Consider the following 144,179-nt stretch of genomic DNA (forward strand, 5'->3'; position numbering starts at 1 on the left):
ACATTACAATAATTTATCTGGAACATGAAAACATCTAGAATTTCCAAAACCATCTTGAGGAAAAGAAACAGAAATGGAGGCATCACACTCCCAGACCTTAAACTTTATTATAAAGCTATCATCATCAAAACAGCATGGTACTGAAATAAAAATAGGCACACAGACCAGTGGAACAGAATTGAAAGCCCAGAAATAAATCCCCACACCTATGGACATCTAATCTTTGATAAGGGGGCCCAAAGGATTAAATGGAAGAAGGAGGCTCTCTTCAATAAGTGGTGCTGGGAAAACTGGGTTGTAACTTGCAAAAGAATGAAATTGGACCACTTTATCTGACCAAAACTAAAATCAACTCCAAATGGATCAAAGACCTGGATGTCAGACCAGAAACAATCAAATACTTAGAGGAAAACATTGGAAAACACTTTCCCACCTAAACCTCAAGGACATCTTTGATGAATCAAACCCAATTGCAAGGAAGACTAAAGCAGAATCAAACCAATGGGACTACATCAAATTGAAAAGCTTCTGCACAGCCAAAGAAACTATTAAACAAACAAAGAGACCCCCACAGAATGGGAGAAGATCTTCACATGCCATACATCAGACAAGAGACTAATCACCAAAATATATAGAAAGCTCAGCAAACTTAGCACCAAAAAAGCAAATGACCCCATCCAAAAATGGGCAGAGGATATGAACAAAACATTCACCTCAGAGGAGATCCAAAAGGCTAACAAACATATGAAAAACTGCTCTAGGTCACTGATTGTCAGAGAAATGCAAATTAAGACACCAAGATACCACCTCACTCTTGTAAGAATGGCATACATCAAAAAGGACAGCAGCAACAAATGCTGGAGAGGTTGTGGAGACAGAGGAACCCTTTTACATTGCTGGTGGGGATGTAAATTGGTCCAGCCTCTGTGGAGAGCAGTCTGGAAAACTCTCAGAAGGCTAGACATGGACCTTCCATATGATCCAGTAATTCCACTCCTGGGGTTATACCCCAAGGACTCCATAACACCCAACAAAAAGAGGTGTGTACTCCTATGTTCATAGCAGCACAATTCATAATAGCTAAAACCTGGAAGCAACCCAGGTGCCCAACAACAGATGAGTGGCTGAGAAAGCTGTGGTATATATACACAATGGAATACTATGCAGCTATCAAGAACAATGAACCCACCTTCTCTGACCCATCTTGGACAGAGCTAGAAGGAATTATGTTAAGTGAGCTAAGTCAGAAAGATAAAGATGAGTATGGGATGATCCCACTCATCAACAGAAGCTGACTTAGAAGATCTGAAAGGGAAACTAAAAGGACCTGACTAAATTGTAAGTAGGGCACCAAAGTAAAAGCCCTGTGGTGAGGGGTAGACATGCAGCTTCCTGGGCCATTGGGGGTGGGAGTGGGTGGGAGGGATGGGTCACAGTCTTTTGGTGGTGGGAATGGTGTTTATGTACACTCCTAGTAAAATGTAGTCATATAAATCACTAGTTAATTAATAGGAGAGGGGGAAAATTAATTGTATGTCTTGAAGTTTTTAAAACACAAACTGAATCTTTTTAATATACAGGCTGTGTATTTGATAGGCGGACTCTCTCAAAACCATTGACCATTAGATCAGAAGCAACCAATAGCACAGCTATATACAAGATACTGGGTACTGTACAGCAAACCCTAACAAAAGGACTTTTCAAAGTTAACCCAATTACCAAATAATGTGATGATAACATTAACTATCGATTGTCTTTTGGAACCCTAAGGCAGCAGGAACTTCACATTTCCACTATGGAGCCTCTACTTCCTCCAGTTCTGGAACCCTTAGATAAGGCCCACTTTCCCATATGCCTCTCCCAATCCATATCAAATAATATTGCATCTGCTGATCACAACCTAGTCAACGCAACGATTGCCACCTCAACATGCTTCACTTCAGACTGTGTCCAGAGACTTCACGTGTGGAATGACAACCCTTCAGCTTCATTACTCGGGTGAGACCTTTCCTTTTATAGTACACTCTAATTTCATCTCAGATGGTTCACTTTCTAACAAAGTCCCATAACCTAGATATACACCAGTTTCTGTGAGAGAGAGCTTATGTTCACACGTATCCACAAACTACTGCAAAATATATACCTGAAAGCAGAAGTACACTAGAGTTTGCAGTGAGTACCTCCCTAACACTTCCTCTCCACTATTCCAAGCTTGAGATCCATGATTGCGCAACAAATTGTTTGGCTTCCTATGTTAACTCTCTTTTCAGTCACCAGGTTCCAGATGCCATCAGGATGCCGGCCAGGCTTCCCTGGACTGAAGACCCCACCAATGTGTCCTGGAGCTCTGCTTCCCCAGAGACCCACCCTACTAGGGAAAGAGAGAGGCAGACTGGGAGTATGAACCGACCAGTCAACGCCCATGTTCAATGGGGAAGCAATTACAGAAGCCAGACCTTCCACCTTCTACAACCCACAATGACCCTGGGTCCATGCTCCCAGAGGGATAGAGAGTGGGAAAGCTATCAGGGGAGGGTCTGGGATATGGAGATTGGGTGGTGGGAATTGTGTGGATTTGTACCCCTCTTACCCTATGGTATTGTTAATTTATCCTTTCTTAAATAAAAATAAAAAATAAATTAAAAAATGTACACTTTAACTAGTACTTGCTGGGACTAAAGATTTCACTCAATTATGCTGAATTGGTTTCTTTGTAGAATTACTATTATACCCTTGAGAAATACAGTTTGCATACCATTAGTTCATAGTCTTATAATGCTTCAAATGGAGATGTCTTTAAATATTTTAGCCTAAGGCTTGTTATTTATCATTAGTGTTTCATCAAAAAGTAAATTTTTTATAACCTAGTTTTAAAAATTCTATCTATATGTATAAAGCTTCACAATAGGTCCTTGAACTTCTAGTCTCAATAATAAGTAACATTTACCTCTTTGTTTTATACACATTATATCGAATTAGAGCCCCCTATAGAGACATTAGGTTAGGAATTATAAAACCAATGTGGCATGCAATCATTGTCCTGTAAGTTTCAAATCATCAACAAAGAATGGAAAAAGGGCAACTGGGCCCTGACCTACCATGTGGGATCACATTATGCAGCTGGGTATCTCTGTAAGAGTCACTAACTATACTGCCTGTGGAAAGTTAGATAAGGAGTAAGCTTAGTGTTAAGAACATCTATAAATAATTATGCAGTTCACTAAGCAAGGTAATACAACACCCTGCGGGTTCTGAATCAGATGACTTATGTGAAGAAAAATATTTGTATTTAACTGGAATTTAATTTAGTTTCACATCCTCACTATAGGTTAATCTTTCCTCAAAGTAGGTCACTTAATTGGTAGTGTTTTGAAGTGTTAATTTCTTTTGCCCTGTCTGCCTATAGACTGACTTTTATAGTTTATAATGTAAATCCCTACTGATTCAGGCTAATTTGTGAGGTTAATTCCATGGTGATCAATGAAATGGCTAAAATGAAGACCACTCTAACTGTTAACAAGAGAATTTCAAGTAAAGATCCTTGAAAACTGAATTTAATGAGAAGAGATTGATTTGTAATTAAAGCCATCATTTAAAAATAAGTGTTAAAAATCATCTAAATATTCTCTGAAGTTAAATAGATGTCTCACCTCGTATGAAAAGATTTTTTTTCTTTCTTTTTATTTTTGTTTCATAAATAGCATACAGGAAATGCCATGATCCAATCAACTTTTGTGTGTTTTTAGGGCATAGTGAGCATCAGTACTATTTCCCCTTTTATGTGGCTACTGTAATGCAGAATCAAATAAAAGCTTCAACCAGGAAAAAAGCATTAATCTTTGTATTCTTCAGTTTTATTTTTATTCTTTTTTAAGTCTTTTTTTAAATAGCTTTTTTTATTTATTAGATAGAGACACAAATTGAAAGGGGAGGGGGAGATAGGGAGAAAGACCGAGAGACACCTGTAGTCCTGCTTCACCAGTCATGAAGCTTTCCCCTTGCAGGTGGGAACTAAAGCTTGAATCTGGGTCCTTGTTCACTGTAATGTGTGTGCTTAACTAGGTGTTCCACTGCCTGGCCCCTCTTATTTTTATTCATACTTTATTAATTTTCCTCCCTTAATCTTAGCATTGGTGCTCTGAAACGTTCTGGTTAGTAAAGATGTTTCTAATCCAACTGACAATGTCCTCTGGAACTCCTGTGTTCTTAAATTGATTTGATAACTCATGCTTCATAAGAGACAGTAAATATCTCAGTTCACTTCATAGTCCAAGGAGATTTTTTATAAACTGGAAAAGGTTAAGAGGTGCAGCTCAAGTTTCTGGAACAGTGTTTGACATACACTGACCTTACTCAAGGAAAAAAAAAAAGTTCTTCCCTAAAACTTCAAGACAAACACATGATTCATTCTGTATTACTAATCTGTCTACAGCCCAGAAATGGGGGAGACAACTAGTGTTTACTTAACAGCTAAAATATAGTTAGCAAGTTAAATTTACTCAAGTAGGTTTATTTCATATTTACAAAGATCCAACAAAGTAGTGTCTACTTATCAAATCCATTCTACAAACATAGATATACAGTAGTTAATACTGTGTTGTATAATTTGTTTGCTAACAGAGTAAAATGTAAATGTTTTTTACAAAAGTGAATGTGAATGCTAAGTGTATTTATTTTCCATACAGGAAGACATTCTTTACTTTTATTATAACTTTTCTCCTTTTTGCTTCTAAAGTTTAACTGTACTATGCATCCTGTGTATATTTTATTTTTGTAGTTGCTCAGACAACTTTCTCAGAGAGAAGGAGGCAGAAGTTGAGAGAGGGGAAGATGTCACAGTACCGAATGCTCCTCTAAGGAGACTGAGGTCAGTTTCAAACTTCAGTCACATGCATGGGAAAGCAGGCATACTTTTTACTTTTTTCAGGCTTTTTGGTGCATGAAAACTTTAACACTTTTGGAACTCATGTCTCTGAGATACACCATTTACTTCTGTGGAGCTGTGAGTTTATTTAGACTACTTAAGAAATAATTTTTATATTTCTTCTGGGGAAAAATAATAAGATGTTTTCAAGGAAAAGTCTCAAAATCCAGATGCGAAGTTGTGTAAAAATTATTGCTCCACTGAAATGCAGGAGATTAATATCTTTATAAAAACTAACTACAGACAGGATAGTCAGTTTTAGAAAAAGCTTGAAATAGCAAGTTTTGCAAGTAGTCACCATAAGTTTGCATCAGTGATGTCATATGTGAAATTTAAAGTATTGTTATTTGATTAAGTTCTGGGATACATTTCTGCTTTGGTACAAGAAAGTCTCTTTCATCATCCATACCTTGGTTGATTATTAGATTCATTAGTGTAATTAAATGTGAAATTGGAAAGCAAGCCTAATTCCTTTTTCCTTAAAGCAAGTTCTTCATGAGAACTAGCACACCATCTAGCTAGTTAGACTGAAAAAGGCTCCATAACTTTTTATTTGAGCTATACCAAATACAAAAACAACATTACTCACCATGGTTCAAGTACTTTCCGATTTCCTATTATGCTATAATTTCTGATTTAATGTGAAAGCTCAGATCACACATTTTAGTCATGAGGGAAATTACTGTGACCTGTTTTTGTTTTGTATTTTTCTTTTTACTTTCTTCAGGGAATTTATCTGTTTCCTCCTCCAGCCAGCTGTTGGCTATTTCTTACCTATGACACTCCTCTAAATCCTGGTTCTGGAAGGGCATGCCAGCTGTCTACTGAGGATTCATCTAATCTTGGTCTCTGTCAGTCATTTGGCCTTTTTTAAATGGTCCCAGTTTATCTTGTTGTGTAATAAAAATAAATAGGTTTGCCTCCCTGAGTATATGACTCACCCTCATTAAAGCCACTGTTGCTTTAACGGACGCTGATTTTTCCTTTCTCTTCAGAGTAGAAATGTTAATGTGTGCATACTTTTCAATAGAGTTCGTTGGGGACAAAAGATTCTTATTTTAATATGAATTAAATTAAAGATTAATATTTTAATTATTTTAATTAATCCACATTTATGAAACACATACTATATGTGGGGATGAGGAATGTGTGAACAGACTGTATAAAGGAGACAAAAAATAAATCAACCAATTATTTTATCCTAGCATTTAAGTTTAATATCAACATCTGAAGTCCACAAGTCATTCAAGAGTTGACATCTCAAGAATTTTTTCAGCTGTGCATTATTGACTTTAAAGTCCTGGACAGAATGTATATTTTAGCTATTTTTGCTTTCCTGTGATCAAGTTCATCTCCTACTCCACTTACATTCCTGTTACAACATCTGCTTCTTCTTTGACCAAAAAAAAAAAAAAAAAAAAAAAAAAACTAGATTCTAGATACAATTCCACAAGTTTTCCCCACACAAACAAGATTTTTAATTAGATAATTTATAGCATGTACTGCTAAGATGGGCAGTTTGTAGGGAAGTAAAGATCTGTCACCCCAAAACATGGTTTTTGGCAATATGTTAATTTAATTAGAGGAGCCCAAAAGACAGAATGAAGATTGTCTTTGAGAGATATTAACCCTCTAACCTCTTGTCTGTAACTGATTCCTTTTTGGTATTGAGAAAGAACTGGTCCCATTTTTCCTCAGTGAAAAATGGAATTTAAATCTGTCTCTCCTTGTTTGCTGGTGCCTTCTCTGGTAACCCCTAAGATAAGAGGTTCTTTCCAATGTCCTTTGTATTAATTAAGCTATTCAAGACCATCTGATGAGTTACTAAGTTTTTCTGGGTCTCTCCAATTATACATGGGATTAGTACATTTTTCAGATTTTTCTTATCAGTATGCTATGTTTTTCTTCCCATCACTCTATCTCCTCTATCTCTATCTTCTTACCTAAATAAATAAATAAATAAAATAGCCCACCCTGAAGTAGTAAAGTCCCAGTGATCACCAAAAAGCAAAACATTATTTATATCTTATGAACAAATAAGCAACACATAAATCTGCATACTACTGATAAAGTTAATAAGAAGTTACTGATGAAACTTTTCATTGAAAATCAGATGTTCATCATAAAAGAAATGAATGTATTACAAGATTTTTCTCCTTTTTATTCTTTTATTATTTATTTATAAAAAGGAAACACTGACAGAACCATAGGATAAGAGGGGTACAACTCCACACAACTCCCACCACCAGAACTCCATATCCCATCCCCTCCCTTGATAGCTTTCCTATTCTTTAACCCTCTGGGAGTATGGACCCAAGGTCATTGTGGGATACAGACGGTGGAAGGTCTGGCTTCCATAATTGCTTCCCTGCTGAACATGAGCATTCATAGGTCGATCCATACTCCCATCCTGCCTCTCTTTCCCTAGTGGAGTGGGGTTCTGGGGAAGCTGAGCTCCAGGACACATTGGTGAGGCTATCTGTCCAGGGATGTCTGGTCTGGATAATGCTAGCATCTGGAACCTGGTGGCTGAAAAGAGAGTTAACATATGCAGCCAAACAAGTTGTTGACTAATCATGAAACTAAAGGCTGGACTAGTGCAGATGAGAGTTGGGGGGGGGTTCTGTTCTATAGATAGGTAAAAGGCATATTTTAGTTATATTCCAAAGGGCCTGTGGATATACTAGGTTTTTTTCTTTCCCTGAGCCTGAAATCTGATATGCAGGTGGGTCCTAGATATCATCTGGGGAGATGATGTCATTGCTGGAAAAAGGACCAGAAAGCTTTTTCCTGGCATTTAAATATTCTAACCTTAAAACCATGCGTCTCTGGGTCAATGCTGTATGGGCACATTATTTTCTTTCCTTTTTTATTACCTTTTATTTATTTGATAGAGACTGCCAGAAATTGAGAGGAAGGGGGAGAGATAGGGAGACAGACAGACACCTGCAGCACTGCTTCACCACTTGTAAAGCTTTCCCCCTGCAGGTGGAGATTGGGGCCTCAAAACTGGGTCCTTGAGCTTTGTAACATGTGTGCTCCACCTGGTATGTCACTACCCAAACCCTGAGAACATCATTTTCTTAGGAAGAATTCAGTAATTCTAGATTTTCTAGATTGTTACCTGCCAATTGTTACATGTCAAAGCCATTTGATGTAAATAGTTCATTCTAAATGGAGAGCAGAGAGACTAATGGTTTGCATCTATGGTTAAATTTAATAAACTAAGAGGATTAAATGACAGGGTCTGACAGACAGTAGATTAAAGAAACATTTCAAAGTGTATATTTACACGTTGAAGGTCAGAATTTTTTTTTTTTTTTACTTTCTGGGTTATTGCTGGGGCTCCGTGCCTGCACTAGGAATACACCACTCCTGGTGGCCATTTTTTCCCGATCTTTTTGGATAGGATAGAGAGAATTGAGAGAGAGATAGACACCTGTAGACTTGCTTTACCACTTGTAAAGCGACCCTCCTGCAGGTGGGGAGCCAGGTATTGGAACCAGGATCCTTGCACAGGTCTTTGTGTTTTGTACCATGTGCACTTAACCTGGTACACCACAACCCGACTGGGCACCCAAGGTCAGAATTCTTTGATAGAAATTTCTCTTCTAGGTCAGCAGTGTTCCCTGAAAATGTATATGCTTAAAAGCAATGCACATTTAAAATTGGAAGTGACTAAGAAATAAGAAAAGACATATTTTGATGATACAAACCCAATTGCAAGGAAGACTAAAACAAACCAACAACAAAAAAAAATCAATAGGACTACATCAAATTGAAGAGCTTCTGCAAAGCAAAAAGAAACCATTACCCAAACAAAGAGACCACTCATAGAATGGAAGATCTTCACATGCCATACATAAGACAAGAGGCTAATAAACAAAATATATGAAGAACACACCAAACTTAGAAACAAAAAAGCAAATCACTCCATCCAAAAATGGGCAGAGGATATGAACAGAATATTCACTACAGAAGAAATCCAAAAGGCCAACAAACATGAATAATTGCTCCAGGTCACTGATTGTCAGAGAAATGCAAATAAAGACATTGAGATACCACCTCACCTCTGTGAGATTGGCATACATCAAAAAGGACAGCAGCAACAAATTCTGGAGAGGTTGTGTGGATAAAGGAACCCTCCTGCACTGCTAGTGCTAGAAATAGACCTCCCATATGACCCAGTAATTTATCTTCTAGGGATATACCCTAAGGACTCCATAACACCCAACTAAAAAGATACGTGCACACCTATGTTCATAGCAGCACAATTCAAAATAGCTAAAACTGAAGAAAACCAGGTGCCCAACAATAGATGAATGGCTTAAAAAGCTGGAGTATATATACACAGTGGAATACTACGCAGCTATAAAGAACAATGAACCCTCTTTCGCTGACCCATCTTTGATGGAGCTAGAAGGAATTATGTTAAGTGAGATAAGTCAGAAAGACAAAAACTGACTTTTAATGGTGAACTTAAGAATTTATGGGTCAGGACACTAAATGTGACATAATTATGTTGTTTTTTTTAGTCAAGAAATTTAAAGACATTTATTTTTTATTATTTTTCTTTTTTTATTTATAAAAAGGAAACATTGACAAAAACATAGGATAAGAGAGGTACAACTCCATGCAACAACTCCATGCAATCCCCACTACATATCCCCACCACATATCACATATTCCTGTTCTTTAACCCTCTGGGAGTACGGACCCACGGTCATTGTGGGATGCAGAACGTGGAAGGTCTGGTTTCTGTAATTGCTGCCCTGCTGAATATGGGCATTCACAGGTTGATCCATACTCCCAGCCTGCCTCTCTCTTTCCCTAGTGGAGTGGGGCTCTGGGGAAGCAGAGCTCCAGGACACATTGGTGGGGTCGTCTGTCCAGGGAAGTCTGTTCTGGATCATGCTAGCATCTGGAACCTGGTGGCTGAAAAGAGAGTTAGCATACAAAGACAAAAAAAATTGTTTATCAATCATGAACTTAAAGGCTGAATAGTGCAGATGAAGAGTTGGGGGCTACTCCATTTTGTAGATAGCTAGTAGATATATTTTAGTTATATTCCAAAGGTCCTGTGGCTATACTAGTTTTTTCCTTTTTTTTTCCCTGAGCCTGAAATCTGATAAGCAGGTGGATCAAAGTTATTGTCTGGGGAGATCATGCCATGGCTGGGTAAAGAACCAAAAAGCTGGATCAGGGAAGAGTAGCTCCCAAATATGGGAAAGGTGTGTAAATATTGTTGACTATAAACCCCATTGTTTTGATTTGGTCTAGGGTCTATATTCAGCTTAGGAGCCTATGTGACCTCTGCATCCTTCTAGATCTGAGCTCACATTCTGTGGTCATGAGTAGCAACATTCCAAAATGCCCTAAAATCGACTCATCTTCCTCAGGTGTAGCATAGAGTATGTTGCCCATCCTCCCTCTGGAGGATGCAACATTCTCCACCATTGTTGATCCAAGTTGAGGGCAAGGTCCTATGGGGTGGGGGGGTGGGGGAAGACAAAGGGACCTATTTTGTTTTTCCTGATAGAAATGACCAGTAACAATGGAAAGAGGGATTTATTTGAGGTCTAGGCCCATTAAGATATTTATTGATTTTTACTCATTATAATTTTGGAAGTAGGGGCTGGCCAGGTGGTGGCACACCTGGTTAAGTACACACATTACAGTGCTCAAGGACATGGGCTCATGTCCCAGGTCCCTACTTGCAGGGGTAAAGTTTCACAAGGGGTGAAGCATGTTTGCAGGTGTCTCTCTATCTCTCTCCCTCCTCCTTCCCTCTCAATTTATCTCTGAACTAACAAATAAAATAAATAAAATTTTAAAAATAAATTCTTAAAATAATAATAATAATAATAATTTCAGAAGTAAAAAAGTCATTTCCATAATTTTGGAGGTCACCAAGAAATCTATTTCCACTCCTCATTATAAAACTGATCTATATATGACTCAATTTTATTTTACTTTTTGTTTTTGTTTTAATTTTGTTTATTTATTTTCTCTTTTTATTAATTTCTTTATTGGGGAATTAATGTTTTATGTTTGACAGTAAATACAATAGTTTGTACATGCATAACATTTCCCAGATTTCCATATAAAAATACAACCCACATTAGGTCCTTTGTCATCCTTCTGGGATCTGTATTCTCCCCACCCACCCACCCCAGAGTCTTTTACTTTGGTGCAATACGCCAATTCCAGTTCAGGTTCTACTTGTGTTTTCTTTTCTATTTTTTTTCCTCCAGTATTACTGCTGGGCTTGATGCCTGCACCATAAATCCACCGCTCCTGGAGGCCATTTTTCCCCCTTTTGTTGCCCTTGTTGTAGCCTCTTTGTGGTTATTATTATTGCCATTGTTGATGTTGTTCATTGTTGGATAGGACAAAGAGAAATGGAGAGAGGAGGGGAAGACAGAAAGGAGGAGAGAAAGATAGACACCTGCAGACCTGATTCACTGCCTGTGAAGCAACTCCCCTGCAGGTGGGGAGCCGGGGGCTCGAGCCGGGATCCTTATGCCAGTCCTTGTGCTTTGCGCCACATGTGCTTAACCCACTGTGCCACTGCTGGACCCCCGTGTTTTCTTTTCAGATCTTGTTTTTCTACTTCTTCACTGGAAACATGGAAGAGGGAGTCCAGAAAGTCCCAGGGGAAATCTCCGTGCATCTCCCAAGATCTATGATCACGGTCATAAGGAACCAAAGTGTGGCCCAGAGCAAAATGTTCCAGAGACAGAGAAACTGTCTCTTGAAGAAAGAGTAGAGGCTTTGGGAAACCTCTTCATAAGTAGGAAGGCAGCCCATGGCAGATGGGTACCCAGGAGGTGTTTACTTATCTGGGGGATGGGCGGGTTAGGTCCCACGTTGGTGCACCATATGCCAGTCCTTTTCAGGTACCAATATGCTGGGCTAGCTTCACGGGAGGGAAACAGATGACCAGGGACTCATGGCTGAGCTGGGAATACAGTTCAAAATTTATTGATGAGCAGGAATATAGTGCAATCTATCTAATCTCTCTTCATTAGAAAATTCTGTCTTTTATATCTTCTGAGGTGGAAGTGACAGGTCAGAAGAGGAAATACATAGGATAGGGGGTGAGGAGAAGGAAAAAAGTACACTTATCAAGCTTGCATCTAACCAGTGGGGATTAAACCAATGTCCTATAGGCAGGGTGGGTCTCAGGTAAAGCAGTGATTATGTAAATAGGCCACAGAGTTAAGCAATGCAAGGGAAGCTAATGTGATGATCAAAACAGAAGGGGTTTTAGAAGCAGAATTAAAAGCAGACCAACATGCTTGGAAGTGAGATCATCTCATATTAATCCTTCTGTTTCTGACTTATTTCACTTAACATGAATTTTTCAAGGTCCATCTAAGATTGGCTGAAAATGATGAAGTCACCATTTTTTATAGCTGAGTAATATATATATATATATCACAACTTGCTCGGCCACTCATCTGTTGTTGGACACCTGGGTTGCTTCCAGGTTTTGGCTACTACAAATTGTGCTGCCATGAACATATGTGTACACAGATCTTTTTGTGTGGGTGTGTTGGATCATTAGGATATATCCCCAGGAAAGGAATTGCAAGAACATAGGGTAGATCCATTTCTAGCCTTCTGAGAGTTCCCCAGACTGTTCTCCACAGAGGTTGGACCAATTTACATTCCCACCAGCAGTGCAGGTGGGTTCATTTGACCTCACAACCTCTCCAGCATTTGTTGCTGTTACCTTTTCTGATGTATGACATTCTCAGAGGAGTGAAGTGATATCTCATTGTTGTCTTTATTTGTATTTCTCTGATAATCAGAGACTTGGAGCATTTTTTCATGTTTTTCTCAGCCTTTTGGATATCTTCTGTGGTGAATATTCTGTCCATGTCCTTTACCCATTTTTGGATGGGGTTATTTGTTGTCTTGTTTTTGATATTTGCAAGTTCTTTATATATTCTGGTTATTAGCCTCTTGTTTGATGTATGACATGTAAAGTTCTTCTCCCATTGTGCAAGGGGTTTCTTGGTTTAGGTAGTACTTTCTTTAGCTGTGCAGAAGCTTTCTGATTTGATGTAGTCCCATAAGTTTATGCTTGCCTTAGTCTTCTTTGTAATTGGATTTGTTTCATTGAAGATGTCTTTAAAATTTATGTGGAAAAGAGTTCTGCCAATATTTTCCTCTAAGTATCTGATAGTTTGTGGTTAAGCATCCAAGTCCACTTGGAATTTACTTTTGTATTTGATGAAATACTTCTGTATTTGGTGGTTCAGTTTCATTCTTCTGCGTATTTCAACCCATTTTTTCCAACACCATTTGTTGAAGAGACTCTGCTTTCCCCATTTAATAGTCTGGCCACCTTGGAAAAAAATTATATGTCCATAGGTGTAGGGGGCTACTCCCATGCTCTCAGTTCTATTCCACTGGTCAGTGTGTCTGTTCATGTTCCAGTACCAAGCAGTTTTGATGACAATGGCTCTATAATACAATTTGAGATCTGGGAGTGTGATGCCTTCAGTTCTGATCTTTCTTTTCAAGATTGTTTTGGCAATTTGAGGTCTTTTCTGGTTCCAGATAAACATTTGTAGCATTTGTCCTATTCTGCTAAAAAAGTGTTTGGGATCCTGATGGGGATAGCATTAAATTTGTAGATGGCTCTGGGTAGTATATTCATTTTGATGATGTTAATTCTTCCAACCTATAAACATGGAATATCTTTCCACTTCTTTGTGTCTTTTTCAATTTCCTTGAGTAGTGACTCATAATTTTCAGTATACAAGTCTTTCACTTCTTTGGTTAGGTTTATTCCTAGATATTTTATTGTTTCTGTTGCTATAGTAAAAGGAATTGATTTATGAATTTCATCTTCTTCTACCTTAGTGTTTGCATACAGGAATGCCACTGACTTTTGAATGTTAATTTTGGAGGTCCCTCTGTAAGTACTTTTCAAATTACTGATCACTCTTGCCTGGATTGACTTGTGTCTAAGTAAGGTAATTAAAGCGTTCACAGTTGTGGAAGTTAACATTTGTTTCAATATTATTTTAATTCCTATTTGGAGCTCAGTGGCTTAAAAGCCTGTTTTGTTATTTTTCTTCCCTGTAGAGTCTGAGGGCTTTTAAACTATAAGTAGGCTTCTTAGCTTAATCACTGACTCCTGACCAAGAGATAAAGCAGGGTGTGGCAGAGATAATCTAGTGGTTATGCAAAGAGACTTTCCCAGCCCCACTGCTAGGCCATGGAGGTATAGATCTTCTCCTGAGTTTCCTGGTTATTTCTTTGTCTCCTGGTGTCAGCACAGGACCTTCCTGCCACTGCTCCAGATTCTGAGGGTAGTAGCAATGGAGACTCAGAGTTGCACTTGGTGAGTTTCAGGGAAGTCCTTTCCTCCCTTCAGCTGTCCCCTTGTTGGCGAAACAGACTGGAGGTTGTGTCTCAACTGATAAATTTCCAGACTGTTAGCAGCCACTTAATCTCTCCTTAGGCTCTTCTCTGTCCACCAGCCACACGTGTTTGCACTAACCAGTGATTTGGTGGTTTCCTAAAGTCATTCTAGTTCTGTCTTATTTTGGTCCCAGGTGGTCTCCTTTGGTATTCCTAGTTGATCCACGAGAGGAGAGGAGACAAGAGGAGAGAAGAGGAGAGGAGAGGAGAGGAGAGGAGAGGAGAGGAGAGGAGAGGAGAGAAACATATCTGCTGCTGCTCATAGCTCCGCTTCCAGAAGTCTCTATGACTCAATTTTAATATAGTGCTTTAGTTAAAAAATGAGATGAAGAGGGAGAAGGAGATGGGGAAGGATAAGGAGAAAGGAGAAGAAAAAGAAGGAGAAAGAGAAAGAGGAGGAGGTGGAGAAGGAGTTCAGTTTCTACTATCCATCATAGAGCAGCAGAAACTGAAACAAAAGACACATAGTGGGGAGTTTAACAGATGAGGGAGGTCATCCTTATTGCAATAAAGGAGAGTGATTCGACTTAACTCAATGAAACAAAGGCAAAAGTTTGTAAGCCACTAGGGTGAGCTAATGGAAAAACACTGGAGAGGGAATTTACTAAATATTAATTAGGCCATCTATGTTTGCTAGTGGCTACTACTGAAATTAGAATTACTACCCCTTCCACAGAGAGAGAGAGAGATTTAATCTTTGATGAATATATTTCAAAGTCATAGCTACCAGGTCTTTGAGAAAGATATGTTTGAGCTTTAAAAGTGGCAAGAAGGGTTCAGAGACATATAAAGGATTTTCAGTCATAAGTTTCTATAGGAAATTTTCTAAGAAAATGGAAGCATGCAGACTATAGATAGGAAGTTGCCTGTCTAAAATTTAATCAAGTTGAGGGGACCGTTAAGGTCATGTAGGTTATTTTGCAGAAGAACAAAGAAGTGAAAATGGCATTAACTCAGGCACAATGGCAAGCTGAAGATTTACTAAAATGTCTGCCACTCTCTAGAGATTCAGAAATCATGTATTTAATTTAGTTGGCACATAAAAAAAAAACTTGATGGAGTACTAAAAATTGGAAGTAACCCAGATGCCTAATGACAGTTGAGCAGATTAGAAATTTGTGGTGCACTACTTGTAATATACCTAAAATAAATCTGTTAGCTTCTTCCAAAATGGAAGCCCCCAAATATTCATCTGCAATATTCTTGTCTTTAGGTTTGTGATTAGTCAACAATTTGTTTTGCATTGTATCTGAACTCTTTTTTTAGCCACCAGGTTCCAGATGCTACCATAATGTCAGCCTGACTTCCCTGGGCAGATGACCTCACCAACGTGTCCTGGAACCCCACCTTCCCAGATCTCTGCCCCACTAGGGCAAAAGAGATACAGGCTAGGAATATGGATGGACCTGCCAATACCCGTGTTCAGCAGAGAAGCAATTACAGAAGCCGGACCTTCCACCTTCTGCACCCCACAATGGACATGGGTCCATGCTCCCAGAGGGATAAAGAATAGGAAAGCTATCTAGGGAGGGGATGGGATACAGAGTTCTGGTGGTGGGAAGTGTGTGGAAATGTACCCCTCTTATCCTAAAATCTTGTCAATATTTCCATTTCACAAATAAAAATTTAAAAAAGAAATTTGTGGTATATATACACAATGAAATGCTACGCAGCTGTTAAAAATTATGACATCATCTCTTGTCTTATCTTAGTAAGCTATCATAAAAGATAAAACAATGCTCATATTTCATATACTCTACAATTAAGATTAATTTTGGTTTCTGGTAATTCATAAGGATTTGTAAGTTTGGACAAGGATAGAATAGGAATATACTGTAGAATATGATTTGTAGGGGTCACTTTCATATAATTACTCCAGACACAAACAATGAACCTCTTATCATAGAGAATCAGGTATGGAATGACTATAAAATGTTGTTTTGTGAAAAGTTCTAGTCTGATGGAGTGGAGAAGATAGCATAATGGTTATGCAAATAGATTCTCATGCCTGAGGCTCTGAGGTCCCAGGTTTAGTCCTCAGCCACCTAAAACCAAAGCTGAGTTGTGTTCAGGTAAATAAACTAAAGAGACAGAGATAGAAAGAAGAAAAGGAGGTAAGAGGAATTATAAACTGATAAATTCTGAACACCAAGGCTCACACAGTGAAAACCATCAATGGACTTTCTAATGACAAAAATAATTCATTCCATCCTAGACCCTCTGTGTGCCAAACACTGATAAGAACTAGACAGCTTCTATCCTTCAGCAGCTGACAATGTGGTAAGGAGAAAAATAGAGATGATCATTAACGTAGCATGAGAAGTCATGAAGATACACAAATCTGTATTGCAATTCATGTAGAGATTATAGTCAATTATGCAAGTGTTCTTATGAATTCCAAATGTATTTATTGAGCACTTATTGTGTCTCATAAACCACTGTAGTTTACGTATGTTCTGTGAATTTGTCAGTGAACAAAATTGTCAGCCTTTTATAGATTCTACAATATAGTGAATAAGACAAACAATAATTAAATATACTCTATGATGTCTGTATAATGGTAGGTACAATGAAGACCTTTTTAAAACCTGGGTAGAAGAAAGTCCTAATTTAGTAATGTGGTTAGAGGAATCTTTTCATCTAGTCAGGTTTTGAACAGGTACTAGAATGAAATAAGAAGCCAAGCCATGGGTGCCAAGCAGTGGTACCTCTTTAAGAGCAGCATGATGACCCTGGTTCCAGACCCCAGCTCCCCACCTCCAAGGTGAAGCAAGTCTGCATGTGTCTATTTTTCTTTCTCCCTCTCTGTCTACTCTTTTCTCTCAATTTCTCTGTCCTGTCAAATAAATAAATAAATAAATAAAAAGTTGAATTGGGGGAGGAAAAAATAGCTGTCAGGGACCATGGATTTGTAGTGCTGGCACTGAGGCCCAGCTCAGACCTAGCAATAACCCTGATGGCAAAAAAAAATAAAAGTTACATCAGCAGGTGAAAAAAGAATATTTCAAACTGAGAACAATTGTAAAGTTCCTGACACATGAGGCACACTTGGCATATGTCAAAATATTAAAAAGAAAGATTGATTAGAACTGAGCAAATAACAAGGTGATTGGAATTAAAAAGAAAACAAATTTAGCCAAAGAACCAGTTATATATAACATCTTGTGAAAACTATGTTAAAAATTGAATCTTAAGCCAGAAAGGGAAAGATGAATATGCAGTGATCTCACTCATGGATAGAAGTGGAGAAATAAGAACAAAAAAGGAAAAAAATAAAGTAGATTTTGGAGTGAGTTTGGTGTGTTGCACCAAAGCCAAGGACTCTGGGGGTGGGCTTTCAGGTCCTGGTGCCTGATGAAAAGACCTAAGAGTATTTTGCAGAAAAAAAACTGAGAGATTTTACATATGTACTAATAACTGTGCTTACTGTCAACCATTAGTTCCCCCCCAAAAAAAAAAAAAAAAACTGAATCTTATTTCTGTGCATGATGGAATGCCAATGGAAGATTGTGAAAAAGGAATCAATGTGAATGGATTTAGCTGTATTTGCTCAGAGAACATGTGGGAACTGGTAGATTATTGAGGGAAAGATTTTTAGAGATGGAATATTTTGGGTTTCCTTTGGAAAGGCAAAAGTGTGAATTGACAAGGTAAATAAACTAGGTTTCAGGAAAGAAAAACTGAGTCAGGCAAGTGTGATAGGTAGCAGTAAGAGTACGTGTAAAATAAAGTTTGGGACCAACAAGTGCTTTGATGGGGTTGTTTTATGACACAATGCTAGAGGCACAGTGCCAAGAATCTGAGAGCCTTGAAATGCTGAGAAAAATGCATGAGACCTCTAAAGAACTTGTTTTATATTGAGACACAAAAGAGGATTGTTTTAATAACTTGACTAAGCATATTAATTATTAAATTATTTTATGTATTAATTGCATTAAAATATATCAAAAATGCATTAAAAAATCAAGCAGATAAGAGACTTAACAACTTTGTGGACTGAGGTATTTCAGTACCTAAAATAAGGATAAGCTTATTGTAGTCATCTAGTAAGTATTAAATAAATCAATAAATAGAAAAATGAAAAAAATTAATTTAACTTCTGTAAATCTGCCATTATGATAGTCAGTGAACTATACAACTCTGTCCAAAAAAATCAGCTATTTTTTAACTATTTTTCACATAAAAGTATCACTACTGTAATTTGTTTAGTAAAATGTAGTCCTTGGTACTACATTTTACTAAATTATAAATTTATCATTATAAATTTATAAATTATAAATTTATTATTAAATTAAAATTATAAATTATCCCCAATGCCCAGAGGTGTTTTTTTTTTTCCTGGAAAGTAGCAAATAGTCAGACAAGGCATCAGTAGGTGGAGCAGTAAGAATCAAGAACTAGCCATGAAAGACTTTGTGATGCCATGATGAGAGATACCGAATTCAGCCTAGAAGGAATGTAGAGATATAAAATATTAAAGATATTTAATAGGACTCAAGGTCACCTATTAAAAGGATCACTCTGATTTTTCAATTTGGCAAGCAATTTGATTGAGACAAGAATATAGCAACTGATTGGAGACATATAGGTAAAAATATGGCTACACTATTCTGAGAGTAAAGTGAAGATGAAATTATCTATAAAGTAGTACCCATGGAAATTATCAGAAATAAATTGACTTAAGTCTATTGAGATAAGAATAGGAGATAGGGGGGTCGGACTGTAGCGCAGCGGGTTAAGTGCAGGTGGCGCAAAGCACAAGGACTGGCATAAGGATCCCGGTTTGAGCCCCGGCTCCCCACCTGCAGGGGAGTAGCTTCACAGGCGGTGAAGCAGGTCTGCAGGTGCCTATCTTTCTCTCCTCCTCTCTGTCTTCCCCTCCTCTCTCCATTTCTCTCTGTCCTATCCAACAATGACGACAACAACAATAATAACTACAACAATAAAACAACAAGGGCAACAAAAGGGAATAAATAAATAAAATAAATATTTAAAAAAAAAAGAATAGGAGATAGAAGACAGTAGATAATTAGATGTAGAAGTGAAGAGAAAAGGGGTCCTAAACAATTAAATGGAAGAAGGAGGGTCTCTTCAATAAATGGTGCTGGGAAAAAATGGGTTGAAATGTGCAGAAGAATGAAACTGAACCACTTTATCTCACCAGAAACAAAAGTCAACTCCAAATGGATCAAAGATCTGGATATTTGACAAGAAACTACCAAATACTTAGAGGAAAATATTGGCAGAACTCTTTTCCATCTAAATTTTGTGCTGCATACATCAGACAAGAGGCTAATAACCAAAATATATGAAGAACACACCAAAGTTAAAAACAAAAAAGCAAATGACCCCATCCAAAAATGAGCAGAGGATATGAACAGAATATTCCCTACAGAAGAGATTCAAAAGGACAACAAACATGAAAAATCACTCTATGTCACTGATTGTCAGAGAAATGCAAATAAAGATAACATTGAGATACCACCTCACCCCTGTGAGAATGTCAAAAGGACAGCAGCAACAAATGCTGGAGACATTGTGAGGACAAAAGAAACCTCTTGCACTGCTGGTGGGAATGTAAACTGGTCCAACTCCTGTGGAGAAAAGTCTGGAGAACCCTCTCAAAAAGCTAAAAATAGACCTTCCATATGACTCAGTAATACCTCTCCTAGTGATATATCCCAAAAACTCAATCACACCCATCCAAAAAGATCTATGTACACCTATGTTCATAGCAGCACAGTTCATAATAAGCAAAACCTGGAAGCAATCCAGGTGCCCAACAACAGATGAGTGACTGAGTAAGTTGTGGTTATATATACAAAGTGGAATACGACTCAGCTATTATGAATAATGAATCCACTTTCTCCAACCCATCCTAGATGGAGCTAGAAGGAATGATGCTAAGTGGGGTAAGTCAGAAAGAGAAGGACAAGTATGGGATGATCCCATTCATAAACAGAAGTTGAGAAAGAACAACAAAGGGAAGTAAATGCAAAGCAGAAATTGAGTTTTGAGTATTATACCAAAGTAAAAATCTCTGAGTGGAGGGTGAAAGTTGATTTTCAGCTTCACTATAGTGGGGTGGTAGGAGAGACATAAATAAATACATACATAAATAAATAAATGCCATGCCCCACTCAACTCCAGAATGACGGGTCTGTCAGGATCAGCACCCAGGAAAACTCTCTTCAAGGAAGAAGAATTCTGGGAGTGGGTCCTGGCATCCTGAGCAGATCTAAATTGGAAACTCTGATTATTGTTTTCATTATGTACATGGTAATGATGCTGTGTAATCAGGGATGAACAGCCCCTGTTCCCAGATTAGATACAGATGAACAAAAAAATGTACACAGAGCAATGAGGTGGACAAAGTTATGGGTCATCAAATACATGAAGTTTTAGGAAAAATTCTTAATGATACTTACTCACCTCCTCTTATGAAATATGTTAAAACTCTACATAAAATACTATCTGCTAAGCCTTGGGACTCTTCATATTGGTTTGCTCCCCTTCCCCCCCGACCTCTGAGGGAATTGGTTTGGCCCTTGCTAGTTTCGCGCCCCTCTTTCTCCCCGCCCCCTATGCTAAGGACGTCCAGGGTCCCAGCAGCAGCCGCTGAGGGAGAATGATGGGGAAGCACATGGTGTGGTGATTTGCCCATTCGTGAATAAAGATTAAACTGCAGCTTCTCAGCCCAGCTGTGTGTCCCTGAGTCTCTGTCTCTGTTCACCGCAGTGAAACTAGCCCGGCCTGCTGGAGCCTCTGAACTTTAACAACAAAGCCTATTACTCAGAAATGCATCACCCCAAAAAGTACGACATTTCTGTGTAAAACTACAAGGCCATCTAATCAAGAAATGAGCTTTACTTTCTGTTCCAGATATTGTTTATGTAAGACTAAAAGATATATAAACTCTCACTTGCTGAACAAAAATTGAGTTCAGATTCACCTTCCTAAAAGAGTGTGGTGTAATTCCGTTCTCCCTTGCGCCGATTCCTGGTCCACCCACCGGTCTCTTCGGGGACTCTGTTCCTTCTTGCAACTCCTCCACTTGAGCGTTCCGTCACAAATAAATAAATTCAGAAAAAACATGCAGAGAGAAGCATTATGAATGATTCTCAGATATAACTGAGTTACTAGATAGACAGTAGTGCTTCTCTCAGAAAAGTTTTGGAGAAAAATGCTTATTGAATTAATTTAATTGATAAATTGATTTAATAATAATGTTTCTCCTATATCTCCAAATATTCAGCATCTACTGGCCCTTGTATAATCTAAAAATTTTCTTATTCAAGGTTAGAGGAGAGGTTTGCCTAGTAGAGCAAGGGCCTAGCCTCCAGAATAGGATGTTGCACAAGTAGGTGGAACAGTGCTGCAGCTGTCTCTTCTCTTTCTCTCTCTCTGTTTTTCTCTCTCTCTCTCTCCCTCTCCCTCTCCCTCTCCCTCTCCTTCTCCCTCTCCCTCTCTCTCTCACTCTCTCTCTCACTCTCTGTCTCTTATGTCAAAAAGAAAGAGAAAGGGAAAAATGGTTGTGAGACAGGTGTATCCCTACAGGCACTAAGCCTTGGCAATAAACTTGGTGGACTAATTATATTTTTATTTATTTTATGAAAAAGAGGCCAGGTTACTGTTTCACTGTCATATTTAATGCAGGATTGATTACTGCACACTATCCACCTCCTCACTATTCACAGTTGAATTAGATCAAATTAACTGTAAAACAAAGGCACTTGTATCTACTCAGTTTGACTCAGGATTGATTTGAAGAACAAATTTAATAATGTTTTTTTAATTTTGAAATTATTTACCATTTTACACATGTAAACTTTTATATGCTATAAAACATTAGTATTAATGAACCTTCTTAAGCCCCTATAAATATACTTTTAAAACATATAATAAAGAGCCAGGAGATGGATTACTTGGCAATAAAAAATGAAAGAAGAGTTTGTTTGTTTTTTCAATTTGATAAAAACAGCCAGAAATCAAGAAGGTGGATATATAGAGAAAGAGACATAAAGACACCTGCATCACTGCTTTACCACACGTGAAGCTTTCCCCCTGCAGGTGGGGACTGGGGGCTTGAACCTGGGTCCTAATACATTTTGTAACATGTGTACTCAACCAGGTATAACACCATACAGCCCCAACAAAAGAGATTCTTCAATGAGACGTGTCCTTTAAACTTCCTGGTTGAGCGAATTTGTTTCAATCCCCTAGTTCCCACCTGTAGGAAGATAGTTTCATGAGTGATAAAGCAGTGCTGCAGGTGACTCTCTTTCTCTGTCTCTCTCTCTCATTCTCTATAGCTACCTTCCCCTCCCCTCTCAATTTCTTTCTTTTTATATCCAATAATAAATTATAGTAAAAATATATAAATGTCTATGACCAGTAATTATTCTACTTGGCTTCTTCTCTTCTTCCTGTATCCTCAATGAGTAAGCATTCAGCACTGACTACAAAACATGTCAGACCAAGCCAATACAACTTTGCTTCACTCCATAATCTGCATTAAAATATAAGATTTAAATGTTTGTGGAAAAGGGGGTTGTGTGGGCACACCTGGCTGAGCGCACGTATTACAGTGCATAAGGCCCCAGGTTCAAGCCCCCAGTTTCCACCTGCACAGGGAAAAGCTTTAAGAGTGGTGAAGCAGTGCTGCAGGTGTCTCTCTGTCTCTATCCCTGTCTATCTCCCCTCCTCCTCTCAATTTCTGGCTGACTCTATCCAATAAAGAAATAAAGAAATAAAGATAATAAAAAAAGAAAGATAAAAGTTTTGTTTATGCTGCCATACCTCTATAAACAGTATGTTCATCTAAAATGTAACTTTCAGTTTCCTACTATGATATTATTGTTTTTCATCTAAATGTATAGCTTATACAATCATAATGTATTGCATTGTCATTATCATGATTTATTTAAACATCTCTACTAGTAATGGTTAATACTCTTTTAACTTATACTTTGTCAGGAAATTTTTTTAATGTTTTTCTTTTAAGCTTTATTAACTGTGAGGAGAGTATTTGATTGTACATATTTTACAGATAAGAAAACTGAGACCCAAAAAAAGTTAAGTAATGTCATCTGATCACATAAAGAAAAAGTAATGGATTCAGTTTTCAGGCCTATATATTTAAGTAGGTCTGAATGGGCCCAATTTTTCATGCTCTGAAACCTTACCCTATCTGCCTCTACTAAATAGCTATATAAAATAAAGTTGCTTAAAATATCAGTGCAGAGTTAAACTAACAGCTCAACCCATAGAAAATATTTTGAGTTTGGTTAGTTACATTGAAACTTATTCACCAAAGTCCTGTCTTACTAAGTAGATACAGTTTTTTCCCCCCATTAGTATTGCCTATGAGACTGTGACTTCTTCTAGCAAAAGACCACTCAGTTTTCTACTCTGTTGAACCTAATGTGTTGCCTGTCATACATTCATGTAATTGTTGAAAGATAAATGGATGAGTGAACAAATTGGCAAATTAAAGCTTGGGTTGTGGTAACTGTATGCTTCATGTTGAAATTGTGTGCTTGAGATACAATAAAATATTTTGGACTTCATTAATCAGAGAAATAGCCTATATAAAGAGCTAAGGATCTTCTGATTAAAAAGTAAGTTAATTAACTATTTTACTCTGTTACTTGTGCTCTTGAGTCATAAACTACCAGAAATTATTCATGTGATTATGTTAATAGGGTCCAAAAACTGAACTTGAAAATCTGACTACATAGCATTCTGAAATCATCTTAATGCTACCTAAAAGGGAAAGTACAAAATTTTATTCAAATGTAAATATTTTCAATACATATTTTATTATATTGAAATACTTCATATATTTTAAGACCCTCTAAATTGTTCACCCTTATTGAAAAACAATTTGAAGGGTACAATATCTTAAAATTTAAAAATATTTAACTGCTTATATACCTAGAAAATTTTAATAGTGGTGAAAATCTATCAAAAACTTTAAGGAAGAAAAATATATGGTAAATACTTGTAAGTTTTCTATCTTTCTCACCTGGAATTGTAGTGACCAATATGAAATACATTAAAGACAAGTACTCCAGATCCTACTCTACAAGGAAGACTGGGTCAGTTGACAACAATGGTTCCATTCACTTAGATAATACTTGTATAACACCATTTAAACAAAACCACTGTAATTTAACATAATTTTACATGTGGTGTGTAAAAGTGCTGCCATTATTAAGGAGTATTGTCTTGATTAAATAATGAGGTTGGCAACATTGCTGTTCTTTCAAGATACAAATTTGGAAACTGAGGATCAATCTGGTTAATCACACTACCCAAAGTCACAGAAGTATTGGCAAAATTGCAGCTGCAAAAGCAGTCATCATAATTTTTTAAGAGAAAAAAACAGAATTAACCCAGAAAGCTTCATAATAGTTCTGATTTGAAAGCTTATTAAATGTATATTTATAAGGAATACGTACCAAACTTACTTTGTCATTAGGGTTCTTTCTTTGGATTATTACAGATCCACTTCCTATAATAGCATTCTTTTGAAAATATAGTTAGTATATTCTTATATGATGTTTTTCTATCTTTTTTTAAAAGTTTATTGCAAAAACACAAGCTTCAAAAAAGGCACCCTAAGGATAAATAGGGTATGTAATGAGCAAGCGCTATACATGATTTCTTCACTCATGTGGAACTCCCATAACCCACTAACGAGTTCACCATTTGTGAGGTACTAAGGCCTTTTGTTTCAACTAGCTTAATCATATTTTATGACCAACCATTATGTCTCTTCTATTCATGTATACCACTGTTTCATTACTAGATACAGTATTCATACTTTATGGTCCAATTTATTATTTGGCTGCATTTGAAAATTAAGTCTATATGAGTATTTTATTTGGTCTGCCAAATACACTAAAGTTACTGTTAGCTTTATAAATACACAATGAATTATATAAAATATTTTAGAAAATAATAACATTGAATAGAGAATGCTTTCTAATACTTTCTCATCCCTAGTGTCAACATACTGAGAATATAAAGATGTCTTTAGCCTAATATTGATGATAACAGTGGATACTATTTACTGAGAATCATCTCTGTAACTTACTCTTTAAGAAAGTTATTAGTAACTTAGTAGCAGTTTATAAGTTCATGGGGTATTATACTACACTGCATCTACCACCAAAGTTCTGAGTTCTGTGTCACCACCTCCTCTTCCCCTTAAACTTCATAATTTCTATAGTTTTCACAAAATATTAGAAAAAGTGTCTTTCTTTCTCTCTCTCTCTCTCTCTCACAGACATACATCTCCCTCTCCCTCTCCCCCCCCCTTTCAGTTTCCTCTGTCTTAGTTATCTACATTACACAGATGAATGAAAGAATCCACTAGTCCTTCACCTCCTTACTTACTTCACTCAGAATAATCACTACAGTATTGGAGGCAAAATAGCCACTCAAGCTTTTATAGCCTCAAGCAGTAGAAACAATATATAAACAAGCAGGATAATTTGGGAAAGTGGAAAGTGCTTGAAAGATAAACGGTGAAGAATTAAGGGAATGTGACAAGGGGACTGGTGAAAATGGACAGTGTCTGTTTTAAATTGGAAGACCTTTCTGAGGAAGTGACATCTGAGATGAATGGTGAATGATATGAGAAAAAAAAAAAAGAACAGGTGCTTTAGGGTTTGGAATTTCTGTCAGAGGCAACATCAAGTACAAAGGCAGAGACAAGTTTAATACACTCAAGAAGCAATTAGACTGGCCAATGTGACTGAAATTTAGTGAAATAAAAAGAAAACCATAGTAGGTGATGGGATTGCAAAGGTAAGGGAAAGATTGAGCCTAATGAACTTTATAGTCCTAGTAAAATTTGGCGCTGTTCTAAAGTCATTGAGAAACCATAGGAATATTTGTACCTGTCAGCCTTACCTAGAACTATTGATCTATTTTTAATCTCAACCAGTTTAACTTATTTGCCCTAGTCAGTCTGTTATTCTATTATGAAATAATAGTTTCCCCAACTATAAAATCTTTTGAATTTGTTTTGGGAAATAATTATGCCAGAGATAACTGAAGTTCATACACATTTGGGACCTAATGATGGCACACATGGTTAAGTGCTGTTGTTACCATACACAAGGAACTTGGTTCAACTCCCTGGTCTCCATTTGCTGTGAGAAAGTTTCCAGAGTGATACAATGCTGCAGGTGTCTCTCTGCCTCTCACTCCCTCTATATTATCTTCCCTCCCAATTTCTCTGTCCTGTTACATAAAATAAAGTTTTAAAAATTATATAAATAAACTGATACACATTTTGATGTATTAGCACTACCTTGAGCCTCCTAAACTATTCACATAAATTGTTTTTACTTTCTCAACACTAATGTCAATTATCTTTTTTTATTACTTTATTTATTTATTGGATAGAGACAGTCAGAAATCAAGAGGGAAGGGAGGGATAGAAAGGGTGAGAGACAGAGAGACACCTGCAGCCCTGCTTCACCACTTGTGGGGACCGGGGGCTTGAACCTGGGTCCTTATGCACTGTAACATGTATGCTCAACCAGGTGCGCCACCAGCCGGCCCCAATGCCAATTATCTTAACTGGATATGAGATAAGCATCAAGTTGGTGAAAGTGGGGGCTAATTCTCAATGAAGCAAAATGACACTATTTACAAAACTTGCCAATAAATATTCACATTTTCAAGGCTAATTCTTATGAAAACAAATGGATTTACATTTTAATTTTAATATGTATTTATTTCATAAGATAGAGAGAAACTGAGAGGGAAGGAAGAGATAAAGAGGGAGAGAGAAAGAGACACTTGCAGTACTGCTTCAGCACTTGTGAAAGAAGATTCCTTCTTTGCAGGTAGCATTGGGAGCTTGAACTCTGGTCCTTGTATGTTATAATTTCTATGCTCAGTGGGGTGCATCACTTCCCAGTCCCCCAAAGTTTAAATTTTATGATATAATAACTTTCGTAAAGGAACTTAAGTTATAATATGTTGACTTGAGAATCATCACATATATAAGTATGCCCAAATTAACCCTCTTAAATTAACTGTTTTTCAAAGTTATTTGGCTTTCTTACCTTATGAATAGTTCTCTTTTTTAATTTTTTAAAAATATTTATTTATTTTTTTATTTTTCCCTTTTGTTGCCCCTGTTTTGATTATTGTTGTCGTTATTATTGTTGTTGTTATTGATGTCTTTGTTGTTGTTAGGGAAGAGAGAAATGGAGAGAGGAAGGGGAAGACAGAGAGGGGGAGAGAAAGATAGACACCTGCAGACCTGCTTCACCACCTGTGAAGAGACTCCCCTGCAGGTGGGGAGCCTGGGGATCGAAATTGAATCCTTACACTGTCCTTGAACTTCACGCCATGTGCGCTTAACCCCGCTGTGCTACTACCCGACTCCCATGAATAGTTCTTTAAACACACACACGCAATCAAATAGTATAAGTAAATATATAACATAAACACTATTAGTATGATAGTCAAAATGTAAAAAGCAGAGTATAATTACAAGTAAATTCTTATCTGTACAAAATTTACAGTTCAACAATGCAAATATTAAATTAATGATACATAAAGTATTGAAATAAATGAGAAATTCAGTTGGAAATGAAATATGGACAACATCAAATTACCTCCCCATGTAAATATTTATTAACTACAAAAGTTGAAAAATAATTTTGCAGTGGGAAATTCTTACAGGTGCCCCTTTAACCAAATAGTCAAATTGTACATGACAGTGAGATAAATAAAAATTATACATCAGCAGATAGGGTGCAATGAAAAAGTGGTACAGTCTCTTTTCAGAAATATCCCTGTATAAGTTGTATAATTTGTACTGAATCATGAGACTAAATCATACATTCAAACAGAAGATAGTCAGAAAATTACTTTTCTATAATTTTTCATTTATAATATTCAATGATATCGAATAAAATTAAAGAAAGACTGAAGAGCTATGCTAGATTGAAAAGGACCAAACAGATCAAATGCAATATGTGGTTCTAAATGTATTCCAAGAGGAAACGTGAATGCAATTAGAAAATTACTTGGTGACAATTTATCAGTGTTTATTTCCTAATTTCAGTATTTTTCTGTGATCATATAGCAAATATTTCTGTTGTAGGATTAATGGTTGATGAGACAAAATGGTTTAATTAAATGCTGTGTTCTGTATATGTGCTATGTTTAATGGTAGACAATTGTTTAGAGTTATATATGTAATATGAACATATTACACATGACTTATTATCCAATTAAAATTGTTTAGCTTTGTTCCATAAACCCCTTCTAATTTTGCATCTTACCTGTATCCTGTACTTGCCTGACAATGACCACATGTTTAATTGCAGAGTTAATCAGAATTTCACTAAATCTCTTCTAAGAGTGTATCCCTCTCTCCTGGAAGATTATTTATTAACCTTCAAATTGCTCATTCTCCTGTGAAAACTTTTTAATTCTCAAGAACACATTTTCTTTTTTATATAAAATCTTATTTACTTATTTTGGATACAAAGAGAAATTGAGAGGAAAGGGAGAGATAAGAGATAGAGACAACTGCAGTACATTCACCATTCATGAATCTTCTCCCACTGAAGGTGGGATTCAGGTATGTGAACCTGGGTCTTTGTGTACTGTAAAGTGTGCCTTCTACTAGAAAACACATTTTCTTTTTTTATTTTCAAGGTGTTTTTTTTAATTTCACATTTTCATAAATTATCTTATCTCATTTTCTTTGTCTTCCAACCTTCACAAAGTGGAAAAAAAGAAATGATACACTAAGTAAAACTTTTCTTTGAGTATACATTAAATTATATTTAAAATAAGAAGTGATGCTCTGAATCTTAGTATTTTTGTACCAGTTTTGAATGACATTCTTTTAAATTTAAGGGTCAGTTTATTTTTTTTTTATTTTCTTATTTATAAAAAGGAAACATTGACTAAACCATAGGATAAGAGGGGTACAACTTCACACAATTCCCACCACCAGAACTCTGTATCCCATCCCCTCCCCTGATAGTTTTCTTATTCTTTAACCCTCTGGGAATAATGGACCCAAGGTCATTATGGGATGCAGAAGGTGGAAGGTCTGGCTTCTGTAACTGCTTCCCCGCTGAACATGGGCATTGATAGATGGATCCATACTCCCAGCCTGTCTCTCTCTTTCCCTAGTGGGGAAAAGCTCTGGAGAAACAGAGCTCCAGGACACATTGGTGGGGTTGTCTGTCCAGGGAAGTCTAATTGGTATCATGCTAGCATCTGGAACATGGTGGCTGAAAAGAATGTTAACATAAAAAAACCAAACAAATTTTTCACCAATCATGGACCTAAAGGCTGGAATAGTGCAGATGAAGAGTTGGGGGCCTCTCCATTTTGTAGATAGTTAGTAGACATATTTTAGTCATATTCCAAAGGGCCTGTGCCTATACTAGTGGTTTTTTATTTATTTATTTATTTTTGCCTGACCCTGAAATCTGATATGCAGGTGGATCCTAATTATTGTCTGAGGAGGTGATGTCATGGCTGGCATAAGGACCAGAAAGCTGGATCAGGAAAGACAGTAGCTCCTAAATATGGGAAAGGTGTATAAATATTGTTGACTGTAAACCCCAACGATTTAATGTGATCTGGGGCCCATAATCAGCTTAGGAGCCTATGTGACCTCTGCATCCCTGTAGATCTGAGCTCACATTCTGTGGTCATAAGTAGGAACATTTTAAGCTGACCCAATATCGGAACCCATCTTATTCAGGTGTAGCATAGTGTATACTGTCTAGCCTCCCTTCGGAGAATGGAACATTCGCTATCATTGTTGATCCAAGATGAGGGCAAGGTCTTATGGGGGCCCACAAAGGGGTCTATTGAAAACACATTTTCTTTTTTTTATTAGTGATTTAATATTGACTTAAAAATTAGGAAATAATAGGGGTGTAATTCTACTTCATCTCTACCACCAGAGTTCTGTGTTCCAATTCCCTCCATTGGAAACTGTAATAGTTCTCCCAAGGTTTCAAATATGGGTTAACTGTTATTTATAATTATTATATATATGTATATATACATATATATTTACTATATATATGTATATATATATATATATATATATATATATATACCCATTATTTTCTATGACCTTGCCTCCTATTCCTTTTTAAGTCACACCTACATCTGCTACTGCTTCCAAAAGTCCCTCTTCCCTCTCTGAGTCCTGCTAGAATTGGAGTTCAGAGGGCTCTCGTCTTCCTCTAATATTTCTCCCCTTCTAGGAATATGGACCAACATTCTTTGTGGGGTGCAGAAGGAGGGATTTCTGGTTTCAGTAACTGCTTCATCACTGGATATGGGCATTGGAAGGTCAATCCATACCCCAGCCTGTTTCTATCTTTCCCTAGTAGGGTAGGGCCCTGGAGAAGTGAGATTCCAGGATAACTTGGTGAGGTCCTCTGCTCAGTGAAGTCAGGATGAAATTATCTGCAACTTGGTGGCTGAAAGATGTTAAGCTATAAAAAAGAAAAAAAAAAAGTTTAAGAAAAGGAACCAAAAATTAAGAGCAGAGTAGATGAGAATACGGATTATAGGGTTGAGAGAAGCTAAAAATCCTTTGTTTAAACTAGAATAAACATTTGAAAGAGTAAGACATCAAGATTCTGCTTTTGAAAAACCCAGTGTTTCTGGGTTTTTTTTTTATCTATAAAGACTTTTTTTTTGTAATTACAGGGTTTACTACTCAATCTGGTTAGTTTTTCCAAGTCAGATGAGTATCCAAATTAGTTGTGTGTAAGAATAGAGAATGGGAGATTTTACACATATAAAGAACCTTCTTTGGCGTTGACAAGATGAGAGGTATATTGTGCGTAGTTCTTAGGATCATTTTCTTACTTTCCAGACAAAAGGTTTTCAACTACTAATCTGTCAGTTTTACATCTCATGGGATATGCTCTTCAATTCTCTCTCTTGTTTTTTGAGTAAATAATTATATGATGTTTTCCTCCTAATGCATATATTTCTCTAAATCAAAGCTTTCTAAAAGAAAAATTTACATGGAAATGACTCACATGCTAAGTATATTAATGGTGTTTTAAAATAATAAACACCACTATATGGCTTTTAGCCAAGTCAAACTAAAAAGATAAAGTAAAGTAGAGGTTACTGAGTTCAAGCTGATGGTATTTTTCACATCACTTCTCTTAGAGCTAGAAAATCCTTGAGGAATAACAACAAAATCCCCCAAACTGAAGGCAACAAAAGAATTAGAAGAGTAATCTCATGATATCACACTTCTAATTTTAAAGTCAAGGAGAATATAAAACCTAAGTATGTACTAACTCACTGAGAGCCTGTATTTGCTGATTTTCCTTAACCTTCAATACTGTATGTGAATTTGTGGCATTGATATCCACATTCCTCAGATGAATTGCTAAAGGAGTTTCTACACAGAATATCTCTCTCTCCTTCAGTATTCACTCTAAACAAGTCAGCAATCACTATTCACTCTTTTGAGTTTGAAGATCCTTCTTTTTATGTGCTTTGAAAGTGTTGTACAAAACTGGAAATTTCTGGGGTATTGTTTATGTTCAAGGACAGATTTAAACAATGAGGAGACAGGAGACATTAGACTGGGATAAGTCTCTGGAAACAAGAAAGTTTATATCATTCACAAAGAAAATATATTATTTGAAATGTGCTGTGAATGGATAAATCTTAGAAAATGCATAAACCTCTGTAATTATCTCAAGTAAGTCTCTTCCCATAATCTACTTCTGTATCTCTGAGTCTTTACAGTGTTCAAGAACTACACTTTGCATTGTGGGTTTCAGAGTATCTAATAAGCCACCCATATTTTGGAAACAGTGAGCAGAATTAATGAGTTGCTTAGTTCCCTTCCTTTGAATGAGTGTTCATTGATTCTGACAGAGGCACAAGCAAGTGAAAGACACAGAGATTAGCCTCATACTTCATCTGGCTCTCTGCCTTAATTTGTTTGTGAAAATGGATTAAGACTGATGGCAAATAAGGATGTACAGGAAAGACATGACATAGAAAACTATAATGGTCACAGAAAGAAAGCACCAACTGAAAAACCCCACATTTAGCCAGGTGCTATTTTTATAATCTGGGATGTTAGGCACACATAAGGTATTTTAATGGCATGCATATGAATACATTCACTAAGCTATATGAATTTTACAGCCTTAAAAACAAGATTTTCCTTACTTGCAGTACTGTAAGCTCAATTTTATGTACCTGAGTCAAAAAAAAAAAAATCACACCGTGTTCTTTAAGACTCATACTTCATCGCCAATAAAAGAGATTTCTGGTATTTGACCACAATGACCACTTTCGTTAAAGATGCATGAAGTTAATAGTTAATTTTCAAATCTGTGAAAACTACAAATGTAACACTGGTAAACATTTGTCTGTCTTTCAAATGAGGCAAAAGCAAATCAGGAGATAAGATCACTTACTATGCTTATGTGGGGAGTGGGAAACACACCTGTTTGTCCAGTTGCCTTTTGTTTGATTTTGTGTTCAGATTGCTAAACCACACTTGGCAAGACCACAATTAAGGTTATATCAAAATTTACTGTTGGGGCCATGGTGCCCCCTCTACTCCCTGTTGAGCTCACAGGTTACTACTGCTTGGGAGGATAAAGACTAACCCCTACTCCCCACCTTGGGTTTCCATCTGCAGGGGGGGAGTTTCAGGAGTGGTGAATCAGTGCCACAGGTGTCTCTCTTGCTTTCTTTTTGTCTTCCCCTTCCATCTCATTTTTTCTTTGTCACTATCTAATAAATGAATAAATATTTTTTTAAAGAAAACTATTGCTCTCTTCTCATTCATGTGATCTTCCACTTCCCTTGTTTTGATTTGTAGATTGAAGACTAGTCAATTAGATTTTCTTAGGGCAGCTGTAATAAAATGGCTTTTATGCCTAGTTGTATAGTTTAAACCATTCACATTTGTTCAAGTTAAGATGTTTATTGGAGCACAGTACTAGTACCAGAGATCTAAAATCAGGTCACTTAATAAGGACTTCTTTTCTCTGAAATCCACATTGGGGAACCATTTTTTGACTTTTCTAGACATTGGTATTTGTTTTCTTTCTTTTTGTTTGTTTATTTGTTTGTTTATTTGTTTTTTATCAGAACACTACTGGGTTCTGATTTATAGTGGTGCTGGGGATTGAACCTGGGACTTCAGAGTCTCAGATGTCAGTCTGTTGCTTAATCCCCTATGTGTTGCCTCTGGGGGCTTCTGATGTTTACCAGCAATCCCTGGCATTCCTTGACTTGTAGTCAGATTAATTTAACCTCTGTCTCTGCTGTCACATGATCATCTTTTCCTTGAATATCTGTCTTCTACTGTTATAAAGACACTAGTCATATTATCCTAAAGGATCATTCTACTCCACTAAGAGTTCATTTTAGTTAATTGCACCCAAAACAACCTTGTCCAAAGAAATTCACCTTCTAAGGTTTAGGGGCTAGAACTTGACCATAATGTTTTTGAAAGAAATGCTTTTACCCATATAAATTTCTCTTTTTTTTCTCTCTCTAAATCTGATATACTTTGATAATGTAGGAGTGTGTTAAACATAGACTAGGAAGGAATGATATTTTAAGAGTATTTAGAAGTTAAATTTTAGTCTTTTAAAAAATGTTCTCTATCTAATAATAGCTGTTGTCCCATTTTGTGACTTTTAGATATTATAGGATGATATAGGAGAACATTGTTTTCTAGTTTATTATTTACTCCATGGAACTTTATTCGATAGCCAGAAATTAGTTATTCAGACTTCCCAGCTAAGGAAATGGATAAGTGGATAATTCCCTAATGCTGTGACTCAGATTCTCTTCTGGATAGTCTAGCAACTCTCTCTATAAACCAAATATTTACTATGTTCCAGACTCTGGGCAGAAAGCTTTTCATATATCTTCCCTAAAATCCTATTTGGAAGTCATCAGTCTATCCTTTTGGCATATAAATTAACAAAATAATTGTAGTAACATAAGGTCAAAAACTTAAATGCAGCAAACCCACCCATTTTAGTTTCTCTATAAAAGAAAATACATATATACTGCTTTGACTGCTGTTCTCACTAAATTCTGATTGGGTATTACAAACAGTTAAATCTGTTAGCATTTTATAGTTGGGTTACATTCCAGAAGGAAAAAAAAAATCACCCTTACTTACTGTTTTAGAAGATTTTCCCTGCTAATTTTTTTTAAATATTTATTTTATTTATTTGTTCCCTTTTGTTGCCCTTGTTGTTTTATTGTTGTAGTTATTATTGTTGTTGTCTTTGTTGAGAAATGGAGAGAGGAGGGGAAGACAGAGAGGAGGAGAGAAGATAGACACCTGCAGACCTGCTTCACCGCCTGTGAAGCGACTCCCCTGCAGGTGGGGAGACGGGGTTCGAACCGGGATCCTTATGCAGGTCCTTGTGCTTTGCACCACCTGCGCTTAACCCGCTGCGCTACAGCCCGACTCCCCCCCCCTGCTAGTTTTTTTGTAAATAAAACATTTTACTGAAAAGGATATAAATTTATCTTACTTAATTTCACAGGCTAGGTAAAGTAGTTTAAGTATTTATAATATAACAATGAATTTATTTCAAGTAACAATATTAAATAAAATTTAATCTATACAACTCTTTCATTTTAGCATAATATGAAAAGTTTATTTTTGACACAATGTCCCTAGATCTATTTACAGAAATCTGAAGAAATGAGTTAACTTGTTCTAATGATAAGACTGAGCCTTTATTTTCTATAATATTCTCCTTTGTTCCCACTCTAATCATCTTCATCTAGAGTTTATCACTACACAGCAGCAGAGAAGGCCCTATTAGTGATTCCTGAAACCTATTACATATTAAATGAGATTTAACTTCCCCATGAAGCTCCCCTACCTAGCCTTGATTCAATACATTTGTCCTGCAGCCTCCATATATCACACCATCCACATTGGCCTTCTGAAGTTAGTTTCTCAATAAAGCAGACTCTTTTTCTCTCTATCTTTCATTCATGCTGTTGCCTTTGCTTTTCCATGACTGCTTCTTCAATATAGTCAGACTTTAGCTTATGTTTAAAACATTTGTTCAAGAATGCCTTCTTTCCTTGTTCTATTTAAGTAGATTCCCCATGCCATTCTCTACAGTACTGTTGTATTTACTTTCTTAAGAGCATTAATACCCTTAATTTATTCTCTTACTAGTTATTGCCAGTCCCTCCCTCTTAGATTGTAAACTCTGTGAATGCAGGGACGATGATTGTTTTATTGATTATAATTCACCTACAGTTTCAATCTCATTGTCAGGCAAATAGTAGTTATTCTTTAAAGACTAATGGGAAAAAAATTAGCAGGCATTCAACACTTGACTTCCCTGTGAAGTCCTGGAACATTTAGAATACTAATTTTGTTTTTATCAATCTGCTTATTACCACAGGACAGAAATCAGAGCATTAAATTTGATTTTGTTATGTGATTATTTTAATAAAAATATTAAGATTTTAGAAGTTTTATAGTTAAATGCCAGCTCTTTTAAAGATAGTATTTGACTTCATTATAATTCCTTTATATGTAAGAAAAACAAAACTACCATTCTGTTTGTGCTTCACATTTTATTTTGGCCAAATGGAAACACAAAAGACAAAGACAAACAGACAAACTTTTCTTTTGTCATTACTAAGCCTTCATCAATCAGGTTTACTTTGAGTTTGAGCCAGAGTGAACAAGAGGCTGGGGGGAGGGGAGACAGAGAGAGACATCATCACAACCCAAAGTCACCTCATGCAATAGAAACTGAGTTCAAATCTGTTCATTGCACATAGCAAAACAGGTATGCTGTCAGAGCAGCTAACTTACAGACCCTAAATTAAGATAAACTTCAAATCACATTTTTTTAAAGAAGTTTATCTATCTGTTTGGAAAAAATAACATTGGAAATCTGAAAACTATAAAGTTATCTATACCTTTCACAGCTTGCTGAAGAAATTTAATTTTGGTATGAAACTAATTATGGTGTATATATAAAGCACTATAAGTCATATATATGTAACATATATAGTGTGTGTCTGTATATGTGTGTGTGTGTGTGTGTTAAAGATGGTAACCAACAATTTAGCCATTTCATATACAGTATTTCTATTAATCTGTCATATAATATTATTGATCACTATTTTGCCTTATTTGCATTTTGTACTCTATTAAATACAAATAATTGAAACAGTACCTATTTACTTCTTTTAAAGAATGTATTTATTTACTCATGGGAAAGATAGGAAGAGAGAGATAAAGAACCAGACATCATTCTGGTACATATGCTGTAGGTGACTGAACTCGGGACCTCATGGTTAAGAATCCAATGCTTTATCCATTGCTTCACCCCCAAGGACCACTCTATGTAGTCTTCCGTCTGAAAGGAGATTAATATATAATATAGGCACAAAGAATATTTACTTACTTAATTGACTAATAGCAATATAAATTTATTTTTTAATATTTTACTTAGTAATGAACAAGATAGGAGAAGACAGGATTTTTCAGAGCCGTTTTATTTCTGTGGTCTGAAAAAATGGCAATGTTAGCTTTCAGACTTCTGACAATGAGTGACAACTTTGTTGTTTCTTAAAGTTGAAGTAAAGTAAATTACATACTTTAGTGATGTGGCATCCATATCATGATAGAATAGATTGAATGTGTGAGGAAAGAAATGAGCTTTATTGCTTTTCTGTTTCAGTACTGACATTTGAAGAGGCAGTGCCATTTATGAAGCCATGTATTCTAGTATATATGAATAAGATGGTTGAATTGCTAACTACCATCTTTAGTTTCATCAGTCAAAGTCTAATTACATTTATTTAAACGATTAATGCAATTATTGGTTTTTAAATTTTTTCCATGTTAATTATTGGCTATTTTTATACCTGTGTAATACCAGTCCATAGTTCTATATCAAGTAAATACTCAATGCATATTGTCACATTTAGTCATTAAATATATGTCACTAGGTTGAGAATTGAAATATACATTTCCATTTTTGTGACCTTAAGTATTTTGTTCATCATATAATATAATGTCCAGGAGCAGGTTTTATAGGCATGATTCCCTATTTTCCACTATTGTCAGTTAAGTCTTTTTCTAAATATAATCATACTACTTATCTCATTGGAAATTCCTGAGATTACGTGCATAGTAGTTCATAAATTATAAGCAAGCAATTAGTTGGTTATTGAACTAGTTATTAGGTAAGTTGATAAACCAGATGTCCATGTGTGACCTTTTAGTTCCCAACTGAAATAACTCCAAATAGATTTTTGTAGGGCCTAATGGGACAGGATTCTTTGTATATTTATGTCATAGGGAAAATGGTAAGTTGCACAATCTCAAAATGTATGCTTGATTTAATTATAAAATATCAAATATAATTGTTTAAATATAGTAAATATTATGTTTTGGCATTATCTAGCTATATTCTAGTATGCAGGGGATTTGGGGGTGTTTTGTTTTTTTTTATTTTTGCCCAATTATAGTGTAGTTTTTTTAGTTTTACCTGTAGGGGTCACTGGTGTCTCAGGGCAATCTTCCTTTCTGTTTAGGTTTTGATGGGTAATTAATTACCTGCTGACAGGTAATGTATTATAGGACTAAGGTAATATATTCTTACAATTTACTATTCAGTAAGGAATTCATTAACATAAAGACTATGACCTAGAATATACCCTTGGGAAACTTTCATGTTGATATGCTTTTATTTGGAAGGTGAGTCACTATGTTTGCTAGTGAAAAATAGTTGACAGAAACTTCATTTTTGACTTACTTCTTATTGGATACATCTAGGGAGAGGGGAACAGTCAAATGACAATGAGCCAAGAAAAAAAGTGAGTCATTCATTTAAAATTTATTAAATGGATTTATCCTTGAATGTCATAAGAGATATGATCGTAATAAAAAATGTATTATGTAAACCTAATGGAACTAACTTTACACATTTTATTAGCAAATTCTAAATAGTAATCTTCATTTCATTTAGGCCATTAATGTTATAGAGGTTACATGGGATGCTTTCAATGAATTATTTACTTATGATGGTGACAACAGCTTTTTCCTTAGCATTCTTCAATTGACTGTAAATTCAACTTTTGTTTTCATAGAATTAATTCTTAAATTTATAGTAGTTAATTGAGTATCAAATGTTGGGGTTAAATAACAATTTCTATTCTCAAATGGACTTGTTTAAACTTAATGTTAATTTTTATTCTCCTCTTTGAAAAAATGTTAAATATGGAGGTTAAAGACAAATTGGAGTAAATCCAATACACTTTCTAGAACAAAATTATGTCAGTCTAGTTTGACAACTTAAATATAGAAAATCTCCATACAACTTCTGATTGAGTAGAATTTATCATCCACAGGCAATTATATATCAGCTATGTATATTAGAGAATACAGGGAATACAGCTGTAGTGTTTGTCAGGGAGAAAAAAAATAACAAATGTGACCCAATGAATAAATTGAATAATTTTCCTCTAAATCAAAGATTGCCTATGAAATTCATTTTAAAAGTTTATTTTTTAAAGTTGATTTTTTTTCTTCAAAGCTTGTATTAACAATTAAACCATGCTAAATGCATATGATAATTTTGCTCAGGTTGGACCAATTAAATTTTTGTGAAATAAAGTAGTTTAAGAGTTAAATTTTTAACTCCTTAGAAATGTCCTCATAACCTTTCTCTCTCACAATGAAAGACAAACACTAACTTGAAGTTGAAATACGAGTGAATTAATTCTGGGGGGGAAAATGTATTTGTACTAGAACTGCAAATGTTTGACAGAAATTGGAAAGTGGTTCTTAAAGAAACTTTTCACAGAAAGACCATAATTAGTTTTAAGATCTAGTTCTAGTGGCTTTTCAGATCAACAGAACTTTGTTAGTTGTAGCATCTTGAAGTATCTAAGGGACATTTAAATGATTCCAAATACCAAGGGATATTTGCTTTATTGTAGCCAAAGTGCAAATTGAAAATATGAGATGAAAGTTACAACAGTTCATAAATAGAAATTATTTAACTTGAGATCAGCAGTTCTTACTTGAAAAATAATAAATTTAGATACTTCATAATTTTAAAAATAATTATGTGATTATCTCTTGCTCTAATGACATTAATATTTATTTCAAGAAAAAGCATAACTGCTTCTACTACTTTTTTTGAAATAAATGTCTTGAATTTAAAGGGAAGATATAAATTTCACAAAAAAAAAAAAAAAAAAAAAAGGGAAAAACAGAGAGAGTCCAGAGAATTGCTCAGACCATATATGGTTCCTGAAATTAAGCTACGATGAATATGGAGACTCATGTTGACTAAGTATGTCTTCTCCCTGCTAAGGTACCTCCATATATATATATTTTAGTCTATTAACTATGGTAAAAATTAAGCATCATTTCAATTTTACATATCAAGTATGTTATAAAAGTTGCATCTGGTAAATTTGTCATCTCACTGAAATAAAATAATAATCAAAACAGAAATTTGTATTGTTGGGACCAGGTAGTGGTGCACCTGGTTGAGCACACATCACAGTGCAGAAGTACCTGGGTTGGAGCTCCCAGTCCCCACTTACAAGAAAAGCTTTGTGTGTGGCAAAGCAGTGTTGCAGGTGTCTCTCTGTCTCTCTCCCTCTCTATTTCTCCCTTCCCTCTCAATTTCTGGCTGTCTCTATCCAATAAATAAATAAATAAATTTAATACAAAAATATTTAAAAAGAAATTTATATTGCTGAGGCCAGATGGTGGTGCACCTGATTAAGTACTACAGGCAAAGACCTGCACAAGGACCCAGGTTTGAGCCACTGCCTCACACCTGCAGCGGGGACACTTCACTAGCTATGAAGCAGGTCTGCAGGTGTCTCTCTTTCTATCTCCCCCTCTGCTCTCTATTTCTCTCCATCCTATTGAATAAAATAGAAAAGTGGGGGGGGGGGGAATTTGCCACCTGGAGTGGTGGATTCCTAGTTCTCAGCACCAAGCCCCAGCAATAACCCTGGAGGCAAAGAAGGAAATTTATATTGCTGTTGTTGGGAGGTGGCACAATAAATAACACATTGAATTCTCAAGCTTGAGGCCCCAAGTTCAGTCCCTGGCATCATATGGACCAGAGTGATATTCTGGTACTCTTTCTCTCTTTCTTCCTATTTTGTTCATTAATAAGTAAAACATTAAAAAAGCAAATTTATATTGATATTAGTTAAGTAAATAAGTATTTGTACCTATATTGTACATTAATCTCTGTTCAAGTAAAAGAGTAAAAATGTACTGTTTCAGTTATTTACAATTGATAAAAATGCAAATAAGGTAAAATAGTAATCAATACTATTATATGTCAGATTAAAAATCCTAAATGAGAATAAAAATTCAATAAGGAGAAGACATTAATATTTTGAACCAACATCATGAACAAAAATTACTTATAAAAGTACTTAAGCAAAAAGTCAAGCATAGAGAGCTCATGACTTCTAGGAAGTGATGATCTTATACATATCAGTTCAACTCCCAAGTTGTATAGATGAGGAAATGGTGGATAAAAACAGTCACTGACTTGTTGAAAGACCTCAAGACTCCGTGAGATATGAACTTGAGACTGTTGTCTTGCTTTTCCTCTCACAATCATTCCATTCGGGTATACAATCTAAATACAATCCAAGCTATTCTTCAAACACATAGGAAATATTTCAAAACATTGTGCAAACTGACCTCTTACCCAGCAATGCCTCCTTTTTTTATCTCTTCAACTGTAAGCTTATCCATTTTGTTCAAATACCTTAAGTCTTTTTTAATCTCCTCTCTTCTAGTTGAAGTTAACTCTATTCTTAGCCCATTATATCTCTGGGCTGTATATTAAACTCACAGAAAAGAAAAGAAAATTCACTGAAGAATGAGACCTTTTATATCATTTGCATATGAGTGATTGACTTACATATAGTTGAAAATGTATCTAGGGTAAATAGTTTCATAATAATAAGTACAGTAAAATAGTATTTATTAGGCACTTACCCAGCATAGGCACTCACCTCAATGCTATACATGGAGTCAGATTTTGAAGACCAACAGTCAATTCTAGGATCCTTGCTTTAGCAGTGTAGCCTACTTTGGACTAAAATCTGATCCTAATCACAGATTAACTGAATGAACTTCCCCTACTCCTGGGCTTTGTCTGTAAAACTCACAAGTTTTTAGTAATGTAGATTAAGTTAGATAAACCATGTTAAATATTTGCAATAGTACCTAGCACATAGTAGAATTAGTTAAGGTTTAATTCTATTTATTATAGCTTGTCCATATTAGTCGTTCAGTTGAATCATTTTCACTGTATAAAATGCTTCTTGTTTTCTCATCTATCAAAATCATATTCTAACTTTAAGGAACTACCTATAAATCATTTCCTCTGTGAAATCCTTCCCAACGCCACCAGGATTATTCTGATAGTACTGCACATTTCTGATCATACACAGTAGCTATCTACAACATCTGCTAGCTTTAGGAAATAGGGTCAGCTATAGTTAACAATAATGTGAGAATACTTGTAGAAGTATTAACCTTTCCTCCATATAAACCAACAAATGATTATCTATCCTTTCATGTTTTAAAACCAATCTTTCCAATGATTTACATCAACATGTAACAACCATCCTTAAAATTAACAGGATGTTTAGGAATACCTGAGATGGGATATACAAAGCAAAAACCTTAGGTCACAGTTACAGGAGAATTCTAATTTAAAAACTGAAAGGAAAAATTCTCTAATATATATATTTTCATACACATGCATACACACACATACACCTATCTATAGTATCTATATATACATGGTATCTCTCTCTCTCTCTATATATATATATATATATGTATACACATACATGCATTTGTGTATAATATGTGTCTGAGATCAACTCAACAGTAAGATATTCACAGGGACAAAGATTAGGAAGAAAATAAAATGTGTTAAAGCAAAAGTACACAGTTGTTTGCAGTGAGTCAATAAATGAAGCAAGTAGAAAGACCTAAAACTACACCATAGAACACTTAAACAAATAGTTTCTACTTGGACTTGGATACCCTCCTCACCTACTTCCTATTACATGTCCCTCAGTCACTCCAAAGCTAACCTTGTCAGACAAAGTAAGGACTACAACAGCTGAATAAGGGCAAGAGACTGGCATACTTTAACGATGACTCTTTAGTCACTACCAGGCCACCCCTCACCTGGGGCCCTAGTCAGTGAGTCTTGGGATTCCCACACAGACCTAATGCACCTCGGCTTCTAACAGATCCCTCTCATCACTGTCACTGATCTTCTCCATCAGGAACAACATAATGGACCCCTTTGTGGGCCCCTGTAGGACCTTGCCCTCAATGTGGATCAATAATGGTAGAGAGGAAGATGGGTCCTGAAATTAGTGCAGCCCTGTATGTTCCTAGTCATGACCACAGAATGCAAGCTCAGACCTACAGAAGTTACATAGGTTCCTGTGCTGAATATGGGCCCCAGATCCAATCAATGGGGTTTATAGTTAACAATATTTATATACTTTCCCCATATTTGGGAGCTGCTCTCTTCCCTGATCGAGTCTTCCTGTACTTTTTATCACTATGACACCATCTCCCCAGACAATAGCTTGGGTCCACCTGCATATCAGATGTCAGGATCAAGCAAAAACTAGTAAAATCATGGGCCCTTTGGAATATACCTAAAATAGACCTACTAGCTTTTTCCAAAATGGAGATCCAAAATCTTCATCTATAATATTCTTGCCTTTAGGTTCATGATTAGTCAACAGTTTGTATGGCTTTATATTTAACTCTTTTTCAGCCACCAGGTTCCAGATACCACCATGCTGTCATCTGAATTTCACTGGTCAGACAACCCCACCTATGTGTCCTGGAGCCCCACCTCCCCAATTCCTTTCCCCACTAGGGAAAGAGAAAGACAGGCGGATCGACATTCTAATGCCCATGTTCAGCAGAGAAGCAATTACAGAAGCCAAATCTTCTACCTTCTGCACCCAATAATGATCCTGGGTCTATTCTCCCAGAGGGATAAAGAATAGGAAAGCTATCAAGGGAGGAGATGGGATATGGAATTCTGGTGGTAGGAACTGTACCCCTTTTATACTATGGTCTTTCAATATTTCCATTTTATAATTAAAATCATATAAATTATAAATAAAGAAAGAAAATGTGAAAAGTAAAACACAAAATAAAAGTGGAAAATACACTCAATCCAGCAGTAAGTTTCTCTCTACTTTCTCAATGAAACTGGTCCCTTACAAAGATCATATTCTTTTTTCCTGATACAAGTGTGAGAAGTATAAGAAAATTAATATCAATGGCATCAAATGCATGTACCTATATTCTGTATTTGTTTGTTTCCAGAGTCCTGCTAAATTCTGATTTATGGTGATGCTGGGATTGTACCTAAGAACTTCAGTGCCTCAAGCAGAAGTCTTTTTCATAGAAGGGTATAACAGACTAGGGAGTCAGTTTAGCATAATGGTTATGCAAAAAGACTTCTGAAGTTTTAGAAATTGCTCAGTGGGTAGAAAATAGAACTTTGAAGTTTCCAAACTGTGACTCTATATTCTTCTCTCTCTCTCTCTCTCCTTCTCTCTCTCTCTCTCTCATAAAATAAATAATTTTATGTTCAATTCTACTTGACTGAGTAGGGATTTGTCTGGCCTACAACATGCACTCCTCAAGCTACAATCCTGGGAGATAGGAAGACTCTCCTTCCCTCACCTTGTGGTTGTACCAGTGAGAGGATTACCAAGTGCATTAAACTGTCCCTCCTACACAGAATGAGGGAGCAATGGTGTGAGGCACTATATGGGGCACAGGACATGGTAGTTCCAAATCAGAGACTAGATTTTCTGCCCTAGATTCAGGGAAGTTGTGTTGAACTTTACAGATGTGTCCCCACCCTGGCAAAGAGGGCAAATTCAATTGCCTCTAACTTTAGCATTACATTGTGGCAGTGATTTCATGAGTATATTGGCTGTGCCCTGGAGGCTATGAGACTGAATCAGTCAATCTGCATATCTGAGACTCAAGACAAAGACACTGATCTACACAAATAGGCCCACCACCACCCCTTGGCCACAAAGTATGCTGATTCAGCAGGCCAGGACTTCCAGCATAGCTATGCTGGAGCTTCCATTTGCTTACAAGAGACTAGGAAAACTGAACTAACTATAGCCTGCCTGCTTGCCTGAAATTCAAGGCAACTACTCTGAGCTTTGTAACCACAGACTCCATCCAGGTTAGGAGGAGGGTGAGGCCAGCTTCCTGCTACTTTCACCACAACCCCACTAGGCCCTATATCTGTAGCAATAAGACTATGGAGTCCCAAACAGAGAGATATAAAAATATTAAAAATCTTGATTATTTAGAGAATTGCAAATAAAGACAATAATAAGATACTACCTACTCTAATGTCATACATTAGAAAAGACAGAAACAATAAGTGCTGATAAAAGAATAAGGAATACTGCCATACTGTTGATGGTAATAAAATGTAAGTTGATTCAAGCCCAATTTGTGGGAAAAAAAAAGTATAGAAGTTCTTCAAAATAGATCTACTCTATGACAGCTCCTGCAGTTATTCTCTAAAAGATCTATCCAAAGAACACAGAAACACTTATCTAAAGAGGTTTACGTGCACTTATGTTCATGCAGTATTCTTTGTAATAGTCCAAATTTGGAAGCAACCCAGATGTCCAATGGCAGATAAGTAGTTAAGATAGTTGTGATATATAAACAATGGAATACTGCTCAGCTGTAAGACATGATGGAGTCTTTTTTTTTCTTTCTTTTCTTTTTCTTTCTTTCTTTTTTTTTTTTTTTCTATATCTTGGATGGAACTTGACAGAATCACTTTAAGTGAGCTAAATCAGAAGACACATGAATACCAGATGACTTCATGGATAGGTGGAGCTTAAGAAGCAGGTAATAAAAGGAAAACACTGACTGAAGGTTGGGCTGGGTGGGGTGGGATATAGAAGGACAAGGCATTTTAGATCCAGTACATGATGGTGAAGAAGGATTATGTTGTTGGTGTAATTGGTGTGCAGACACCACAGGAAGAAAAAGTACCTATTTATCAACAACCATTCTATAAATAATTATTTCTTCAATAATATAATAAGAAGGAAAAAGACAAAAATATAAATTCATCCGTTTTCAATTTTTCACATATATGTGTATTAAGCATAATACATATAGATTATATAATATATAGGTACACTTTAAAGATACATATAATAGGGGACAGGTGGTGGTGCACCAGGTTGAGCAAATATATTACAGTGCACAAGGACCCAGTTTCAAGCCCTTGTCCCCACCTGCAGAGAGAAAGCTACACAAATGGTGAGGCAGTGCTGCAGGTGTCTCTCAGTCTCTCTCCTTCTCTATCTCCTCCTCCACTCTCAATTTCTCTGTCTCTATCTAATAATAAGTATTGAAGCAAAGATATACACCTAATTTAAAATCAACTAAATACAAGTCAAATTATAGGTTTATTTTATACTGTAAGCTTTACATAGATTTTTTTTAAAGATAAATTATTAAAAAGCAGTAAGGCATAGATTCATTTCAGAAAGTCATGGAAGATAGAATATAAGTAGATTAAAAAGTATACAAGCCAAGAGTCGGGCGGTAGCTCAACGGGTTAAGCGGAGGTGGCACAAAGCACAAGGACCAGGATAAGGATCCTGCTTCGAACCCCGGCCCCCCACCTGCAGAGGAGTCTCTTCACAAGTGGTGAAGCAGATATGCAGGTGTCTTTCTCTCCCCCTCTGTCTTCCCCTCCTTCTCCATTTCTCTCTGTCCTAACAACAACGACATCAATAACAACAACAATAATAACTACAACAATAAAACAGCAAGGACAACAAAAGGGAATAAATAAATATTAAAATTTTTTTAAGTATAAAAGCTATTTATACTAACAGAACTATACTAAGGATGCATAAAGTTAAATATAAATTAGCATTGTCTTTATACTCTATTGACATAATATCAAAATAATAACTATAGTTACTAAATCAAACAAGTGAGCCTGGCAAAGCAACTGAACAAGCAGCATATAAGAATCAAACATTACAAATTATCAGTAAGTAAGCCTCTAAAATTAAATATTCATTCACTATAGCATCAAGTATCTTAAGTTATTTAGGGCTAAATCCATTAGTAAGTTACAGTGTAATTTTGGAGAATATATAAATTTAAATTTTAAGAAAAGTAAATAAATAATATACTGTTCTTATGTGTGGAAAGCTCAATATTTTTGAAATGTCAATTTCCTCAAATTAATATACATATATAATAAAATCCAATAAAATCAAGGTTTTTATGAAATTTGATCCCATTTAGAAGAGCAAAGTCATTTAGAAGAGCAAAGTACTTTCCCACCAGCAGTGTAGAAGGGTTCCTCTGTCCCCACAGCCTCTCCAACATGTGTTGCTGCCGTCCTTTTTGATGTATGCCATTCTCATAGGAGTGAGGTGGTATCGCAATGGCAATGTTGTCTTTATTTGCATCTCAATCAGCGACCTGGAACAGTTTTTCATATGTTTGTTAGCCTTTTGGATCTCCTCTGAGGTGAATGTCTTGTTCATATCCTCTGCACATTTTTGGATGGGGTCATTTGCTTTTTTGGTCTAAGTTTGCTGAGTTCTCTGTATATTTTGGTGATGAGTCTCTTGTCTGATGTATGGCATGTGAAGATCTTCTCCCATTCTGTGAGGGTTCTCTTGGTTTGTGTGATAGTTTCTTTGGCTGTGCAGAAGCTTTTCAATTTGATGTAGTTCCATTGGTTTGTTTCTGCTTTAGTCTTCCTTGCAATTGGATTTGTTTCATCAAAGATGTCCTTGAGGTTTAGGTGTAAACTGGTCCAGCCTCTCTGGACAACAGTCTGGAGAACTCTCACAAGGCTAGACATAGACCTTCCATATGACCCAGTAATTCCTCTCCTGGGGATATACCCCAAGGATTCCATAACACCCAACCAAAAAGATATGTGTACACCTATGTTCATAGCAGCACAATTCATAATAGCTAAAACTTGGAAGGAACCCAGGTGCCCAACAACAGATGAGTGGCTGAGAAAGCTATGGTACATATACACAATGGAATACTATGCAGCTATTAAGAACAATGAGCCCACCTTATCTGACCCATCTTGGACAGAGCTAGAAGGAATTATGATAAGTGAGCTAAGTCAGAAAGATAAAGACAAGTAAGGGATGTCCCCACTCACCAACAGAAGTTGAGAAAGAAAAACAGAAAGGAAAACTAAAAGCAGGATCTGATTAAATTGAGAGCAGGGCACCAATGTAAAAACACTGTGGTGAAGGAGAGGGTTGGGGGGGCGGGGGTGGGTGGTGGGGATGGGACACAGTCTTTTGGTGGTGGGAGTGGTGTTTATGTACAATCCTATTAAAGTGTAAACATTATATAAGCCACTATTTAATTAATATGAGAGGTGAAAAACTGATGATATGTCTAGAAGTTCTTAAAACAGACTGAGTCTTTTTAATACATAGGATGTCTTTGATATGTTCTCTCCCAAAAGCCTAGACCAGGGAGAACAGAAGCAACCGACAGCACAGCTATATACAAGATGCTGGGTACTATACCCCAAACCCTATCAAAGGGACTTTCCAAAGTTAACCCTATCACCAAATAATGTGATGATAACAATAACTATCCATTGTCTTCTTGAACCCTAAGACAACAGGAACCTCACATTTCCACTATAGAGCCTATATTTCCCCCAGTCCTGGAACCTTAGGGTGGGGTCCACTTTTCTGCATGCTGCTCTCAATTCAAATCAAATAATTGCATCCGCGGATTGCAACCTAATCAACACTACGAGTGCCACCCCAGCATGCTTCACTTCAGACTGTGTCCAGAGACTTCAGGTGTGGAATGACAACCCTTCAGCTTCATCACTTGGGTGAGACCTTTCCTTTCATAGTATTCTCTAATTCCATTCCAGGTGGTCCACTTCCCAATAAAGTCTCCAAACCTAGATATAGTCCAGATCCCCTGAGATAGAGCATAGGTTCTCCTGTGCCCATAAACTAGGGGAAAAATATATACCTGAAAGCAGAAGTACACAAGAGCATGCAGGGAATACCCCCAACACTTCATCTGCACTATTACAGTCTTTAGCTCCATGATTGCTCAACAATTTGTTTGGCTTTGTATGTTAACTCTCTTTTCAGCCACCAGGTTCTGGAAGCCAGCGAGATGCTGACCAGACTTCCCTGGACAGACGACCCCATCAATGTGTACTGGAGCTCCACTTCCTCAGAGCCCCACCCTGCTAGGGAAAGAGAGAGACAGACTGGGAGTATGGATCGATCAGTCAACGCCCATGTTCAGTGGGGAAGCAATTACAGAAGCCAGACCTTCTACCCTCTGCAACCCACAACAACCCTGGATCCATACTCCCAGAGAGACAGAGAATGGGAAGGCTATCAGGGGAGGGGGTGGGATGTGGAGATCGGGATATGGGAATTGTGTGGAATTGTACCCCTCTTATTCTATGGTTTTGTTAATGTTTCCTTTCTTAAATAAATAAAAAAAAATTTAAAAAAAAGAAGAGCAAAGTACTAGGAGTTAAGGTATTGTAAAAATCAGAGGAACTTGTCCCACTTGCTTTTGACATCTACTATAAATCAACAGAAATAATGGCTGTGCTCTAGGGAGCTGGTATAACATTTATACAAAAAGACATTCATACTTGGGACTAGTTTCTCAGGTTTAATCTCCAGCACCACAAAACCGAGCAGTGCTCTGTTAGAAACAAACAAAAAGACAACTAAAAGTGACTATTGTATATACCTAAAAAATGAAACAATGAAAAACACAAATCTTTCACATTAACTATGAGACAGCTGTAAACCTTTATCTCCACTTACTGAAATATATGGGATTACTTCTGGAATGAGCATATGATCATTCAGGAGTGGTATAGCTGAATTATATGAGGGTAAGAACTCTCTCTATGGATGGAGTGGTGGTGAACCAGGTTAACTTCACAAATTAAAGTGTGCAAGAACCCAGTTTCAAATCCCCCAGACCCACTTGCAGAGGCAAAATTTTGTAAGTGGAGAAGCAGTGCTATAGGTCTCTCTCCCTCTCTATATACTCTTCCCTCTCAATTGTTCTCTGTCTCAATCAAAAATAAACAAACTACATACATTGCAGATGGCATTAATATTGAAACCTGTTGTTTTTATTCATGTGACACAGTGATTTATACCAGTTAGTAAGGGAATTGTCACAAATTTTTACATTGATGTGATAATTTTTTCTTAAATATTTATCTATTTGTTTATTTTGTAAGGACAGAAATAAATTGAGAGGAAGGGGGGAAAGTAGAGAGGGAGAAAAAGAGAGAGACACTTGCAACACTACTTCACAACTCATGGAGCTTCCTGTCCTGCAGATGTGTAGTGGGGGCTTGAACCAGGATACTTGTGCATTTTAGCATGTGTGCTCAACCAGGAGTACCACCATATGGCTCAGGCCTTATAATTTTTCCTTCAGATAATTTTATTTATTTGTTTATTTTTATTTCTTTATTTTGTAATTAGTGTTTTACATTCAACAGTAGATACAATGGTTTGTACATGCATTACATTTCCCAGTTTTCCACATAGCAATACAACTCCCACTAGTTCCTTTGCAGATGATATTATTTTTAATAGAGAAAGAAGTACAATTAATAATTATACTGGGACATCAGAAATAAATGTGTTATAATAAAGATGTATCCTTAATATAATTGTTATGCTGTCGTTTGGCGCTGCAGAGAAGAGAGAGAGGAGGTCCGGAGCGAAGAGGGAACACAAATCTTTATTTGTGCTGGCACCTCAGAGTTGGATGCGAGAGAAACAGGTTGGGCTGCCTTACACAGTAACCTTTCCTGCGTCTAAACACTGAAGTGGAGCGCTGGCAATAGAGCGAGGTGCGGAAGAAGGGCTTTTATAGGAGCAGCTTTTGCGAGAATGGGAAGGGGGAGGAGTAACCATAGCACTCCAGGATAGGATAATAACTCTCGTGAGAATGGGAGGGGGAAGGAGTAACCAAAGCACTCCAAATATCACGAAAGAGACAATGCCCTGAGGGCACAACATGGTGGAACAGGCACTCTGAGAATGTCCCAACTCTCGCAGGAACTAGCAGTAGCCTGTGGGGACAACATGGCAGATGTGACTGCATCTGCACAATTTCCCAGCATTATGCTAATAAAATTTAATTGTAATGAGACACGTGTTGATTTGTGAATTCCATGGCATCTAAATTTATAGTGTTAAAAGTTGGTACATCTCTGAAATGTAAGAGGCAAAGTACTTATAGTCCTTCTTTAATATCACTACTATTTGTAAACCTTACCTCTATAAATGAACTGATCATGATACTATATTATTGCTTTATATTTCCAATTGATTTCCTTTGTTATACCAAGATAGCTAAGATTTATCACTAGAATTTGGCCACATAATTTCTTATGACCTAGAAGGGAAGAATTAACTTTCACATTGAAGTGATTTGAATAAATTGGAAAGAACAGAATACTTTTTGTAATTTTCTCTTATATTTGGAAGGGGTTTTAGTAAAACAGGAGCATCTAAACAAAAGATATGATGAGCTATTTTAATGTACTTTGTACTAATATGGACTCATGTAGCATATTAATGTGGTTAATATGTCGCTGTACAGTTCATAAGATTACTTAGTATATCTGGATCAAATGAATAACATGGTATAAGGGTAAAAGGACCAATTTCTCTTTAAGAAGAGACTGTTAGGGTATAAATCTGAGCTTTGTGACAATTATTATATTACCTTAGAAAAAGTCAGTCTTATGTATCTATTGCTGTATGTAAAATGGAAGAAAGTAATATCAGTTCTTGCATGGAATTGTAACATGTAAGTCTATTATTTTTCATAATGAGCTTAAAAGAACACCCAGTTCATAAATACTATTGTTTTGTTGTTGCTACTTGTTCAGTAGTTGTAAGCAGCTTCAAAAAGGAGCCAATGAGGCCACTAAAACTCTCAACAGAGATATCTCTAAGTACATTACTATGGCTGTGGATGCTGAGCCCCCAGAGATCATCTTGTGCCTCCCCCTGATGTGTGAAAACAAGAAGTTCACATGTTCATAGCAGCACAATTTGTAATAGCCAAAATTTGAAAGCAAGCTAGGTGTTCAACAACAGATGAGTGACTAAGAAAGTTGTGATTGATATATATATATACTACTCAGCTATTAAGAATGATGAATCTGGGAGTCTGGCGGTAGTGCAGAGGGTTAAGCACAGGTGGCACAAAGCACAAGGACTGGCAAGGATCTCGGTTTGAGCCCATAGCTCCCCACATACAGGGGCGTTGCTTCACAGGCAGTGAAGCAGGTCTGTAGGTGTTTATCTTTCTCTCCCCCCTCTCTTCATTTTTCTCTGTCCTATCCAACAACAATGACATCAATAATAACTACAACAATAAAACAACAAGGGCAACAAAAGGGAATAAGTGAATAAATATTTTTTTAAATGATGAATTCACCTTCTTCACCTCATCCTGGATAGAGTTTGAAGGAATCGTGTTGCTATAAACCAAGAAGACAAGGATGAATCTGGGATGCTATCACTCATACTAAGAAGTTGCAAAATAATAACAGAAAGGGGAACACACAACTTGGAACTTGGACTGAATTTAGTGTACTGTACCCAAGTAAAGGACTCTGGTGAGGTGGGGGGCCTTCCAGTTGTCCAGCATGATGGCAGAGGAGGCTGGGGTTGAGTGTGTTTTGCAGAAAGCTGAGAAATTTTACACATGTATCAACAACTGTATTTGCTATAAACTATTAATCCCCAAGGGGGGAAATAAAATTAACTATGGTGATGGAGAGATAGCTTAATGGTTATGCAGAAGACTTTCATGTCTGAGGCTTTAAAGTCCCAGGTTCAATCTGCAGCATCACCATAAGCCTGAGCTGAGCTCTGGTCTTTCTCTGTCTCTCTTTCTCCATTTCTGTCTCTCATTAAAAAATATAAAAAAATAAAAAAGAGAAAATTAACTGTGCACAAGGGGGAAAAATGCCCTATGTATTCCTGTGCTCCAAGAAAGCCCTAAGAAGGGCCTGAGGAGTCTTCAGGCCTGTCATTTCTTATTCTGTCATCATCAAAAAAATTCACAGCTGAAGCAATAGATCCATTCTATTCTACTCAGCATTCCATTATAAAGCTTTTAGTCTAAACCAATGACCTCTGTCATACTATCACTCTGACACTCCCTTCCTCCCGCCAAGATTGTGTGTCATATTTTCTGTTAGCATATAGGGTTTCTAATTTTCTATTATTATAAAATATTGTCCCACTGGAAAAAAAACTACTGCTATTACTACTTTTTCTATTATTATTAATTATTGTAAGCTTCTCACACAGAGATCAATGATACAGATGTTTTACATAAAAATTTAACTGGATACCAAGCTTATTTATGCAATGAAAGTTCAATTTTCAGGGCGGACAGTGGCACATCTGATTCAGTGAACATATTACCAAGCACAACGACCTGAATTCGAGCCCCTGTTCCCACCTACAAGGGGCCGCTTCAAGATCTGCAGGTGTCTATTTTTCTCCCTCTTTTTATCTCTCCTCCCTTTTCAATTTCTCTCTGTCCTAATTAAGAAAATAAATACATAAATGCATAAATAAATAAATAAATAAAATGGCTACCAGGAGTAGTGGATTCACAGTGTCTGCATTGAGTTCAAGTGACAAGTCTGGTGGCAATAAAAATAAATACATAAATAAATAATATAAAAATTAAATAATTTAAGAAGTTTTACTGTCACACATAATATGAATTTAAAGAATGAGAATAAGAAAAAGTAATCCAAAGAATCCACATGGAGAGCGATTAGTAATTTGAGTTGAAATCTGTAGTCCTGAACCATATATTAATGACTAAAAAATAAATATGAAGGATATTTATAACCTCTTATTTATACTTCCTATATTCCTTTTCAACTTCAAACTGTAGAAATCTACTTAATTCATCACCTCTATATTTATAAAACCAGAAAATAAATGATATTTTCTTGAGTATTTATTTCATCCCTTGGGTAAGACTCAACTATTTCTTAAAACTTAAAAACAGGCAATACATTATGGAAAATGTTACTGGATTTTCCAGATTTATTGAGCACTTGGAGAGAGCCACTAAATGGTACAAACACATTAATATAATTTTTAGAATGTGTATATATAGCATTGATTTAAATTTTTGATATTTTCAAAATGCTTCCTTCTAAAATGCCTTATTTTACACTGAAAGTTTCTACATAAAGCTATTCAAAATATACTACAGGTTATTTAAGTCCTTACAAAGAGCATTTCTGACCCTTTATAATTATTTAAGTGCATCTCTCTGTTATTTGATATCATGATTTATAGAGTTTGTCTTTAGAGAGTTTAAAATCTGTTTCTACTAAGATGTAAGTCAACTGATAAGTATTATTGGTAAATTCTACAATATATTATATTATATTATATTCAATATGATAATTGTCATTTATATGATACAGAATAACATATGTATACATGCATATATACTCTTACATGTAAATCAGTGAAGTGTTGTCTTTTTTAAATCCACTGACTAAATTTACTACTGTTCTATTCATGTATCCTAAAAATTGACATGCAGAACAGGTGTGAAATTGAGAGGGCAGTCATTTTCAAAGGTCATGGCAGTATCTGGAAGCTTGAGTTTCTTACACTTTATACCTTGTGATGTTTGTTGGATTTTAAGTTGCTAAGCTACTTTATCTGGAAATGTCTTTAGTAATGTTCCCATTAGTCAGTGAATTAAAGTGTGTGCTATTATTCTCTAAAATTATAATATGTATGTTTTCAAGAAATAGAATGAAAAGGGTGATTTTAGTGCTGGAAAGAATTATTGAGCACAAAAAATCAATTTAATGGATTAAGTTTATTCATCTTAAAATCACACCACTAGGCCTCCCAATATAGTTCAGCAGGAAAATAATCAATCATTATTTTCTCTCTGGCATGAGACCCAGATTTGAGACTGTTGCCCCCCACTGCATTAGAGGAAGTTTTGGTACTATGGTGTCTATGAAAATGACTCAGTCAAATAAAGGTTATTTTTCTACAATTCATTACTGATTTATCTTCACCTTTCTTTAGTTATTTTGAATATAAAAAATGGATATACATAGAGAAAAGACTTAAGGATTTTTTTCATAACCTGTAATTTATTTTAAAATTTTATTCTTGAAAAATATGAAAGCAATGCTTTTCACAAATAAATGACACAAAATAAAAATGCTGAATACTTTAAATAGTTGTTTGTTTAATAAAGTCTTAACACTACAGTAGTAACATTTCTTGTAAAACATGTGACTGTTCAAAGATATGCAAAAAAATTTAGTAAAATTTTAAGTTTCTGTTTAAAAAAGATTTTGGTGATGCTAAAGAATTTGAATTATGATCACATCTATTTTTAAAAGATGGAAAGTATATTATGCTAACATGATTTTTTACTCTAAATGGTTTCTAATAACAATTTAAATAAGTAACAATTTAATAAAGAATAAATTAAGTATATAAAATTAACCAAACAATTTTTTCAGCAATTTTCTTCCTGTAGATGATCACAGAAACATTAATACTGCATGTTATATCATACTTTTCTGATATCTTATTAAAGCATCTCCTAATACAGATGCCACTGGAACTGGCTAAAACATGATGTAAATAACAAATAATAATCCTTTCATAGTTAAAGTTATATAGGCTATTGGCAAAGATTTAAAAGAGAAGTCAGGTGTTATGATAACAGAAACCAGTAGATGAGCTGGTCCTAAACAATACAGTCCTCTAGTCTGTACTTTTACTATTTCTCCTACTAACTTTTGTATATTTTACTTTTGTTTGCTTTTTCAGGTTTATTTAGGCTTAGAATTCCCAGATTCAAACTTCCACATCATTGTAAGTCAGAGTTAAGCTGTGCTCTGATTAAAAATTAATAATAGATTTATTTATGTGGAACATGTCAATGAGCACTATCACCATCATCTGTGATGTGAACTGATTCCTGACTGAAAAAGTATTTTTAAAGTGCTATAAATTTGTCTGGAAAAATAGGATATTTTACTTATTTTCCAAAATTTCTATTAGTCATTTTTAAGTTTTCCATTTAACCACTGAACTGTTACAGATGACAAAAAAATAGATATGTCACAAAACATAAATATACTATTCTTCAAATAATTCACTAGCAAAACATTGAAACTAAACAGAAACAGAAGTACATTTCCCCATTGTTCTTAAATATTGAAAGATAAACATTATTTCATTGACACATCTATTCTTTCAAAGATATGAGATATTTTCAGCTTATAAAAATGTGATATTTTATATTTATTATCTACAACTGCTTGACTTATCACTTCAATAGTAGATTTTTTTTCCAATAACCAGAAATTCAGTTAAAGAATGCTGATTTTTATATCACATTTCCTACCTAGTATAGAAAACAAAAATGCAATACACACCTCACATCATGATTTCTTTTGGCCCATAACTAATACTTTAGGAGACACAGCAAGAGTAGTTATACTTGTAAAGATTACCCTGATCATGAAGATTACCAGTTGATTCTTTACTAAGCAAAGACTGCTCCTTTATCCTGAGAGCCTTTTGTTCAGTGACATGACTACATCAGATTGAAGAAATCTACCTCTCCACCTAGCAATAGGTTCATAAGTGTTTATGACTTTAAAATTCTTCATAAATTATGTTTGAAAGTCCATCAATTATTTCTTAATTTCGTGCAAAAGAATGCATAGCTAAGTATTTTAAAACCTTTGAAATTTCTATTGTTACGTCACAGAGATTCATAAAAAAAAAAAACCTAGTAACTCAGTAATACAAAAATTCAAGCAAACAAGATAAAATAATTCACTTTCTTTTATGAATAAAGGAGCAATTACAGTCTGGGAACCTTTGTTCATAAAGTTATGTAGTATGCTTTACATTAATAAGATCTCGTATATTGACAGAAACTCTTAGAGGTAGAATACAAAAATGAAGCATTAAGAACCAGATAAATGCTAGCTTCAATTCCATTGTAATTTAGACTTGTCAACAAAATTATCAGGGCAGTAATTTTAGAGATAATATTCTTGATAGTGCCTAGAGTATTCCACTCTTGTTTAATGAAAATGAACTTTCTCAAACAATCAAATATTTGCTTTAATTTCCACTTCAGGATGTTTATATTAGTTCAGTTTAAAAGTTTCAATTTCAATGGGACTTGAAAGAAGCATACAATTAAAGGATTTGGAAATAGTTACATAATTAGTAAAAATTGAGACTCACTCACATAAAAATTGATTTAAGTACCTTGTTCTCATATTTTCCTTCAATAAACATATATTTCTTAGAAATATGGACTTTCATATGCAAGTTTCACTTATTAAATTTACCTTTACAGGTAAAGAAATATTATCTTTCCATAAAGATCAATGAAAGAGGTGCCTATTGAGAAGGAATAAATCAAATGGGATCTCTTGATATGACCCATTTTTATCTTCCTGACAAAGACAAATGTCTTTGACTATATGCTATATGCTTGTTCTTCCTTCCTGAGGATTAGCTATATGTGCTATGAAAGGAAATGTTCATCCATAGAACAGAGCACAGGATGTTGCACAAAGTAGTCATTCAATAAGTAGTCGGTAAATTAATTAAGAATCCTTGTACTACTACCCCATGTAACTAAAATAATTAGGTCTATTATTTCACATATTTAGCCATAATTAATAACAGCAGCCAGAGTTATTGCTATACTGGATATTCATGTCTTCCTTAGTAGATTTTCATATTTATCTATTTTCCTAATTAAGATTTTGAGTAATCACCTAACAACCTAGCAGTCAAGCTGGTGATAACATCACCAGTGGTTAGTTGTTTGTTCTTTAAATGCATCTTGGGAGATATTTCATTGTCTTATAATGAGAGAAGAAAATGAAGAAAAAATATACAACTAAGAGGAATAGCTCATTTGAAAAATATTTCTATCATTAATTTTTTTATTTTTATAGGCAAATTTCATTCCAAAAAATGTGTGTGAAATTTTGGACTTTGAACTCTGAAAATAGTTGATACTAAAAAATTTCAGCTGTGCTGCCCTATAGTCTACATTTACAAGAAAGAAGCACTATTTAAAGATGGATCACCAATAAAATTTTACAGAAATGAAAGATCATTTTCCAGTTGTTTCAGTTTTTGTCAGATTTGACTTAGGAAGTTCCTTACTTTGTAGCTATAAAGGAATAAAAAGATGTATGTTTTTATAAAGTATTATTCAAAGAACTGTGTTTCTTCTGTTTAAGCTTGCATATTTGATACATATTGTGCTGTTCTTAAAACTAAGAAATATAAGTTGAAAGATTCAGCCTTTCATATATGCTGATAAATGCAAAGTGGCAAATGCAAATTTCACAGCTAATACTTAAAGACCAAAATAGCCCTCTGCCATTGTCCATGTTTTATCTGTTTTTAAAACTGTAGGGGGAAAATGCTCTCAGGGGGAAAAATGAAGCTCTATTGCAAAAGAAATGAATGCAAGAAATGGCACTTTAAGTAGTGAAGAGATGTGAAGCATTACAACTTCATAGCCTGCTAAGGAGCAACAGCTGTACCTAATTTCAACTTGACGTGCTTCACATCTCATATTCATATAGGTATTTAATGATCCAAACATAATGGTCCTATATAGAATAATTACTTATATGAAGGAGAAAACTTCATACGCATTCCTTTTTAAATGATCCTTCAAGAGAAAAACTGCACTGGCTCTTTGAACAATGAACAGTCTCTTTCAACAATACAAATGTATGGGACCAAATAGCTTCTCTTTTAAGAAAGAATAGCAAAAATGCTGAGGTTACTTCTTTTTAACAGATTCTTTTTGTCTCCCTCCTTCCCAAGATAGCCAGAACAATGAACAAAGGTAGAATGCCAATCCAATCATTAAGTCATAGTGGTAGATGGTTGCAAGAAATATCAGAAACAAAAGTAAATGAGACATTTTTGAGTGGGTGTATCTTGAAAGAAGAGATTCACTGCTTTGAGCTTGGCTTTCCTGGACAGAGAGACTAGCTGAAGCAGAGCTCTCAGAGTCCTTGTCATCTGAAGGGCAGAGCAATTGTCCAGAGTTTACTAATCCTGCATTTTCGTGTTTTGCCTCTTTCATGTTCTCAAATGCTTCACTGACCAAAATCATTGGTCCTAGAGATTTTCCCACATTGCGTTCTCCTATTCGTAAAATACGACTTACACATCTCTCTCTTTTACTACTTGATGTTAATGTTTCTGAACTTTTGGAAACTTCTTCAGGTTTAGAGCTAGGATGACAATACTTTTCAATACTCTGCATTTCACTTGTTGGGTTACAATTATATTCTGACTTGGTGGACATAGACTGGAGAGCCATAGTAGTGAGTTTATTCTCTATAGCAATTTCCTGTTTATGAGATGATGCTGAAGTTTTACCATGATGATTGACAACTTGAGAGTCTTTAGGAGAAACTCTATTATTGTCTGAATTCAAAGCAGAAAGGTGAAAGGTATCTGCATTCATTTTCTTTGAAAATTCTTGGATTTGTTCATGGTCTCTATTTTCTTGAAATATTTTTGTGTCTGTTGGTAACACTCCCAAATGTAAATCCAGTGTGGAGACTGCCTTTTGATTACCTTTAATGAGCTGTAAGGATTCTTCTACAGATGCTGTATTTCCAATCCCATGCTTCTTTCTGTCATGTAATTTTCCAGGATTGTACATAGATATGGTATCTTCCTTCTTTGTTTCATCTACATGTACATTACAAATACCTAGGCATGATTCCTTTTCAGAATCGTTGTCATAGATTACATGTACTGTATCTCGTTGACAAAGGGTATCATGTGAATCATCATTTCTCCCTTCATGTGGATCAAACACTGTTTCCTTTACCTCGGTGGGCCTGTCACTTTGTGCTGTCTCTTGAGATAGCTTAGCAATTATTGCGTTTTCTCTAGCAGACATGCTTTCTGATGTTGTCTTAATTATATAAGCTGTACCTGCTTCTGCTTTCTCAGTCTTACCATGATCAGCTAGAGAAGACAGTTTACAGCTCACTGTTTCTTGGCAGGTAAACAATTTTCCAGTAGTAGTAGCTCTTAAGCTCCTTGTATTATCACTTTTTCCCCTCACATCCTCATAATCCTTTTGTTCTTTGATTTGCCCTGTCATATTTGTTATACTCGTTTTTACTTCTCCTTGACTTTTCTGGACTTTCCAATTTTGTTTATATGGTACATTCCTATTCCAATCTTCAGGATAAATCCACTCTGATTCTTCTTTTACAACTTGGAAAGTGTAATCATTACCCAAAACATTTTCATTTTTTGGTGAACACACTTGACCAGAAGTTCCTCCTAAAGTGCAGCCTTCACTAGCCAAGGGATTATGTTGTGGGGCAGTTAACACAGTTTCTTCCCAATTTAGATTTGCCCTTAGTGATGGAAATATATCTGCTGTGGTTATCTGGGTAGAAATTGTGGTGTAATTCCATGGCAGAGCAGTGAGATCTCTATTACTAGCTCCAGTTTCTTCTATACTTAGGTCAGAGTGTCTTGTCTTTCTCCCTTGGTCTTTTAAGATTGACTGAAAATTTCTTTGTTCTTCACTAACACCTGAAAATATTCTCTGATCATCCTCATCTCCACTTTTGGAAGACCCTTTGCCTACAGATTCATTTGAAGGGAAACTTCTTCTTAAATATTCCCCATCTTCCATTTCAACTTCCTTAGCTCTTTCCTCATGTGTTGTATTAGGGTTGTCTATAATTAGTTGGAATGAGGAGGGACAAGATAGTTGCTTTTTGTCTCTCTCTTGAGCTGGATTAGCATTATCACCTAATAATTCCTTTCTGTTCCTATTTAATTGTATTAACTCATCACTCGTAGTATCACCCTGTAATAGCTTGATTTCTCCCACATTTGAAGCAGTTTCTTCTAAAGTTTGATGAATATACTCCTTTTCTGAGGGACATTTTTCATTGTGATGAATGTGTCTTTCTATGGAGCTTTCTATTGATGAACTTGGAGACAAAGGCCTTTTAAACAAGTCAGTACATACTTTGCCATGCTTTTGCTTCTTCTCTAAACCATCAGACTTATTTGGCAAATTGACTGTATCTGTTGAAAATGTATTCTTTTCATCTCTGGAGGCAGTATGTCCAGTTCTTTTTAAATGTTGATTTATCTTAAAAGATGAAAACAACAAAAATAATTTTAAATAAATAAATTAGTAGGTTTAGCTAACTTGACTATTAATTATCTGGTATATTTTCTTTACTCATTTTATTTGTAGATTTCATACATTCTGAAAGCTGGGTGTTTTGGGTAAATCTGTGTAGGCTATGACTTGAGAATGAGACTAATAGGAAAAGGGGCCAAAATTAATCATTCTCCTTCCCAGCATCCAAATATCACATTGTATTATTCAACTATTCTTGCTTGTCATTGCACTTTCTCCTCACTTCCGATATACACATTGATAGCTCCATGCTAATCAATTAGAGAGCAGCTTCCTGGGTGCCCCTTGCTGCATTTACACTTACTGTAGGTGCTCCTATTACAGTTTCTCTTATTAATATGTTTTCTGCAAAGCCTCTGCAAACTATTAATAGCAAAACGTCACTCAAAGAAAAGTGAGGGAGTTAATGTCTCTGCAAATTCTGTTTTAATGACCCTCTGCCAACTGGTACTCAAATGTATTTGAGCTCTTCAGTGATGCCAACTGTCAGGATTTAACAGTGAAATGCCTGTATGTGTTTTTTTTTTCTCCTCATAACTGACATTTGCATGATCTCAATAATTATATGCAAATCTTACGTTTTCCCCTTCTTCTCACATAAGGCTCATGTTACTTGTCAACTGCACAGCTGTCTTGTAAGCCAATGCCTGTGGGTTCCACAGATTTGGTTGTATTTCCATCTATTATAGAGCTTCATTGTTTCATGCATTAACGTCAGCATAGAGCAAATTAGCATCTAAATTATAGCTCCCTGTTCATTTATTGGATGTACAATCTCAGTAACTTCTAAACAAACTTTTATATTTGAGCCTGCTCATTGTAATGAGGTATGTTGGTGGAGTATGCAATTGTTCAAGGCCCTTTCATTATTTCTGTGGTCTGAAAAAATGGTGAGAATCTCACAATGGGTGACAACTTTGTAGTTTCTTAAAGTTGGAGCAAAGTAAATTGCATACTTTAGTGATGCACCTTCCATATCACTATAGAAAAGTGGAATGTGTGGGGGAAAGAGATGAGCTTATTTCTTTTCTGTTTTAGTACTGACACTTGAAGAGGCAATGTCATTTTAATCTTAGATTATTATGGTTCCATGTATCCTAATGATATGAGCACCATCCATATACAGTAAAGGATAAATTACATTATGTGACTCATTTACTCCTATTCCTTCCTTTATGATAAAAATGATATCAAAACCACCCCCAACCCCAAATAGGTTGAATGTTCACCAAGCGTGAAATCCATGATAACAAATTTAATACTAAATTTTATAGTGCTGAATGTGTTTCCTGTTTTAAAATTAGGACACTGACTATTTTATCATTGTTTGGTAATTTTTTTATTCTCCAATGATACAGAGCTTAGAGATTACTATGAAAATGAAAATTTTTAAAAATGAGGCTTAAATGCAAGAATCAGACTAGTGGAGCTGGACAGCACCCTAGTAATGCTGTCCTTTTATTTTACAGATGAGTTTATGCTTAGTGTTCACTTGTCATAAAGATTAGAAATGCACATCAGGATAGTGCTACTATAATTCTTACAAACTATTACTCAGAGCAGCTGGTAAAGAGATAAGAATTGAATGTCATTAATTTACCACTGCAGAGACCAGAAGCAACATATTGAAATCAAAGTGTCTTGTTGATCAAACTAAGTAAACATGCAAGGACAGAATGGATTTTGCTTTCATATTTGCAAATTATATTAGATGAAGCTATTTAAGGACAGGTATTGCAGCATCTTCGAAGCAAAAATGAATTCATCTTCTCTAACACCTAGGCAACCATAACACTTACCATCAAGTCTAATTCTTTTTCATTATGTTCATCATGCTCTTTCACATTTTGATCACTGGCTTCCAAGTCTTCCTTCTCTTCATGAGAACAAACAATTGTTGGGATATAGGTATCTGAAAAGATAATATAATTATACCTATGTGATACTGCTATATAATTATAAATTTAAACAAAAGAGACAGATCTGGCTTAAAAATTAAGTAAGAAATGATACCTGTAACATTTGAGTTCTCACAGCCATTCTCATTTGATGTTATTGATGATTCTTCTTTACTGTTAAATTTAAAATAAAATGTTATAAATATTTCTACAATTACATCTTCTAAGTATATTTATAATAAGGAAATTCAAACCAATAGTGAATTAATATATATTAGTTTTCATAGTTTCTTGCATTACTTTGTATATTTTCAAAATAAAATTATTTTCTAAGAGTGATGCAATATTATTTGTTGAAATTTTGTATTCAATAACATGATACCATATTTCTAATGATTATATTTAATACATTAAAACTTATATTACAAAGTAAACATATATGTGTAAATGTAGTTTGTTCCATCACTCATGAGATAACCTTTAGAAGTGAGTATTTTTCTCTTGATTTGAAAGATAAATTTTTAATAGCTGGTAGTTCATTTTTCTTTGTGAAAATTTTTTCTTATTTTCCAATCATTCTATTTCACTCCATTTTCATCAAAATTCTTTTTGTTAGACTGATATCCTAACATTATCTCTCCAGAGAAAAAAGAAAAAAAAAACTTATTGAAAACTCAAAGGCAATGAAAATTACCTCATTAAAAAGACCTTATGTGTGTATTATCACAGACCAATTTTATAACCAAGCATCAAGTTTGCTCATATGAAAACACATGTTTTCCTTCTTTAAAATGATGTGGATTAACCGAATCGATTTTTTAATTTTATTAATTTAAGAATGATTGATATGATTGTAGGATAAGAGGGGTACAATCCCATATAATTCCCACCACTAGAGTTCCATATCCCATCCCCTCCATTGGAAGAGATTTTTCTTTTTAATATAATCTGCTAGTATGCATTTGTGTAACAGTTAGAAATTAGTTTTTACCATGCACATAAAAGGTAAAATGTTAGTGAAAAACCCACTTAGTGGATTTTTTTGTCACAGGTCTATTCAGAAAGGATTGGTCTAGTATAAATATTTCTATACTGTCTCACCTGAACTGTCTTCTAGTGACTTTTCTTGAGTAAAAGAAATTTAGAGAGTTAGTAATAGCTGATAAATTTGTTTAATAAAGTCCAGACTTTATTTCATGAACAATTTTTATCTAGTCCCAAAGAAAGCTTATTGCAAAAAAAATTATAATATTGCACCCATCAAAGTTCAACCAAGCTTCTTTAAGAGAATAGAACAAACACTACAATCATTTATCTGGAACATGAAAACACCTAGAATTGCCAAAACCATCTTAAGGAAAAGAAACAGAAATGGAGGCATCACACTCCCAGAACTTAAACTATATTATAAAACCATCATCATCAAAACAGCATGATACTGGAACAAAAATAGGCACACAGACCAGTGTAACAGAATTGAAAGCCCAGAAATAAATCCCGACACCTATGGACATCTAATCTTTGATAAGGGGGCCCAAAGGATTAAATGGAAAAAGGAGGCTCTCTTCAATAAATGGTGCTGGGAAAACTGGGTGGTAACATGCAGAAGAATGAAATTGAACCACTTTATCTCACCAGAAACAAAAATCAACTCCAAATGGATCAAAGACCTAGATGACAGACCAGAAACAATCAAATACTTAGAGGAAAACATTGGTAAAACACTTTCCCACATACACCTCAAGGACATCTTTGATGAATCAAACCCAATTGAAAAGAAGACTAAAGCAGAAACAAACCAATGGGACTACATCAAATTGAAAAGATTCTGCACAGCCAAAGAAACTATTAAACAAACAAAGAGACCCCTCACAGAATGGGAGAAGATCTTCACATGCCATACATCAAACAAGAGACTAATCACCAAAATATATAGAAAGCTCAGCAAACTTAGCACCAAAAAAGCAAATTACCCCATCCAAAAATGGGCAGAGGATATGAACAAAACATTCACCTCAGAGGAGATCCAAAAGGCTAACAAACATATGAAAAACTGCTCTAGGTCACTGATTGTCAGAGAAATGCAAATTAAGACAACACTGAGATACCACCTCACTCCTATAAGAATGGCACACCAATGTGTCCTGGAGCTCAGCTTCCCCAGAGACACACCCTACTAGGGAAAGAGAGAGGCAGACTGGGGGTATGGACCGACCAGTCAACGCCCATGTTCAGTGGGGAAGCAACTACAGAAGCCAGACCTTCTACCTTCTGCAACCCTCAACGACCCTGGGTCCATGCTCCCAGAGGGATAGAGAATGGGAAAGCTACCATGGGAGGGAGTGGGTTATGGGGATTGGGTGGTGGGAATTGTGTGGAGTTGTACCCCTCCTACCTTATGCTTTTGTTCACTAATCCTTTCTTAAATAAAAAATTTAAAAAAAAAAAAGAATGGCATACATCAAAAAGGACAGCAGCAACAAATGCTGGAGAGGATGTGGGGACAGAGGAACCCTTTTACATTGCTGGTGGGAATGTAAATTGGTCCAGCCTCTGTGGAGAGCAGTCTGGAAAACTCTTAGAAGGCTAGACATGGACCTTCCATATGATCCAGTAATTCTTCTCCTTGGGTTATACCCCAAAAACTCCATAACACCCAAGCAAAAAGAGGTGTGTACACCTATGTTCATAGCAGCACAATTCATAATAGCTAAAACCTGGAAGCAACCCAGGTGCCCAACAACAGATGAGTGGCTGAGAAAGCTGTGGTATATATACACAATGGAATACTATGCAGCTATCAAGAACAATGAACCCACCTTCTCTGACCCATCTTGGACAGAGCTAGAAGGAATTATGTTAAGTGAGCTAAGTCAGAAAGATAAAGATGAGTATGGGATGATCCCACTCATCAACAGAAGTTGAGTAAGAAGATCTGAAAGGGAAATTAAAAGCAGGACCTGACCAAATTGTAAGTAGGGCACCAAAGTAAAAGCCCTGTGGTGAGGGGTAGACATGCAGCTTCCTGGGCCAGTGGGGGGTGGGAGTGGGTGGGAGGGATGGGTCACAGTCTTTTGGTGGTGGGAATGGTGTTTATGTACACTCCTAGTAAAGTGTAGTCATATAAATCACTAGTTAATTAATACGAGAGGGGGAAAATTAATTGTATGTCTCGAAGTTTTTCAAAACACAAACTGAATCTTTTCAATATATAGGCTATGTAATTGATATGTGGACTCTCTCAACAGCCTAGAACAAGTATATCAGAAGCAACCAATAGCACAGCTATATACAAGATACAGCTATATTCAAGATACAGCAAACCCTAACAAAAGGACTTTTCAAAGTTAACCCAATTACCAATAATGTGATGATAACAGTAACTATCGATTGTCTTTTTGAACCCTAAGGCAGCAGGAACCTCACATCTCCACTATAGAGCCTCTACTTCCCCGAGTCCTTGAACCATTGGATAGGGCCCACTTTCCTGTATGCCTTTCCCAATCCATATCTAATAATATTGCATCTGCCGATCACAACCTAACCAACATGATTGCCACCTCAACATGCTTCACTTCAGACTGTGTCCAGAGACTTCACATGTGGAATGACAACCCTTCAACTTCATTACTCAGGTCAGACCTTTCCTTTCATAGTATACTCTAATTTCATCTCAGGTGGTTCACTTTCTAACAAAGTCCCAAAACCTAGATATACACCAGTTTCTGTGAGAGAGTGCATATGTTCACACGTATATATAAACTACTGCAAAATATATACCTGAAAGCAGAAGTACACTAGAGTTTGCAGTGAGTACCTCCCTAACACTTCCTCTCCACTATTCCAAGCTTTGGGTCCATGATTGCTCAACAATTTTTTTGGCTTCGTATGTTAACTCTCTTTTCAGTCACCAGGTTCCAGATGTCATCAGGATGCAAGCCAGGCTTCTCTGGACTGAAGACCCCACCAATGTGTCCTGGAGCTCAGCTTCCCCAGAGACAAACCCTACTAGGGAAAGAGAGAGGCAGACTGGGAGTATGGACTGACCAGTCAACGCCCATGTTCAGCGGGGAAGCAATTACAGAAGACAGACCTTCTACCTTCTGCAACCCACAATGACCCTGGGTCCATGCTCCCAGAGGGATAGAGAATGGGAAAGCTATCAGGGGAGGGGGTGGGAAATGGAGATTGAGTGGTGGGAATTGTGTGGAATTGTACCCCTCCTACCCTATGGTTTTGTTAATTAATCCTTTCTTAAATAAATAAATAAATAAAAATAAATTTAAAAAATTATAATATTGCAAATTCTTTCATACTAAATATATAAGGTAGTTCAGTTCTGTTGATATTCAGGATGCTTAATTTTAACTTTACTGAAACACTTAAGTACCTTTAAGTGAAACTACAATAAAAAAGTTTCTATTAAATATAATTTTAGGAGAATACACTATTTAAACAATTAATATTGACATAATCTATGAATTCTTGTTCTTGAATAAGACAACCAACTATTCAAAGATTTACTTTTTGACTCCAACACCAAGTTGACATTTCTTCTCTAAGTACATAATGCCCACTTGCTTAAAGATACATAAACCATAAAACAACACTTCATCATTCCTACTTTCTCTGTATTCTCATAAAAAGTTTTATTTGATGTGGAAATGTAATAATCATTCTAAATCTTTTGTTGTTACTTAACCAAAATGTTCTCAATCACTTTTTTCTTAAATTTACAAAAATAATTCAATTGGAAAATGGCTACATCAAAATGTAAGGAATTTGCCTCTAGTTTATTTGGTGACAGTTGGGTACAAATTTTGTATGATTATACTGGTAGTTTATAAACACATGTAAAAATAGAGGGAGAATTTTATATTTAAGTAGGAGAATGAAAGCTGAAATATATAGAAATTAAATACAATATAAAATGCTTATAAAATAATAGAAACTGTATAAAAATTCCACCAGGAAATTAACAAAAAATACACCAAGAAGTGTTAAAAACCTAAAAATTGAAAAAGTGTCATAATCATTAATAAGAAAAAGAAATTGTGAGAATGTCAATTCTCTCCATAGGTCTAAATTTCCAATTCAACTTTAACAAAATGTCTATTAATCATAGAATCTGAAAATATAAGTATGAGGAAGATGAAGGCCTAAGCATAGATGAAATATTTCTGAGAAATAGCAGTGAGAAGTACCTTCTCTGTATGATTTCAGGAATTCTTTTTTTTTATTTTTAATTATTTATTTATTGCATAGAGACAGCCAGAAATCCAAGAGAAAGAGAGACACCTGCAGCTCTGCTTCACCACTCGCAAAGCTTCACACTCCTGCAGGTGGGGACCAGGGGCTCCAACCTGGGTACTTGTGCACCATAACACATGCGCTCAACCAGGTGCGTCACCACCCAACGCCGATTTCAGGGATTCTTAAGGCAATTTCATTATTAAAGCTGTCATATTACTATCAACAGACTCATGAAATGTAATTGATAATTTAACAATAAATCCACACATATCTAGAGCTGCTTTATATAGACAATGTTACATTTCAAACAGCAGAAAATTTAAAAACTGTCAGTGAATACATATATAGAACATAGTTATATATATGAGTAAAAGGAAATTGGCACAACATACTTTCAAAACCCACTCTAGGTAAATTAATATTTTAATTATTTGAAGCCCTGAAATTCTAAGCAGAAAATATATTTGAATATCTTTCAGAACCTAGAGTAAGGGAATTTTTCTTATTTCATCTTTGTTATTTTATTTTTGTTATTTTATCTTTATAAAATATATGCATATTTCTAACTTGTAGAAGTTGTTTGAGTTAAGCAAATAAATATCAAGAATATAGATGCATACACACCTATATCTTATGAGCTAATAAAATCAGAAATAATTGAATTCCAAGAAAGAATACATATTTCACTGAAGGGAATACAATATAATACATAGCAATATAATACAATTCGCTGCTAAGTACATAAGGGGAAGTTCAGCATTAGAAGAGAAGAAAGCCATGTACCCATTAACCAACTATATTATAATCTATTAACCCCCTCAACCCCAATAAATTTATAATCACCATCAGCTTCAACCCTATAATAATATTATAGAGACAATTAATAAAACTACTAAGACTTATAGCAAAGGTAAGTCTATATAACATAATATTAAATAAATACTATCAAAACACTACTACAAGTGATATTTTTGTAAATTTTTTCATTCTTTTTATTTTAGATGAGAGATAGGGTGAAATAAAGAAAGATAAAGGCAGCTTCATTCAAGGAGCTTCCTCAGATACTGTGGTGTTCCCATGTGAAGTCATCTTTACTAAACTAAAACTTGTTTATATTTATACTTTCATACATGTCACATACATTCAAAGGAACACACTGAATTTAATAAAAGTTTACATATGCTTGTGCATTAACTGACATTTTCAAGACAGAAAGAGAGATAGTAAGAGATACCTATAGGACTGGATCATGGCACTCTTATTTATTTGCAGGATTCAAATCTGGGCCACATATACTGTAACTTAGGCATCCTACTAAGCGAGCTATCTCTCTGGCCCATTTCTGAATTGAAGAATGGGGAAGTGAAAGAAATGAGAAAAGGAAATATTTAGAAATCAGCTATTGTTTAGAAATAATAACTTTCTGTTTGCTTACTACATCATTTGAAATAACTAGTTAAATGTTAGCTTCAGGTAGTTTATTATGACAAGTGGGATATTTCCCACCCTAGATTAGAGGATATGTATAGATAAATTCTGCTTTGAAATCCAAAGTGTCTGTCATATAGTCAACTACATGTAGAGTTGAATTAGAACACTGCTAGAAATTTTGAGGGTATCTCTAAGGAATAAGTGATGACATGGTGCAGGACTATATACAATTGGATAAAAAAATAAATTATTTTATTTGATAAAAAATATTATTGATCTCTCTTATTCTTAGGAAGCTGAAATATAATGCTAGAAATAGACATAGTAACATGTAATAATTATAAATGATAAATATAATAATTTTATATTATATTCTATTAGACCAAAAGAGAAGACATAGATATGGGGAACACTCTGATATATAATTGGGATTTTTATGTATCTGAAAATATAACTGCAAATATCTTAATCACCTATGTCTTTAGGCCAGACAAGTCAAGACCTTTTGGTTTTGTAAGTATTTAAAGTAGAAAGAGGTTCAGATACCACTAAAAGGGCTCAAAGCATAGTGAAGTCAAGTATGCTAATATAAATATTAAACACCCAACTAACCAGGTTATAATAATTAATTATTGATATTTTAACACTTCTAAGACTATAAGAAACCCCTTGTATTCTCTTTAAGACCTATAGGACATGCCCATACGTCTTGATATTCCTTCTCTATGATTCCTTACCACCATACCAACTTTGTTGAGTTCAACCAAATAGCTACTGGTGCTGCCACCCCACATTATGCTGCTAATGAAATCCTACTATGGACTGTAACCAGAGATAACGAGATTGAGAAGTCAACCTCACAATTCTTCAAATCTGGTGAGACCTTTCCTAACACATGAGACTACCTATATCCAAGTTATGTAGCACATCACTTAACTAAGTAATAGATACCAGATCAAGCTAGGTTTAGGGTACTGGATACAGATGTACTCATATCCATAAATATGGGGCAATTGTATGACTGAAAGTCAAAGTGCTCAGTAATGGTTGAAGTACCTAAAGAAGACATTATAAATTCTGTAATTGATTGGACTTAGGCTAAATTAGTAGAACAGCCTAGCAGAAAGGCCCAAAGAAGACAGATACCCAAAACCTAACTCTGGCTTGGCTCAACAAATGATACTCAGTGCCTAATGGAGAGAAAACCTAAGATCATCAGATAAAGAGAGGACTACAAAAGTTGGATAAAGGAAAGAGACTGGCCCATTTAATAAAGGCCCATTTGGTCAATCTCACACCACCTGATCATCTGGGGCCTTAATTATGGAATCCTTGGATTCCCATAACATATGATGGGCTTAGACCTCTAAAGTATCCCTCTATTACCATTGGTCGCTTCCATAAGGAACAGGATACTATGTGCCCTCCCAGGACCTTGGTTTTACCATAAAGCAGTGATAGTATGGATAGCCCCAGTCTCTGAAGGGAGGCTGGGGGTATACTGCCCTGCCACTCAAAAAAGACTGGTCCTGAAATGAGTGTCGCCTGCAATGTTCCTCAGATGTGACCATGAGATATAAACTCAGACCAGTAGGGACTTAGAGGTTACACAGGTTCTGGTGCTAAATATATATATATATATAGTCTCTGGAGCAAGGAGATAAGTAGTTAATTTTAGCAACAGGTTTTTTTGTTGTTGTTTGTTTGTTTGTTTTAATAATGGGAGCTACTTACTCCCTGCCCTAATCCAACTTTCTAGACCTTTTCTTTACTCTGACACCATTCACTCAGACAATATTCTTATCCAACCTCAGGCTAGCTACCAAACTCAAACAAAACCACCATAGTTGTGTGCTCCCAGGAATATGCCTAAAATGGTTTTCCTAGCTTTCTTCTACCCTAAAATCCCTAATTTCATCTGCCCTAATCCTACTTTCTGGTTCCTGTTCATTAACATTTTGTCTCAATTTAGATGTCATGCCACCTTCCAGACACCAAGTTATAGAAGCTACCATGACTCTATTCCAACTTCTTTGGGCAGACAACCTCACCAATATGTCCTGGACCCATGCAACTCCAGACCTCTGGTGCACTAGGGAGAGATAGAAACAGGCTGGAGGTATGGATCGAACTGTCAACACTCATGCTCAGCAGAGAGGCAGCTATGGAAGCCAGAACTCCTACCTTCTTCTCCCCATAAACAACCTTGATCCATCCTCCCGGTGTGGGAGAAGTGATAGGATAAAGATAAGAGGGCTCTGAATTCCAGCTCCATGAGCACCCAGAGAGAGACAAGGAAAAGAAGAGGGACACATGGAGGTAGTTATGATGTCATGAGTGCCTTAGAGGGGAAGAGAGGATTGAATCAGAAAAAGAAGGTGCAACTATGTATAAATGTGGACAGACAGTTGTAGAGAAGACAGTTGGGTCATGTCTATAAACTTAGGGGCACTGTGGTGGATTGCAGTGGGGAGAGTGAAGATTCAGAACTCTGGTAGTGGGAATGGTGTGGATTCAAACCCCTGTCGACACGTAATTTTGTAATATAAAAATAAATAAATAAATAATAAAATATTTTTTAAAAGAGAATTGGTATTTTTATAAAGTAACAGTATGAGTTAGATTTTAGGGGAAATGGGAGTTTTCTAGTTAGAAGAAAGGTAATGTCATTCCAGAGAGAAAAAGCAAATGCCAAAGAATTAGAGCAACACACACACATACACAATAAGATCCAGTAATTATAGATCTTAAGATGCCAGAAACAAAACTGAAGTTGGTTTGAACCAGGTTTTAAGGACATAGCACCAGTAGCAAAGTAAGGCTGAATTCATTATGAAATTTTTAAGTATTTCATTTATTTTAACGAGATAAAGATAGAGAAAGAGAGGTCATAGCACTTCTCAACTCTGGTTTATGGTGGTGGTGGGTATCTATAAGGATGTAGAGTTCACATAGGCTCCTAAGCTGAATATGGGCCCCAAATCAAATCTTTGGGGTTTAAAGTCAACAACATTTATACACCTTTCCCATATTTGGGAGCTACTCTCTTCCCTGATCCAGCTTTCTAGTCCTTTTTCCAGCAATGACATCATCTCCCCAGACAACAACTTGGATCCACTTGCATATCAGATGTCAGGCTCAGGGAAAAACAAAAAACCAAAAACCAGCTAGTATAGGCATGGGCCCTTGAAATATAACTAAAATAGGCCTACTAACTATCTACAAAATGGAGACCCCCTCCAACTCATTACTGAATTACTCCAGCCTTTAGGTTCATGATTAGTCAACAATTTGTTTGGCTTATGTTAGCTCTTTTTTCAGCCACCAGGTTCCAGATGCTAGCACGATGTCAACCAGACATTCCTGGGCAGATGAACCCACCAATGTGACCTGGAGCCCCGCTTCCCCAGAGCCCTGCCAACCTAGGGAAAGAGAGGCAGACTGAGAGTATGGATCAACCTGCCAAAGCCCATAGTCAGCAGGGAAGCAATTACAGAAACCTGACCTCCCACCTTCTGCAACCCACAATGACCCTGGGTCCATACTCCCAGGAGGATAAAGAATAGGAAAGCTATTAGAAGAGGGGATGTAATACAGAGTTCTGGTGGTGGGAACTGTGTATAAATAAACATTTAAAAAAAAAGAATTTGGGATTTTAGAGTCGCAGGCATGAAAGTATTTTGCATAACCATTATGTAATCTCCTCAGCCCTCACCACATTTTTTTTAACTAGAGGGAATGGAGGAATTTAAATGGAAAAGTACACCCTTAGATAAAAGTAAACTCCCTCTTGTTCTTAAATAAATTTTACATTATAAGACTAGTCTATGGAAGTACACAAAGGAATTTCTATAAGACTTATATAACAGTGCCTCTCATGGGGAGATATGACACTGCATACTTACAACATAAATCATCATTTTCTGATCTAGACCTCAAATAGATCCCGTCCCTCTATCCATCACTGGTTACTTCTATCAGAACATCAGCATAAGCCCTCTGGTAACTTGTTCTCCCTATAAAGAAAGTATCAATGATGCCCCTATCATTGACAGGCCCACTCTCCAAAAGGAGGCTGAGTCATCCTACCCTGCCACTTGAGGAAGACTGGTCCTGAAATGAGTACCGCCTACAATGTTCCCAGCTGTAACCATGAGCTACAAGCTCAAACAGGGACTCAGAGGTTACTGTGCTAAATATGAATATATATGGGCCCTCGGTCAGATTGATGGGGTAAACAGTTAATTGTATTTATATACTTTTCTCATGTTTGGGAGCTTCTCTCTGCTCCAATCCAACTTTCTAGCCCTATTCTCAACTCTGAAACTATCTTCCCAGACAATGCTTATGTTCACCTCCATGCTAAATATCAATCTCAAGAAAAAACTACAAAAGTCATATGCCCCTAGGAACACACCTAAAATAGACTTCCTAGCTTCTTTCCACCCTAAGATCCCTATTCTCATTTGCTCTATTCCCACTTTTTGGTTCCTATTTATTAATGATTTTGTCCTGCTTTAAATCTTACCACCTTTCGGTCACCAAGTTGCAGATGCTATCATGATTCCATCCTGACTTTTCTGAGCAAATGATCTCACCAGTGTGTCCTGGAACCTCACCTCTCCAGAGCCCTACCTGACTAGAGAAAGATAGAAAAAAAGGCTAGCAATATGGATTGACCTTTCAATGTTCATGCCCAGTGGAGAAGAAATTACAGAAGCTAGAACTCCCACCTTGTGTACCACCCCACCAAAAAGGATTTGGTACATACTTCTAGCAGGGTAGAAATAATAGAGGAAGATGGCCAGAAGGCTCTGAGCTCCAACTTCATCAGGACCCAGAGAGGGAAGAAGGAAAAAGGTAGAACATTCAGAAGTAGTAATAGGTATAAGTGTGACTTAGGACGAAGTGAATGCAGGACCAAAAAAAGGGGGGGGGATGGCAAATATATAGAAGTATAGATAATTAGTTATAGGAATAACAATCAACCCATGCCTGCAGCCTTGGGCAAATTAGTGTAGCTTCCAATGGAGGGAATGTCATTTGAGAACTCTGGTGGTAGGAATGGTGTAGAATTATATCCTTGTTATCTTATAATTTTGTAAATCAGTATTAAATTAAATAAATAGACAAGTCAATATTCACAGACAAATGATCTAAAAAGAAAATCTGGTTAGGATGAGCCACAGTGCCGCAAAAAGATGAGTCATGAGACCTGTAATAATTCAGGCACAAAATGAATTACAGGTAATAAATGAAAAATAAAAAATCACAACTTTTAATACTGTATCATAATGATTAGTTGATAAATTTCCTACCCATGAACTTAAAAAAAAGTCTTTTCTCACCTAATCTCTATTGTTTTCATAAGGTTTAGAAATCATGTATCTCTCTAATATAAATTTAGCCTTGCCCTTTCTAAGATCTATTTAAGGAAGCAGCTGGCTAGGGTCCTACAGCTCAGGTTAATAAGGTCTTCAATTAGTCTACAGGCTGATTTCTGATGACATATGGGCTAGATGACCCGCTTCCCAAGTTCCAATGAAAACAGCATTTCAAATCTTCATCCTAAATTCTGACACACATACTTGGAAAGTGATCCAACCAGCTATACCAAGATTTCCAGTTTTTATTCTAGTCCTTCACTGAAAGAAACATTAAATTTTTCCTACTCATATACTCCATTCATCTGGACCCATAACTTTACAAGTAGTTATTCGCCTACCTCAAGAGGAATTAATAAATCAAGCTAAATGTGCTCTGATATATTGCCACTTCTTCCTCCTACAAAAGTTACTGCTCTTGAAAACAGCAACAGGTCCCAAAAAATTGCCTTTCAAATCAGAAATGTTAGATCTTGTTTCCATGAATACTAAACCAGTAACCTGCACATGGTGTTAGGGAAGGGAAATGGACAGTGGTTGTTTGGGGAATATAATAAAATAATTTTACTGTGAGATCAGTTTTATAAAACCTTAATGAAAACTCTATGATGTATCTCAAAGCACCAAACCTATTATACTTAGCTTTGTGAACTGCCTTTTCCTAGAGGATAAGCAGTTTGAGAGGGTTATTCGCCTTAACTTGAGTTCCTAATCCTGATCCCAGTTCTTCTTCTAATTGTACATGAGTTCACAGGATGATTTGCTATTAGTGAGATAATATATATGATTAAAAGGACATAAAGAATGATACAGTTGTTTCTAGTTTTATTTAAATAGATAGAATCACAATTTCTCAAGATGGAGAATTCAGGAGGAAGAGTTTCATTTGAAGTAAATATGTTAAGCTTAGGATATCTTTGGGATTTGAGCTTTTGACTGTGTGAGACATGAAAATTAGTGCTTATTGAATAAAAAGGACACATTTTGTGCATTTTCTTTTGCCCCTTATAATATCATTACACATGCCTATGTCATCTTTAAGATGTGAAATAAACTTATCCTCACTTCAATGAAATGAGACATAGCATTGAAATTTTATGTGATGATTTCAAGTAGTTTCCAGCTGACTATTATCCTTATGAAATTTAAGATCAAAAGTAAATAACAAATTCATTCAACAAGTCATAGCAAACATTAAATGATCAGAAATATCCAGATATTATAACAATACCACGACAATACCAAGACAGTCTTTGCCTTCCTATGACTACAAACTCAGACAAGGAAAGAAATAACCCCATAGCGTATTAAGTGTGTGCTCAGCAAAGTGCAAAGTAGAACAGGAAAGACTTCCAGGAAGACCTGGTGTCTAAGATGAAACCTAAACAAGAAGTAAAATTAGAGAAGTAGGGAGCAAACTGAGCAATATAAAAAACAACTCTGTTAGAAAATGGGGGGGAGGGGAGGCAGGCATGGGCATAATCATATCCAAAGATTCAAAGCCCCAACAGACATTTGAGAAAAATGCTCAAAGTTACTGATCATCAGGGAAATACACTTTAAACCTTTGAGAATATCATACATTAAAACAGACAAAAAGCACCAACTGTTAGAGAGGCACTGGGGAAAGAGGAACACCCCTACATTGCTGGTGGGGATATAAACTGATTCAATCCCTATGGAAAATAGTCTGGAGACTCACTGGAATGCTAGAAATAGATGTGCTTTATGACACAGCAATTCCTCTCCCGGGGATATATCCATATGAAACCCTAAGAGAGCTATGCATACCTGTATTCATTTCATAGCAGCACAATTGATAATAGCCATAATTGAAAGCAATCCAGATGGCCAAAGATAGATAAATGTCTTATAAAGTGAAGGAATATTATGTCCCTGTTAAAAATGATGAAGTCATTTCCTTTGCCACATCTTGAGTGGATCTCAAAGTTAATCAAGTTGAGTGAGAGAAGTCTGAAATAGAAGTATGTATACCAGATTATATTACTCATAGGTGGAAATTAAGAAGCAGGGATGGTTAAGGGAAAGCATAAAGTGAAACGTGAACTGTATTGCACCAAAGCACTCTGGGAAAAAAAAAGGGTGGCATGGAGGGGCTGTGGGGTCCTGGTGCACAATAGTGGAAAAAGAACTAGGTTAGGGGGAGAGAGTACCTTGCGGTAATCAATCAGGAGATGAAAGGATGTATCTATGTGTCAACAACTGAACTGTAAAACATTAACCCCTCAGCAGAGTAAAGACACAGAGAGAAATTATGCACTGTATTTATATCTATAAAAAGAAATGTATTAAATAATAGACCAGGTTCAGTATCTTACAGAGTAAAATAACAAAGGGATAGAAAGATGACTCCGTTGAAGAATACCTGCCTTGAATGTATGAAGCACACCTGAGTTGATTGTCAGGCACCAAGTGAGAGCAATAAAGAGAGTAGGACTCCATGGGTGGTCAAGGAGTGCTTTCCTCTCCTTTCTGTCTTTTCTAACTCATTTTCTGATTTTTTAAAAATATTTTATTTATTTATTTATTTATTTATTTTCCCTTTTTTTGTTGCCCTTGTTTTTATCATTGCTGTGGTTATTATTATTGTTGTTATTGATGTTGTTGTTGCCAGATAGGACAGAAAGAAATGGAGAAAGGAAGGGAAGAGAGAGGTGGGGAGAGAAAGACACCTGCAGACCTGCTTCACTGCTTGTAAAGCGACCCCCCTGCAGGTGGGGAGCCGGGGGCTTGAACCAATATCCTCATGCTGGTACTTGAGTTTTGTGCCATGTGTGCTTAACCTGCTGCACTACAGTCTGACCCCATAATTTATTTTTTAAGCACAAGCATTGGAAAAATAGAAATTGAAAGGTAGGAACTTCAACCTATCTAATAACCTAAAGATTACACAATAATTTATGTCTCAGTTGACTGCTAATAACTCAAAACTTGAGTCCTACAAATTTTACCTCTGAGACTCAAGTAACTTACAGATTTGCTTTACTTTTAAAGGAATTTTTTTTCAATTCATAAGACCTGAAATCTGAACGAGACCTCACACTTGACCAACCCCATCCCATAATACTACATATAGAGAGAAACAAAAACCTAGTTAAAGATTATGACAGACATAGCACAACACAAGCTAACTGATAAGCTAGAAATAGATTCCAAGAATCTAGGTCATGATGCTAGTGTGTTCTCTCTCCCCTTCTCTCTCTCTCTCTCTCTCTCTCTCTCTCATCTATCTCTTTCTCTCTTTTGATAGAAGCAGAGAGAGCAAGTGAAAGAGACCATATCACCAAAATTTTCTTCAGTGCAGTAGGAGTTGGGCTCAAACCTGCACTGTACACATGGCAAAGCCACCCACTATCTAAGCTATTTTACCAGCCCATCAATGTTATTTCTGCAGAGGATCAATTCAAAGTGAAAAGCAGCAAAATACTTGTATGAACATCTCACTCTTCCCTGTTATTTACTGCTTAACCACCTACATAAGCTTTCTATGACTCATTTTTCTCTAAAATATTATCTACTCCCCAAATAGGGCAATTATGTATCATAGTTCTTAACATGTAGAAGTACTTAATAAACTTTTTACCACTATTATGATTATCATTATTATTAGTACGATATGGTAAATACCACATTGATAGTAAGTTCTACACTACCACAATACCCAGTCCCAATGTTTCTGCTTTAATTGCATTTATATTGTTAATTTTTATTCATTTATCTTATATCTTTAATTTACATGCTACATTTAAGAGTAAAACTTGTAAGCCATAGAAATTATACTTGCTTTCCTTTATTTTTATCATCACTAGGGCTTTGCTACTCAGGGCTAACATTTTCAGAATGAGAGAGGCATTGAATACAGTAAATGAAACCACAGTAAAGAAATTTCCTCCAATGCAGTGGAGACCAGGCTTGAATGTGGGGCATTACATAGCAAAGTAAGTGCACTAACTGGGCGAGCTATTTTGCCTGCCTTGTTTGATCTTTTTTTAAATTTATTTATTATTGAATAGAGACAGAGAAATTGAGAGAGGAGGAGGAAATAGAGAGAGAAAAAGACAGAAATACACCTGTGCCCTGATTCACCATTCATGAAGCTTTGCCCCTGCAGATGGGGATCAGGGGCTAAAACCCAAGTCCTTGTGCACTTAACAAGGTGTACCACTGCCTGACCCCTGACCTTTTCAATATGTCCTTTTCATAGAACCACACCCAAAAAGAAAGAAAGAAAGAGGGAGAAAGAGAGAGAGAGAAAAGAAAAGGAAGAAAGAAAGAGTAAAGGAAAAAAAAAGAAAAAAATCACTAGATCTTCTGCAAAAGCCAATTTTAAAGTGCCCCCTGACATACAGTGTGTACAAGAATGCTAACTCACACTGCTATAAACCAATTGATCCATTCAGTGTCAGAATTTTGGCACCGTGTTAATATAAATTCCAGTTTTGGGTATGTGGCATTTCTGCTTTTGGAATTAAGGTTAATTTTAACACTGTCACATTGTCAAAATGCAGTGGCTTTAGCACGGCAAATAATATGTATTTTTCCCCCTAAAGTTCTATAATGCCATCGTGTTAAAAGTCCATGTCTCTTAAAAAATGAGTGAAAGCTCTCAGACACCTGTTCCATACAATCTAAGTCCCATGTGAGGAAATTACCTAACCAGTCAGGGTAAATGTCAGAATTAGGTTGTAGACAGAGAAGTGTAACAAGAAGTCAAGAAATTGGCGTTAAAAAGAATTGTTTCCATAATGTTTCATGCACATTGCATTTGTGTCTTCTTAACCCTGCTTGAAAGTGCTCAGCATTGCCTAAAGAGAACCTACACTAGAATCTGGGAATCACCATTATTACTCTATGCTAAACAGCTAAAAATAAATGTTAAATCACAGAATAAATCTGTTGAAAGCTTGTGGTATATTTTGATTTCCTCTACTCTCCCTACAGAAAAGAAGGGAAGCAAATAGGTGGGGAAGTTTTAAGTTAGAGGTAATAAACAGTTTATCTCAAACTTTTAAATGCAGACACTTGGAAACATTTTTTATACTGGCATGCATAATTAGACACTTGTAAAATACTGAAAAGATTTTCCTAGGATAATTTTTTTTAAGTTTGTACTTAGAGAAAGATAAAGTTCTTAACATATTAATCAACTACTAAAGCTGCCCCTCTTTTGTTACAATACCAGTAGTCTTTTCTTAATCAGGAAAACAACTAAAAAAAAAAGAATATATATACATATATTTGATTAAAAGAGAACTATTAGATTTATTAATATCTAATTATAAGCAGAATGTCTATGTCTATGTATAAGAAAGTTATGATATAAGAGGTATTTTGATGAAAAGATGCATTAAACTCATTTTCTTGATGACAATATCATAACGAAAAACAAAATAAGGACAGAATATTTACATAAACTGAAAAAAGACCCACAAGAAATAATTTCAAAGAGGTAACATCAAAAAATTTAAGTGGCTTTCCATTGCCCTTAGATGCTGAGTCTGTAGACTAGTAGCTAATATAGTAGAGAACAAGGTTTAGTGGCATCACATTCCCTATTTTCAGAGTGAAAGGTCTGGATTACATTAGAGCTATCAAATACAATAAGCTCATGATGGTCTCCCTGTCTAGTACCCATGGCAATTACCCATAACAGATCAAGAGATTTCCTTGCTGAGAACCCTTAGAGACCTGTGATCTTTCTTTGCATAGCTAGGCAGGCACTTCATGTCATTCCCTTTACTGTTTAAATTGGAAAAAAATCTGTTCTTCTAAGTTTTTGTATTAATTAACATGCACTTAATGATAATATTAAATAGAATTCATATGTAGAGTTATAAATTCATATAATAATAGGACTAGTCTATGAATATATTTTTGTAATGCTCAAAATAAAAATTTCTGAGTGGAGGAAAGAGCATAGTGGTCACACAAAATTCTTTCATGACTGAGATTCTGAAATTCTAGGTTGCAATCCTATGCACCCATAAACCAAAGTTAAGCAGTGCCCTGGTTTAAAAAAATTAAATTAAAAAATAAAATAAAATAAATATTTGTTTTTTCTCAAAAAATAGAAATGCTAGTAGAATCAATAGAAATAGCTGTTAACTTAAAATTTCAATAAAGACATGCTCAAGTATATTTTACTGTTAATATTATCAATCCAAAATGATATAAATCATACCTGCATTGCCTGTAAACTACTTTTATATTATTTATCATATACATTTACAGAGTGATCTATTTTTCCATTGTTTTTCTTATGTCTAGATAAAATTTTTCAAGTAGTGGTATATTACCAATGTCTAGAAATGATTGAGATAATCATATTTATTGGATACTACATATTATGCAAACAAATTACTTCTAAAAAGTAGTCATGAGCCATGACAAATCACAGACCTCTTGAGTAAACTCTCATGAACAGCTCCAGCATTCAAGTGACTAAGAACATACCACGGCGTTAGTGACCAGATGGCTTTATTGAGTCATTTTCCTGTTTTCCAAAAACCTGAATTACTACATTCTTAAAAATCTTCTCTTTCTATCTCTAAACCTTGATGTTTAGTCCTGAAAATGATGGTGGAATACATTCTTGATTGCAAGCATTTTCAATAGCAGAGGAAGAAACTGAGACACATAATCCTGCACAAAAACTTTGGTAAGTTTCTTTTCCCAAATATCTTCACTTTTCCTATTTTTCTTCCCTACCAAGGACTATCTATCCATTCATATCTGCTTTGTCATGCAGAATTTGCGAGTGTTGTTGTTTTTCTCTTGTTCATCCCCACATGAATAATGAGAGAAGATACCATTTAAATTTATTTCTATGATTAAATCTGATCACCATGTACAATTTTTAGAGATATATATTATCTAAAGTGTTGCAAAACTGTGAGGATCTAGTACATAATTAAGGAGAATTTCAGAACTCTGACTGTGAAACAAAATTATGTTAGTTGCTTGGGGGGAGGGATGTAGTTACAAGCAGAGTGCCTAAATTTTAAGTGGAACAAGCCTCACTGATACACCTGACCAAAGGACTCTTCTGCCACCATCTGCCAATTAAATTCTGCTGGGAGAAATTTAAATGTTTTTGGTGTTGACTACTAAAACTAAAGAATGCACAGCAGAGAAAGTCAGAAATTTTTAATATGTTGTCCTATAGTCTTTATTTCACCTAAACTTTTAAAGAAAGTATTTGCTCCCTGGAGTGTGTAGGTGACAAGAAACTAATGATAGTCCATTTATTTGAGAGTATGACATTTTCATTCCTTGCAATTCACATAAGCTATTACAAGAGCTTCATACTATCTCCATACTTCAGAAAATTATCAAAGAATGTTTGCATCTGTTTCTGCCTATGGATGTTATATTTTAGACATTTCCTTGTAATAATGATACTGATTTCTTTGTGGTTGTGTGAATAAGCATCACTGCATGCCATGACTAATGAGTCAATGAATTATAGTTAAAGAAATCTTGTTTAAATCTTCTGTGGAATCTACATGTAACTATAAATCCAATTTTGTTATTTACTGTACTGAGTCATCTGTAGAATTTGCATTTCATATTGTTTTGGAGTAAAGACAACTTAAAATGTAAATTAATATTCCCAGTGTATGTTTGGGAGAGATATGTAAGGAAGCATTAGAAGAAGAAGCAATGAGTCCGGCGGTAATGCAGCCGCACGTGGCTCAAAGCACAAAGACAGGTTAGGATCCGGGTTCAAGCTCACGGCACCCCACCTGTAGGGGATCTGTTTCACAGGTGGTGAAGCAGGTCTGCAGGTGTCTCTCTGTCTCTCTTCCTCTCTATCTTCCCCTTCTCTCTCAATTTCTCTCTATCTCTATCCAAAAACAAACAAACAAATAAATAAATAAAAGAAGCAATTACAAGACACATGAGATTTGCAGACTTTGAGAACTGTTCAGAAGTTGATACCTCTAGGAAATGGGGTTTGTAAAAGGCAAAAGATTTATATGATCTGAAGAAAAAACAGAGTATAGGGTGGTTTGTTACCTGAGGTGGCAGATGAGGTACCAGAGTTCCACACTGTAGCCTGCACACATGTGCCTTTTATTGTTCCTCCTGATAGCTATATTTACATATGATTATTTATTGTATTTTTTTTTAGGGAACAAAGCCTCAAATTTCTTTAATTTCTTCCATCTTCTGTTTCATTGACAAAAAAAAAGTCAAGTTTACATAAAACCACATCTTTTATGTGGAGAGTAATAAGGTTCCGTAAAGTATACATCAATAACATACAGGAAGGACAAGTCTTCTGCAATTTTTAAAGATTATAAATTATTATGCAAGCCCACAAGGGACTGTGGGTGCATAGTAACTTATTTAAGCACCAGGCTGCTGGAAGTGGGTCTCTTTCTCCTGTACTCCCTTTTCTGGCCTATATTTTCCTGCGTGCTTTTGGTGCCTGTTCCCTTCCCGGGGACCTCCATGGCCGCTTCTGCTGTGATTTGTACATGTGGAGCTTAGCCCTGGTAAAACAACCAACAGTAAAAATTCATGCCTCAGACTGGGAGTATGGACTGACCAGTCAACATCCATGTTCAGCGGGGAAGCAATTACAGAAGCCAGACCTTCCACCTTCTGCAACCCACAATGACCCTGGGTCCATGCTCCCAGAGGGATAGAGAATGAGAAAGCTATCAAGGGAGGGGATGGGATATGGAGATTGGGTGGTGGGAATTGTGTGGAGTTGTACCCCTCCTATCCTATGGTTTTGTTAATTTATCCTTTCTTAAATAAAAATAAATTTAAAAAATTCATGCCTCTACAGCCAAAATGAATAGCCAATCTTTGTCACTTTTCCTATCTTGGTGTACCTAAGTAATACCATTCAGTACTGCTGTACCACGATGTAATAAACTTGTCAATTGCTAAAAAAATAAAAATAAAATAAAAAAAGAAAAAAGAAAGAAAAAAAAGATTATAAGTTTACATTTGTAGGGAGTCGGGCTCTAGTGCAGCGGGTTAAGCGCACGTGACTCAAAGGGCAAAGACCCACAGTAAGAATCACTTATTGGACCCCCCAGTTCCCAACCTGCAGGAGGGTCGCTTCACAAGCGGTGAAGCAGGTCTGCAGGTGTCTATCTTTCTCTCCCCCTCTCTGTCTCCCCCTCTTCTCTCCATTTCTCTGTCCTATCCAACAATAATGACATCAGTAGCAGCAATAATAACTACAACAATAAAACAAGGGCAACAAAAGGGAAAATAAATAAGCTTTTAAAAAATAATAAAAAGGTATACATTTATAAGAAAGTTAACCAGATATCTTAAATATAACAATTGCTACAGCAAAAATGTAGCATTTTTTATATTGTTACCAAATCAAATTGGAGAAAAGAAAAAAACTACAATATTCAGTATCAACTTATGGCTACTTATTTCAAGTGCTGAATTCAAAAGTCATGAAATCATTTATTTGAACCCTGTGATCATTCTTTTATAGCTATACTATTAATATACACCAAGTATTCCCTGTATATTTTTAATTCATCACAAAATAAACTACAGAATAGTAATATCTATGGTATAAATCTATTGGAATTCATTAGCATTTTCAAGCAATTCAGTTTCACAAACATATTTTCAAACTAGCTATTCTACTTATGCTAATCACAGTATAAATTGACATATCAGAGAAAAGAGAACTATGGTAAATTGGGTTGGATGGTTTGTGTTAAATCCAAATAAGAACCCTATTATCAAAGTGAATTTGTATTTAACTGCATTTAGAAAGTTTTCTAGGCAGACTCAGTAAGATTTAAGGCATTCTTTCTAAATTTAATGCTTTTGTGAACTTACTTCACACATTAAAATCATCTTAATGCACCTTTTTGTCAATTCTTCACAATAGTATTACAAAAGGAAAGAAGGAGATGATACATTTGAAAAGCAAATGAAAAAGAACTCAATGGAAGCCTATTAGACTACCTGTTGAAAAGCATGTAAGAGAGTCATTAATATTCGGATCATTGACATGATAGGCCATAATGACTCCTCCAGGGACTTTCAGTCTATTGTGTCAGAGACTAGTTAGATATTCATTAACATGAAGACTCATAGCTTCTTAATATGCAAATTATTAATGCAGTGCACTGAGGCATACCTCTTAAGTGTCCATATTTTGTGTTACATGTTTTCTTTGCCAACCTTTCACCCGTATCTTCTGTGAACTATTTTCTTTCTCCCAGCTCTCTTGAATAATCTACTGCTTCACATTCAAAGACCTCTACTTCTTCAACCCATGACTGTTTGACTTACAGCAGGGTTACACACACACATACACACACACACACACACAAACACACACACACAACACTGAAAATTTTGACTAAATAATCAGATTTCAGCACAAAATCTGATATGATATTTTTCTCCCCTGTGATGTTACTTTTTTCTTTTTCTTTTTTTCTGTATTTCCTTTCTCTATTTCTTTTTTCTTTTCCCTTTCTTTTTTTGCTAAAGGCAGCATTATAATTTTAACAAAGCACTTTCTTTTTTTATGAGATTCTAGGTTCCAGGTGGTAGTGCACCTGGTAGAGTGTACATGTTACCATAAGCAAGCACCTAGGTTCAAGTCTCTGGTCCCCAACTGCAGGGCAAAGCTTTATACACTGTGAAACAATGCTGCAAGTGTCTCTCTCTTTCTCTATCTCCCCCCCCCCCAATTTCTCTATATATCCAAAAGCAAAAGAAAAGGGAAGGGGAAAAATGTAGTAGCCAGTAGTGGTGGATTCATTCTGCAGGTATTGAACCGCAGTGATAGCCCTGGTGTCAAATACATACATACATACATACATAAATAAATAAATAAATAAATAAATAATTTTGAAATATTAGTAAGATAGATAACAGTTGTATAATTTGAAGTGAACAGAGTTGTAGGGAAAGAATAGTAAAGTACACACACACACACACAAAAATAAAAAAAAAAACAGAGAAAAGGCCAAAAGAGAACTCACAAGTAAAAGGTATAATGAAACTAAGAAGTTTAAGTGTTCATTTCAAGGTAACATATTAAATGAACAAAGGCATCTAAAATAGTCAGTCTACCACACAGTAAGCAATGAATCAATAAGTGTTAGGTTTTTTTGTTTTTTTTTTCACTGTCGGGGCTTCCCTGTTGAGACTTTTCAAATAGAAAGAGAGAGATGGAGACAGAGGGTGAGAGAAAAACTCCATAGCACTGAAACTCCTACCAACATGCTGAAGTCTGGGCTCAAACTTAGGCAGCACTAGGACAAAGCAGGCACATTATCAAGGCAAGCTATTTACCCATCCTAGCTATTTTTATTACATTGACATTGTACACTTATATGAGAAAAGCATGGAGTTCAAACCCATTTCCTTGCTGAAACAGTAAAAATATTATAGAGTGAAAACTGCTCAGTCTTTGAATTTGAATTAACAAACTACACAGAAAGGGGTCAAATTCTGCTTTTTTTTTTTTTTTTTTTAACCAGAGCACTGCTCAGCTCTAGTTTATGTTGGTGCAAGGGACTAAACCTGGGACATCAAAGCCTCAGGCATGAGAGTCTGTTTGCATAACAGACCCCTCCCCTACCCAGGGATCAAATTCTGTAGTACAACTAATTGCAATAGCTATGAAAAGGTAAAGTATGTTTTCAAATTTGCCTACACAAACATATGGAAAATAAGTTCTAATATACTTTTCATCCGGACTCGATTATTACTATTATCATGATTTCCCACCAGGCATAACACTGTGACTCAGTACCTGCATAATAAAAACTGCTCCTAGAAGGCATTTTTTTTCTTCTTCCTCCTTCTCCTTCTTCTTCTTCCTTCTTCTTCTTCTCCTCATTCTCCTTCTTCTCCTTCTCCTTCTCCTTCTTCTTTTTCTTCGTTTTCTTCTTTTTCTTCTTCTTCTTCTTCTTCTTCTTCTTCTTCTTCTTCTTCTTCTTCTTCTTCTTCTTCTTCTTCTTCTTCTTCTTCTTCTTCTTCTTCTTCTTTCTCCTTTCTACTTTATTAGACAGGACAGATATCTACATAGCCTTAGAGGAAGTTTTGGTGTTGTGCTCCTTCTCTTCCCTTATCTATCTATCTATCTATCTCTGCCTCTCTGGCTCACTATTTCTATCTAAAATAGTAATTTTTCCTTGTAACTATGCTAACATAGTTTTGAAGATTTTTGAAAACAAACTTTCTTCAAATAATCAGTTTGTCACAGACAAGTATGTTCTATTGAACTTTAAAAGATCATTGCTTTTAATTTTTTTATAAATAGCCAAATCTTCCCTAGAAATTATCTAATTCAAACTCACAAGTAACATTTTCAATGAAAAAAATCTATCAACATTTATATGTTGAAAGTTAAATAGAACATAAAAAATATAAATGACGAAGTTTTAATTTCCAATTAGTATCGCTGAAACACCTTTCTGAGAATGTAAAAAAATAATTATAAATCCCCTAGACAACCTTATTATTTTATTTACATTTTCGGTAGAGATTAGGTTTTATGCAATAAAGCCCTTCAGGATATTAAAAAAATTAATGAAAACTATCAGATATCATTGTAAAGCAATGATGACACAATATGGTAAATTACTGTTTTGAAATATAAAATATATAGTCATACATGATAACTTCTAAAATATGATTATTTTTCATTTCTTCTCGCATAAAATAGATAATATAGTTTTTTTTCTTTTTTATTTAAGAAAGGATTAATTAACAAAACCATAGGGTAGGAGGGGTACAATTCCACACAATTCCCACCACCCAATCTCCATATCCCACCCCGTCCCCGATAGCTTTCCCATTCTCTATCCCTCTGGGAGCATGGACTCAGGGTCATTGTGGGTTGCAGAAGGTAGAAGGTCTGGCTTCTGTAATTGCTTCCCCGCTGAACATGGGCGTTGACTGGTCAGTCCATACTCCCAGTCTGCCTCTCTTTCCCTAGTAGGGTGGGTCTCTGGGGAAGCCGAGCTCCAGGACACATTGGTGGGGTCTTCAGTCCAGGGAAGCCTGGCTGGCATCCTGATGACATCTGGAACCTGATGACTAAAAAGAGAGTTAACATACGAAGCCAAACAAATTGTTGAGCAATCATGGACCCAAAGCTTTGAATAGTGGAGCAATCATGGACCCAAAGCTTGGAATAGTGGAATATCAATAAATATCAATGGCTTAAAGTCACCCATCAAAAGGCACAGAGTGGGGGGATGGATCAGAAAACATTACCCAACCATATGCTGCTTGCAAGAATCCCACCTGTCACAACAAGATCAACACAGACTTAAAATGAAAGGATGGAAAACTATCATACAGGCTAACGGACCACAAAAAAGGGCAGGAACAGCCATTCTCATCTCAGACATGATAGATTTTAAATTAAATAAAGTAATAAAAGATAGGCAAGGACATTACATAATGATTAGAAGATCAATCAGTCAAGAAGACTTAACAATTATTAACATCTATGCACCCAATGAGGGACCATCTAAATATGTCAAGCACTTACTGAAAGAATTTCAAAAATACATCAATAGTAATACAATAATAGTGGGAGACTTCAATACCCCACTCTCACACTTAGATCAAGAAAGCAGAGAACCAACAAAGATACAAGAGAATTGAATGAAGAGATTGACAGACTAGACCTCTTGGACATTTTCAGACTCCTCCACCCCAAAAAACTGGATAATATAGTTTTTATAGTTTTAAAATCATTATAATAAGAGCTGGATGCTGGTTGGAGCAACAAAGTACAGAAACTACCATAAGCAAAAGCCAGGATTTGAGCCCTTGGTCCCCATCTGCCAGGATAAGTTTACCAAGTGATGAAATAATCTGCAGCTGTCTCCTTTTCTTTACCCTTTGTCTCTCCCCATTCCCTCTGATTTTCTCTCTGTCCCAATATTAAAATTAAAAAGAAAAATGAGCACAGGCCCTGAGCCTCAGAAATACTCTTGGTGGCAAAATAATAATTATTATTATTATTACTAATAATAATAATATTGTTATTACTAAGGGAAATAGTACTGTTTCTATTTGAGTTTGTTTATTTTGTCCAAGATCTTTATCCAGCAAAATCATCTACAAATAAGAAAGTTACAGTTATTTAACTCCCAAAGGAAATAACTTTTGCAATTCTTACACTGTTTCTTTATATTAATTATAAAATGGCTCATAATTTATACAATTTTAAAATATTTATTTAATTTTGTATACAGTAATATGTAACTTTTCTGTAAATCTAAAATATGTAATTTATTTTAAAAATTAATAGTGCCACATTCATTTTCATTTCATTTTTTCATTTTTGTTTCAGTTTGTACTCTAGGCATCAACTACACTGGAAAATATTGCCAAAGTATTTGTAATGTAAATGAAATATTATAATGTGACCAAAAGACAAAAACATAACACAAATAAAAAAACAAAAAAGGTCTACTGAACTACATTTTCAAAAAAGCCCTGAATACTCATATATCTAGCATTATGTAAAATTTGTTTTACAAAGGTGCAGTATAGAAAATATAGAATATTGCAAAAGAAACATAAACTAACTGAAGAACATGTTAATTACTTCTATTACATACATGTAAGAGAAAAGGTTTGAATGGAAAAAAATATATGTGAGTTTTTTCTAAAGAAATTTGTCAAACATAACAAATATAGACGAACAATATAATTTATATTTTTATGTTCAAATTTCAAATAAGTTATCAACTTAATTAACTTTATTAGTCTTTTACATATATTCATTGATTGGAATAAATAGGCTCTAGCAAAAATTGTTCAGATATAGGACCAATTTAAATTTCAACTAATGTATTCTAGATTTGGTTTTTACAAGTCTGTTCAAAATGTCTTCTGTTTTTGTACACTTACATTCTTGAGTGAATGATTGAATTTTTATTTAAAAATTAGATATTTTAAAATAGTTTAAGTATTTTAAAGTCTTCATAATTTTTTGAAAACAGATTTTTTATATTCTAATACAGTTATCTTTTAGGTAGGATTGAGAAATAAGATGTTTAATCTGCTAATGCTCGTTTAATTTTGTAATTTATAAAATAAAATTTCTTTGCTTTCTCTTACACTTACAGGAAGCAAAGTAATGTTAACAATATCTCTCACACTTAGAATTCAAGGCAGAGAGAGCAGGAGAGGAAGAGCTCCTTAACTAATTTGCTTTTAAACTATAGGACTGCCCCTCACACATCATGCTAGAAATGCGTGGTTCCTGTAATAGCAACATCATACATTCCTTAGGAAGATGTCCTGGATGTTGAATTTTTGTCTTCTGGCTTTTATATTAAAATGTCACAAACTAGTTTATAGAGTCAAATAAGAATCAAAGTAAACAAATGACAAGATTAAAGCCATAGGCCAATATTAATGGCCACAAAATAATTTCCTAATAGGATGCATTGCTGCCTATAATGTTACTCAGAAACAAACAAAAACTTAATGTATGTAACACTTCTAGGGCAGAGCTATGGGTAACTTGGTCACAGAAAGTTTGATCCTTTTCAGAAAACAAATCTTACAACAAAATGACTCATCAGATTTCATCAGAGAACAGTTGGGACTTCTGAAAAAGAAAAGATTGCTGACTGTGTGTGGACAACAGGAACAGGAAGAGCAGGAGAGAAAAATTCAAGCAGAAACATGGCACTGCATTGCTGGTGGGCAACATATTTGCAGTTACCTCAAATCCAAGTAGCAGATTTAGAGGCCTACAAAGAACTACTCAGGGACCAAGTGGTTTATAAAAACAGCTCAGGGCTGCTGTTAATTGTAGAGGCCGGTGGCTCCTGAGCAAACCCCAGGAAACCATTAATTGGAACCAGGGTACTTAGAACACTGTACCTTATGACATCAGGGAAGCCTATAAAACTCTAAAATGTAACAAGAATTAGGAAAGGAGGGTATCCATGTCAGTGTTTCCACTTTATACGTAAAAAATTAAAAAAAAAAAAAAACAACTCTAAAATGTTCTAGCTGCTATAGAGAACCTGGCCAATGGAATCAGATTGACCTGAAGGCAAGAAACGCGACTTTGATCTCACAACAGAGTTCTGACTTTTAGGAATCAGTTCAGGAAGATAAGGAGGACCCCCCCCCCCCCATTTCTCCTTCTCCTACCCCCAACCCACAGACTAGGGTTCTGTTTCAAGGGACAGTAGGTGTCATAATATTATATCACTTCTTCAAAATTCCTCTCTTCCCTCAGCAACTCATATATAAAGTAGAACCAAGCACTACCTGTAGTCAACAACAGAAACCAAAACAGATGAGTAAAACTAGGAGAATGATGGCTGTGCAAAACCAAGATGAAGATCAGAAATTTAATGATGTAAATCCAAAAGAGCTACCAAAGAAAAAAACTTGGGAAATAGATTGTCAGGAAACTTGAAGCAATAAGAAACATTCCAGTCTCAAATAGCAAGTTAAGGAAGTCAATTTACCTATGTAGAAGAGAAAACATCTGAAAGAGAAGACAAAATGGTCACACTCTTTGAGTTCAAATTAGGAGAAAAAAATGTTTAAGAAACGTGAGGCAACTTTTCAAGAGACTGAAGAAAATATCAGAATTATAGGTGTCTCAGAAGGAAAGGAGTGAAAACAGGAAGCAGAAACCATACTGAGAGAAATTTTTACAAATCTGGCATATGGTCAGAATGTAGATAGATGTTCAGGAAGTAGAAGAGCTTCCAAAATCCTAATCCCAAATAAACCTACACCAAAAGACATCATTGTTTAACTATCACAAGTCAGGAACAGAGGAAGAAATTTATAAGCTGCCAGAGAAAAGAAAAGGACTTCTAAAAGGAAGTATAATTAAACTTGCATCAAATTTTTCTGCAAGGACCACAAAGGTCAGCAGAGAGTGGAGTGGTATATTCAAGATTTTAAAAAATAATAACTACAAATCATGCATACTTTGCCCTACAAGACTATTCAAATATGAAGGAATAATCAAAGTAGTAACAGACATACAAAAACAAAAGCAGTTTGCTATTACCAGACCTGCCTTGCAAGAGTGACTAAATGGAATGCCACACAGAAAGAAACAAGTGACATTCAACTCTCAACCAGGTGATACCACAGTAAAACAGAGTTAGAAATATACATCATAGAAACATGAGAAATTTACATTATAAACAGGAGGAAAAATAGATGTTCACAAACAGAATGGTAAGACAAGACTAAAATGACTTTCTTAGATGTATGTATGTATATATATATATAGTACATTTGTATATAAATTATATATAGTACTTTTATGTAAAACACATTTACATACATATATTCCTCTGTCTTTTTAAATGTTATTTTCTCTCTAGTATTTGTTAATATTTTTTTTGTTTTCCTCATACTTCTTATCATATATATATCTTGAATTTCTTTAATGTGGTATGTGTCAAGGACTTTTGTTGTTATAGTTTATGTTACCAAATGACCAGCATTTCTCTGAAAGGCAACTACTATACGGTATCCCCCATATGTGCAATATAAAGAACTGAAACACATAAGCTTGTTAAAAAGATGTTGCAAAGATTTAATGAAAATTATGATGGTTATCCTTGAGGAGAGACAGGGAGAACTCAGGAGGGAAAAGGGAGGGCAAAGAACTGTGGTGGTGGGTACAGTATGGAAATATACTCTAATAATCTTGTAAACTATTATGAAATCACTAAGAAAATTTTAAAAAATAAAATAAGCACTTGGCTTGGTTACTTTAAAGAATCAATCTGTCTAAAAATAAAGTATCGAATTAAATGGTCTCTTCTACAATATAATTCAGTAGAAAATATTCTGAAACTAAGTGCTTCATTAACATTTCAAACAATAATAATTTTTACACTAAACATATAGTTCTAGATATCTACTTAATATTATATGTAAACATTGCAATTTTTCTTCCATGGATAAATATTGTTTTTAAATCTGTACATTTTTATTACTTAAAGGTTCACATTTTTAAAATTTATAATTATATTATAGTTTTTGATGATTAATTCTTCTAAAGTTATGAAATTATTGTAAAGGCTAATGATCAAAAGGAAATATTGTAAAATGTCAGTAGTGTGTCCAACTTCAGTTTATATATTACTGATGAACTAAAATTTATCACAATCTATGAGATTTATGACTGTCTGAAACACAGCAATTTTTTAAAAATTAAGAATGAGAAACAGAGAAGAGAAAGAAAATTAAAACAAAGGTCTGCTTTGCTATCCATGGCATTTTGGTGTGTGTGTGTGTGTGTGTGTGTGTGTGTGTGTGTGTGTGTTTGTTTTAAGAAAAATGTTTGTCTTTTTTGCTCTCTTGCAGTGTGTTGGGAATGGGATAGCACTATTAATATACAAGTTTTTTTTTTCTTAAGAAACTATTTATTTTGTAGAATCAGATTTTCATTCACATCTGATTTAACTGCTCCAAGTGCTTTTCTTATCCATATGTAGAGAACAGGGTGGGGGAATAATACCCCAACAGATATTCCTCTGATGTCATGTGGTTCTGGAACTTGAGCCTGGGCGACGCACATGGGCAGGTACGTGCCCTACTAGGTGAACTATCCTTCCAGTCCACGAACAATTTCTAAATGTAGAATTTATCACAATTACCACTTTGAGTACTCAATTCCAACAACTGAGATTGATGCTTGTATATTATCTTATGGACTTCTTATAGCAACCTTGGCTGTTTCGAATTATCCTTGGTTTATACCTGGATAAAAATGACTATACAAAACAATTTCAAAAAGATCACAGTTAATATTTGGAATTAAAAACCATATGGGAGTTGGGTGGTAGCGCAGCGGGTTAAGCACACATGGCCTGAAGCGCAAGGACTAGAGTAAGGATCCCGGTTTGAGCCCCCAGCTCCCCACCTGCAGGGGAATCGCTTCATAGGCGGTGAAGCAGGTCTGGAGGTATCTAGCTTTCTCCCCCCCTCTCTGTCTTCCCCTCCTCTTTCCATTTCTCTCTGTCCTAACAATGACAATATCAATAACAACAACAATAATAACTACAACAAGGACAACAAAAGGGAAAATAAATAAATATTTTAAAAATTTTTTAAAAAATCTACTTTACCTTTAAAAAAAAGTGTACATTTCCATCCCGCCTCACTATTTTTGGAATCCACCTACTCAAGCTCCAAAGAATCCTCATACCTCTTCAGGGTCCTTACTACAAACTCTGTACTTAGATACACCTTTAAGACCATGGTGCTATTTGTTCTAAAAGTACCCATCTCCAATGCCTCAGTACCCTCAAAGCCCTTTGTACACTGAACTTTAATCTGGTACAAAATAGAGCAAGTCCCTACCACCTTAAAGGTTCCTGCATTTAAGGGGACATTCTACATATGTGCATATAGTTTGAAAGTGTGATGTCAGCATATGGGTGATAAATCTGGAAGGGCAATGGGCTAGTATACCTCCCTGGAGGGTGTGCTCAGGGTCACTTCTCTTACATTATTCCTTCTGGGGTAAAATTTTGGAACAAGGGGAAAAGTAAAGCTTAGCCATATTGTAAGAAGGTGAAAAACTGAATTGTTTCAGTCCCCAAACATGTATTTGTCTGGAGCCCTCTCAGCTCAAAGTTCTAGGTCTCTTGGGTTTTAAAAACTGCAGATGGACTTGGAGTGGAGCAGGTAAGCTCAGAGATCCCACAGGATCCATAGGAGGCATGACATCCATAATGATTTCCTTCAACTGAAGTTTGTGAGAAACTCACTATGACGACTACCTCTTGTGCCTCTTCTTTCACCTAAGTTAGAGAAGTAAAAGAATTCTAGGCTTATAGGAGCACTGATTTCCATAACACCAAGAAGCCACAAAATCCTGATAGATCTCTAAGGAAATTCTAAGCTTGTTGGCTCCTTGCTGTCAACCAACTGGCAGTTTCCAAACAATCCTCTTGACAGGTCCTGTGCAGGTGTGTTTTATGTTTCCATACGGCCTTGCCAGAGGTGCCTCTCTTAAACAGAGCTGGGTTTCTGCAATCAGTGTGGGCTCAAAACAAGTTATGAAATGCATTAAAGCCTAAAGGCCTCATGAGACTATTTACACCTCTTTGGACTATTTCCAGGATCCCAGATTGTACTGCAAATATAAATGAAGAAAGTCTCACAACCCAGTGACTATGGCTGGAATGTGCAATGTGGCCATATCCTTATGGCTCATTTTCCAGTGTTTTTTTTTTTTTTTTTTTGGCCACACAGTAACAATTCTAAAGATAATTTCTTATTTTCTCAAAAAATCCTCATTTAGTATTTCTCTATTTCATATTGTTGAGTGCGTTTGTTTTTGTTCCTCAGTTATAGTAATGAAAACTGATCAGTTTTCTCCTTTAGCATTAAAGTCTTTCAGAATTTATTTGAATTATTCTGGCCAAGTTATAAAAACCATCCAACACCTCTATGGTGGTGTTTCTTTACATAAAATAATAAATTGGCTTCACTTAAAAAAATAAAAAATAACAGATGAAGTCAGTCTGTATGCCCAACTATTGGGAATATATATTTCACAGCTGGTAGGAACTGGTGGAGTGAAGGGATGCTGAAAGTTCACTCCCCTTGCCAGTATACTAAATCAGTTATAAATTGTATATTCTAGAAAATAGATATAGTCTATAGCTTAACTAGCTGTTATTAATTTTTCATTCATGGCTTATATTACATACCCAAACAAACTGAACTTAATTTTGGTGTACTATCTCTTTCTTTCTTGGCTATGAACTCTTGTGATGCTCTCCCTTTGGGATCTCTCTTTATCTTTACAAGGTCATATTTCAAACTGTTCTCCTCTGGGTACTGTTGCCTATCAACATGTACTTGACATACACAGAGACCCTTTAATAAACAAGTGACAAATGAGTCCTGGAACTTGAACAAAGAAACTTGTGATGTCTGGAGAAATAGAACAAGTCCAAGAATCAAGAAATTAGATGAACAGGATTTGCTAATGATGGCAATGGCATTTGACTATTGATAATTATCTCATATATATGTAACACTCTACTAGAAACTTTAAAAATAATCTTATTTTACATGAATTTAAGAATCACAACAATGGATACTATTATTCCTACCTTACAGATATTAAGTGGATGTTTTAAGAAGTAAAATAATATATCCATGGCTACATAGCTATTAAGCATATATTTTAATGACATTAATGCATAAGACTGATCAACACCAAGATAATACCTTTTTTCTAACCCTTACCTATCTGGTCTACCATTTTACATATATTACATATGGGGATTTTAATAGCCATTAAAACCTCTCCCCGTTTTAAGATGTTCTAGATAGAAGAGACACAGCTGGAGAAAATTCACAGTTCAATTAGATTTGCATGTCGATTTAATTCTACAAAAGAGGACTCTCCAAACTGAAAAATTAGTGGGGGACCCGAAAGCTAGAAGGGGATGGAGTTTTAGGGAAGTTTTAAAGACTTTCAAGGCCTTTTCAAATTCACCTACAAGTAGAATCCATATTATCTTTTTGCAGCAATTAGCCTTTACTGATAACTTGGTATATGGCAAGTTTTGTACTAATAGTTTTATGTATTCCCTTATGGAAATTTCAAACAAGCCTTGAAAAAGAGTAATATTATATATTTCTCAGTTGATAGATGAGGCCACCTAGTTTAATTTTGCAGATTATCACAGAGTATGTGGTAGGGTTTGAACTCAAATTCAGATATATTTAACTCTTTAAGATCATGATTTTAACTTTGAACAGCTGTACTGTTTCTGCATGCAATTCAGACTTATTTGTGCACATTTAATAGAATTTATACTAGTGTTACATATATTTTGGTCATTTATTATTAAAGAAAGCCCTGGGTGATATGTATTATGGAAATCTGTTTTGTCTCTTTGCTAGCATATACCCAGGTGCCACATATGTGGTGACATTTACCAAGTATCTCATGATGCATGCCTTTCAGTGCAATTAAATACCTTTGGGTTACTCTCAGTCACATGCCTTTGAGTTACAGGCTCTAATTTCCACTCCACTTAGGTGTTCCTTTCTGCTCAAAGTAGATAGATTAACAAGCATCAAAGAAAATAGACAACCATATTGATGTGGGGATTTGCAAACTGACCTGAAAAGCATCTCATAGAGAAAACACAGTGACTGGAATAACTGATGTAACAGGCATCCTCTCTCACTAAATGTGTTCCCAAGATTCATTTGGTACTTATCAAAGGTATTATTGTTGGCTTTAGAAGATAGAATCTCTTACGGGGCTAGTAGGGAGATAGCATTTTGGTCATATACCTGAGGCTCCAAGGTCCTAGGTTCAATTCCCATGACCAGCATAAATCAGAGTAAGTCATATCTCTCTCTCTCTCTCTCTCTCTCTCTCTCTCTCTCCTCTTCTCTTCTCTTCTCCTCTCCTCTCCTTTCTATCATTAAAATAAAATGTTTGAAAAAAAGAGAGTCTGCAGCCTGATAGCAAATTAACTTTAGATTTAAGAGTTATTTAAGCTGGATGTTACTCTCTAAGACAAGTTTGTATTTACTTTAGCTCTTGCTTTGATGATACACTAATATCAACCATATAAATATATATAAAACACATTCACTTTTTCAAGTTTATCTTTTGAGAGAAGTAACTTCTTTTTTTTAATATTTTAACATTAAATGTCAAACCAATTTTTCTTTTTTAATATTTATTTTATTTATTTATTCCCTTTTGTTGCCCTTGTTTCATTGTTGTAGTTATTATTGTTGTTGTCGTTGTTGGATAGGACAGAGAGAAATGGAGAGAGGAGGGGAAGACAGAGAGGAGGAGAGAAAGATAGACACCTGCAGACCTGCTTCACTGCCTGTGAAGCGACTCCCCTGCAGGTGGGGAGCCGGGGTTCGAACCGGGATCCTTAAGCCAGTCCTTGTGCTTTGCGCCACCTGTGCTTAACCCGCTGTGCTACAGCCCGACTCCCCGAGAAGTAACTTGTAATTTAAGCTGCAGAGCAAATGTGGAAATGCTCAAGGAAAAAGCATTTAGATTCTGCAACACTTAGGAGTAGAAAGATTTATTTGAAACTTTATTTTTTATCAAATAAGAATTATTTCATTTTTATTCACTGAAGTGTACATTTTGTAAAAATTAATGGTAATAAGGTATTTTTCCTTAACCAAATTATTCACAATGAATTCCAACTTCAATATTCACTTAGAAATTTGATAATGTTCTCTAGTATAAGTTTTAGGAATGTTTGAAATCCCATTGCATGTAAATTATTTCATGAGAAAGCTGTATAAATATTCTATCATGGCCCATGCTGTTCTAAGGATCTGTCAAGATTTCCTTTATACACTCCATTTTGAGTGGTATATAAATCAGATGTAAAAATTCACATTAAACTGAAACTTAGCACAAAAAGTCTCTTGCAGAGGTAAATGCTTTTTCAAATGCAGTTTGAATTATGTTGGTCATTTTTAAGTTATAGAAGTGCAGCAAATGTATTTGTGGTTTTGAAGGAGAAAGTTTTTCCATTCTTATAACTCATTAAGAAGCTTTACAGCCCCTTAGACCATTTTGTGGTTTAGTTCTTCTCAGATTTTTCTCCAAAGCAATATTAAACTTGAATGGAGTCCTTTGCATTCAGAACATTAAATATTGGGCTCATGCAAATGAATATATATACATATATATATATATATATATGTATATATATATGTATATATATATTCTGTATCTTAGACTAGGAGAATTTCCAATGCCATGACTTCATTACAAGATTAAGCCTATCATTTGTTTATTTTGCCCTTTATATCAAGATTGGTCTATCTGAAGAATTCTATATACATATATACACAATTCAGTGGGTATATCTTGTATTTTTTTTAAGGCAATGTTGATTGATTTACACTGTGCATATATAAATGAACCCTTTGCCATTTTCATGTTTTACCTTTCAATTTTAGAAAAAGTAACTAAGTTAAATGTTGCTACTATTCTGGTCTTTCAGAAAGACAATAAGTCTGTGGCTTTTCAAAAATTTGCTATTTTCCAATATGTAGAGCAAGCTGCAACATTTTCAATAGATTCACTGACAGTGATCTCATTTGTAAAGTATATTATGTACACCTGTATATATGAAAATAAGTTTGTAAAAGTGTTGAATTTATTTTGTCTGTATAGCTAATATATTAATGCGAAGTTTTATAAACATGAAATTACAAGTTTTGCCCCTATAGATTTATTATTATATTATTTTTGTAATTAATTAAAAGTTGATACATTTTTATTTGACTTTAGCTGACATAATTTACAAATAGTCTCACAAAAACTAGTCAATTCTGCAATAGTGAAAGCTAACTTCCAGGGTTTGTTTTTTTTTTTCCTATTAGCAACAGAACAAGATTACTAATGAAAGCTCCTATCCCAAATCTATAAAGTAGAATACATTTATTTCTATTTGAGTCATTTTTAAATTTCTGTACTTTTTAATTTTTAAATTTCTGCACTTTTACCAACTATACTACTTTATGTTCCATAAGTTACACTCAGTTATAATTATAATATACTTGTTTATTTCTCTTAATTTATCATTAAAGTGATAGCTCTTATGATTTAAGTTGTTGTATATCCCTCCATACATCCTTGTATGGTTCAACCGATCATCAGGATGTTTATTTTAGTTTTGAAAATTTCCTTGAATCACCGAAATACTTAAACACAGTCTTAAGTTGATAGGACATATTTTGAGTACAGCAAAGACACTTAAAAATCACTAGAATGAAATGTACTTGAAATGAAAAAATAATTTTGTATTAGGAATCTAAATTCCATTATTTTATCTCAAGCAACTTATATACTAAGCAATGTGTCCAGTACTTGCATTAACCAAGCTACACATTGTATTGCAGTACATTATATTGATAGATTTTCTTACATTCAGAGGAGAGATAACACAATGTTCCCATTTGAATAGTGCTTCTATTATTAAAAAAAAAAAAAGCTAGAACCTTGCTTGAAACCTTAAAAGCAGTATACTTTTAAATAAAATGATTATTTTTTAAGATATAAAAAGACTGACATTTTTAAAAAATAAAAATTATAAACAGTAAAAAATTTAAGATATAGTCTCACCTTGATTTTACCTTTAAACAACCTTTTATTTGTCTACTAAGAACTTCTTCCCGGGGCTTTATAGGTTCCAGATCTTGTTCTTTCTTTTGGCAAACCAGTATATAATTTGCGCCGTTATTATTTGACCAAAATGTACCAACAGAAGTCTCATAACGAATACAAAACTCAACTTTACTGCCATCTTTTTGATAAGGAGGAACTAATGAAATCTTAAAGGAGAACTGGTCAGTTTCTCCATCACATGAATTTGGAACATATTCTGCTAAAATGTCATAATGTGTCTGCCAATCGTCTAAGGACATTCTTACATATACTAACTTCTCAAAAGAAATATTCAACACTCGAATAATACCCTTCATACATGTAGACCCAGGCAAATACTCAGTAGACTCCAATACTGCCTTTTGTACTTGAAGATGTTGCATAAGATCTTCTCTTGAGGAAGGCAAATCAAATAATGGTGATAAAAAATATTCTGTGTGGAAAATATCATTCCTTAAGTCGAAATTTGTTGATACACTTGGTAATTCCCAGCAATCAAATTCTTTGACAGACACAAGATTAAATCCAAAGGTATCAGCAAATGAAACTCTTCTTGTACCTGAAGGTGGAGTGTCCAGATACATATCTTCAAAAGAATCAGAACCCCGTCTACTTGGTTGGGGGGAGAAACCAAGTTTGAAGGCAGCTTTAACTTCTTCATCCTCATAAAGAGAATCAGATGAATTAGGAACTTCTAAAAAATTATCTTTGCTAGTCTGACTAGGTTCTTCAGCAGACTCCATTGGGCTCTCTGATATCAAATAAAGGAGAACTGTACAACTAGTAGAAGCTGACATTTGAGATGCTGAGGTTTAAAATAAGTGTAATGTTACAGTTGACATTGCCAAAAGGAGTCAGCTCTATAAATAGACCTGGTGGTGTGTAAACTATGCTAACTTGTCTCCAAAGGACTTTAACATGATAGCACTCATGTCACTCTCACCAGTGTTTCAGATTTACTACTGAATTTTTGTAAATTGCATATGTTTATGAGCTGAGTTTCAAAGGGATATTTTGAAAACATTTTTGCTGTGTCGTAAAATTGAAAAGAGAATAAAAATATTATTTTACCCAAGTAACATTAAAAAGTGATAAGTTGGGGGCCGGGCAATAGGCAGAGGGTTAAGCACTCATGGCGTGGAATGCAAGGACGGGACCGGCTCAAGGATCCCAGCACCTCACCTGCAGGGGGGTCGCTTCACAGGTGGTGAAGCAGAGCTGCAGATAGACATTTTCTCTCTCTCTCTCTCTCTCTCTCTTCCCCTTCTCTCTCAATTTCTCTCTGTCCTATCCAACAACAACAACAGCAATAACAACAACAACAAAATGGAGAAAATGCCTTCAGGAGCAATGGATTTGTAGCGCAGGCATGCAGCCCCAGCAATAACCCTGGAGGCAGAAAAAGAAAAAGAAAAAAAAAGTGAAAACTTGAAAAACTTCAGATTTTGAGTTTTTATTTTGAAATAAAATAATATTGGTATCCTCTTACTGGAAGTGTAGTTTGTGCTAAATCAATCCACTAAAGCAGGCAACAACAGACTGAAAAGGATAAGAATGGTTATAGAGCAGGGAAGAGCCTCATAATTTTGGCTACTGCCAGTCTTCAAGGACTGAAATCAATTATCAGTGAATTAAGAATTAAGTGAGTTAAGACAATTTTATATAGGATTGACAAAATAGTTCAACAGGATAATGTGTTTGCCTTGTCACGCATGAATACCAAGTTCTAGCCAGCTGGAGCCCCACTGCATTGTAGGAATCTCTGGTGTTGTGGTGTCTTTCCCTGCATCTCTCTGTCTCTATATCTCTCTTTTGTCTGAAAAATTCAGCCTGGAATGCTGATGCTCTGACAATGATGATAAGAAGAAGGGTAGAAGGGAGGGAGAAAGAGGTAGAAATGGTGAATGGGTTCCAGGGATTGAAAGGAAGAAACATAAGTTAAATGAGAAAACAGCATTTGAGCTAAAGCACAGAGATTAAGTAGAATATAAACATGCAGGGTTATAATGATGCTTAAGATTTAGTCTACATCAAAGTCTAGAATGAAGAACTAGTAAAAATAAGCTTTCTTAGATATAAGAAGTGAGTTACTGATTTGAAAATATAAGTGGGCAAATGTCTGACCTAGCAATACAGTGTTTAACAGAAATAAAATGTTCATCTTTTGAAATGGTTATTTGTATACTCACAGAATAATGTAGTATCTTGTGAGCATTAAAAAATATTTTATTTATTTTGTAATGATCAGAGTTTCATTGCTCCAGGATGACATTTTAAAATACTGGAAGACAAAAAAGAAAAATGTAGAGAAACAGAGAAAGGGAGAGAGAGAGAGAGAGAAAGAAAGGCCATAGCAATGAAGCTTCCTTCAATGAGATGAAGTTCAGTTTCTAATGTGGGTTGTGCACAAGGCTAAACAGCTTATTTATACTCATAAGTTATTTGGTGTTTTTTTTTTTTTTTGTTATTATAAAACCTATCTTGGGGGTGGAAATCAGGTAAAAACACATTAGTAACAATATATATATATATATATTTGAACCATAAATGGTTTATAAACATAAAATTATAAATTTACTGTTTGTATTTTTATCTAACATGTAAAGACAATTGTTGACATATGTTCAAGGCAAAAGTCTTGGAAATTTTTTTAGAAAATAAATATCCACCAGCAAGGAAATAGATAAAGTAATATTCATGCAATAGTGTTTTATGGTTACTAAAAAGGATAACTTAGATGTAATATGGGATGTTAATCTTGATAAATGAGTAAGTGAAATAAGTGCACAGATATTCATAGAAAACTTCTGAAGACATCTATTTTTATCTTAAAAATTCATACTGGATATTTAAATAAATAAATAAGAAAAGAAGTAATGACCTAGAATAATTTAACTTTATAAGCTTTATAAGGGGAGCTATGATGACATAGAATTTTGAGTTCATGGGAGTTGGGGAGTAGCACTGCGGGTTAAGCACAGGTGGAGCAAAGCGCAAGGACTGCCGAAAGGACCCAGGTTCAAGCCCCCGGCTCCCCACCTGCAGATGCATCGCTTCACAAGCGGTGAGGCAGGTCTTCAGGTATCTATCTTTCTCTCCCTCTCTCTGTCTTCCCCTCCTATCTCCATTTATCTCTGTCCTATCCAACAACGACAACTACAATAATAACTACAATAATAAAAAAGGACAACAAAAGGGAATAAATATTTTTTAAAAAATAATTTTGAGTTCATATCCTAACTCTGATATTTACTAACTCGATGACCTTCAGAATACTATTAAATTGTTTAATCCTCAATTTTCTTAGTTAATTTAATTTTTTACTTCAATGAGAGAGGTATAGAGGGAAAGATACAGAAAGAGAAAGAGAAAGGGAGACCAGAGCACTGCTGAGCTCTGGCTTATGGTGGTGCTGAGGACTGAACCTAGAACTTAGAGCTCCGTGGTAAAAGTCTTTTTTGCTTAAGTATTATGCTATCTGCCCAGCCCCAGTTTTCTTTATTATTTACATATAGTTAACAACTAAATAAAAATTCTTCTTAAATGTCTGGGACAAAATCGATGGTAATAAGAGCTACTGATTATATTTATTTGTATGTTTGTAAAAATATTGTTTTATCAATAGATAGATATGTATATCTCTTAGATGGGATGAATTTTTATCAATGCATATATTAATAATAGGACTATAGAGAATCCACACATATTCTACTAAGTAACTAATCATAATGTTTCAGTTTAAGCTTTTAAAACTGTTAAGGTAAGTAACACAGTTTTATAAGGTATAAAATAGCTCTAGCTGTAGATTTGAAAATGGTCCTGTTATTTGAGCTAAACTTTTCCCTTTGCCTCTTTACACAGACTCTTGACTGTGTAAATCATTGACTGTAGTAATCATTGCCTTTCTTTTGGAGTTTATAACCTTCACATAATTGTAGATGGTTGACATATTCTCCCTTAGTCACCACTTAACTAAAGCAAAGTGATTTCATCTTTTTAATCTCTTCTCAGATGTCAATCTTCCAAAGCTTTTTATCACTTTGTTACTCTTCTATGAACTCCCTGTCTATATTATTCTGTTAATGAGTTGCCCCCAGATGAATGCAGTATCACAGATAAATGTGTCTCTGGAGTATACAGAAAAACACTAGCAGTCTCAGACATGTTGAAATGGAGTCAAAATACAGGCATCTCTGGGTTTGTCTGCCCATGTACTTACGAGCCCCATACCCTCATTTGTGCTAGGAAAATGTTTTATTAAAAAATAGAGAATACTTTAAAAAACACATATTGTACAATAAGGGGGAGGGGATATTCTATCCCAAATGTACTCCTTCAAGTGTCCTTTTAAAAAAAAAACACCCTCTTTTTAAGCGTTTCCTGGGTCTCAATGGCTAGGCAAGTTCATTCCATGTTCTTATGCAAACGAGTTCATTATTTGCAGGTGTAAAGATGAGACTTAGAAGCTCCAGGACACTAGGGGAGGAGGTTTTTTTTTAAATTTTTTATTAATTTTATTTTTGAGAGAGATGCAGAGAGAGACACACACATAGGAACACCAGAGCACTGCTCAGCTCTGGCTTATGGTGGTGCAGGGGATTGAACCTGGGATTTAGGAGCCTCAGGCATGAGAGTCTTGTTTGCATAACAATTATGCTGTCAGCCCCACCCAGGAGGAGGAGGTTTTTTTTAAATTATTTCTAACATGTGTTCATCGGGGTGAGGGGGAGTTTTAGATGTGGAGACTGGGAAAGCCAGTTTCCAGGCATGCAGACTGTCTTACTTGATTACAATGTGAATTGGTGTTTTATTCAGCTAAATTCAGATTGCTTAGCTTCTTCTCCACATCAAACGTCTTGACCAACACCCCACTTTTTTCATAATCACTGGTACCTCAATTTTAACATGACTTTAACCATACCTTTCTCAGATGCTTGGGTATACATTTTTTTTTTTTTAGTATACTTTTAAAAAGCAGTACACAAGCAAAATAGCTCAGTTGCATAGTGTACTGGCTTGCCAATGTGTGTGACCCAAGTTAAAGCAGTTTTAAGCCCAGACCCTGCAGATTTTTTACAAACTACAGCTCAAGTTTCAAGTCTGATATTTTTTTAATGTTAGACAAAATGCTCTAAGATACCTTTAACATAGAAGGCAATGTTACTCAGAATTTCAGTAAACAGGAAATAGATACCTTGCTCAAAGATAACCCCAGGTCTTATTCACAAGTGTTATCTTTAATAAGGTGTTAAAACAGAAATTCCTCAAGGGACTAGTGCAGTATTCTGGGAGCCCCTTAGATTAGAGCTACTGACATGCTATTAGGGACAGGAGGCCTAGAAACTCAATTTTCCGGGACTCTGTGACTATTTTGTTTTGTGTCATCACATGTTCCTTGTTGTTTATTACACCAGGTCTGCTGCATTGATATTGTGGTCTATTTACATAATCACTGTTTTGCCTAAGACCCGCCCTGCCTGCAGGGTATTGGTTTAATCCCCACTGGTTAGATGGAAGCTTTCTATATTGTTTGCATTCTTTTTTTGCTCCACCCCCTCTCCTAGTCATTTCCTTTCCCCTTGCCACTTCCAGTGAAGAGATACATAAAAGGCCATCTATCTGATTAATAAACGATGGTATATCGTGTTCCTGCTCAGCCACGAGTTCCTGGATCCTCTCCCGCATTGCTGAGTAGGCAGCAGCCTAGGTTGGCTCTGGCAGAGTTCTCTCCAACCCAGAGAGCATATGCCCAGGAAGAAACACCCTCAAGCTAGCCCGGAATCTGATGCCTGAACACCTCACCTACAAATGGAGAAAAACTTAAAGGTAGCACCAGAGAAATAATAGAAGGGGTTTTTGAGATCATAAAGGAAGCACCTTTATACTGTGGGAGGTGCTGTATAAAGGTAAGTAACCACACCTGGAAACAATAATCCAATAGAAACAAGAGGTAACCTTAGTGGAAGCTGGCTCCAGGTGGGACTAGAATCTGGAATTTAAGAGAAGGGGAAGCGCATGGAGAGGCTACTCTCTTCATGGCCTTTCTGTAGTCTATTTCATACACTATTTTGCACATTAATACTGTTTTTACACAAATTCTTTTTTTTTTAACTTATAAAAAGGAAACATTGACAAAACCATAGGATAAGAGAGGTGAAACTCCACACAATTCCTACCACTAGATCTCCATATCCCATCCCCTTCCCTGATAGCTTTCCTATTCTTTATTCTTCTGGGAGTATGGGTGGTCCTTGTGGGATGTAGAAGGTGGAAGGTCTGGCTCCTATAATTGCTTCCCCGCTGAACATGGGCATTGACAGGTCAGTCCATACTCCCAGCCTGCCTCTCTCTTTCCCTAGTAGGGTGGGTCTGCACAGATTCTACCTCAAGTCTTTGTAATAAAATATTTGTACTTTGCACATCTAAATGTGGAGTCATATGTGATTTTTCCATCCACCAGATCCAGACTCCTCTGAAGGAGAATATTGGGCCTGAAGGCACCCCACAGACCCTGGTCAGTTTTCCCACAGCAATTCCTGCGAGAGAGATGAAAGCAATCACTAGAATTTAGAAGCAAAGGAAGCAACAGAATATTTACTGGTTAGGAAGGATTAAAGATATTTGATACAGGAGACATTCAATGGAGCGGGGTGACATTCAATGGAGCGGAGCTTTTCCTGTATCCTATCAGAGTTACCTGTTGACCAGAAGCCACTAGACTATAGGATTTTTGCTACCAGGATCATTGCTGCCTACATAACAATTCTACCATTCTAGGCAGCTTTCTCTATCATTTACTAAAGACTGGAAACCCAGTTCTGTTCTTTTATTTTCAGCTCATGACTATCAATCAGACGCATGACTATGAATCATAGTTTTGTTTGAATTTGATGGCTAACATACAATTGGACAAAAATGTTGTCTGAGAAGTTGGTGTCAGAGTAGAGAAAGGGGCTATAAAGTTGGATTAGGGAAGAGAGTAGCTCCTAATCTTGAAAAAAATCTGAGTAAAATTATCAGTTCATCATTTTCTATATTATACAATAATATGTATATACCCCCACATAAATTTTTACTTTTATATTTTAAGATTTTTTGATTGATTGTTTTTCATGAAAGAGGTAGAGAACAAGATAAAACAAGAGTGAGAGTAAGAAGCATCAAATCCCTATTCCTCCCTGGTATATTATGTAGCAGTACTTAAGATTGAACTTGTGTCCAGTCTTCTCATGACCAACCCTAGAGGCAAGGACAGAATGCAATGATAAGTTCACAATACTAAAAGATAGAGAATTTCATCCCAGGTCCAGAATGCTCTAGTAATGATTTCTATAAAGCATCTAAGAAGGAACTAATACCCTTTCTCCTCAAAATAATCCAGAAACTAGAAGACAAACTACTCCCAAACACATTCTATGAGGCTAATGTCACTCAGATCCCCAAAGTAGAACTTTACAAAAAAATAAAGGGGGGGGGGGACTTTAGGCTTATATACTTGATGAACACTGATGCAAAGATCCTCAACAAAATCTTAGCTAGTTGAATCCAACAACATATTAAAAGAATAATCAACCAAGTGGAAGTCATTCCTGTGAAACAGGGATAGTTCAACATCTGCAAGTCAATCAATATAATGCAGCATATTAAAAAAATTAAATCACATGATTTTTTTTCAATTGATGCAGAAAAAACATTTGATAGGGCCCAACACCCACTGATGATAAAGGCACCCAAGAAATTGGGAGTTGTAGAAGAATTTCTCAGCATAATTAATGCTACATATGACAAACCTATGGCTAATATCATACTCAACAGGGAAAAAAATGATAGATCTTTCCCTAAAATCAGGAAGAAGGCAAGGATGTCTACTCTCACCACTTCTACTCATAGAGCTAGATGCCCTGACCATGGCAAATGGGCAAGAAAAAGGCATCAAAGGAATTCAAATTGGAAAGAATAAAGTTAAATTATTGCAGGTTTTATGCTGACATATATATATATTATATATATACATATACATAGAGAGAGAGAGAGAGAGAAAAAAAGAGAGGATTCCAAAAAGTCTGTCAAAAACTACTGGAAATGATCAATAAATCCAGCAAAGTAATAGGATACAAGTCAATATTCATACATCTCTGGCTTTGTTTACACAAAAGATGTTTTGGAGGAAAAGGAATTGAAGGAAGCAATCCAAATTACAACCCCCAAAAGATAAAATACCTACTAATAAATCTAACAAAGGAGATGAAGGGTCTTATCAATGAAAATTATAAGCACTGTTAAAATAAATAGAAGATAACACCAGGAAATGGAAGAGCATCCCCTGTTCATGGATTGGAAAAATAAATATCATTAAAATGGCTGCCCTGCCTAAAGCAATTTATAAATTCAATGCAATTCCTATTAATATATAATAATCCTATTATATATTTCAAGGAAATTCAACAATTTATCCAAAAATGTGCGTGGAACTATAAAAAATCAAAAGAAACACAAAGAGCAAAAACACTCCTGAGGAAAAAGAAAAAAAAAATCACAATTCCTAACTTCAGCTTATGATACAAAGAAAAGATTTTTGACTACTTATTCAATTTCTATACTAACTATTTGCCTGTTCAAGATAACTACTCTCTTTTTAATTAGCTTGACAGTATGATTCTAGAGATATATCCATTTCATTTAGGTTGTCCAATTTATTTGCATAGAGATGTTCATAATATTCAGTTATGTTTCTTTATATCTTCCCATCTTGCATCGTAATTCCATCTCTCTCACTTCTGATTCTTTTTATCATAGCTTTCTCTCTTTTTCTTTTAGTGTGTCTAGCCATTGGTTTGTCAATTTTATGTATCCTTTAAAAGCTCTTAGACTTAAATTTATCTTTGGATTGTTTGTTTGGTTTCTATGTCATTAATTGCTGCTCTGTATATGACTATTTCCTTCTTCCTATTGACTTTTGGGTCTTTTTGCTGCTCCTTTTCTAGTTGGTTCAGTTGTGATGTTAGATAGCTTAACCAGAATTTAATTTTGACTCTCTATTCTATTCTAGGTGTTCTTTATAATCGCTGAATTCATTAAGTGCTTTGATATTGAGTAGAGCAATCCAATGTACTGCATTTCTTCTAAAACTAAAACAAAATAAAGCACAAACTAATGTAAATTAGGTTGTTGTGCAGCATAATTAGGGGGTGTCTAGTGATTTTAAATGTAGGACATAAAAAGAAAAAATACCTATGGGCTAAGTTTGTGGAACACTATAATAGGATCTTACAAACAATATGAATGCAGAAAACCATGTATTTTTATCCATCAGTTTAGTGAATAGTGCTATAGTATAGGTGACTTACTTTTTATGGGTCTATGTTATTTAGGTTACTTAATAAAATAAAAAAATTCAACACTAAATGTGACTTCCTCCCAAAGTTTCAAAGGTATGTGTATACTTTATGCAATGCATGACACAGTTTGGGTAATAATAAATACTTAATGCTTATGCAACAATTTAAAGAATTTTAGATTAAATTTATTGTGCAGGGCAGGAAATCCATTTAAAAAAAAAAAAGCCAGCAGCATTGTCACTATTAGTGAATTATCTCAACTATACTAACATTGGTTTATTAGTGCTAAGCGTTGTAGTCAGTGAATGTGAATACAGAAACCCTACAGCATTTGTGAATAGAAAGTAAAGATGTGGGTTAAGCGCACATAGTGCAAAGCACAAGGATTGGCATAAGGATCCTGGTTCAAGCCCCTGCTCCACCTGCTGGGGAGCCGTTTCATAGGCAGTGAAGCAGGTCTGCAGGTGTCTGTCTTTCTCTCCCCCTCTCTGTCTTTCCCTCCTCTCTCCATTTCTCTCTGTCCTATTCAACAACAATGACATCAACAATAATAACTACAACAACAATAAAAACAACAAGGGCAACAAAAAGGAAATAAATAAATAAATATTAAAAAAGGAAATTAAATATGTAAAAGTTTCTGTCTATATTAAATTTGTATGTGTCTATAATTCGTTGTATTGAGTACAGTTTTTTCATCTTGGTCCTAAAACAGAAAATGTAAGCATTATAGATATCTGCAAGTGATTGCTTTACAGTTAGGAGGAGTTGGTCCTATGAACTGAAAGTAGAATACGGGATGGATTTTCTTCTTTTATATAATTAATGATGGCTCGAAATTGTGTCCATATCCAATAAAAAATAGCTGAAACATAAAAAACATGAAACATAAAAGATGATGAAACATAAAAGATGTTGTTTGTATGAATACAATTTTATTGTGTATAACTAATATTTAATATCTAGATATTGAGTATTTAGAACATGCTTAATTTTATAAGACAAATTCTGATACAGTGAGTGGATGTTTGGCATTGTTCTAAAAGTTCATTTGGAAAATTATATTTTACCTATAACGTACTCACCTGACTTCAGGTTACTATATATGATTACTATTTTATTTTATTTTATTAATTTACTTATAAAATGGAAATATTGAAAAAAAATACAGAATAAGAAGGGTACAATTCCACAAAACTCCCATCACCAGAACTCCATATCCCACCCCATCCCTTAAAAGCTTTCCTATTCTTTATCACTCTGGGAGTATGGACCCAGGGTCATTATGGGGTGCAGAAGGTGGAAGGTCTGGTTTCTGTAATTGCTTCTCTGCTGAACATGGGTATTGGGAAGTTGATCCATACTCCCAGCCTGTCTTTCTCTTTCCCTAGTTGGGCAGTGATCTGGGGAGGCGGGGTTCCAGGACACATGGTGGGGTCTTCTGCCCAGGGAAGTCAGGTTGGCATCATGGCATCATCTGGAACCTAATGGCTAAAAAGCATTAAAATATAAAGCAGATCAAATTGTTAAATAGTCATGAACCTAAAGGCAAGAATACTGCAGATGAAATTGATGGAATCTCCAATTAAGAAAACTCTAGTAGGTCTATTTTAGTTATATTCCAAGGGGCCTGTGACTTTACTAGTTTTTGCCTAAGCCTGACAGCTAACAAGCAGGTGGACCCAAGGTATGTCTGGGGAGATGGTGTCATAGTTGTAAAAAGGACTAGAAAGCTGGATCAGGGAAGAGAGTAGCTCCCAAATCTGGTAAAAGTATAAATATTATTAACTGTAAACCCCATTGATTTGATCTGGGGCCCATATTCGCAACAGGAGCCTGTATAACCTCTGTATCACTCTAGGTCTGAGCTCGCATTCTATGGTCATGGCTAGGAACATTCTAGGCTGCACTAATTTCAGGAATCTATCTTCCTCTAGTGGTAGAGTATGTTTCCCAACCTCTCTTTGGAGAATGAGGCAGTCAACAAGGGGGAACTTAATGTTAACGGTCACAGAAAGAGCTGACTCATGCTCTTAATGAATTCTTCACCCTGAATAAAGTAACAGTGCAAGTTTATATAGGGTTTGCAGGCTGAGATCAGAAAGTGTCATTATAGAAGCAGAGGCTGCAAGGTTAAGGAGGTAGGACTTGTACCCACTGGTCAGGGTCTGGTTGTCTTGGTTACTATTATGGTTACTTTTTTCTCATCCAGCACAGCTGTGTCTGGGAAATTTTAGCCTAAGTACATACAAATGTCAGCATAAGATACATCATTGTGGGAGTGGATACCTTTCTTAAGGTCTCCTGCTATCTAGGACTTCTCTCCTTCTTACAGTTTAGTTAAACTTTTTCTTTGCCTTGACATTCTCTTTTCCACCTCAATATCATTTTACTTGCTCTCAAGACATATTTATTCATTTTTGTGAGAAAGAAAGAGCAAAATAAGAGAAATACTCATGTCTATTAATATTTGGTGGTAAGGGTAAACTCAGGCATGCAAGCCTCTTTGCTTTTGAGCTATCTCCCTTTCACGTTAACCTCAGTAGCTTAGCAATCTATCTAAAATATAAATAACAAGGCTGACAAAATAGCACACTTGGATACTACACTGTTTTGCGATGTGTATGACAGATTCTAGCCTTGCTCTCTTTACATTGAAGGAAGCTTTGGTGTCGTGGTCTCTTTCACACTCTCTCTCTTTCTGTCTCTCTACGAAAAATACTATAACAAAACTTTTTCAAAAATATAAGAAGTGATTTTATTATATAAATGTATACATTTAATGCACACATACATACATATATATGTATTCATCACTGGGGGCTGGAACCGGGATCCTTAAGCTGGTTCTTATGCTTTGCACCATGTGTGCTTAACCCGCTGTGCCACCACCTGGTCCACTCCAAACTCATAACATATTTCCTTTACTTATTTCAGTGAAAGAAACAAAGAGAAAGAGAGGGAGGAAATTGAATATGGGGTATCAGAGCCTCAAGCATGAAAGTCTTTTGCATAAGCATGATACTAGCTCCCCTTCCCTGAATTCATTTCAGTGCTGATTTTTCCACATATATTATAGTTTTTGTTGTAGTGGTGGCAGCAAAAAATAAACAAGATCTTCTAGTATACTGTCATATTGTCCAAAAGTGTCAGTATTTCTGGTTTTGTTCTAGAACAGTATTTAATGTCTTCATAAGAACTGTTGCCTTAGGGAGTCGGGTGGTAGCGCAGCGGGTTAAGCGCATACGGCACAAAGCACAAGGGCTAGTCAGGATCCCGGTTCAAGCCCCCAGCTCCCCACCTGCAGAGGAATCACTTCACAGGCAGTGAAGCAAGTCTGCAGGTGTCTCTCTGTCTCTCTTCCTCTCTCCCTTCTCTCTCAATTTCTGTCTTTATTCAATAACAAATAAATAAAGTTTAAAAAAGAATTTATTTAAAAAAAACTGTTGCACTGACCAAAATATTCATAAACTTTGTGTCAACTGAAATAAAATTTTCAAAGTATTCAATTGTTACTTGAAATCTTAAAAATCATATATGTGCAACTCATTGAATTGTTAGTCATTTATCACCAATTCTTTAATTATTGGATAGAGAATATCAGAAATCCAGAGGGAAGGGAAAGATAGAGTGAAAGAGAGACAGAGAGACATCTGCAACACTGCCTCACCACTTGCAAAGCTTCCGCTGTGTAGGAGGGGACCAGGTACTCACACCCAGATCCTTATGCACTGTAATATATGTGCTCAGTCAGATGCACTATGACCTGGCCACCGGCCAATTCCTTTTTTTAAAATCTCATTAGTCATTTAACAGTTTCTTACAAAATTATTTTTTCCTTTTTAAAAAGATATATTTTTGTTCATTTATTATTGGATACAGACAGACAGAAATTGAGAGGGGAAAGGGATAGAGAGAGAGAAATAGAAAGACACCTACATTGCTTTACCACTCAGCAAGCTTTCCCCTTTCAGGGGACCAAGTGTCTAAACCTGGGTACCTGTCCATTGTAATATGTGCTCTCAACCAAGTGCATCATCACCTGGCCCCCTAGTACATCATTTTAATTATTGCAATTTAATAAATATTCATATATGCCTATTTAATCTAAATTTTTCATTCTTCAACATTGTCTTGGCCTCTTGCAATTAATTCCATTTCAACTGAAAAGTCAGCTTATTAATTTTTTCAAAGTAACAACTGCTAAGATTCTATTTGGAATGAATTGATCCTATAGATTATTTGAGAAGCATTGACATGTGTACATATAGTTTTCCAATCTATAAGCATGGTATAATACTCTGTATTTTTATTTTTCATAAAGCTACCCCCATTGATATAACTTTAGTTTTTTAAGATTTGTTTTTAAGACAAAGAGAATGATCAGAGAATCTCTCTGCGTAATTTGTAGGATTGAATCTGGGATCCAATCCCCAAAAATAAGCACAGTAACTGATACAGCCTCCAACAATGTTTTGAGGCTTATATTAAGGAACTGTTAAACATGTATTGCTTGGTTAATTTGGGGGAGGGGGTTGTGATTGTTGTGCTATTGATTTCCAGACATATTTTATCATTAGAAATAAAATTTAATTATAAAGAAATAAAATCATCTCCTAGTTCATTTTTAATTTTTTAATTCTCACTATATGTCCCATGAAGTTTATTAAAAAGAGTTTAAACTTGGAGCCAGCAGGTGGTTCACTTAGTAGAGCACACTACTTACCATGCATCATGACATAAAGACTCAAGTTTGAGTCCATATTGAGAGCCTACAGGGAGAAAGCTTCTTGAATGATGGAGTATTGCTGCAGTGTCTCTCCTCTCTGTCTCTCTAGAGTAAAGAAAAAAAAAATGACTGCCAGGAATGAAAGTGTGCTATAGGTACTAAGCCCCAGAACTAACTCTAATGGCAAAAAAAGAAAAAGGTGTTTGGGAGTCTGGCAATAGCACAGCAGGTTAATTGGCAGGTGGCACAAAGCACAAGGACTGGCTTAAGAATCTCAGTTGAAACTCCCACCTCCCCACCTGCAGGGGATTTCACAAGCAGTGAAGTTACTTTATAAGATTTCTGATTCAGAAATTTTCTAGACTTGTATAGAAAGATAAAAAAAATATGTCATACCCTATGTGGAAGGTGATAATTTCTTTCACTTTGGAAAATAGTCACTGTAATAAATAGTGAGGATTTACTATCTTGTGTATTTGTAAATTAAGCCTTTTGAACACAGATGGAAGTGAAAGCTGAATAATATTCACTTGTCCAGTCAAAGAAAAAAAAAATCAAGTCTCACAGCAATTCCCGCTATCGCTTTCAAATTGCTACATGCACAACATATACAGCCTATGCACCAACACTACACATTACAAATAGAAAACTGGAACATAGAGAATAGCCATAGGTAGGTCCAGGTGTCATTCATTAACCCTCTACTAGTTGGGAGCCAGTACGTGAACACTTTTTTCCACACCATCCTTTGAGCTTTATCTAAATTATCTGGCTACACAAAAGATCAGCTGGAGACTCATTGCTCACCTCTTATCTATTGAATGGTTTGAGGTAACAGCAAGGAATATCGTTAAAGACAATGAGGCATCAACTCCTTTAATTATTCTCTCTTAAGAATCTGCCACTTCAGACCATCTACTTCAAATTTGGAATCATGACATTTTAACCTCTTCTTGATTAAAGGTTTCTATCTCCAGCTAAAAGAGTGCTTACTTAAATATAGTTTCTCACAAACGGCTTAACCTTTCTGCATCTCAGTTTCTTCCCTTAGAAAATAGAAATAATTACAGTGGGTTCTATTAGCCCAGCATGTGGCAGGCAAACTCCATGCATGGACTCCCTGTAAGGTCTTCATACAGAGTTAGAAATAAATCTTAAGAACAAAGACAGAACCAAAAGTAGAATTAGGACTGAAAGCTAGGCAAGGATAAAGACAGAGGAGAGTTGAGTGCTGATATTCTAGTGTTTTAGGGCATCCTTATGTTATTTACCTGCTTAATTAATTTATCTAAAAATACATAAATACAACATACACAATAAGTTTATATAGCTTTACTTTTATAAACTACATTTTTTAAGGTATCACACTTGCAAGTAATAGAATATTTTGCTTATAGCTATAGACACTGGTTCTTAATATTCAATGTTATTTTTCTATAAGAGACAGAAATGAGATATGGCTATTTTAATGAAAAAGTGAATTGTCATGCTTTCCCATTAAAATTCATTCTGCACTATCAAAAAGTTTTGTAGTAATTTTTCTTTTGAATTGTATTTCATATTTTGATTATTGGCTTCTAATTTTGATTATAGACTCCTTGTATTGCCACTGAAAAGCAGCTTTATGCAATTTATTCCATCAGTCATTAGTAACTAAAGCTTTCAGACTTTACATTGATAGGTGATAGTCAACAACTGCCACCTCTCCAGATTCAAAGGAGGTCTCGAAACTTTACATCAGGCTCAACCTGACGCTGTTGACTGGCTACGGAAGAAGGGCAAACGCTAGAAGAAGAAGAAGAAGGTGTTTCAGAAATTTTTTCTTTCTTACTATAGAAATAGAAAATAGTCAATAATTTTAACAATTATGAATGTATAATTTAAGCAATTTATTTTTCTATATTAGAATTATGTATAGTTGTTAGGTTAGACAATTGAAATGCACTCCATAATCAGATGTTAATTGAATACTTAGATAAAGGTTAGTCAGTAATAAGCAGACTAGAACTCCTTAAAAATTGACGTAGGTACTGGGCATCATGTTTTATCTCTATTTCCCTAACACCTTTACCTTAAGTACAGCATGATAAAGTGGCTATCACCTTCACCTGTGCAAATCACAAAGTGTGGTGTAAATATAGATTGATAAATAATATGTGATTGGGAGAGGAGGTGAACTACAAGGCGTTTAAAAATGGATGCCAAGGGGGCTGGGAATTGGTGCACCTGATTCAGTGCACATGTTACAATATGTGAGGTTCAGGCTTCAAACCCCCAGCCTCCACCTGCAGAGAGAAAACTTCACAAGTGGTGAAATAATTCTGCAGCTCTCTCTCTCTCAACATCTCTCTCTCTCTCTCTTTCTCTCTCCCTTCCTTTCTATGTCCACCCTTCCCTAGATTTATCTCTGTCTTTATCCAATAAGTAAATAAACACTTAAAATAAAATATTTTAAAAATATAAAAAAGGATACCGTTTACAGGGAAAGTCCCATGCTCCAGGAAATGTAGTGGGTGAGGTTTTCTCTCTCCCTATGTCTTTAAGATATTTGTGCTTAGAAATAAAAGAGTTCATGGATGGGGTCATTTGCTTTTTTGATGCTAAGTCTGCTGAGCTCTTTATATATTTTGGTGATTAGTTTCTTGTCTGATGTATGGCATGTGAAGATCTTCTCCCATTCTGTGAGGGGTCTCTTTGTTTGTTTAATAGTTTCTTTGGATGTGCAGAAGCTTCTCAATTTGATGTAGTCCCATTGGTTTGTTTCTGCTTTAGTCTTCTTTGCAATTGGGTTTGATTCATCAAAGATGTCCTTGAGGTGTATGTGGGAAAGTGTTTTACCAATGTTTTCCTCTAAGTATTTGATTGTTTCTGGTCTGACATCTAGGTCTTTGATCCATTTGGAGTTGATTTTGGTTTCTGGTGAGATAAAGTGGTCCAATTTCATTCTTCTGCATGTTACAACCCAGTTTTCCCAGCACCATTTATTGAAGAGAGTCTCCTTTTTCCATTTAATCCTTTGGGCCCCCTTATCAAAGACTAGATGTCCATAGGTGTGGGTATTTACTTCTGGGCTTTCAATTCTGTTCCACTGGTCTGTGTGCCTATTTTTGTTTCAGTACTATGCTGTTTTGATGATGATGGCTTTATAATATAGTTGAAGGTCTGGGGGTGTGATGCCTCCATTTCTGTTTCTTTTCCTCAAGATGGTTTTGGCAATTCTAGGTGTTTTCAGTTTCAGATAAATGATTGTAGTGTTTGTTCTATTCTCTTAAAGAAGCTTGATGGAACTTTGATGGGTATTGCATTATATTTGTATATGGATCTGGGGAGAATATCCATTTTGATGATATTTATTCTTCCAACCCATGAGCATGGGATGTCTTTCCATTTCTTGGTATCAGTTTCTATTTCCTCGAGTAGCGATTCATAGTTTTCAGCATACAAGTCTTTCACTTTTTGGTCAACTTTATTCCTAGGTGTTTGATTGATTTTGCTTAAACAGTAAATGGGAGGGATTTCTGGATGTCTTCTTCAGATTTAGTGTTTTCATGAAGAAATGTCACTGACTTTTGTACATTGATTTTGTAGCCTGATACCTTGCTATTGCCTAATAACTTTCAGTAGTTTTCTGCTGGATTCTTTAGGTTTTTCTATGTATACTATCATATCATCTGCAAATAGTGAGAGCTTGACTTCTTCCCTTCCAATCTGTATTCCTTTGATTTCTTTCTCTTGCCTGATTGCTATGGCAAGAACTTCCAATACTATGTTGAAGAGTAACAGTGACAGTTGACAGTCCTGTCTAGTCCCCGATCTGAGGGGGAATGCTTTCAGCTTCTGTCCATTGAGTATGATGTTGGCTGTAGGTTTGCTATATATAGACTCCACTATCTTGAGGAATTTCCCATCTATTCCCATTTTTTCTAGAGTTTTGAGCATGAATGGGTGTTGGATTTTGTCAAAGGCTTTCTCTGCATCTATTGAGATAATCATGTGATTTTTGGCTTTGCTTTTATTGATGTGGTGAATGACATTGATTGACTTACGGATGTTGAACCAGCCTTGCATTCCTGGGGTGAATCCCACTTGGTCGTAATGAACAATCTTTTTGATATGTTGCTGTATCCAGTTGGCCAAGATCTTGTTTAATATTTTGGCATCTACGTTCATCAGAGATATTGGTCTGTAGTTTTCCTTTTTTGTTGTGTCCCTATCAGCTTTTGGTATCAGGGTGATGTTGGCTTCATAGAAGGTGGAAGGGAGTATTCCTGTTTCTTCAATCTTATGGAAAAGCTTAAGAAGTATGAGTACTAACTGTTTCCTGAAAGTTTTGTAGAATTCATTTGTGAAGCCATCTGGTTCAGGACTTTTGTTGTTGGGGAGATTCTTAATAACGGTTTCAATTTCTTTGTCTGTGATTGGTGCATTTAGATTTTGTAGTTCTTCTTGGTTAGGTTTTAGAAGGGCATAGGTTTCTAGGAATTGTTCCATTTCTTCCAGATTCTCTAGTTTGGTGGCGTATAATTCTTTACAGAAGTTTCACAGGATTCTCTGGATTTCTGTGGTGTCAGTTGTGATATCTCCTCCATCATTTACAATTCTATTAATTTGAGTTTTCTCTCTTTTTTGTTTGGTGAGTCTAGCTAGGGGTTTGTCAATTTTGTTTAATCTTTCAAAGAAAAAACATTTGGCTTCATGATCTTTTGTATGGTTCTTTTGTTTTCGATGTTGTTTATTTCTGCTCTAACTTTATTGATTTCTGTCCTTCTGGTTGCTTTAGGGTTCCTTCGTTCCTCTTCCTCTAAGTCCTTGTGGTGTGCAGTAAGGTAGTTCATTTGAACTTCTTCTTGGTGTTTAATATGTGACTGTATGGCTATAAGTTTCCCTCTCAGTACTGCTTTAGATGTGTCCCAAATATTTTGATAGTTTGTGTCTTCATTTTCATTTGTTTCCAGGAACATTTGAATTTCCTGCTTGAGTGAGTCTATGACCCAGTGGTTCTTAAGGAGTATGTTGTTTGGTTTCCAAATTCTGTGACTTTTAATGATTTTCTGTTTGTTGTTAAATGTTAGTTTTATTCCACTGTGGTCTGAGAAGGTACTTTTGATGATTTCAATGCTCTTGAATTTATTGATGCTGTCTTTGTGGCCTAACATGTGGTCTATCCTTGAGTATGTGTTATGTGGATTTGAAGATAAGGTGTATTCCAGTTTTTTGGGGTGAAGAACTCTGAAAATGTCCAAGAGGTCTAGTCTGTTAATCTCTTTATTCAATTCTCTTGTATCTTTATTGGTTCTCTGCTTTGTTGATCTATCTAAGTGTGAGAGTGGGGTATTGAAGTCTCCCACTATTATTGTATTACTATTGATGTATTTTTGAAATTCTTTCAGTAGGTGCTTAATATATTTAGATGGTCCCTCATTGGGTGCATCGATGTTAATAATTGTTAAGTCTTCTTAGCTGATTGATCCTCTAATCATTATGTAATGTCTTTGCCTATCTTTTATTACTTTATTTAATTTAAAATCTATCGTGTCTGAAATGAGAATGGCTGTTCCTGCCCTTTTTTGTGGTCTGTTAGCCTGTATGATAGTTTTCTATCCTTTCACTTTAGGTCTGTGTTTATCTTGTTGTGACAGATGGGATTCTTGCAAGCAGCATTTGGTTGGCTTATGTTTTCTGATCCATCCCCCCACCGTGTGCCTTTTGATGGGTGAGTTTAAGCCATTGATGTTTATTGATATTATGTATTTAATGTATTGTAGTGCCATTGTTCAAAAAAAATTTTTTTGTTTGCTCTGATATATTGCAAGTATTATAGTGATGTTCTTGTTTATAAGAGGTCTTTTAGAACCTCTTTCACCGCTGGCTTGGTGATGGTTGCCTCCTTTAACTGTTGTTTGTCTAAGAAGGTTTTGATGCCTCCATCTAGTTTGAATGAAAGTCTAGCAGGATATATTATCCTTGGTTGAAACCCTTTTTCATTCAGGGCTCGATAGATATCTTGCCACTCCCTTCTGGCTTTTAGAGTTTGAGTGGAGAAGTCTGCAGATAATCTTATGGGTTTTCCCTTGTATGTGACTTTTTGTTTCTCTCTTGCAGCCTTTAGGATCCTTTCTTTATCCTTACTTCTTCTCATTGTGACTATGATGTGTCTTGGTGTCTTCAGTTCTGGGTTGATTATGTTTGGTACTCTCTAGGCCTCTTGAATCTTGATATCTTTTCTGTTATTCAGGTCTGGGAAGTTTTCTTCTATTATTTCCTCTAGAATGTTTGCTTCCCCTTCTTCTCTTTCTTCCTCTGGTAGGCCAATTATATGAATGTTACTTCTTTTGAGATCATCCCATATATCTCTGTTGTTGTTTTCAGTGTCTCTCAATCTCTTTTTAAGCTCTTTCACCTCTTTCTTTGTTTTCTCTAACTCATCCTCTGTCTGACTAATTCTGTTTTCTGCTTCTGTTAGTCTGCTTTCCCTTGCCTCAGCTTCTTTCTTCATTACAGCTATTTCACCTTTCAGTTCTCTAATTGCCTCAAGATAATCAGTATTTTCCTTTGGGGTCTCAAGTGTTGTTTCCCTAATACTGCCATTCCTTTCCTCCAGTGTTGTATTCATTTCTGTGATTAATAAGTTTATTATTGCTTGCATACTTTTCTTATCTATGGTTACTTCTGGCTGATTTGTAGTTTCTTCTGGGCTCTTGTTTTCATTCATTGGAGTAGCAGTTTTATTTGTTTTTGATCTACCCATTTTTTTTCTTTATGTGTTTCTTTTTTTTATGCTCTGTTGTTCCTCAGTTGTTGTGTCTTGAGTACAAGCAAAACTGTACTAAATGCCTTTATGACAAATTCAATCACCAACCTCAGAAATTACAGTAGCAACTGAAGCAAGTTTTGAAGCAGTTTAATCGTTACCAGTTAGCCAAACAATTTCTCCAGTCCGTGAAAAAATAGTCACCAAATCCCAGTGAATAAGAAACAGAATAGAAAGAAGGGATAGCAAGAATAGACAGTTATGCAAATCTACTATCCACTGTATATTCTAGGGGTAACAAGAGGGGTAAGGGAACTAGAGCAGAGATACACACATAGAGAGTCCACTCTGAGTCAGATTTCTTCACCAAAATAATTCACAAATTCAGAAAGGCAAAGAAGGAAGGAAGAAGTGTATGACAAGATAAAAAAAAAAAGAAAGAAAGAAGGGACAATAGAGAGAAAAGGGAAAAGATTTAAAAAAAAGGGCTGTAATTAAACAGCAGTGAAAGGAAAGGTTTTTTTATTACTTTATTTTTAATTTAATTTTTTTGATTAGCTAGGAGGGTGAGGGAGGGCAGAGTCTGTAGAGGAGGTAGGATTAAGGAGACAAGTTCCTCCCACAATAGATAAGATTCCCACTACACTAGCACTGAAATATATGCTAAGAGTTAATTCTGATCAACCTAAAGGGGGGGGAAGATATATGCCTTTATATAATATTAATAGTAAAATAGAGCAGGGTAAAAAATAAATAAATAAAATTAAAACCCTGTCCCAGATTACCTCAAACCTTGTGATCAGAGGCAGCTGATTGTTAAGAATGAGAAAAAAAAAAAAAAGCTAAGGACTAGACAAGGATAGCTGAAATAGACAGTTATGCAAATCTACTATCCACTGTATATTCTAGGGGTGGCTAAAGGAGGAAGGGAAGTTGAGCAGAGACACTCGCAGTGAGAGTCAGAATTCTTCCCCAAAATAATTGCCAAATGTGTATCAGTAAATTCAAAAAAGCACACTGTTTGGTGGTGTGGTGGCTGGGGGCTGTGGCTTTGGAAGCTGTAGGATTAAGGAAGAAAGGATGACAAGAATGAGAAAATGAAAAAAAAAGAAAGAGAGAGAGAAAAAAGAAAAAGATATGAAAAAGAACAGTCATAAAAGAGCAATGAAAGGAAAGGGTTTTTTATTTATTTATTTATTTTTAATTATTTAATTAGCTATGCGGGGTGAGGTGGGGGGGGTTGGCTACTTAGAAAGAAAAAAGGCCAGAGGTTTCAGAAGGGTATAGACTTAGAATGAATGATTCTCCCTGGTGGGACAGGAATTTGGTAAAGAAAGAGGCTCCTAGCAGGGGAGCCTGCTAGGAGCTGGTCCCCAGGGACTGATTATGGGGGGGGGGCAGCTAGGGGGAGGAGGTATGCTTAAAAATTAAAAGGAAAAAAATTTTTTTCCCTTTTTTCCTACTCTAATTCTTAACCCAAATAAAGTTATAGTCACCTCCTTGGTGTCACTGCTAGGACCCCTTATTGACTGGCCTACTAAAGGCAGAAAATCCTACCATTTCCAGGAGATGTGGTCAGAGCTCAAGCCACTAGCAGCTTCTCAGTCCGCCATCTTCCGGGAACCCCCTATTTTCTCCTTATTACATAAGTCACTTGACATGATTCTTTCCAGTTGCAGTTTTCAATAGACCAAAAAAACTAATCGTAGTAGATTTTTTACAGTAATTATTTTTCAATAAATAAATATTAGTATTTGAAACAAATTTTTTTTTCATTGGTGTAACAAAAACAATATTTTTCAGTTATCTCCTACATAGAATAGTTTTGTAGTTTTAATTATATGGAATTTCTATGATGATGCTTTGTCATTATCTTCATAAAATTTTTAAAAAATGTTCATATAAGTCTCAGCTATTTGAAGAAATAGTGATATTTTCATATTTGGCTATAAGCATTTATTTATCCCTGCTTCAGTGTTCTTTCTTCATCAGATAACCTGTCCTTGCTTTTTTTCCTACATAAATACAAAAAGAAAATATAGTAATATATCTGAGGTCTTTAGATGTGAAGGCATAACCTAATTTGGTAAAAAGCTGATCAAAACCATAATCTTCACTCAACCTCAAGCTTTCTCTCACTCTAGAACCTAATCAAACTAGAGCTCAAACTTTGCTGGATGAGCTTTCTCCCTAATATTTCCTTTAGTGTGGTCAAATGTCCTAAATTCACCTGGTTTTGCACATATGACCATTTTTTTCCTGAGTTGGAAATAAAACAAATAGATCTCCATAAACATAAAAGTAATATATCCCCCAAATTTAAAAGCATAAAATATTTTACTTTGATTTGAGCATACATAATTACTTATTAGGCATCAGAAATTTTGCAATTCTATCAAATAATTTTTAAGTAGTTGAAACAAAAAGAAAAACAAAGGCAAGTATAATCTTTACAACAGTGGTCTGTAAACCAATTTCTCAAGTAAGAATAGTAGGAACATATCTTGGAGTTAATTCAGAACAAAATTGAATAAAAACCATCAAAAATAATTGCCAGTCCTTAGAAGTGTTAATGCAATTGATTTGACATAGGGTAATTCAGAACATGTATCAGTTGTTATTGAGTTCTTGCACTTCTATGTTCTTGCATTTCTATGTTACAACTATTGATGACTTAGAAGTTTTGATTATTGATAGATTAAAATAACAATTTTGATCTATTAATCAAAACATATATAAGAAATATTTTTGAAAGAGCCAATGATAAACTTGACTAGATTTTAAAATGTATCATTTCATTTGTATTTAACAAGAATATAGATAAACTATTACAATTCAAAGGAAAATTTCTTCTGAAGCTCAAGCAGACTAGCAAAGAAGTTCTGCTCTCATGCCAAACACAGCTAATAACGACTCCATGGAGTAAGATAATGAGAAAATGTGTAACCTTAAGTTCAAATCAGTAGGAAAAACGTTATAATGGAGACAATGAACTTTTTATACCTTTCGCTGAATACTTGAAGACATTAATTTCAATTTTGACATATAGATTTGTTTAGCAACTTTGACATTTGTTCAAATTTCCACTTATATCTAATATGACATATATCTGCATGTCATTCTAGTTTTTTCTTTCTTTCTTTCTTTCTTTTTTGTTTATGATTCCCCAAGCAGAACAACACAAGTTTCTTCGCTTGTCCCTCCAAACTGCTACATTTACAACTGACAGGGAAGAGTTAAGGCTTGAATTGATACTTTGAATCTGTCAGGAATCACTTATTCAGTCTCAGGTCTCTTGGTCCTATTTTGAGAGAGGCTTGTCCCAAATAAACCAAAATACAGTTTGTAAATTGTCCAACTTAGCTGTTCAACTGCCGTAGTCTAAAGTTTAAAAATATGTAAGTAGGTCAGTTCTAAAATTAATTCCATCTAACTTTGCCTGAAAACACTAGGAATATTACCCATCATGAAGGCCAAAATATTGTCCCCAAGCAGACAGAAACAATCCCTGAAGAACAACTGCCCACGAAGATGGCTCCATGTCAGCCTCACTCTGTTAGGTCTGCAGCCCTTGATTACAATACAAGGTGCTTTGTTCCCCCTTACCAGATAAGAAAGGTATCACTTTAACCTGATATGCAAATGAAAAAAGTATAATGAAATGAAGTATAGATAAATGATAATAACTACAACTAACATTTACTGAACACTTTGAATTTATCAGACACTCGTTTAATCTCACTGTTCAAAAAGAGAAATTATTGTTATGCCAACTTTGCAAATTTATACCCTATCTTGGTAGGAAGGATCACTGAAACTAGGAAAAAAAAATTTTTAACTTTATTCACCTAATTTTGCATTGTGATTACAGTATTTTGTGTTTATTAAGTTACGGCATTTATTAAGTAACAAGGTGTCAGTCTGCTAGAAACTAGGAATATATAAACAAGGGTTCAATTTTTCAGATAATTATTATAATCATGGAGACTATTATGAAACTTTATTCATCAATATGACTGTAATTTGGAGATAACAATCTTAAGGAAGCTGAAGTTAGTTAGAATTATAAGGGTGGGATCCTTTTAATTATTGTTCTTTTATTAGTGATTTAGTAATGATCAGCAAGGTTATGGAATAAGAAGGATACAGTTCCCACCACCAGAGTTTGGTATCTCATCCCCTCCTTTGGAAGTATCCCTGTTTTTATCCCTCTGGAAGTATGGAATGCAGATCTTTATGGGGTGCAGAACGTGGAAGGTCTGGCTTCTTTAATTGTTTCTCCACTGGACATGGGTATTGACAGGTCAAGTCATAGCCTCATACTGTTTCTATCTTTTGCTAGTGGGGCAGGGCTCTGGGGAGGTCGGGTTTCAGGTCTCATTAGTGAGGTTGTCTGCACAGGGAAATCAGGTTGGTGTCATGGTAACATCTGCAACTTGGTGGCTGAAAAGCACTAGGAAGTAAAGTCAAACAAATTGTTTAATAATCAGGAATCTAAAGGCAAAAATATAGCAGATGAGAATTGGGAGGTCTTTGTGTTGAAAGGAGCTAGGAAGTCTTATTTTAGGTATATTCTAAGGGGCCCGTAACTTTATTATTATTTTTTTTTTTTTTAGCCTGACAGCTAACATGCAGATGGGCTCAAAGTATTGTCTGGGAAGGTGGTGTCAGAGTTGGGAATAGAACTAGAAAGCTAGATCAGGGAAGAAAATACCTCCCAAATATGGGGAAAGTATATAAATACTTTTAACTGCAAATACCATGAATCTTACCTAGGGTCCATGTCAATTCATATTTAGCACAGGAGCCTGTGTTACCTCTCTATCCCTGTTGGTCTGAAAGTAAGGTCCTAATGCAATAAGAAGAGTATCCTTTCAAGAAGAATATATGTCATAAATGCAGGTACACTGCTGTGAGCAATTGAGAAGCAGCCATCTGAAAGCCAAGGTTACAGTGGTCTCACCAGAATCTAGCTAGCCCTGCTGACACCATAATCTGAAACTTTCAGCCACCAGATCCATGTAAAAGATAAAATATGCGGGCAAGCAGGTCACTCATCCAGTATTGGAGTAGTGTAGCAGTTTCTTTCCTCTCTCTTTCTCTCTCCTTCAGAAAAGAAAAGAGAAATAAATGTTCATAAAGAGTTGTAAATTTGTGCAGCACTGAGCCCAGTGATAACTAAGGTGCCCACAAAAAAGAGATAAGATGCATTTGTGTTCTTTAAGCCACACAGACTGTGGTATTCTTTTAAGGCAGTCCTAGCTGACCAGTGTGGAGATGAAAGGTAGATAGATAGACTATAGATAGATAGATGATAGATAGATAGATATGATAAATTTTATAAAATAATAATTCATTAATTGATGTGCATATTAACTACCTGGGAAAACTAATTTAAATACAAGCTTGGTCAGAAAATTCGATTTTCAGAGAATCTATTTTTCTCAACAGCCCATTTGGTGGGTTTTAAGAGTCCCCACCTGGGGTTAATGAGCAACAAGATTAACTAGTTGCCCAATTCAGTTTAAAACTTAGTCCAATACGGTGATTGAAATAACGTATTTGGATATATTAAGTACTTCCAGAAAACCTTTTTTTTTTTTTTTTTTTCAGATTTCTCAGTCTTTGCACTTCTTCCCAGGTGCCTCATGAACAGGGTATCTGGGAGTGAGGTAAGAATGGCAGTGGTTTAAAATAACTTCAGAATATCTTTTGGCTCCTCCTGGCTCCTGCTGTTTATTCTTCACTGACCTCCAATGTTGAAACCTAATCAACAAAATTGAATGTGCAGACTTCTTCACTAACAGGTTCAGCCTCACTTTCACTCATATTGCTACTATAAACACTAAACTGAGTGCCCCATTCAATACCAGCTTTGGTGGTCTACCATGCTGCCAAGACTTGGCATGTCTCCAGTCTGACTCCTTGCTACCAGGGGTCCTATAATATAGAGGAAACTTTAAAAGTAGGTTGGAAAAAATAAATTCCAGGTTGTGACCAAAATTACTGTTATGACTGAACCTTAACCAGAGTGGCATAAGGAAAAGTATGAGGGAGACTTTACTCAAAGTCAAAAGGGACAGAGGGAAGATTTTACTCATTTCCCAGTGAAATCTGTACTCAAACAGAAATGCCATATCTGTTCATCATAATCTTCCACCTCTCTTTTCTGCTTATACATCTCCAGTGCTAAAAAGAGACAGATGTTTTCCTCTACTTTCTCTTGCTGTCTAGAACATTCATATGAAATTCTGTATATTCTGTATATCCCAAGTCTATGCTTAGGATAAACATAAAGGTGCTTGCAAAGTCCAGTTCTCAATCATTGGAATTCAGAGTATTGTCTCACTTCAGATTCTATTCTGGAATACTAATTATTACCCCAGCCTTTTTATTTCTTTTGAAATAAATTTTATTCTATACAAAACAAGGTAGATCTCTTCAATAGAATTTAGCTCAGAAAAGCAAAAGAGTAAGTCACATTTATAATGTTCAACATATGCATTATATTACACTTTTGTCAAATGGCTAAATGTGAGTGATTTATTCTGACTTTAATTTTTTCCCCTGAAGAGATATGAGTTCAGCTGAATCTGGAAGGAAAAATTGAATAGTTGCTAAATATTTTTAGGAGTGACTTGTTTAAAAATGGAAAGCCAAGGATTCTTGTCTAAATTGGGTACATTTTTATACCACTAGAGAACACATAGCAATAGCAAAAAAAAAAAAAAAAAAAACCTACTGCTAAGTATTTGTACCTATAAGTTTAGAATACGAGTGAAAATTATAAATCTTATCCATTTAACATGTAAAAAAAAATCAAACAAACCTCTTCCATTAATTACAAACACTAATAACACATGTATACTCTATAACAGATTATACCAGATGTTGAAAAAAATTAAGTTTCTACTCTCCAGCGACAAACATATAATGAAAATATTTAGCTCACAATAAGACACACACACATGCTATATAATCACAAAGTGTGTAAAAAGAATTTTCAGGGTAGGGATAGACAGCATAATGGTTATGCAAAGAGACTCTCATGAAGAAAACTCCAAAGTCCCAGGTTTTATCCTCTGCACCACCATAAGTCAGAGCTGATCAGTGCTCTGGGAAAATAATAATAAATAATTTAATAATAATTAAAATTTTAAAATAATAATCTGCTTAGAAATTTTTATTGAAATACTGTAAGTGAGTAATGATAAATTTTAGCACCTGTATTCATTTAAATTATATTTACAATGGTAACCTACACATTTTATATCCTACCCAATAGGTACTTTTAAATTTATAAGAATTTACTTGTTCATTTCTCCTAATTTCATAGAACTCTAGGAAAAGTTCACATGGAAAATATAAAAATAAAAGAACATTCTCCATAATCCCTAATATTAACTTTTATGTAAAATTCATTTCATCTGATGCTATATAATATTGTAAAAATGGGGCTGAGACAAGTAGAGATAGATTATATGGCACTATACTATGACTTAATACCAATATGTTTTTGATTCACTGATTGATAATGTTATAATTATCACCTAAAGGCACAAGGTAGAACTTCAGAAACAATAATGTTTTAGTTCTGTTCCTGGTGACTTGTAACCTTAAGGGAAAAATTTCTTACTATCCTAATGATTCATCTTATGCAGCTATTTAATAATAAATAAAAGCAGACCCAACTTTTATGATATACTGAATTTCAACTTAGCAAATTTTCTAATATCTGAAGTTAGTCACATTTCACAAATGTATATATTAGGCATACATTTGTAGTTTCAACATTGCCGCAAAAATGTGAGTTTTCAGGTGGGAATCTGGTTATAACATGTATCTTATGTTGGGAACTATATTTGCAACTCAAGTATCCTGCTTGATTTAGGTTGCATATTATAGGCACCAAAAATATTAACATTTTATAAATTTTACTTAGCCATCATGTAAGTGTAAGAAAGAAAAATCCTTTAAATGAGCTATTATTATATATGGCACAATTAAAAGTATTTCAGGAAATTGCCATGTTCTTCCTGCACAATGTCCTCTAGTGGTATAGCCACTATTAACCAATGTGGATAACACATTTATGTCTAACTTTTAAAAGTATATTTATGCAGATGCCATTTTTTCATTTTTCAAAGATTCATTTTATTTATTGCATAGGGGAAAGTTTCATGTGGGACACACAGAGAGAAAGAAAGAATCCAGAGCACCACTATGACATGTGTGATACTTGGGTTCAAACAGGAAACCTCAGACACATGAGACTAGTAGTATACAAATGAGCTATTTCCCTGCCATCATGTCTTTCCAATGCTAGCCCGGTCATAAACTTGTTATGTACTTAGTACATGTCAAACACTCATAAAACTAATTTTTCCAAATTATATTCACAATTTACTCTCCCAAATTTTTCTCTTCCAAATTCTATATTTCAACTGATGGCATTGCCATTCAGTCAGTCAGCGTACCAGATTCATTCTTTTTCTACTTCTTGGAATCATTTGAAATAATTATTTATTCCTTCTGTATATTATATGGAGGCAGCAGTATTCATCAATGATTCAGTACAGAAATTTAGAATGGCTCACATCCAGTATCTTATCTATCTAAACAGAGATGATATGTTAATAAAAGTGTAGAGAGTATTCCATTAGTTATGATACAGTCAGTCACCAAGACCAGAGATGTTACCATTTGAAAACTATCTTGGATTCATTTTCTTAGGTAGTAAAGACATAAGTCAAACTGAACTTTTTATGAATCGAATACCTAGAAGTTCATACAATTTAAATAGGTAAACTTTATAGCACAAAAACATGCCAAAATCAGAACTGAAATGTTACCTGTGAAACCAAAATGGAAGTATGGTTTCAAGAGGGCCATGAAGAAAAACTCAGAAAGTGGATTATAAGGTAAGGCATCTGATCCTAAAATTAGGTCATAGACTTGAATGTATGAAGAATAGAAGGCTGATGCATCTGCCTGAATCTGGATCTTTCAAATTTCCTCTGACTAGGGGAAAGATTAGTTGAAGGATCAAAGACAATTATATGGGCTAGTGAAATAGCTCACTTGGATAATGTGTTTCTTTGTCATGCACGCAACCTTTTCTAGCCTGGCCCCCACCACATTGAAGAATGCTTCAGTGTTGTGTTCTTTTTCATTTTCTGTCTGACTCATTACTTATCTGTTTCTATCTAAAAATAAATGAATAAATAAATAAGTAAACAATAAATAAGTAAACAATAAAACATTTATAGGCACATACATACAACAAAATCATAATAATCAAATCTCAGAAGCTATCAATCATTTTTTTTCTTCAGTGTATAAACTCTAAAGCCCAAAGTGTTAGGTTCTAATTTAATCTCTACTACATACTGTATGATCTTGGACAAAACATCTACTGGGTTCTCTAAGATGGAGAATTGAAAATGGATGAGTAAGTGCTAGCAGGATGCAACCAGACTTCCCTGGACAGACAACTCCACCAATGTGACTTGGAGCTCCGCTTCCCCACAGCCCTTCCCCACTAGGGAAAAAGAGAGACAGGCTGGGAGTATGGATGGACCTGTCAACGCCCATGTTCAGCGGGGAAGCAATTTCAGAAGCCAGATCTTCAACCTTCCACATCTCACAATGATCTTGGGTCCATACTCCCAGAGGGTTAAAGAATAGGAAAGCTATCAGTGGGGATGGTATACGGAGGTCTGGTGGTGGGAATTGTACAAAGCTGTACCCCTCTTATCCTATGGTTTTGTCAATGTTTAATTTTTATAAATAAAAAAATTTTTAAAAAGAATTATACAACTCTCCAAGATGGAATCAAAAGGCAATAAAAAAAAAATATGAACAAACCAATTGCAAGCAAGGAAACCGGAAAAACAATGAAAAGTCTCCCCTAAAACAAAAGTCCAGGACCACATGGTTTTATCACGATCTATCAAACCTTCAAGGACTACCTATTAGCTGCCCTTTTCAAGCTCTACTAAAATACTGAAGATAATGAAACACACATTTACTTTCCCCCATTCCTGCTTTCTTTTTCTCATTATCATTATCAATATTTAGCATAATACATATACTCATTTATCACTATTTACAGTAATTTTCCAGCATTTATTATCTTTACCATTAAAATTTTAAATATTTGAAGACAAGAATTCCGGGTGGTCCAGGAGGTGGTGCAGTGGATAAATCATTAAGACTCTCAAGCATGAGATTCTGAGTTCAATCCCCAGCAGCACATGTACCAGAGTGATGTCTGGTTTTCTCTCTCTCCTATCTTTCTCATAGATAGATAAATAAATAAATGAATAAATAATTTTTAATAAAAAAAGAATTTCTGCATGTTTTATTAACTATACCCCCAGTACTAATGGCAATATTGTACTTAGTTTCTTATATGGGCTCTAAGAATATTTTTGCTAAATGAAATAATTCAGTTTCTAGATGTGTATTTTGTAATCTCAAATGTGTGACCTCTTCACTAGAGAGAATTTGGCATGCTGTTGTAACACAGCCCTTGAATACAATTAGAATATGGCTGAGGCTGAAGTATGAGAATGTAATTAGCATAAAATTAACGTCATCTGAGGGGTCATCAGAGGGACTTATGTAAACCGAATGATTTAACATCCAGGCAGCTGAAAGTCTGGCTTTCTTCCCTTCAACCCCCCTCCTTCTCTTCCTGCTCTCTCCATACCAGCTCTGTTTCCCATGACCTGCCATACTGCCTATCCCAGGAGATAACATGTAGAGCTGAATTTTGGTAACTTATGGATTCACTGGTCTGGCCTACTCTTAGCTCTGCCTACAATTACATATATATATATATTTTAAATTTTATTTATTGATCCATGAGAAATGATAGGAGAAAGAGAAAGAACCAAACATCACTCTGTCACATGTGCTGCCAGGGACCGAACTCAGGACCTCATGCTTGAAAGTCCAATGCCTTATCCATTGCGCCACTTCCCAGACCACTATAATTGCATATCTTACTATACCTAAGATATACCGTTCCATACTGCTGTACAATAATCTTTACTGTTTTAAACCCATGCCCACCCACACTGCCCCTTTAGTTTTTATTTATTAATTACTATAACCTCACCATCAGAAAATTTTACCAAGTCTTAAATTATTCTTGATACATTTCTTCTCCCCTTAAGAATCAGGTGTTACATTTTCTTGCCATCTTTCTAGATCTCTAAGAATTATTTCTGGTTGCAGACAATTTTGGACTGATGCAAAGTATGCTGATATGAACACAGATGTACATAGATCACTTTGAATAGATGTATTTGCTTCCTTCAGATATGACCCCAGAAGAGAAATTTCTGGGTTATAGGATAGGTCCCTGTCTAGCATTCTGAATATTTTCCAGACTGCTCTCTATAGGGGTTGAACCAATTTGCATGCCCACCAAAGCAAAGGAATCTGGGGAAGCTAAGAGGCTTTGAGGTCAAATTGGGCATAGGCATACTGTGCAGACACCTATCATGGGAAAATGAGAAATTGTACCAATGTGTCAACAACTGTAGTCTGAGCCATTATCTCCCCAGTAAAATTATATTAAAATAAAAATTAAACAATTATTCTGGAAAATTACCTGTGAATGTAGATGGCTAAAATTAATGTACACTATATGCAGCTACTATTTTCCAAAGTGAGGGTTTGAGTACCTTATCCCAAAAGATAATATGAAATTTTCACAAAGTCTGACAACATCTAGGAGTAAATATGAAAGCAAGAGAGTAATAACTACACAGTATAGGAAGTTGTTTTTGCCATTTATGTTTATGCTCAACCCCAAGTTTTGTCTTAAATCATTTTGTCTTAAATCTGATGTGTGTAGGTTGGCAAAACTGATCTCCTGGATAGTGCTGCAGCTTTGTCAAGCCCAGCCCTCATGATAGTAAAAGAAGCCTTTGTGCTGTGGTGTCCTTCTTTTCTTTCCATGTCTATCTCTGTCCTTTTCTTTCTATCTGAAAAGGTTGGTCTAGAACCCTGAAATACCAATGACACCACCACCCTCCACTCCCAAAATAAACTTGATGTATTATAAGCACAAAAATCAGTAAATTCAATAGATACTTACTGAAATAGACAATTCATTTAGGAAATATTTTTCTGCAGATTTTTAGGCTTTATAGCCAAGACATTTTTTTACTTAAACCAATTTAATTTTGCTTAGTTTACCCGATATGAATATCTAGTTCTTGTTATCCATCTTTCTCACTGTAATATTGTGAAGGTTTTATAAAGGACAAAATAACTTTTCCAAGTATAAACTGCAAGAGAAATAATGATGACTTTATTCTTTTTTTCTTTTTTTCTACCAGAGCTCTGCTCAGCTCTGGCTTATGGTGGTGCAGGAGACTGAGCCTCAGGCATGAGAGTCTGTTTGCATAACCATTATGCTACCTACCTCCTACCTCTGCCCTACTTTATCCTTAAGTGGTTCCATGTCACCCAGCTAGTGCTTACTTGCCATTCACTAATTAAATATCAGTTCCCAGTAGCTACTTTTACATGACTAAAAAGTTTTATTTGACAGAATCTAAAAGTATATGGCAAGAATACTCGGTTGTGCATAGACACCAACACTTCTTCCCATTCATGGTCTTCAGCCCAGTCATAATATTCTCCATTTCTGTTCACCCTCTCCTCTTTGTTATGTGCCTGAAAATTCCCACATCATCTTCATCAATAGATACAGTAAGTGAATGCTTACCACTCTTCATTTGTCATTTTGTATTTCCAGTTATGTACCAGTTGTCCTATTTTTTGTGCCCTGATACCTACATATTTCTTTTTTTTTTTGCTTTATTTTATTTTAATGTCATGAATTATATTAGTGGAGAGAATTGAGGTAGAACTAAGAACAAGTTAAGTAAACATTATGAGTGAAGTATATGATGATGAGATAGTGAGAAATTAAGACTGGTTATGAAGGGCAGCTGCGAACAAAATTCTCTGATGAGAAGATTTATTCACTTTGAAAATACCATATTTGTGATTTTGCCAGTGAAAAGACAATATATAGAGTTGCAATTCTTTTTAAATCAGCAATTTGTGGCATTAGCTAACTTCTATATAGCCTCACTTTTATCTCATAGGGCAGTTAAGTGAAGAGAAGTATTTGAATAAAACATAACTGAGTCATATGGATAAATAAATTTTAAAAACTAGATAATATGCCATAAAATATACACTTTCCTGATGCTCTCTACAGTATCACTGTGAAGCAGGAAATTAAATTACAGAGAATTCACATGACCTGTCATAATTTGCAAGAATAGTAGCTTTCAGTAGTCAAACCTATGTTTTGAAGAACACACACCCAGGAACCTTTCTACTTTGTTATAATTAAGTCCAATTCTGTATATTTTCTGACCTGTGTTTGAGTAATAAGTAATTGTATTGTGTATTAAAAAGTTGAAATTAGTTTGTTCTCTGTGTGGATGAATACTAGTCTGATAAATTATTATAGTAAAAAGGGTACATTACAGGTTATCAGTGTTTCAGGTAAATTTCCACTTGAACAAATACTGCCCAAGAAAAAGTCTTGACTGAGCAAGCTTTTACTTTGAATCAAAAACACTCACATTAGTCTGATTATATTTAACTTTGCATAGCATTTAGGTGCTTTCTTTGGTGCAGTTTTCTTATTCATAATACATAACAAGCACTACAACACATTGTACATATTATGTAGAGAATTAAAAATAGACAAAAACTCCTTCTGAACTCGTGTGGTCATAAGATTAAATTTCAATAATTCTTTTTTAGAATTCTTGTACAGGCTTATCAAGCAAGTTAAAGTTTACCTAATTTCCTAAATTTTAACCTAGACAGTAATAACTCAAATAGCTTTATGAACTGTGCTAAGTGTTTATCACACTGAATGGGCTGTATGAAAAAGTGTTATCTGAATTCTGCACTATATGTACTCTAATAGAAAGGAATTTAATTCAATACACTCTGAAAGGGAGTAGAATTCAATTTTTACTATTTGTGTATTCCAAAGAATTTGTTTTGCACACAAAGCAAATATATTGTTCACTATTCTAACACCAATAGTAAATACATCTAAAGTTTCTTGTTTCCTTGAGAGCTTGTTTGGAGGTTTTAGCAGGGGAGTGCAGCTACTCCTATACCCTAGACCAAAGACCAGTCCCTCTCTATTGGGGAAGGTCGTCCTCTTCAACTGAAGGGACACACATGGAGTGGTGAGGGAGGAAGGGGACAACCGCCTAGCCAGCCAGATCAGCAGAATCAACCCTGGCGATCAATGGGGTGACAGATATCACAGCCAGATCGCCCTCACATCCTCTTGTTTCCTTTTAAAGATATTTTACCAGTTTTATTGCTTATATTTCAAATACAGAAAGAGAAGGCAACACCACATAGCACTGTTGCACTTTCCATGAAACTTCCCCTGATGTTCTCCACAGTGCTCTCATGTAGTGCCAGAGTTTGAACCCAGATCCTTGCACTCTGTATAAATAGACCCATACTGGATATGGCTATTGGTGCATGACTTGTGCACTTGGCATAGTTTCATGTTTTACTTCTGATGTAGTACTTATCATTCTTTTTTTTTTTTTTGCTTTCTTTTCTTCTGCCAAATGAAGTATGAAAAGTCTAGAGATATATTTATCTTTTTTTCTCTGTCAATATCACTATTGAGAAGAATTTGTTTACAGGGCTAGCAAAATACTTTATTTGGATGTGTTGCTTTTCCATGTATGTAACCCAAATTCCAGCGTAGCCCCAAACACACTGAAAGAAACTTCAGTGCTGTTTTGTCCCCCTCCTATTTCCCTTCTCCACCCCCTCAATCTTCTGTCCCCTCCCTCTCCCTCCCCTTCCTCCTCTCCCTCTCCTTCTCCCTTTCTTTACTTTCTGTATATATCAACGAAAGTATGTGTTCATGCACAGGTATTGTAAATAAAGAGAAAGCATTTGGGGCATCCTGATGATTCGTTTCCTCTCTCGTTAATCTAGCAAGAAATTAGATCAGTGTTTCCTATCTCAAGAGAATAGGTAGGTTGATGTTAGAGGTCTAAATCCAAAGACTTCCTTTTTTTTTTTTTTAATTGGGCCAGTTACTTTAGCGGATCATTTACCTTTAATCAGATGTGTGTTACTCCTGAAGTCATTTAAGTTGGGCATTTTCTTTTTTATTTATTTATTTATAAAAAGGAAACACTGACAAAACCATAGGATAAGAGGGGTGCAACTTCGCACAATTCCCACTACCAGACCTCCCCTGATAGTTTTCCTACTCTTTAACCCTCTGGGAGTATGGGCCCAAGGTCATTGTGGGATGCAGAAGGTGGAAGGTCCAGCTTCTGAAGTCCCTTCTCTGCTGAACATGGGCGTTGACATGTCAATCCATACTCCCAGCCTGCCTCTCTCTTTCTCTAGTGGGGCAAGGTTCTGGGGATTGGAGCTCCAGGATACATTGGTGGGGTCCTCTGTCCAGGAAAGTATGGTTGGCATCATACTAGCATCTGGAACCTGATGACTGAAAAAAGAGTTAACATATAAAGACAAACAAGTTGTTGACTAATCATGAAACTAAAGGCTAGAGTAGTGCAGATGAAGAGTTGGGGTGGGAGAGGTCTCCATTCTGTAGATAACTAGGAGGCATATATTAGTTATATTCCAAAGGGCCTATGGCTATACTAGTTTGTTTTTTTTTTTTTCCCTGAGCCTGAAATCTGATATACAGGTGGATCCAAATTATTGTCTGGGCAGATGATGTCATGGCTGGAAAAAGGACCAGAAAGCTAGATCAGGGAAGAGAGTAGCTCCCAAATATGGGAAAGGGGTATAAATATTGTTGACTGAAAACCTCATCAATTTGATCAGTTGGGTACTTTCTAAAGTGGATGCAGCCAAGCTAGGTACAATCTAAACCCATTTTTATCTGGGATTGTGAAAATTTAGAGAATGACATATAGCGTTATTTCCTTGCTTGAAATTTTTTCCCCTGTTTAAAAATTCATTTTAAAATTTACTATGTGGTATACATAGTGTATGTGTCCATATGACATAAACAGTAAGCATAATGAGAAATATCCATATGCAAAAATCAGCTATTTTCCTTCTAATTGATCCTCCTTTAGATAGTCGAAGACAGCTATCAGATATTTCATAAAATTTAAAAGTTCTCACTATCTTTAGTTACCATATAGTTAACAATCATTCATGGAAACAAAGGAAGAAGAGACCATTCTAAGGTGAGTAAATATACTATATTTACTAACAGCATTTAACTTCAAATTGAAAACAATTTATATAAATGAAGGCAAAAAGGGGAATGGTTCCATGAAAAGTGGGCAGGAAAAGCAAAACAGGTAGGAAAAGGAGAAATTTCAAAAAATGTTGATAGTATGGCAGAGATCCTTGAGAAAGAACAGTAGGACTGTGCAGATTTAGAACATAAACTAATATTGTAGTGTAGATAATTAGCAACCTTGAAACACTTTTGAACAGAAGAATGACATGATAAAAGATATTCTCTGAGAACATTATTTAGCTGTAGAATGGAACCTACAGAAAGAGAGGAGAATAATTAAGAGGTTATTATGGAAATCTAAATGGGATATAACAAATGCCTTGAATAGAAAAATAGTAGGAGGTATGGTAAGAATAGGTCGAATACAATATTTGGTGCAGAAATAGAATCACGATGCATTGTACTACCATTTCTATTTTATCTTAATCTTAAGAAATTGCTGAATAAAATTTGTAGATTATATACTTCTAAAAAGATAGGATGATGAGCTAGGAAGCAGCTTTGGAGTAAGATAGACTGAAATTAAAGTTTCAGTTCTGCTACCTTGTAGATGCTATTATGCACACAATATTTCACCTAGTAATCTTATTTGCCAAGTTTGTGACATAGAGATAATATAATGCAGTGGTATCTCGTATAAAAATTCTAAATAAATGTTAATTATTTTCTCTTCGTAATTCACTTTTGAAAAGTTATTGGGGCTAGGCGGTTGCACACCTAGTAAAGAACATACTTTACCATGGTCAAGTATCCAGGTTCAGTTCAAATACCCATCTCTGCCTGTGGGAGAAGGGACACTTCACAAGCAGTGACGCAGTATTGCAGGTGTTTCTTTCAAAAGAAAGAGAGGGAGGGAGGGAGGGAGGAAGGAAGAAGGAGGAAGGAAGAAAGGGAGGAAGGAAGAAAGGGAGAAAGGAAAAAAAAAGGAATGAAGGAATGAAGGAATGAAGGAATGAAGGAATGAAGGAAGGAAGGAAGGAAGGAAGGAAGGAAGGAAATGTCCACTGGGGTGGTGGATTCACTGTACAGGCACCAGGTCCCAGTGATAAGCCTGGTGGCAATAAAAAAAAATAAAATAAAATAAAAGCTGTTAGCCTGCTGTTATAACCAGGAAATGTGCGTGGTAATGAAATCACAAAGTTTTAATTCAAGTTATCTATGGTACACTGTGTGAGATATACAAGAGTGGAAATTATATTGTTCCCCATTATTTTTTATTTCTCTTAGGAGAGGATTCTACCTCCTGCTCATTGTCAAGTGACTTGCAGGAATTCTCTGTAGGAATTTTTTCACCCTATTGACACTGGAATGTGAGCAAAAATAATACACTTTTCACCAGGAAATTTGAAGAGCCATTGTATGTTTTGACTAGTTTTTTTCTTCAGTCATGAAAAACACATATTCCTGATAAGTCTCATTTATTAAATGAATGAAGAAAGTAGGGATCAGAACCATAGTTTTCCTACACTACCTGGGGCCAAAATATAGGTGAGAAACTACAGACATTTAGGACTCCTTGTTACTGTGCTATAATTGTATAACTAAAACTAGAGGAAATGAGTAATTGCAAAAAAAAAAAATCTATGAGATAGATGTAATAAATTAGACAGCCAACTCTATCTGGGTATGAATACTTATGTGGCTTCTGTTAGGGTAATTTAGCAATTGACAAGAAATTAAATTTACCCTTGTTGTTTTATTATTGTAGTTATTATTGTTGTGGTCATTGTTGGAGAGAAGAGAAAGAAATAGAGAGAGGAGGGGAAGACAGAGGGAGAGAGAAAGACACCTGTGGACCTGCTTCACTGCTTGTGAAGTGACCCCCCTGTAGGTGGGGAGCTGGGTGCTGGGGGATCAAACCAGGATCCTTACACTGGTCCCTGTGCTTTGCACCACCTGCTGTACTACAGCCTAAATAAAAATTCATAAATGTATCATTATGAAAAAATGTAGCATTACCAACCAGGACATACTGGGTTACTTACTACTTATATTACACATATAAAAAGGACAAAAAAGAAAAGTGAAATATTTAACATAAAATGTTTAATTTACATGTTTATCTTGATTTTTTAGATAGCACAAGTAAAACCCATGTGAAGCATATTTAACATTGTGAATTATTACAACATCATTTAGTTTGGGAGTTAGCAGTAGTGCAGCGGGTTAAGCGAATGTGGCACAAAGCGCAAGGATCTGCATAAGGATTCCAGTTCGAGGCCCCAGCTCCCCACCTGCAGGAGGGGTCACTTCAAAAATGGTGAAGCAGGTCTGCAGGTGTCTATCTTTCTCTCCCCCTCTGTCTTCCCCTCCTCTCTCCATTTCTCTCTGTGCTATCCAACAATGATGATATCAATAACAACAACAATAATACCTACAACAATAATACAACAAGGGCAACAAAAGAATAAATAAATAAATATTTTTTAAAAAGAAAATCATTTACTTTTAGGGAAAAAATAACTTCTTTGAGTTTATTTAAATTGTCAATGTTTGTAAAAGATTTTAATAAATCTAATAAACAAAATGACTTTAGGTTTAAGAAGAGAAATTTAAAATATATTCTGATGGTAAGTGATAACTAATAAATAAAATCAAAGGGATAGTCAGGGAACTGTGGTAAACAAGAAAGTTCCATGGAAGAAATAGGTTAGAAGGTTCAAACAGCATTTTATAATAGAACATTTTAACAAAGAACCAGGAAACTGATTCTTAGGACTGCCTCTAAAAGAAAGTAACTAACCCAGCTTGTCATCTATTAAAGTTTATGAGCCTTTTGCAATCATTTCCAACTCCATTCTTTTGAGTCAATAAACGTAGTGTAATTTGATAGGATGGAAATATCTTCTGTACCTGAACTTTAGAAATCAATTAACTCTGAAGAGAATTCTGACTATTAAATGATTTCTTTACTAAACATCTTAAAATCAATGTTTCTCTATGGCAATCTAAATTGCTATTTGTAACTTTCTTCAGAATTTAGATAGGGATTAAAAGTATATTTCAATAAGGTAGAGAATAATATTGGTATTTTTATTTCTGCTTTTTGAATAAAAAATTTCCCCCTTTATTTCCTTCTTCCTTATGTTCTTGTTTTTTTTAAATCACTGTATTGGTGGGGTATTTGTTTACAGTACAGTTGCTACCCTATGGGTGTAATTTTTTTAAATATATTATTTGTTATTGGATAGAGATAGAGAGAAATTGAGAAGTAAGGGGGAGATAGAGAGAAACAGAAAAAGAAAGACACTTGCAGCTCTGTTTCACCACTCATGAAACTTTCCCATTGCAGGTGAGGACCAGGGGCTTGAACCCAGACCCTGCAGATTGTAATGTGTATGTTTAACCAGGTGTGCCACTGCCTTCCCCATGCACAATTTATCATTTTCTGTGATAATTCCCATGGAACATTCCCATATACAACTTAAATCCTTTTCGTCATTTTGCACCAGGACCCAAAAGACCCCTCCAATCCTTCCCATCTCTTCCTCCCTCAGAGTCATGTTTTGCTGCAATATACAACACCCAGTCCAAGTTTAATTTCTGTTTACCCCCACCACCTTTTCTTTTAAACTTTTTATTGAAGTTTATTTTATTTATTTTATGGAGGGATGGGAAGGGAGAAAGATAACATTGAGAGAGAGACAGACCAGACCACTGCTCAGTTCTGGCTTATGGTGGGTCTATGAATTACTTTGGAGCCTCAGGCCTGAAAGACCTTTTGCTTAACCATTATCTCCACTCCACTTGCCTTTACCTTTTTTTTTTTTTCTTTGTTTTTTAATTACCAGCTATAAATGAGAGATCATCTCATATTCCTCTTTTGTGTCTTGTTATGAATGGCTTCTCCTTTCCAGCTCAGTCTTTTCAGATATATTCATTCTGGATGAGAGAATGGGGAGAAAAAGAGAGCAGCTACAAACCCAAAGCTTCTCCCAGTGCCATGAAAACACAGAAAACACACAAAGCAGACACTCTCCAGATAAACTATTCCATCAGCCTGAAAATTTATCTGTAATTATAATTATAATTTCCTTAATAATTTTTTTATCTAGTATGGAGACTTGGACATATCTTAAGAAACGGTTTCCCATGATAATATTCATAAACTACTTTTCAAGGGTTACCAACTAGTTGCACTGATCCCTTAAAGTAAAATCCACAAGAATAAACAGTGATCACACACTCATTTGATGGCAGATAGAAATGCAGTCAGAGAACAAAATGTAGCAGATCTAATTATTTATCAAGACAGAAAAACTGAGAGACACAGATAGGGGCAAAAGAGGAAGAGAGAGTATGAAAGAAGTCTGCAGCATTGCTCCACTGATCCTGATGTTGCCACCCTGAAGGTGGGTACTGGGAACTTGAACCCAGACCAAATCTATTTTCTACTCTTACGTGTTAACATTAGATACCTAACCCTAAGACCCAGATCAACTTCAGACCAGATAGGGCATGAAGGATGATATAGCCTTAGACCCCAAGCCAACTTCAAAGGAATTTAACTTTCAATTTCTCAATTCAATTATTATTCAATACATAAATTTAAAAAACGATCAAAGTTAACCTAGATGCTCTAATAATGCAAATTAACTGTATATAGCACATTTAATACATTAAAAGAAGAATATAAAAAATAAATCAACCAATCCCAACATAAAAATATCAGTAAAAGTATGATGAATATTAGTAATTTTTATTAATATCAGCCTTCACATTTTGGGAACGAGACAAACTTTTAAAAAAAAATATACACTGCTCAGTTTACCTTGATGGCAACATTTCATAAAAACTAAAAGACAATGGCACAACCCAGCTAATGACAGGAATATAATATAATTAATATAATATAATATAATGTAATATAATATAATATAATATAATATAATATAATATGATACATTTATGTCATCAAAAAGATCTCTTATGTTGCTGTCATAACTACACCCACTTCTCTACTACACTATTCCTCCAGCCCTAACCTCTGACTACTACTATTTTTTCTTTACTTGTATCTCTTTTTTGTTCATTTCATAAATGATAATCATATCAAAGGGTGAAACCTTTTGAATTTGGATTATTTTACTCATTATTCTTAGAGGTTCATGCAAGTCATGCATATTCAATAGTTCATTTCATTTTATTGCTGATTAATAGTCTATAGTGTGGGCACATTACAGTTGTTTTTGTTTGTTTGTTTGTTTTTTACCCATTCACTAAATAAAGAGATCTGGACTGAGAAAAAAATGATTTTGAGCTGTCCCTAATAAAATGACCAATAAAGAAAATTATCTTTCATTAAAGAATATTTTATGCTACAAAAAAAATTTTGGCACTACAGTGGACATTGAATGAAAACCAATAGATAAAGGTACACCCAAAGAGTTTTCACAAGTGTTTATTATTCATACATAATTTATTAAGCTAAAAAGAATATAAACTCTTGTATAGTACTTTCTAATCTTTAAATTGCTTACTACCTTCATTTATTTATTTTATCAGAACATGTTCAAAAGGGAGATGTATTAAGGTAATTATTATATTGCCTAGACACTGAAAATGTTTTCTCATGTTGCAATTAAAAGTCTAACTCTCACTAATCATAGTGAATAAAATGGAACATAAATACCAAGTAGCCCAAGAATGTAAACATTAAAAACAGAGTAATGGAAAAAGCAATTTGGTACTGTTGTAAAGTAAATATTACATTAGATATCCTAACTTCTAGGGTAGAAAACAACAAAATAAATCTCAGTACATCTATTAAGGTAATACTGACATAGGACAGAATTTATGATAAACGAGGAACCCCTGATTTTCTACACTATAAATGTATCTGAGTGCATTTTAAAAAGAAGTTCCAGGGGGCTGGGCGGTAGCTCAGCAGGTTAAATGCACATGGCGCGAAGCGCAAGGACGGGCTGAAGGATCTTGGTTCCAACCCCAGGTTCTTTACCTGCAGGGGAGGTCGCCTCACAAGCAGTGAAGCAGGCCTGCTGGTGTCTGTGTCTATGTTTCTCTGTCTTCCCCTCTTCTCTTTTGATTTCTCTCTCGCCTATTCAGCAACAGCAATAACAACAACAATAATAGCAACAACAACAAGAATAAACAACAAGGACAACAAAAGGAGCAGTGGATTCGTAGTGTAGACACCAAGTCCATGCAATAACCCTGGAGGCAAAAAAAACAAAAAAAAAGTTCTAAATGAAAAGCCTCTGTTAGTCAAGTACAATATCATATAACCAAATCTAGTAAGAACTGTCAGGAATACAGTGACTGGTAATTACAGAGTGAACATAAATCAAATAATATCTTTTTAGTCATTAGAATGATCATAGTAATTTGGAAGGTGAACAAAGTAAGAATGATGTTAAGATAACATTGTTGATACCAAAAACTGAAATTAATACTGGATCATTTCCATCGTTAATCAGAAAGTAAAATCTATCTTGCAAGAGGAATTTCTGAGAGCAGCTAATAACTGCTATCATACTTCTTGAATCCATAAACCAAATATAGATAGAAGAGTGACTGATACTAGGAGACTGAAAGTGACAGTTTCCTCATAAATATCACTAGATCACGTGATCTCTATGGTATTAGGACTTGAAGGAAAATTACCTTATCATGAAATAATTCAGCAGTCAGCTTGATGAGTGTGCTGCACTGCAAAAGCACAGAAATCTATATCAAGCTGATTTTCTGCCATTATCTGCATGTTTGGAGAATTACTTGAAAACAGGAAAAAAATAGAATTAATAATAAGTCTTGTATAAGGGCATACAATCACAGCAGTACAGTAAAAATAGATTCAATAGGTTGGATTATGGTAAAATGTAGTCTCTAAACTTTTATTCACTGTGGTTACTAGCATGCTTCAAATAACAATTTAGATTTTTATCAGCATCTTCCAAATGCATTCAATGAAATGACATCTTTTTAGTCTTAAAACAAAGCATATAGATTATTTCAATAGAATACTATTTTAATGTCTCAATTTACTAAACCAAAGTTATTATAGACATTGATTTTTAAGCAAT

General features: G+C 35.4%; 1 protein-coding gene across 1 annotated transcript; it reads right to left on the minus strand.

Moving 5' to 3' along the window:
- Positions 1-54,808: 54,808 nt before the first annotated feature.
- PPP1R3A (protein phosphatase 1 regulatory subunit 3A) lies at positions 54,809-100,763 on the minus strand. Its single transcript, XM_007516142.3, has 4 exons — positions 99,953-100,763; positions 62,856-62,914; positions 62,642-62,754; positions 54,809-60,788 (listed from the first exon to the last, which is right to left on the minus strand). Exons 1-4 carry the CDS (start codon positions 100,735-100,737, stop codon positions 58,428-58,430), a joined length of 3,318 nt encoding a protein of 1,105 aa, XP_007516204.1. The 5' UTR covers positions 100,738-100,763; the 3' UTR covers positions 54,809-58,427.
- Positions 100,764-144,179: the final 43,416 nt, after the last annotated feature.

The sequence above is a fragment of the Erinaceus europaeus genome, chromosome 8 (assembly GCF_950295315.1).
Source record: "Erinaceus europaeus chromosome 8, mEriEur2.1, whole genome shotgun sequence".
Classification (NCBI taxonomy): domain Eukaryota; kingdom Metazoa; phylum Chordata; class Mammalia; order Eulipotyphla; family Erinaceidae; genus Erinaceus; species Erinaceus europaeus.

What these genes read in the sequence shown, in the direction of transcription:
- PPP1R3A (XM_007516142.3), bottom strand. Translation starts at nt 100,737, where the DNA reads ATGGAGTCTGCTGAAGAACCTAGTCAGACTAGCAAAGATAATTTTTTA. An exon ending in TGTTTAAAGGTAAAATCAAG is followed by an intron (nt 62,915 to 99,952) that starts GTGAGACTATAT and finishes TAAATTTAACAG; the next exon opens with TAAAGAAGAATCATCAATAA. An exon ending in TGAGAACTCAAATGTTACAG is followed by an intron (nt 62,755 to 62,855) that starts GTATCATTTCTT and finishes TTATCTTTTCAG; the next exon opens with ATACCTATATCCCAACAATT.